This window comes from Lissotriton helveticus, chromosome 1_1, assembly GCF_964261635.1.
Source record: "Lissotriton helveticus chromosome 1_1, aLisHel1.1, whole genome shotgun sequence".
NCBI lineage: Eukaryota > Metazoa > Chordata > Amphibia > Caudata > Salamandridae > Lissotriton > Lissotriton helveticus.
This window is the reverse complement of record NC_136057.1, coordinates 77,463,641-77,607,819: the sequence shown is the minus strand read 5'-3', so window position 1 is coordinate 77,607,819 and position 144,179 is coordinate 77,463,641. Positions and strand designations below refer to the sequence as shown.

The 144,179-nt window shown below is 45.7% G+C and overlaps 2 protein-coding genes across 2 annotated transcripts; one reads left to right on the top strand and one right to left on the bottom strand.

The window, feature by feature from the left end:
* Positions 1-33,572: 33,572 nt before the first annotated feature.
* Positions 33,573-52,901, bottom strand: LOC144832226 (uncharacterized). Its single transcript, XM_078689071.1, has 2 exons — positions 51,406-52,901; positions 33,573-37,345 (listed from the first exon to the last, which is right to left on the bottom strand). Exons 1-2 carry the CDS (start codon positions 52,874-52,876, stop codon positions 36,258-36,260), a joined length of 2,559 nt encoding a protein of 852 aa, XP_078545197.1. The 5' UTR covers positions 52,877-52,901; the 3' UTR covers positions 33,573-36,257.
* A 13,074-nt stretch (positions 52,902-65,975) lies between these two features.
* On the top strand, positions 65,976-138,078 carry LOC144832382 (uncharacterized). Its single transcript, XM_078689084.1, has 3 exons — positions 65,976-66,114; positions 76,292-77,448; positions 135,485-138,078. The coding sequence occupies exons 2-3, from the start codon at positions 76,323-76,325 to the stop codon at positions 136,441-136,443; spliced, it is 2,085 nt and encodes a 694-aa protein (XP_078545210.1). The 5' UTR covers positions 65,976-66,114; positions 76,292-76,322; the 3' UTR covers positions 136,444-138,078.
* The last annotated feature ends 6,101 nt before the right edge of the window (positions 138,079-144,179 follow it).

Below are 144,179 nucleotides of genomic sequence, written 5' to 3'. Positions count from 1 at the left end.
TTGTATATAATTGTATATAAACTGTATATAGGTTTAATTAGGCCACCTGATTCAGTAGGTCAAAATGTGTCATGTTTGATTAATGGGTCCATGAGTTTGAGTAGTGTTTTATGAAGTAGGTTGTGAAATTAGGTAGCATAGTTTATGACATATTTTCTATAGGCCGCTGGATCAGCTGTCAGCGGTATACAACCTTTACCACGCAACTTTTACCACGACCTACCATTACCACGCAACTTTTACAACGCAGGACCCTTTACCACGCATACCATTACAACGCTGGTATTTACAACGCAGGTACTTTTACAACGCATACCATTACAACGTAAGTATTGGTAAGTATATAATTTTATTTAAAATATTTTAGGTTTGGGTTTTGGGTAAATGGGTATTTTTAGGGTTCAGGGTCAGTTTTCAGTTTTTGGGTAAAGGGGTATTTTTAGGGTTCAGGGTCAGTTTTCAGTTTTTGGGTAAAGGGGTATTTTTAGGGTTTAGGGTCAGTTTTCAGTTTTTGGGTAAAGGGGTATTTTTAGGGTTCAGGGTCAGTTTTCAGTTTTTGGGTAAAGGGGTATTTTTAGGGTTCAGGGTCAGTTTTCAGTTTTAGGGTACAGGGGTATTTTTAGGGTTCAGGGTCAGTTTTCAGTTTTTGGGTACAGGGGTATTTTTAGGGTTCAGGGTCAGTTTTCAGTTTTTGGGTACAGGGGTATTTTTAGGGTTCAGGGTCAGTTTTCAGTTTTTGGGGTACAGGGGTATTTTTAGGGTTCAGGGTCAGTTTTCAGTTTTTGGGGTACAGGGGTATTTTTAGGGTTCAGGGTCAGTTTTCAGTTTTTGGGGTGCAGGGGTATTTTTAGGGTTCAGGGTCAGCTTTCAGTTTTTGGGGTACAGGGGTATTTTTAGGGTTCAGGGCTGGGTTTGGGTTTTGGGGTTCAGGGGTATTTTTAGGTTTTAGGGCTGGGTTTGGGTTTTGGGGTACAGGGGTATTTTTAACATATATATTTAAAAATTAATAATTAAATATTAACATAAATAATTAAAATATTAAATATTAAAATAATAATTTATTAATTAAAAAAAATATTATTAATAATTATTTTACCATATTATTTACTTACCTATACTTACGTTGTAATGGTATGCGTTGTAATAGTACCTGCGTTGTAAATACCAGCGTTGTAATGGTATGCGTGGTAAAGGGTCCTGCGTTGTAAAAAATGCGTGGTAATGGTCTGCGTGGTAAAAGTCCGCGTTGTAACGTCATATATCCGCTGTCAGCGGTGAAAAGATGAAGGTCCCTTGCTCATATATCCCATTGGTTCAACCTACTTGTGATGAGTTACCCTGCTCATCCAGATACACCATTGCAGGCATTTGTTTGCGAGGGAGCAAAACTCAGGGGTTTCCTTTGGGACTTTGGAAACTTTCTCGTGCGTGTTTCTGCTTGCAGAAGCATCGCACTTGGAGGTACTGCTGATACCATACAGTCTTGCAGGATACTTGTCTGTCCCTCTCTGCACTAAAGTATGGACTGATGGAGGTAGAGAGAGGCTACTGGCCCTGTTTGCTCCAGTTTCTTCCCTTTGGGCAGGAGCATCTCAGCAGTGTCTTAGTGCTCGAGCGCTGAACATCTTTAACCCTCCAAGTGGCTGTAGTTTTGTTCTTTTAGTGTTTTCAAGTTTGTGTGTTGGTCGTAAAGCCTGGACTGTATCCATCTCCTTAAGCTTGCGCTCGGCATCTCTTCTAGGGCGGAGAAGGTGAGATGATGGAAGGCGGTGGCCAGAACCCGCAGCCAGGACGCCAGCCCAACTACAGGCCGCGGTACCGCAGGCGAGGCCGCAGTGTTGTCACCAGAAGCTCATGGCTGGTGGGGCTGAGGAAAGTATCTATTTGTACTACTCTAGCGGTGCCCTCCACTGCACAGCAACACACGTTGCTGCACTTTAGTAACTGTCCATTTGAGTTGGACAATTTTCTTCTTTTTTTTTGTAATGCACCGATTTGTGTTACTCGTCAAATCCAGAACTATGCAAAACAAGCATTGGCATAGCCAATAGGTCTCGCCTTTGGGACCTTATAAGTGTTTAGCAATGCAACAGTTGATGTTGTTGAACCAAGGATATTGTGCTGGATAACCAAACACTTATAGGGTTTCAAAGGCGAGACCTATTGGCTATGCCAATGCTTGTTCTACCTGGTATCCACTTAGAAGTGGGAGAAACGTCTGGAGTCTTTCCCACTGGAAGGTGTCTGGAAGTTATTGCCTCCTTGCCCCAGCCCCAGTAAGTCTGCAGGCAACATAGGCTAGTGCAAAGTTCTTTGGTTTTGAGCTGCGGCAATGTCTTTGAAGTGTAATTAGGGCTGTTCACTGCTCCACCTCCCCATCCGGCCTTGGATGGCCCAACCTGCCAACACCCAGGCCCTCTATTGTGTCGCTGTCTGAGAGGAATACATAAAGCCAACTGCCAAAAACACCTAGTTTAGTGACCCAGAAGAGACAACAAAATGGCAACTTTCTAAAAGTCCATGAATTCTAATGGGTAAACCCAGTATCCTGCTTAACCTGAGAGAATAGTGCTATACATAAGCAACTGGTTCTGTAGTGAAGAGAACAATTTAATTTAAACTAGAGTATTTGGGTCCTGATAAACTAGGATGTGCCAATGAATGGCATGGCATATGCAGGATTCCAAAACATAAATTAAATTAATAAGCAACACCGATACATAAAAAATTATTCTCACCGCATAATAAGATTCATATATTGCAGAAATGCATAGTGCTACACATCACAGACAAGGGACTGTTTTTCAACAAAAATAATAATAATAAACATAAATTAGTACCATACGAAAAAGGTGGTGACATAAAAAGTAATACCACATAACAAACAATTAACAATATACAAGAAACAAAAATCACTTAATGCGGTGTCCATTTAGAACTCTTTAGTCTGTTCAAACATATCCTAATTTCTTGGCAGTACATATGTAAGATATTGGTATTGAACACCTATTTGTATCATTGACGTTTCGACCACCTCAAATAGGTTTGTTCATAAACATCACAACAGGTCATCATAAGGACTAGAAAACTTGAATACAGCCTGGTTAAAGTACGAACATCATGCTGCTTGATGTTCTCATCAAAGTATAAACTGGGAAGTATTCCTCCACTTAGTGAAGAGGTGGACAAAGGATCAAGTGTATTCAAGTTCTGTAAGGGTCCTAAAAAGGAACCATTGAAGAAGAAAAGGCATGAGGTCAGATTTATTGAGAGAATACATTTTTCTAAGTCTGTGGTGCTTATTAATTTAATTTGCTGTGTTTAAAAATCATTTATGTTTCACACCATTCGTTGACACGTCCTAGTTAATCAGGACCAGACTCCTCTAGCTTAAAATAAATTGTTCTCTTCCGTAAATAACCAGTAGTTGTTGCATAGCAACTTTTTAAAACTGGCATTTCTAAAATTGTGTCTTATAATCTGACTTTACCACTACAGAGGGTTTTAAATTACAATTCTTCACACACCAAACATGACATTACTACCCGCTCCCAAACAAACCTTATCTCTTATTAAAGGTAAAAAGGTAATCCAATATTATCCTTTGGAAGAGGTAGGCCTCACAGTGGTGAAAAAGGAATTTGTGGGGTTTTTACTACCAGGAAATGTAAAACTTTAGAGTACATCTCCAACTATTTAAATACACTGTGCTCTGTCCTATGTTCTGTTTATAATGAGTTCGGCAAGATAATAGTGTTTTGAGGTATTCCAATGGAATTAAGAGGTAACTGGATTGCATCCCATATCAACATTCCAAAAGAGTTAGCGTTAGACAGTTAGTGTAAGAGTTAGTATTAGATAGTTAGTGTAAGAGTTAGCGTTAGATAGTGTACGAGTTAGGGTTAGATAGTTAGTGTAAGAGTTAGGGCTAGACAGTTAGTGCAAGCCGTTAGATAGTTAGAGTAAGTGTTAGCGTTAGATAGTTAGTGTAAGAGTTAGGGTTAGATAGTTAGTAGAAGATTTAGGGTTAGATAGTTAGTGTAAGAGGTAGCGTTAGATAGTGTTAGATACTTTAAGAGATAGGGTTAGATAGTGTTAGGGTTAGATAGTTAGTGTAAGAGTTAGTGTTAGATAGTAAGTGTAAAAGTTAGCATTAGATGGTGTAAGGGTTAGCTAGTGTAAGAGTTAGGGTTAAATAGTGTACGAGTTAGGGTTAGATAGTGTTAGGATTAGCGTTAGATACATAGTGTAAGAGTTACCATCAGATAGTTAGTGTAAGAGTTTACGTTAGATATTTACTGTAAGTGTTCACGTTAGTGTAAGTTTGCGTTAGATAGTTAGTGTAAGAGTTAGGGTTAGATAGTTAATGTAGGAGTTACGGTTAGATAGTTAGTGTAAGAGTTAGGGTTAGACAGTGTAAGAGTTAGCATTACATACTTAGTGTAAGAATTAGCGTTTGTTACTGTAAGAGTTTGCGTTAGCGTTAGTGTACGAGTTAGGGTTAGAAAGATAGTGTAAGAGATAGTGTTAGATAGTGTAAGTCAGCTTTAGATAGTTAGTGTAAGAGTTAGAGTTAGATAGTGTAAGAGTTAGGGTTAGATAGTTAGTGTAAGTTAGCGTTAATCAATCAATCAGGGTTTTGTAAAGCGTGCTACTCACCGGCGAGGGTCTCAAGGTGCTGGGAGGAGGGTGCAGCTCCGGATCAGTTGAAAAGCCATGTTTTGAGGCTCTTCCTGAAGGTGTGCAGAATAGGGGACCGTCTGATGTTGACTGGGAGCTCGTTCCAGGTCTTTGCAGCGACGTAGAAGGCCTTTCTACCTGCTGGGTTCTGCAGATGCGTGGGGTAAAGTAAATCCACATTTGTAAAGCGCACAATCACCCGTAAGGGTCTCTAGGCGCTGGGGGCCGGCAGGAAGATTAAGCAAGCTATTGCCCAGAGTCACATGGTGCTGGGTTAATCTGCCGCCGGTGCTGGGTATCGAACCGTGATCCCCAGATTCCGGAGTCAGTCGCCCTGGCCGCGGCGCCACACCTCTTCCATGGGGTCACTGTCAGGGTGTGGTTAGCGGAGCGGAGGTTCCTTTTGGGTACGTGGAAGGCGACTCTCTCGTTGAGGTATTTGGTCCGATGTTGTGGAGGGATTTGTAAGCAAGGATGAGCAGTTTTTTTTATTTTTAAAAATATTTATAGTTGCAGTTTTATGAAACAAACAAAACGTGCATGTCACATACAATCACCCTCCACTTCCCTCCCACCCTCCATCCTCATCCCTCCCACCTGCACACAATCTCCTCTTCATCTTTTCAGGACTATACCTTGTTTGTGCACAAATCCCTAAAGTGTGGAAATAAAAACCCCCTTCCAATTCCGGACCGTCCTCAGCCAGTGTAGCTGGGTGCCTCTCCCACCTTAGTTTACAGACCCCCATCCAGCCCATGGTATCGGCGCCATTTCCCCCAAACTCTGTTGAATTTCTTGGGGCATCCTCTAGCCTTATACGTGACTCTCTCCACCGCCATGTACAGATCCATGGCCCTTCTCCAGTCATCTAGACCCCGCGGCGTGGGGGCCCCCCATGCCTGGCCACATCCCTCTTAGCCACCACTAATGCCAAAACTACAAATATGAGAAATGGGCGACCCAAGTCCACGTCATTTGTTACTCCCAGCAGCACCAATTTGGGGTCCAACGGCAAATCAACCTCCAGCACTTCTCCCAGCTCCCCCAGAACCTCGGCCCAGTATGCCTGTATTATGGGACATGTCCAAACAGTATGGTAGAAGTCTCCCTGCCCCGAGCACATCTTAGACAGTTTGTGTCTCTAGTCCGGCCCATGCGATGTAGCCGCACCCTGTCATAGTACACCCTATGTAGGATTTTGTGGGTGAGTAGTTTTTAGGTTATTCTCTCCTCGACGGGGAGCCAGTGGAGGTCTCGTGCTCTTGTCAAGGGGTTCAGAGGACGAGTCTGGATGTGGTGTTTTGGATGCTTTGGAGCTTGTGAAGCAGGGTTCTATTTATTCCAGCATAGAGGGAATTGCCGAAGTTCAGTCTGCTAGTTACAAGTTCATGGGTGACGGTCTTTCTGCTTTCGAGGGGGATCCACTTGAAGGTCTTGCGGAGTATGCAGAGGGAGTTAAAGCAGGTGGAGGTGACGGCATTGATCTGATGGGTCATGGAGAGGGAGGAGTCTAGGATGATGCAGAGGTTACGGGCATGGTCTGACGGAGTGGGTGGGTTTCCGAGGGTGGGAGGCCACCAGGTGTTGTCCCAGGCGGTGGAGGAGGGTCCAAGGACAAGGACCTCTGTCTTCTCCGAGTTGAGCTTTAGGCAGCTGTTGTTCATCCAGGCTGCGATGTCTTTCATTCCTTCCTGGAGCCTGAGTCTGGTGTCTTAGGGGTTCTTCGTGAGGGAGAGGATTAGCTAGATATCATCGGCGTACGATACTATGCTGAGTCCATGCTGTCTGATGATGGAGGCGAGGAGGGCCATTTAGATGTTGAAGACCGTAGGGATGAGCGAGGATCCTTGTGGTACTCGGCAGTTGATCTCTGTGGGTTCAGAGAGGAAGGGTGGGAGTCTGATCCTTTGGGTTCCACTTGAGAGAAAGGAGCGTATCCAGTTGAGGGCGGTTCGTTGTATACCGGCGTCGTGGAGTCTGGTTGCGAGAGTGGGGTGAGAGGTGTCAAAGCCTGTGGAGAGGTCTAGTAGGATGAGGGCCGCAGTGTGGCCTTGGTCGAGTAGCATGCGGATGTTGCCGGTGGCGGCAAAGAGGGTGGTCTCGTGCTGTGGTTGCTGCAAAATCCGGACTGGGAGGAGTCGGGATGGCGTTCTCTTCGATTAAGGTGGTCAGTTGGGCATTGATGAATATCTCGGTGATTTTGGCTGAGAAGGGAATGAGCTAGATGGGCCAGTAGTTCATAAGGTCCGCCGGTTCAGCGAGGGTTTCTTGAGGAGGGGCTTGTCCTCTGCCTGCTTCCAGATGTTGGGGAAGATGCCAGATTCGAAGGCGGCATTAAAGGTCCGGCCTACCTCGGGGGCTATGGTGGCAGTGGCTCTGTGGTAGATATTCAATAGGTAGGGGAAGTCGGGGCTCCTGAGTAGGTGTTCTTCAAGGTCATGGAGGTGTCTTTGGTGGTGGCAGGTGTTCAGGTGGTGATGGTGGGCTGGTTGTTGGTGGTGGGGAGGGGGTTGGTGTCTGGAGTGTGTTCGCTGATGTTGTCGTAGAGGGTCTTCATTTTCAGGTGGAAGTAGGAGCTGAGCTTGTTGCAGAGGTCCTGGGATGGTGCGAAGTCCATGGCTTTGCTGGAGGGTTTGGTGAATTGCTGTATGACGTTGAAGAGTTCTTTTGAGTTACTGGTATTGGTGTGGATTTTGTTCTTGATGAAGGTCCGCTTGGTGGCTCTTATGCACTGGTGGTATTCAGTCATGGCATTCCTGTAGGTGTTCTGATCTTTGGTAGTTTTCCTGTTCCTCCATAGGTTCTCGAGGCATCTGCAGGAGCGCCTGGCTTTTTGGAGGTGGAAGGTGAACCAGGCGGCTTTCAGGGGGCGTTGTTTGACAGGGTGGCGGAGGGGTGTGAGCTTGACTGCGTAGCTGGAAATCCAGCTGTGTAGTTCTTTGGCTGCGGAGTTTGCGTCGGTTGTGACAGAGGGGGGTCATGGAGGAGGGTGTTCTGGGGTGTTCCTCTGTGATCTTACTCCAGTTCCTTCATGGCAGGCACGGGGCGGGTTTGGGTACGGCGATGGTGTTGAAGTTTAAGTGTACACAGTGGTGGTCTGCCCGGAGGGGCTGTGTGGCGTGGCTGAAGTGGATGTTTGTCCCTGCTGCGAAGATGGGGTTGAGGATATGTCCACCTCTGTGGGTGGGGGTGGTGACTAGCTGTTTCAGTTTGAGGTTGACAAGGTTGTCAAGGAGGGTGGTGTAATCAAGGTTGCTGTGGTTGTCGAGGTGGAAGTTTCGGATGTCCGATGAGCATGTATTCCGTGTAGGCCATGGCGTGGGGTGCAACAAGGTCGGCAATGGTGGTGGTGGAGGAGGCGCGAGGCCCGGGGGTCTGTAGATGAGGGTCCCGTGCAGTGTGGTTCAGGGGCTGGTCTGGAAGTGGAGGTGCTCTTTGTTGGAGAGGGGGGTGCTTGTGCTGGAGATGAAGAGTCAGAGGGAGCTCTTGTGCTCGATGGCGAGTCCTCCTCCTGGGCGGTGGGGGAGGTCCTTACTCTGGATTTTGTATCCGTCGGGGATGGCAGTGGCGATGTCAGCTGCAGAGGAGACATTGGTCAATGTTTCGGTGAAGAAGGCGATATCTGGCGAGAGGGTGTTGAGCAGGTTCCAGTTCTCTATGGCGTGTCTGTGTATGGAGTGCAGTTAGTGTAAGAGTTAGGGTTAGAGAGTTAGTGTAAGAGTTAGTGTTAGATAGTTAGTGCAAGAGATAGGGTTAGATAGTTAGTGTAAGTAAGTGTTATATAGTGTAAGAGTTTGGGTTATATAGTTAGTGTAAGAGTTAGTGTTTGAAATGTTCTAAAATGATAATTTGGAACCTCAGAGCAATATTGTATGTGAGGCCCGGAGGCTCAGATTTTGCTTCTCTACCAAAGAGCTATTCTGTATCGTGAAGGAACTCTCCAACCCCAGCGCCAACACCAACGACATCCCACCTTCACAAGATCTGTGCGACTCACTGGACACCTTTTTCCATCGCAAGATCACTGACATCCACGACAGCTTCAACACCACGACCGCCCCGACCACGTCAGACCTCGCCCCCCCACGAACACCACCTGCACCAACCGCCTGACCTCCTGGTCCCAAGTCAACGACGGCGAGACACGCAAGATCATGAACTCTATCCACTCAGGATCACCGTCTGACCCCTGCCCACACCACGTATTCAACAAAGCCAACACAACCATCACACCCCAACTACGGTAGATCATCAACATCTCCTTCGAGGCAGCGACATTCCCAGAAAGCTGGAAACATGCATGAATAAACGCCCTCCCAAGAAGCCCAAGGCGGACCCCAAGGACCTCAAGAACTTCCGGCCCATCTCTCTGCTCCACTTCCCGGCGAAGGTCATCGAGAAAATCGCCAACATGCAACTAGCCCACCATCTCGAGGACAACAATATCTTAGACCCGTCCCAGTCCGGATTCAGACATAACCACAGCACCAAAACCGCACTCATCGCCCCCACAGACGACATCAAGCACCAACTAGACAACGGCGAAACATCCGCCCTCATCCTCCGGGACCTATCAGCCGCCTTCGACACGGTCTGCCACCGCACACTAAAGACACGCCTCCAAGAAGCCGGAATCCAGGAAAAGGCCCTGGACTGGACCACATCCTTCCTCTCTGGCAGAACACAGAGAGTCCGACTTCCACCCTTCCGATCCGAAGCTACCAACATCATCTGCGGCGTACCCCAGGGCTCATCCCTCAGCCTGACCCTGTTCAACGTCTACATGGCCCCGTCGCGCAAGTAGCCCGCCAGCATGACCTGAACATCATCTCCTACGCCGACGACACCCAGCTCATCCTCTTCCTTACCAATGACCCGCACACCGCCAAGACAAACCTCCACGCGGGAATGACGGCTGTTGCCGAATGGATGAAGAGCAGCCGTCTGAAACTCAACTCGGACAAGACGGAGGTCCTCATCCTTGAACTAACCCCCTCTGCCGGGAACGACTCCTGGTGGCCGACCACACTGGGAATGGCACCGTCACCCACAGACCACGCACGCAACCTAGGACTCATCCTCAACTCCTCCCTCTCCATGTCGTAGCAGGTCAACGCCATCTCTTCCTCCTGCTATAATACCCTCCACATGCTCTGCAGGGTCTACAAGTGGATCCCGTAAGAAACCAGAACAGTGACCCAAGCCCTCATCAGCAGCAGGCTAGACTATGGCAAAACGCAGGAATCCCAGCCAAACACCTACAATGACTGCAACGCATCCAAAACGCAATCGCCCGCCTGATCCTCAAAATCCCTCCTCGCAGCCACATCACCCCCCACCTACGAAACCTGCACTGGCTCCCCGTCGACAAAAGAATCACCTTCAAGTTCCTCACCCACGCACACAAAGCACTCCACAACACTGGACTAGCCTACCTGAACAGCAGACTCAGCTTCTACACCCCCACCCGCCAACCTCGCCCTCGCCGCCGTCCACCTGCATCCAACAAACAACTTCTGGTGGCAGATCCTTCTCCTTCCTCGCCGCCAAGACCTGGAACACCCTCCCAGCCCAGCTGCGTCAGACCCAAGACCTGCTCACCTTCAGAAAGCTCCTCAAGACCTGGCTCTTCAAGCAGTAGCGGCGCACTCCCCTCAGCGCCTTGAGACCCTCACGGGTAAGTAGTGCGCTTTACAAGTATTCTGATTGATTGATTGATTGATCTTTTTCTTTTTTTTTACTGAATTTTCACAGCTGACAATCATAATGCAGTAATCTCAAAATACAGATTTATATAGTATATATTAGTAACCACAGCCTACCAATCACTGCCCTTTATTCTCCTCAAATATGGCCAGCACCATCTTGACTGCCTCTTTTTTGCTACTCAGCAGCCAAAATTAATGCAGAAGTATTTGAGTGTAGACGTTATTGTAGGAATACGCCCCTTTTTGATATGGTCACCCCTACTTTATCTGGTATTTGATGTGATTTTGACTGGAAGTGCATTGGGTTCCTGCTAACCAGGTTCCCATTGCCAGATCTCTTTCCCAAAACTGTTCTATTGTTTCCACAAAAGGCAATACCTTTAGCTCCCTCTGTAAGTCCTTAGTAAATAGTACCCCAGGTACCTAGGGCAAGCAGGATAAAGAGGGTACCTAAGGGCTGTAGCATATATTTTGCCACCCTAAGGGACCCCTCAGCAAAAACATACACACAGCCACTGCAGGCTGCATGTCTTGGTGCAGACAAAAGTGAAAACACCACTTCGCTCACCTCCCTGCCTGCCATGCCAGCATACACTGCATGCAGTGCGGATAAGTCACCCCTACAGCGGGACTTACAGCCCTAAGGCAGGGAGCACTAAGGGCCATATGTATCAAGGTACCCATTTGCGATTCTGAAATAGCGATTTTTAAGAAATCGCTATTTCAGAATTGCAAATTGGTATGTATGTACAAATTTGCATTTTTTTGTGAATTCTTATTATTCCTTAATTGCGATTAGCAAATTGCGAATCGCAATTAAGGAATACTTTCCCATTCATTTCTATGGGCCAGGAGGCCCATAGGAATGTTTGGGAAGGTATTCTCAATTTTGCGATTTGCTATTTGAAAATCGCAAATTGAGAATAATTTCAAGGGTGCAGGGGTGTCCAAAGGACACCGTGTTGCACCCCTAAAATAACCATGGGTGCACATGTGGCGCACATACATACCCTAAGGGCATGTATGTGCGTCACATGGCACTTTGAAAATGCAAACATTTGCATTTTAAGGAATTCGAAAATTACAATTTGCAATTTTTTTCTGCTTCATACACTGCATTTAAGGAATAGCAAAATTTGAGATTCCTTAAATGCAATTGCAAAATAAGGAATCGCAAATTTTGCGATTCCTTATTTTGCACCAAATTTTTCTTTATACATACCATTTTGCAAATTCGCATTTGCAAACACCGAAATTCGGCATTGGTCAGTTCCATTACTGCCAGTAAAAGTGAATAGGGAAGCCGTTTTAAGTACATGTGCAGAACACTGGTGAAAACAAGTTCCCCAACTACATGATGGTATCAAACATCTCGTATTAATACGCCCACGCTGATTCCAGTGGTGATTTATTAATACATGCACCCAGAGGGCACCTTAGAAACCTACCAACTACCAGTGTGGTATGCTGACTGGTCCTAGCCAGCCTGCAACCACAGACAAGGTTCTGGCACCCAAGGGTGAGGGGCTTTCTCTCAGTTGGTCCAAAACAAAGCCCGCTCAGGCAGAGGGTGTTTACAACCCCTCCCACAGGATGACCTGTGAATTCGCATTCCAAGGCAGGGAGCTTCAAAGAGCCCACCGCCTTTGGGAACCTGGCTTCGCTCACAGGAGAGGATGCTGATCCCTCTTGGCCAGGGTCTGCTCGGCGCCTGGACAAGGTAGGAAAATTAGTAGTCAGAAAGGTGTGTTCACCTTCAGGATAGTTCCGCCCCTAAGATGGGCTACCTGAGTGAACGTGAAATCTCAGAGTCATCTTTGTGATGACAGAATTAGGAACTCTAGGTCAGGTAATGCCCACTTCCCTCAGGACTCTTTGGCTACTACCCTTCACTCCCCTAAATCCAGTATTTAGGGGAGCCCCTGGCACCATGAAATCAGATCCTGATGACCTGAAAGAAGAAGATGGCTGTGAAGATTCGCAAGAAGGAACAGAAGACACTAACTGACTTGGTGCCAACCGGATTGCTGTCCTTGACGACTGCGACAAAGACCACTTGTCCTGCCGCGTCTGCAGAAGCCTGTGAGAAATGCCAGCACTTCACCCACGAACCAGGATCGCCCATGGAGCAGCAGAGCTGCTTCCCTGCATCCTGCAGGCACCCAAACAGGACTGAGAGGACTCCATACACCAAAAACCCAACACGGCATGCACCGTTGGCGAAGAGGACCAAAGGTGTCCCTGAGCATCATAAGAGCTCAGTCCACCTGCTGATTCAGCCTGACTGGCCTCCCAGTCCAAACCCGAAGCCTTTTTTCAACCAGACCGATCCCCATAGATTAACATTGGGCACCAGATGCTGTATTGCACCACAGCACCCAGCCGCCCTAGTGCCCCTGGGGGTGACCTGTTGATGCTGCCTTGGACCTTTCCCCATACTCACCTTAAGTCCAAGAGAGTGATCAGGTGAGTCGCTGTAAAGAACTTGTATGCAACGTTTGTTTTTCCTCCATAGGATAGCATTGACGCTTATGAAAATTGCACTGTTACCTGATCGTATTGATTCTGGTGCCTAAATATATATCAAGATATGTGTTATTTTTATAACTTGGTGTGGCTCTCCTTATTGAGTCGTGTGTACCATTTATTGACTCTATGTGTATCGCAGATGTCTGACACTCCTCTCTGCTAAGCCTAAGGCTGCTCGACCTCACTACTCCCTAGAAGAGCACCTTGAGATTGCTAAAGCAAACCCCGTCCACTCATGAGGGAACCCCTAGGCTCCATGCAAAGAAGACCTCTTTTTGGTATACTTTATAAAGAGCCAGTTTCCCACAGTTATCTATACTACTATTATAAAGGAAGAACTTTGAACCTTTGAGGCGGGTAAACTCGGGAACCACAGCGCCAATCCACACACCAGATACATCGTTGTAATCGTGAGGGTGTGCAGATGGACATAGGCTATATAAAAGTAATAAATATACATTATTTAAAAAATTTACCGAAAAAAAAGTAGTCCCTTGGAAGAAGCGCCGGCCGCAACGTGCGTGCCCGACGTGAGGAGCGCGGGGAGGTGCGGCGTCCAGGAGCGCAAAGAGGACCGGCGGACATGGCGCGGGGAGGAGCGGTGAGGAACGGCGGACAGGCGGTGAGGAGCGGCGGACAGGCGGTGAGGAGCAGCGGACAGGCGGGGAGGAACAGCGAGCGGGGGATGAGGTAGGTTATTTATTTCTTTTTTTAGGAGCGGTGAGCGGCTGAAAAATGAAGCACAAATGGAAATCGTGAGCAAGAGGAATCAAACGGAGCATTACAAAAGTGAGCCAAACGGTGCATTACAGGAGGAAAAAGTTACGTGTCCAGGTTACAAAAGCGTACATCGTGAGCAAGAGGAAGCAAACGGAGCATTACAAAAGTGAGCCAAACGGTGCATTACAGGAGGAAAAAGTTACGTCTGCTGATATGCAGGGATGCGCCAGTTATTGTAAGTCTGCCCCACAGAGTTTTGGGGCTTCTATGTGGATTCACTGATGGCCCAATTACCCCTTCACACCCACAAACAAAAATTTAAGAGGAAACTTCAGTTTGCACTGAGCAGACAGACAATATCCCTGCCTTTAGTGGCCAGGCATAATCCATTCGTGTCCCATTATTGATCGATCTAGGATGAAACTGACATAGTTGCGTGGGCACATGGAAGCGTGGTACGGCAGGGAGATCATTGGATGCCGTCCAAAGGTCAAGATAGAGTCTGACGTTAGATGCTGGGGAAGAGGAGCCCGATGTGGGACGCTATCCACAGGGGGCTGGTGGACAACAGAGGAATTAAAAATGCATATCAGCTCCCTGGTACTGTTGGCGGGCTCCTTTGCGATCAAGAAGTTGCACCCAACAAAGTGAGTTGCTACATTTTATTGAGGATGGACGATGTTTCAGCTTTCTATTATCTCAACAATTGGGCGGCATGAAATTGTGAACATGTGTAGAGATAGCCAAGGTGTTATGGCGCTTCTGCCTTCAACAAAGCATTTAAGTGATAGCGGAATATCTGGCCGCGCCACCAGAAGACAGTGGGTGATTGGCATTCCAGACATCTGGAAGACTGCACCGACTGGATGTTGGATGCCCGAATTGTCCAGGAGCTCCATTACCACTGAGGTCCATGTCTCATGGACATGTGTGCATCAAGATTGAGTCAACAACTGAAATAATTTTTCAGATGGAAGCTGGATCCTGACGCCCTAGCGACCGATGCATTTCTTCCACATTGGGGGTAATGTTATGCTTTCCTTCCATAGATGAGGATTCTGAGGGTATTCTCTGAGGAGGCAGAGTTAGTTCTGGTGACAACTGCTTGGAAGACTTTGGTATCTTTCCCATTCCTTCTACAGCTGTCCTGCGACTCGTTAGTTTTTGCTCCAGGACCCAGTAGGCTCTTTCCCATCTTTCAGGCAAACAATTACTGGCCGAGTTGACCATGTTGCTAAGTCTCATTTCATGCAAGAAGTGGTAGAGTGTTCGAAAATTGGATATTACAAGTAGAACTATTTTTTTTAAACACTTTATTCACGACTGTACAGTGATATTATCATCATATCTTTTTCACTCATAATACATTACAGTCATTTTCTCGCTTTCTCCCCAACCAAATATGTCGGTCATTTACTATTACAGCATTGTATAAATGTCATAGGTAAAGAAAAAACAGAAGTACAAAATACCATATCCTTTCCCAACCTGCGCATCTAGAAAAGCGCTTGCACATGCATTAGTACGGTGTACAACGTCTTACCATCGAGTCTGGTTGCCAACAAATAAAGGATGAAACCCCTGATCCTTCCTCCCACCCTACAACTCCCACCCTATCCCTGTGTGTCTCCTGGTCATGATGAGTCCAAAATGTAACACTCCATTGCAAAGAAATCAGACAGCCTCAGCGTGTAAGAAGTGCACAGTTACAACCCCTGTGCGTTTGATCACCTATATTGCATATACCTATAAACCGTGGATCATCCTCCCTTTCACATCCCGTCTGCCTGCAGTGCCGCTACCTCCACCTCCTCCAGGTCTAACATCATAACCTCCCAATCCTGCGCTATGAGATGTTTCCTGTGTCCCCTCTCCTCTTCTCGCCTCAACACTGTGCCCTCCGCCCTGCCCCACTTCAGCATATCAGACTGCCACATGGATACACTGGGTGGTCTGGGTGACTGCCACTTCATCGTTAGAACTCTAATCGCTAATAACAGGGCCAGATCTAAAAACTTCAACCTAGCCTTTTGATTCTTAGAGCGTTTACAGAGTCCCACCAAACAGATTAGAGCCTCCTCCAGGACCGGTAGGGAGGTCACTGTACGCAGTGTCTGGCCGACCCTCCTCCAGTAACCACCCAACTGCGGGCACGCCCACAACATATGGAGAAATCCAGCATCCTCCTCTTTGCAGCGTGGGCAGCAGTGAGGGGAATCAGGAAACATTCTGTGTAAACTCTGAGGGGTAAGGAACGCCCTATGAAGCACCATGATCTGTATGAATTTAAATTTAACATTCCTCGACACCCTCCTGGGATGTTCAAGAACGGTCTGCCAAGCCTTATCTGATATCACCTCTCCCGTGTCCTGTGCCCACCCGTCTCTGAGTGCGGTGAGTGGGATTGCTGCGTGCTCTCTGATCCCCATGTACAGCCATTGCACCAGGTGGCTGCCCGTTGCCATGTAGTATACCAAGTGGACCAATTCATGTCTCGCAGGGCGAAGTCCCTGTGGAGCCCAGGTACGTCGTATATAATGGGACACCGCAGCGTGTAGCAGATACAATCTCTGGGGAGCACCCGTGGCCTGCAGAAAGGAGTCATGGTCCAACAGAGTGTCATCCCCAAAGAAGACACCCACGTCCTCCACCCCAGTCTCCGCCCAAGGCCGTAATCTACACTGTGTGAGTCTGCCCTAAGTTGTAGGGATGCCTAACAGGGGAATGTTCTCTGCAAATGGCACGGTGGTCGAAGTGTATGCCAGCGCCTTCCTCTAACACGTCAGGGCCGTGCGCAAGAGGAGGTGGCAATCCGGGGGGAGGCAGCCCCCAGGCAACAACAAGGAATGCAATTCTCCCCGCGCCAGCCGGTCAGCCGTGAACTCGATTTCGTGCAGGTTCCTTCCCGCTACCCATCGTGCAAGCCACTGGAGTTGACTGGCGTAGTAATACCCCCTAAGATCAGGCACTCCTAGTCCTCCCAGTCTAGTCCCCAATTGGAGCTTTCGGAGACTGATCCGTCTGCGTCCCGCCCCCCAGATGAGGCTTATCAATATTGTATTCAGTGTGTTAAATATCTGCAGTGGGAGAATGACTGGCAGGTTGACAAAATAGTATAGCATGCGGGGGAGCAGGACCATCTTAGATATGGCGATTCAACCCATAACGGATAGGGGTAAGCACGTCCAAAACCCCACACTGCTACGGAGGCTAGTGATGGCCCTTCTGACGTTACCTTCAATCTGGTCCACTGGGGTTCTATACACCTGTATGCCCAGGTATCTGAACGTATTCTGGGCCACTGGGATATGATATCTCCCAAATTGGAGAAGGGGAGGTTGTGGTAGGTCTTGAAAGTAGAAACCAGTGGACTTCCCTGGGTTTATGGCTAAGCCGGACACCGCTTCAAATCAGCTAAAAACTTCAGCCATGTCCGTGGGGTCCTCTTCAAGGTCCCGGAAATATAGTAAAATATCATCTGCATATATGGATATCAGGTGATGCACACGTCTGAACTTAATATCAGAACTATAAATTATCCTGCATTTCCTAACAACTAGATGTTGTGTTTGGTTGGTTGTTTCAAGTAATATATGAAGATATTACCAGAACGAATTGACAGGATTCTGCAGGGCAGCTGCTGATTGCCTTTCAGAAACCCTTTTGACCCATCTCTTCCACCAGGTTGGCCTGATGGCAGAAGTGGCTACATTTGGACTCTGGAATGGATGTTTCTGTGTTTGGAGCTCCTGCAGTGCCAGGAGGTACGGCTTCTTTAGGTTTACGACTGGAAGAGATCACAAAAGCGGCAGATTTGTCTGCGGAGTCTACTTTTTGTACCTTTTATCATGAGCATGTTGTTGATGTGGCTTCTGAAATAGTGGGACAGCTTTGAGCAAGCATAATCTCATCCTCTGGTCCCGACATAGAATGAAAAATCTTTTAACTATTGTGTTAAATTCTATTAAGGACATGGAGGCAAGGATTATCCAACTTGATAAGGTACATTTCATTAATTATGTTGAATATGTAGTGTATTTTGCCCTCTTGATTGTGTTTGCACACTTGCTGTTGACGCATAGTAATATTTTGCTCCCTTGCTTTGTCTTCTAGAAACAGAGTTTACCAAAGGTTTTTCTTTTACTATCTGGAGAACAGAAGCAAGAGTGAGCATTCCTACTTCTGGTGGATTCAGATTTTCTGGAATGCAATTCTGTTCATCTGAGTGACGTTTTATACAACTAATGTAGTGTTCCAAGTTAGACAAAGAAGGTAATCCCATCTAGGACCCGTATACTGTGGTTGAACTGTTTGAAACTGAGCATACTCAAAGACGAGGCAGTAAGATGGTGCTGGCCATACTTGAGAAGCATAATGGGCAATGATTGCTGGATTCTGGTTACTGACATCATGGGAAATTTAGTTTTTAAGTTTTCTTTTGATTGGTTGCTGTGCAAATCTAGTAAAAGAAAAAGAAGCATTTTTCCCACCCATATGTGCTTAATAAAATGTTTAATTCTTGATGAGATAGCTAAAAAAAAATATTGTCTCAACAATTATATACAGATACATAAACATTAGGTCTGGGCGGTGAACTCTGCTCCGTTCATGGACTTTGTGGAGTTTTCCGCACTCTGCAGAGCACTCGGAGTGCTGAAAAACATTTCCTTGCTCGTGCTCACCAACATTAAATTGGCTAGCGCAAGCAAGGAAAATCCAGCACTAGACCATCTCCCAGCGAGATTTCTCAATGTGGGTGCTCGGGGATGGGCACTGGCACTCATGTTGAGAAACATTCCATTCGCGTTGAGGAAGCTGCCGCTCTAGTAGAACTTCTACTCAAGCGGCGGTAAGAAGCAGCGCCCTCTTGAACTGTGAGTGGTGCCGTTCACACTGATTTTAAAGTGCGGGACAAACATCTGGCGCAAAAAAATCAGTGCCAAAGGCACAACGTATTCCACTTCACCCCTTGCGGAACTCCGCATAGCGCGGTGGAGATTTTGTCACTTCTCAGAGTGCTGCTTAGCAAAACTCGCTGAACTCAGCCCAGGTCAAATGTACATTAGGCCATACAACAATAAAAATGTAAAATGTAGACACGGACATCCCTGGGGTGATCTGCAATGAAATCCTCACTTATATCAGCACAATAAAAGTAAATAACTTAAGCGGCCGCCAATCCCTATATGCACCGCAGCTACCACCACTGTGTAAATAAGTTATGCCTACAAAAAAAATATACATATATATATAAAGGCCTAGAAGTTAATTTGCTTCAAAGAAATTGGATTTCCCAAGGGGAGGCACTTGCACTATCCTGACACTTCTTTATGCAGATGACGCAGTCCTATTACCAGCCCCTGGATACCCTCACGGGTGATAAGCCGTGCTCTACAAATCTGAGAATTATTATGAATATTATTAATTAGGACAGCAATTAGCCTTCAAAAAGCCCTGGATACCTTTGTGGAGTTCGTCATCCCTAGATTTGCATATTAATCAGCAGAAGTCATTTGTAATGCTCTGTTGGACAAGGAAATGTAAATCTAAAACTGTTATCATTGAAGGACTTCCAGTTGCCAAAGTAGAGAGTTTTAGGTCGAGACTAGAGTCAGCGCATAAGCGCAGCACTGGGGATGATCTGTGGTAGTTCAGTACAGGAGAGAAGCCCCACCCATATTTGTCATTGTCTTGTGTCTTTGTCCTTTGTAAATGCTGTCTTCTGATTCATTATGAGGCTTGTTAGTCCCTCCTTAGTACGGCCATGTCGTCATTTGTAACCTCCCATGGCTATTGGTCCCTTTACATGGTTGTTACATGGTATGTGTACTTTTTTATTTATTGTGTTTCTTCTACATTAGGCGCCACAACCTGCTTGCTTACATTCAGCGGGCCATGCCCGCTTTCACTTTTGCAGCAGCCAGCCTGGCCCGCCGCTCTTTCCTGGACTTGGAGCCGGATCCGTAGCTGTAGCTGTAGCTTCTGGAGACGGGCAGGAGTCGTGGCTGCACGCGTGCAGGATAAGGCGTGCTGCTGCAATGCTTTACCCGGATCTCTCCTGTTTTCTTTCCCTGGCTCGGGCTGGGGGCTCGGGCTAGCCTCGCGGGACGGTGCCCGGGTTGCGTGCAATGGTAAGCTGTGGCATAAAAGTGGCTGTGTGCTTCGGGAGGACCTGGGGGTGGTGCCCTGCGGGGATGGTAACCTACAGGTCTCCAGCCTCATCCAGCAAGCGGTGACCCATTAGAGGAAGGTCATTGCGAAGGTGAGTCCAGGAGCGCTGGGGAGTACAACTTGGCGCTGCCAGGGGAGGGTGAGGGAGAGGGTCGGCAGATCACTTCGAGGAGGGCAGCGAAGCCCCAGGACATGCTCTCTGCTGCTGTCCTGGTATTCAAGGAGAGGCCGGGGCGCTTGGAAGCCCCCACAATGTTTTCTTTATGATAGAGGTCAAAGAAAACACACAATAAAAGGCCAATACTGTTGATCAGTATTTGATAAGACTTTAGAATAACGGTAATTTATTTTTCCCGTAGAGCACATATGCAACGCAATACAGGATCCCAGTACATTTATAAATGTATTCTTCGAATATACACGTGCACATCATCTGCCAGTTAATCTGCCCACACTGGCAAGCAGTGGATTATCGGAGACAAGAAGTAAGCAAAGTTGCTGAAAACCTACAAAACTGATTGCTTGTTGGTATTCATAAATGTTTGCAAGGAACATTCTCACCTTCTATATGACAGTAGAAATACGTGCACGGGGCTGCCAACTCATGGTTGCAGTGTTTAAAAGTTAATATACTAACTGCGATCATGAGTGTAATGGGGCAGTGTCAAAGGCATGGCTACAAACATCACAACATCCTGTAAATATTGTGTAGACCTCTCATCTACAGGTAACTGGATATAAAATATTTCTTCCAACTACACACTTAAAGATCATATCTTATGTGATTTCTAAAGAATAGACAGTTGACATTCAAAGGGAATATTTTAGGTGATTGCTAAAGAATAGATAGTTGACCTTGAAAGGCATCCTCAATATGGGTGAAGGTAGTCATTTTCGTTCCCCTGTCACAGTTTGTTCGGCTGTCGGGTCTCTGCTGTGACAGATATCGTAGCAGGATCGGAATTTGTGACATAGTGGCAAGGCAGACATCTCTGCTCTTTGTGCGAAGCCCAACTAATCTGTCGCTCTATGATTGGAGCCTGTGGCCGATATGCAGGGGCGATGGAATTATGTGGCAGGAGAGCACCAAGCTATGCGGCGGTGTTGAGTAAATTATGCAGCAAGAAAAGGCAAATTATGGTGCATCATTGTTTCCTCATTTTTAGATCGAGCCTGAGCAGCGCATGCGCTTCTCTGCGGCATCCTGTATTGGGGCATGGAATTGAAGCCCTGCCCATATTTGTCATTGGCTTGTGTCATTGCCCTTCGTAAATGCTGGCTTATGATTCGTTAATAGGCTTGTTAGTCCCTCCTTAGTACGACCTTTTTCTTCATTTGTAACCTCCCAGGAGAACTTGCCCTTTTACTTCAGTTGTTACACGGTATGTCTTTTTTTATCCTGTAAGCACTATTTTCTTTAATCAGTTTTTCCAACTGCAAGCACAACATGCTTTCCTGCAACATTCAGCATGCCATACGTGCTTTAACACCTTCAATGCTATGGCTTTTCCCGTCCTGTGCTGAGATTTCTCAAATCTCTTTGTTCCATGACGAGTTCACCTTGTCATCCGCACAGGGCAGGTAAAGCTGATGACGCGCTCAGCTCGTCATCAGCATGGAAGGGGTTAACCATCCGAGTAGCCCAGAACAATGGCGGACGCTTCTTTAAATAGGTCTCGCATTTACAAAAGTTTGAGCTATTGGCATCATAAATGACAATGCCTTTTATTTATGTGTTAATTAGCAAAACAAATAAATAAAAGGTATTGTCATTTACAATGCCAATAGCTTAAACTCTAGCGAATATGAGAAATATTGCATTGCAAATTCTTGTTGTTTTTTGGGGTTGCCTTTCAATCGACAAGCTAACTGGGAGCTCTTGATGGTGTTGACGGTACAACAAACTAACAGAACCGTGGAAGCAAATTTTCTCTCAGCAGCACAGTTTGGTCATAGGCCAGTGAGGGAAATGATCACTTTATATAAAGCAAAGTGTCTTTCGATAGCCTCGTATGGGGCCGGTGTTTGGAGGATGTGTGATAGCTCTAGACTCCAAACAGCAGAGAGCATTATTCTCCGAAGACTCTTGATGATGCCACAGGGCGCACCAATTTTATTCTGTCACTAGGGAGTGTGCTTACATTTTGTGTGGCATATCCTGGGTCTGGCCACACTGTTATTATGGTTAAAAATGTAGCAAACTCTGGCGCTAGGATTCTCTAAATGCATTCTTCAGGAATGTCTGACCTGGATAATTCTGGTTATTCCTTAACTAGGGTGTTTTAAGCGCACTTTAGTAGGCTGGGAGCTTCAGAGCTTTTTAAGAACCCCAACCATTTTGCCCGCTCAGCTAGAGATCAGATAAAGCCGTCATTTTAGGACCAGGCACAGTGTTTGCACAGCAACAAGCCGCTCAGCTTCCCTCTCTGGCAAATTACCTTGCTTCAACATCTGGCAACAAGCTGGAATTTTACTTCTCTTGTATTAAAAGACCCAACATAGGTTTTATTTGAGCAGGCTTTGATTGTGGTCCCTGCATTTTCTCTTTGCTTTCCCACATCAAGGGGTTTGGTTTGAGAACCTTCCTCCTGCCCTTAGTTACGGCAAAGCACATTGCCCTTTCTGCTTTTCTGAGCACTTTATAAATCAGTGAGAAAGCATTTTTTTTTATTTCCTCATAGTTTTACTTCTTTTCAGGGAGGTTTTAGATTTCTGCAGCACCTTTACCCACCTGAGATTTGCATTGCTGTGATCAGTTCCATTAAAGGGTCACTTATCATTAGGAAAAGATACTGCTAATGGGTTGGGCTTTGGTCTTGGTCGTGGGATTTAAGTTATCGACATTTTATACCATGTTTATATTTGTTGAGATCCTGAATGTGTTTATCTATGTGTTTTAATAAATGAAATTTGAGTCTAATTTGCTTGTAACTTGTACTTTTATGGCCTATGTAATCCGAATAAAATGTTATGTCTGCCTGATGTGCCGTAATTGTTCCAACGCAGCTGTAACAATCTTGTGACCCACTGACTTGCTCGTGACAATAATCCAGTATCACAGCTTCAGCTGAGGCCCCCAATTCCTATTCTCATCATTCACTTAGCACCCAGGGCGTCTCATCATTGCAGACACATACATACATGCCAACCACTTAGTTCATTCCTGGAGACCCACACATGTCACTGCAGATCCAAGACTTATTACCAACCACAGCATGCTCCGAGCACTCACCCAAATGTGGGTGTCGATCTGGGCACTGGAGTCTGAGTGACCCCAGATCAGCCTCGCACAAAGCCTAGCACCAGGCATCAGCCTGTCTCTTGCTGCATGGTCACATGCAGTGTGGCTAAAATGAGGGAGAGAAATTGTGTAATCCCTGTGCACTCGGTTAAGCACTTTTTAATGACAAAAAATGTGTACCATTTGCCAATTGCGCATCAGTCGTCGCACGTAGTCAAGTCGTGCCTTTCGATATGATAGCGAGTATTGAAGGTAGAATCATCTATCCTCTTGGCTGCGCGCTAAAAATCACCTCTGAAACATCAAAGTTTCTTAAACAAGTTCCATGGATTTTAATTGTATCTTTTCGTATTTTCAATTGTAAATTTTGAAACATCATATGTTCAACAGAACTTCTTTACATGCATAATTCCATTCTTATGCCATAGTTACGAATGTCACTTTAAATCACCCAATGCATTTCGGGTCTTATAACCATGACCCTTCGTCAGGGGTCTGAAACAAGGAACAAACAGGACCAAATTAGGCACTCCATTTAAATACGTACATGGTAAGAAAGAATATGTGAAATGATGAAAAACATGCCGTGCTGCCACATGTACTCACAAAGCACCAGATACCAACGCTAACACGACAAGACTACCAGAGTGAAATTAATCAACGTGTGCGGTGCCGAATAGACGACGTGAATGAACCCAGTGTTCCACCGTGCATTAAAGAAGAGACGCGTACTAGATGAAACTGGGTGAATTACCAAAACGATATGCCAAACTGAGAAACATTAGTGACAACAGATTTAACGAAACTGTGGTGACCCCCAAGTGCACCCCTTACCAACCCTGTACTTACGAGCAAACGGACGCCGCCGCGTCTCAAAGAAAACTCTCGGATATACGCGGTACAACAACAATGCCTATAGTAGGCCAATGGACAGTCATGTGATCGGGACCTAAACCAATAGAAACCGAGTAACGAAAAAGACCCACACCATGTGACACGAGTAACAGAGCTTCACAATAGAAGAATATAGGAAGTATCGATAGTAAAGTCTGGGTCTAAAACCAAGGTAAAACACCAAGTGAAAAAATAGAAAACCGATAGATGATGAATAGAACAGCAGACAGCGACAACAGCTGATAATGGAAAACATACATGAATGCTAAAAAATGCTGAAATGACCAAAATAAATACAGGTGCATTGGACATCAAAACAATAGAAATGAGTAAACATTATTCTATAATGGGGACCAGTGTAGCACAAAAGTCAATGTTGGAGGGATAAAGGATCATAGAAAACAGGAATGTTCAACCCGATCATTCAAACCAACGGGGTGGGTGGAATTCAGTTTTTTGATCCAGTAGAATTCCGCGCATAATCTTTGTTTCACCGGGTCCCTGTCTTGGCGTTGTGAGATAGTCTCGAGAACCGTGTATTTTAATTGTGAAATTTGATGACTCGCTTCTTTCCAATGACATGCTAGAGAAGATTTTGCATTCCCAAGTCTAATGTTGCTTTTGTGTTCCGTAATGCGGACTTTAATCTTCCGTTCCGTTTGTCCAACATAAATTTTGCCACATGGGCATTTGATGGCATATATACAATTAGAAGTGTCACAAGTACTGGAATGCTGTAGTTCAATGGGAAAACCTTTGGTGGGATGCATAAAAGTTTTGCCGGTAATCACATTATTGCAATTAATCCAATTTAAGCATTTAGACATGCCTTTCCATTTTTTCTTCTCCTTGTTGGGTGTATTTAATAGTTCTTTAAGATTTTTGGATCTCTGGAACGCAAATGTGACAAAATTCCGGATCTTGACAAAACATTGGAAGATATCAACCACAAATTAGATCGCTACGCCAAAGAGGTAAATGAAAGAAAGATACGGAAGTACAGACGTGACACTTTGGATTATAAGCTCGAAGAAGTGTATACTTGGGCGGAAATATACAATCAGAAAAAATGGCAACCTCAGCAACAACCTCAAAAAACAGGTACAACATCGTCACAAGAAAGCGTTGTCTCTGATTCTGACACCGTACAATCCAGACCTCCAGTTAGGCCGGTCACTAAAGCAATAACTAAACCTCCCAACATTCAAGTGAATCTGCAACAACCGTCTTTTTTAGACGTAAGTCCAGCAGCAAATGCTCCTTCCTCCAACAACAAGCCAAGAACAAGAAGGGCGAAAAGAAACAGAAGAGGAGGTAGCCAAAAGGACCAGGAGTCAGATGCAGAAAACAACCTAGTCATAAACATCTCATCCAAACAGTTGACTAAGGCACAGATTCAACTTTTGAATAAAGGCACTACATTCGTACCTACATATCGATCGAATTCTGGTGAAACTGAAATCTCACTGTTCAAATTCTTCAGAAACATGAAATTAAGGTATTTCTTTAAGGATAGTGCACAAATGCCAAGACTAGAATCATGGGATCAAGATTTCAAACCACCAAGTTCATTTTGTCACCCACATCGCACAAAAAAATTGAAGCATTTGAAAGAACAGTCATGTCGGAAGTACAGAAAATTTCCTTCAAAAAACCAAGTAGAAGCAATCTATTGTCTAAGGAATGGAACACTCTCAAAAATCCGAGTCAAGATAAAAGCCTCACCTTCCAAAAAGCAGACAAAGGTGGCGCGCTGATCGTCATGGACAAAGAATTTTACAACAAGAGTGTCAATGAACACGTGAACAATCAAGACATTTACTTACCATTAGAAGGAGATCCCACGCGAGAATACCAACACACGTTGTTACAGATATTGGATCATGCATTGTCCATGAAGTGGATCAGTCAAAAAACATATGCATTTTTCATGTTGAAATATCCCAGAAGGCCGCAACTATATATGTTGCCGAAGATCCATAAGGATGCCACCAATCCTCCATTCAGACCCATCGTCTCGGCGTGTGGGTCAATCTCGGAACCCATTGGCAAATTCATTGACATATTTTTGCAACCGATTGTTCAAACCAGCGAGACATATATTAAAGACACTACCGCATTTTTGAACTTGCTAAAAACTGTAGCTCTACAACAAGAGTGTACATACTGACTCTGCACCATTGATGTTATCGCACTTTATTCATCTATCTCCCACAAGGAGGGTATTGAAGCCTTGGAATGGAGCTTGTTAAATACCGATCTTGAAGAATATCAGAAAGTATTGATCTTAGAATTAATGCAATTCGCACTGTATCACAGTTATTTTGAATGGAATGGCCAATTTTTCAATCAATCCAATGGTACGTCGATGGGCTTTGGGGGGGCCCCCTCATATGCCAATATTTTCATGCATAAATTTGAGACTGAGTATATACTGAGTAATCAGTCTTGGACTGAAGGTTTAATCATTTTCAAACGTTACATTGATGACATTTTTTTAATCTGGCGAGGATCTAGAGAACAATTAGAAATGAACATTGAGTCACTTAACACCCACAATGAAAGGATTAAGTTCACTCACACTATTGCCAAAAATTCTATAGCATTTCTGGATGTACAAGTAATGTTAGTCAACAATGTCATCAGAACCAAAGTTTTCCAAAAACCCACAGACAGGAATGCGAGTCTCTTATTCCAAAGTTTTCATCCAGATCCACTCAAGAAACATCTCCCAACTTCGCAATATATCAGACTCAAAAGGATTACGTCACGCGATGAAGATTTGCAAACATCGTTACAGCTCCAAACAGCCAAGTATGAACGAAGAGGTTACCCAGTAGAGGTTTTACAAATCGCCCTGGACAAAGTCCTCAAAGTCGACAGAGACAGCCTATTAGAACCTCAAGTGAAAAAGATTGAGTTGAAAACAGTGTGTGTGATGAAATATTCCACGGAATCCAGCAAAATCAAACGTATCATCAACAAACATTGGCATCTAATTCAAACAGAACCTGATTTAAAAGAGCTATACTGTGACCGTGTCACATTTGCGTTCCAGAGATCCAAAAATCTTAAAGAACTATTACATACACCCAACAAGGAGAAGAAAAAATGGAAAGGCATGTCTAAATGCTTAAATTGCATTCATTGCAATAATGTGATTACCTGCAAAACTTTTATGCATCCCACCAAAGGTTTTCCCATTGAACTACAGCATTCCAGTACTTGTGACACTTCTAATTGTATATATGCCATCAAATGCCCATGTGGCAAAATTTATGTTGGACAAACGGAACGGAAGATTAAAGTCCGCATTACGGAACACAAAAGCAACATTAGACTTGAGAATGCAAAATCTTCTCTAGCATGTCATTGGAAAGAAGCGAGTCATCAAATTTCGCAATTAAAATACACGGTTCTCGAGACTATCTCACAACGCCAAGACAGGGACCCCGTGAAACAAAGATTATGCGCGGAATTCTACTGGATCAAAAAACTGAATTCCACCCACCCCGTTCGTTTGAATGATCGTGTTGAACATTCCTGTTTTCTATGATCCTTTATCCCTCCAACATTGACTTTTGTGCTACACTGGTCCCCATTATAGACTAATGTTTACTCATTTCTATTGTTTTGATGTCCAATGCACCTGTATTTATTTTGGTCATTTCAGCATTTTTTGGCATTCATGTATGTTTACCATTATCAGCTGTTGTCGCTGTCTGCTGTTCTATTCATCATCTATCGGTTTTCTATTTTTTCACTTGGTGTTTTACCTTGGTTTTATACCCAGACTTTACTATCGATACTTCCTATATTCTTCTATTGTGAAGCTCTGTTACTCATGTCACATGGTGTGGGTCTTGTTCGTTACTCGGTTTCTATTGGTTTAGGTCCCGATCACATGACTGTCCATTGGCCTATTATAGGCATTGTTGTTGTACCGCGTATATCCGAGAGTTTTCTTTGAGACGCAGCGGCGTCCGTTTGCTCTTAAGTACAGGGGTGGTAAGGGGGTGCACTTGGGGGTCACCACAGAAACGTTAAATCTGTTGTCACTAATGTTTCTCAGTTTGGCATATCGTTTTGGTAATTCACCCGGTTGCATCTAGTACGCGTCTCTTCTTTAATGCACGGTGGAACACTGGGTTCATTCACGTCGTCTATTCGGCACCACACACGTTGATTAATTTCACTCTGGTAGTCTCGTCGTGTTAGCGTTGGTATCTGATGCTTTGTGAGTACATGTGGCAGCACGGCATGTTTTTCATCATTTCACATATTCTTTCTTACCATGTACGTATTTAAATGGAGTGCCTAATTTGGTCCTGTTTGTTCCTTGTTTCAGACCCCTGACGAAGGGTCATGGTTATAAGACCCGAAATGCATTGGGTGATTTAAAGTGACATTCGTAACTATGGCATAAGAATGGAATTATGCATGTAAAGAAGTTCTGTTGAACATATGATGTTTCAAAATTTACAATTGAAAATACGAAAAGATACAATTAAAATCCATGGAACTTGTTTAAGAAACTTTGATGTTTCAGAGGTGATTTTAAGCGCGCAGCCAAGAGGATAGATGATTCTACCCTCAATACTCGCTATCATAAAATGAGGGAGAGCTCAGTGGGCCCTAAAGGGAACTCATCACACATGGTCACTGATGACCACGGGTGGATCTTGTGGGGGACACAGCATTCACAAGGATGCTTCACGACTCCATACACTAGCGATGTTGCTTCGATATAATGGTTTGGAGGAAAGCCTTGTGCGCTCACAGATGGCTCAGTGAAGGAAAAGGTCAAAGGGACAAAGGTGTTCCCAAAGCAAATACACTATTAAACATCAAAAGTTGCCTTTGGAAACATCAACAATGCAAATTGTACTTGCATTACTCTAATAAACACAGTGATGGAGCGAACTACACACTGGAATACCTCCCATCTGAGGGGCTGGTGGTGGGAGGGCTGCAGGGGAGCGTAAGTTCCTGCCCACCCTCTTCCGGGACAGAGTAATCACCAGGCTAGAAATAGACACTCTGAACGCCCTGATGAGTTTGAAGTATTTCCCGTCTCATCGCTACATGAAACAGGCAGGCAGATTAGTTTATTAGCAAAGTTTTATTGCATAAAATAAGTCATTCTTGGCAATCAGCTCACTGTGGCAGTGTCCTTTGTCTAGTTGTCAATCTCACCCCTCACACTAGAACAGGACACAACTGACCTGGGTGTTTCATCAAGGTGGTGGCAGCGCCTTGTGATCTCGCTCGGGAAAGGCGAGCAGACTGCGAGTGCTTCTTTTCTGCTCAACCATTCTGCGCAGTATTGTTTTATTAGCCCTTTTACAAACTTCATTTTTAAAAAACACCCAATTGATTTAATAATTGTGTTGTTGCTGTTTATTAACTGTATGGTTTTTAAATAACCTGTGTGCTGCTTCCCGGTTCCCCTGTGCCCCGTTCCACCGCGGCTTGCCTGTGCCGATTGCTGTGGAGGGCCAGGTCGGGGCGCCATCTTTGGGGAGTCCCGGACCCCTACTGGACTCGAGTTAGCGATTCAGAAAAGGGGGTGGTGATGAACAGAGTGTCTGAATTAAGCAGACCACTCTTACCCAGTCCAAAGATCAGGGCTTGATCCATCACCGTTTTTTAGCTCACTGCACCATCCCAGCTCAGAACCTGGCTACATGCAAATTAGTCTGTTCCTGTCCCAGTGCATGATGGGAACAGGGCAAACCAAACTACCAAGCCAAGTCTTATACTGGGAAGGAAACAAGCTACCGGGGACCGGTTTCTGGCATTTCAGCTTCGTCGGCCCGGCTTGCTTGAGTCCTGATGGTGCAATGAGCAAGGGACTCACATCTGAGTATACCCTTCCACGCTTATGGTGGACAAAATGATTCAGAAAAGGGGGTGGTGATGAACAGAGTGTCTGAATTAAGCAGACCACTCTTACCCAGTCCAAGGATCAGGGCTTGATCCATCACCGTTTTTTTAGCTCACTGCACCATCCCAGCTCAGAACCTGGCTACATGCAAATTAGTCTGTTCCTGTCCCAGTGCATGATGGGAACAGGGCAAACCAAACTACCAAGCCAATTCTTATACTGGGAAGGAAACAAGCCACCGGGGACCGGTTTCTGGCATTTCAGCCTCGTCGGCCCGGCTTGCTTGAGTCCTGATGGTGCAATGAGCAAGGGACTCACATCTGAGTATACCCTTCCACGCTTATGGTGGACAAAATGATTCAGAAAAGGGGGTGGTGATGAACAGAGTGTCTGAATTAAGCAGACCACTCTTACCCAGTCCAAGGATCAGGGCTTGATCCATCACCGTTTTTTTAGCTCACTGCACCATCCCAGCTCAGAACCTGGCTACATGCAAATTAGTCTGTTCCTGTCCCAGTGCATGATGGGAACAGGGCAAACCAAACTACCAAGCCAATTCTTATACTGGGAAGGAAACAAGCCACCGGGGACCGGTTTCTGGCATTTCAGCCTCGTCGGCCCGGCTTGCTTGAGTCCTGATGGTGCAATGAGCAAGGGACTCACATCTGAGTATACCCTTCCACGCTTATGGTGGACAAAATGATTCAGAAAAGAGGGTGGTGATGAACAGAGTGTCTGAATTAAGCAGACCACTCTTACCCAGTCCAAAGATCAGGGCTTGATCCATCACCGTTTTTTAGCTCACTGCACCATCCCAGCTCAGAACCTGGCTACATGCAAATTAGTCTGTTCCTGTCCCAGTGCATGATGGGAACAGGGCAAACCAAACTACCAAGCCAATTCTTATACTGGGAAGGAAACAAGCTACCGGGGACCGGTTTCTGGCATTTCAGCCTTGTCGGCCCGGCTTGCTTGAGTCCTGATGGTGCAATGAGCAAGGGACTCACATCTGAGTATACCGTTCCACGCTTGTATACTCAGACATGAGTCCCTTGCTCACTGCTCCATCAGGATTCAAGCAAGCCGGGCCGACGAGGCTGAAATGCCAGAAACCGGTCCCCGGTAGCTTGTCTCCTTTCTGGTGAAGAATTGGCTTGGTAGTTTGGTCTGCCCTGTTCCCATGATGCACTGGGCCAGGGACAGACTAATTTGCATATAGCCAGGTTCTGAGCTGGGATGGGGCAGTGAGCTAAATAACGGTGATGGATCAAGCCCTGATCTTTGGACTGGGTAAGAGTGGTCTGCTTAATTCAGACACTCTGTTCATCACCACCCCCTTTTCTGAATCGTTTTTGGCCACTATAGGTGTGGCAGGGTATACTCAGACATGAGTCCCTTGCTCACTGCTCCATCAGGATTCAAGCAAGCCGGGCCGACGAGGCTGAAATGCCAGAAACCGGTCCCCGGTAGCTTGTCTCCTTTCTGGTGAAGAATTGGCTTGGTAGTTTGGTCTGCCCTGTTCCCATGATGCACTGGGCCAGGGACAGACTAATTTGCATATAGCCAGGTTCTGAGCTGGGATGGGGCAGTGAGCTAAATAACGGTGATGGATCAAGCCCTGATCTTTGGACTGGGTAAGAGTGGTCTGCTTAATTCAGACACTCTGTTCATCACCACCCCCTTTTCTGAATCGGACTCAAGTTAGCGGTCCAGCTCGGGGAGGGGCTCGGGCCTCAAATAGCGATGTCACATAGAGCGCGCAGCGGTTTCGCGTAGCGAGCGCGCCGTCTGCGCGCCGAAGGAGCGCCAAAGGAGTGCCCGTCCGTGCCACGGACGGGCCCAGGGCCAGCCACTCTGCCCCCCTTCGCTATGGTCGTTCTAGGCCTGATAGGATCATTTACTCCTGTGATGATCTTTTGAGGTGGATTTTGCCTGCTGGAGGAGGTAGCTGCTTGTGGGCGGGACGGGATTGCGCTACTATGAAGTGCCCGAGTTGTGGTTTCTTTCCTCATCCCTCCTTACCCCCACGCACTGCTGGTGACACGGAACATGCAACAATCAGGGCTGGGCTAATTAATGCCAGATCCGTGGTGAAACACGCAGCTGATATTTTTGATTTACTGGCGGATGGCCAGCTCGAGCTCCTTTTTATCACGGAGACGTGGCTCACTGACTCGTGTGCCCCAATTGTTGAGCTTGCTGTTCCCAGAGGCTTTAAGATTGCTAGAGCGGATAGGCCCTCAGGCAGAGGGGGTGGATTAGCGGTAATTTTTAAGGAATGGTGGCACTTCACCTCTGAGCAATCAGCAGCGGGGGTGGATAGCGAAATGCTCCACTTCTCTCTTATCATTAGTCCCCATTTTACTTTGGGAGGGTCACTAATTTATAGGCCCCCGGGTCACGCTAGTCATTTCATTGATACTTTGGAGGAGTGCATTGTCTCACGGGCCCTGAGCTTTCCAAAATATCTTCTGGTCGGCGACTTTAACATCCATGTAGATGTGATCGACTCTACTGAAGCGCGCCGACTGGGGGAAGTTCTTGATCTGGCACAGCTTAAACAATGGGTGATTTCTCCAACTCATGCAAGAGGTCATCTCTTAGACCCAGTGTGCTCTAACTTTCCCATCAAAGACCTTAACTTAGAAAAGGTTACGTGGTCGGATCACGACCTCGTCAGATTTTCATGGGAGATGGATAACGGAGGCAGACCTGCTTCTGCATTGCCAGTTAGTCACCCCCAGAAGATCAACTTGGCTGCGTTCGGCCAGGAGCTTTCTAAAAACTACCCGAAGTTCACCCCTGAGTTTGGTGAGGCGGTCAGTGGTATTGATGGGTGGGTGCTGCAGGCGGCTAATGCGTCTACTAAACATGCCACTGTGTCTAGGTTCCGGCATACTCCTTCTCAACCCTGGTTCTCTCCTGAGCTGAGGGAGCTGAAACTGGGTTGTAAAAAGCTGGAGCGCATCTGGAGGCGCGGGTATAGCTCAGAGACAAAGACCGCCCTGCGCTTAGCCCAAAAAAACTATTATGCCGCTATTAAAATAGCCAAAGGGAATTATTTTGCAGGGAGAATTGCTAAAGCGGAAAATAACAGTAGAGAAATGTTCTCTATAGTCAAAAGTTTTGTATCTCCGGTTGCTGAATCCACTACACTTCCGTCCTCCGAGCAATGGTGCGAAGATTTGTCGAATTTCTTCATAAATAAAATAGAAAAAATTCAGCAGGACTTGCTTTCCGCGCTACCGGAGGTTAGTGCAGTGGATGGCTTTTCTATTTTGCCATGCCATTGTGAAACCCAGCAGTTTATAAATTTCTCGGCGGTTGCGGAGTGTGATGTCCTGCCTCTTCTCCAGTCCCTTAAATCGGGCTCTCCCTCTGATCCCTGCCCTGCTCGGGTACTTTCAGAAGTGGCGAGTATTGTTTGCAGGGATGTTACTGAGTTAGTGAATCTCTCTCTATCCTCAGCAGAGGTCCCTGTAAAATGGAAGCAGGCAAAGCTTTTGCCGCTTCTGAAGAAGCCTGGGCTGGATGCCACTGTACCCGGCAATTACCATCCCATATCTCTCCAGCCGGCATTGGCCAAAATATGCGAGAAAGTGGTCTTTCGCCAGTTGGAGAGTTTTGTGGAGATGTCCAGTGCTCTGCATCCAGCCCAGTCCGGATTTAGGGCGGCCTATAGTACGGAGACGGCTCTGGTAGAGATGGCGGAGTCGATTCGGGAATGTCTGGACGGGGGCGGCAGAGCGGTCCTGATTTTGCTGGACCTCTCTGCCGCGTTCGATACCGTCCCCTACAAGCTCCTCCTCGCCAGGCTATCCGCAATTGGCATTGGTGGCAAGGTCCTGGCCTGGCTGTCTTCATTTCTTTCAGACAGGACCCAACAGGTCTGGATGCCGCCTCATGCCTCAGAGCCTAAGCCACTTCTTACTGGGGTTCCCCAGGGATCTACCCTTAGTCCCCTACTGTTCAATATTTACATCACTCCTCTGATGTATCTAGCGGAACAGTACGGGGCTAAAATTATAGGGTATGCTGATGACACGCAGTTGCTCTTTACATGGCCAGACGATCATCTGGATACCACAACGGTCCAGCTTTGCCTGTCTTCAGTTTTTCGGTGGTTAACTCTGGCACAGCTAAAATGCAACGAGGATAAATCAGAGGTCCTCTTCTATGGCTCCTTCCCCCCAACGTTAAAAATTCACTGTGGCCTCTGAGTATTCCTAGCCATAAGGGGATGGGTGGCCCGGCAAAAAATCTCAGTATATGGTTCGGAGAGGATCTAAGATTTGAGGACCATATAAAGAAATTATCCGGGACATGCTTCGCTACTCTAAGAATGCTACGAAGATTCTTTCCATTGCTTCCTAGAGAAGCTAAGGAGACTGTCGCTCGGGCACTCATTTTAGCAAGGCTGGACTATGCGAACGCCCTATTTAGCGGCATTCCCGCGTACTTGGTTAAGCGTCTGTCGGTCATCCAGAATGCCGCTGTCCGTCTCCTTTTTAATGTTCCAAGATGGAAGAGCGTTCGCCCTCATATGTCTAGCCTTCATTGGCTGCCTGTGCCACAACGTATTCTTTTCAAAGCCCTAGTGCTCTCTTTTAGAGCCACCCACGATCAAGGACCTGCTTATCTGAAGAAGAGATTTGTTCTCTACGCTCCCACAAGAGCTCTTAGATCGTCCTCTCTGTTTAAAACGACCCTTCCTCGCTTCAAGCGAACCAGACTAGGAGGCCAGTCTATTGTAGTAGTGGCAGCACGAGCTTGGAACACTCTTCCCCTTCATCTGCGCTCCATTCAGTGTGTTGCCCATTTTAAAAGAAATCTGAAAACCTATCTTTTTAGGAGTGTGACTTAAGCTGACTCTTGTTTGTTTTCTCTGCTCTTTCCCCCGTGCCAGGATACTCCCAAGTAACAGAGCGCGTTATAAAATGATTTATACATATACATATACATGCCTCACAAAACACATCACAGCATGCAATGAAATACTTCTTACAGTGTCTTTATCTGACAATCTGCTTTGTTTTGTATTGTATGTGAAAGTTAGTTTTTGGGTATTTAATTTTCACCAGAATAGCGGCCAAACTCTGGCCGACTTCTACCATATGGTCTGCTTTGCCCAGGCCTTGACCCATTCTGGTCTGAGGTGGAATCTGAGCTCACACAGACCTTGGGTTGGCAGGTTCCACACGATCCCTTACGTCTTCTCCTGTGTGTATTTGATGGTTTGGACGGCTCTAGAGAGGACAAACATTTTCTGGGAACGGCGGTCGCTGTGGCTAAATGAGATATTGCAGCGGCCTGGGCCCAGCCCAACCCCCCTACCCTGTGAAAGTGGCGCCAGGGAGTGGACTGGTGCGGGGCCCAGGGGGAACCCCTCTTTGAGAGACATGGTTCTCCAGAAAGGTTCCATAGGGTTTGGGGCAAATGGCTGAACCTACTGCTTTAAATTGCCAGCTTTGGCTCTCCCGTGTAACGGGGTGTTTCTTTCCAGCTTGGGTGGCTTGCATAAATACTCCTGCCCTAACAGTGTTTTTTTTTTTTTACTGTCTGTTGGAGATGGAATTGGCTTTACTGTGTAAGACATATGCTGTCTTTTTGTTTGTTTTTCAAAATGATAATAAAATTGATTATCCCCCCCCAAAAAAAGTTCTCACCAGAATAAACCATCTCAAAACAATACGAATTGTGTAACGGTCTTGGCAGTTGAAACTGCAGAATGATATGGTTGGTGCCACCTTTGTATGTTGTTAGAATCTGGACAGCCATGAATCCTCTTTTGATCTCTCAGCCTGGATGGGTTGTACAGAATATTTACACAGCCGGTCTGAAGATACTGATAGGGAGTAGATGTTCCTGCATTAGTGATGAAAGGAGTTTATATTTTTTTTGTCCTCAAGTGGTTTTTGATTCCTATTTCTTCTCCTAGTTTCTTTTTCCCATGTGCTCAGGTCTTTCAATAATTTTTTGTTGAATCCTAGAAGTTATGTCTATCAGGATAGTTATGATCTCCAGTTGGTAACATGTCCTCAACACTGCACACATTTCATGAGAGTCGGACAGGTTTAATTCGCAGTGAAGCAGCCTCTGTGAAGTTCGTTGCTTGGTGAAGTGACGTTAGTGACGTTGAAGAACCTATATTCTGTTTGGAGACGCTGCGAACGTTAGAGTTTGTCCTTTAACTCAAAGCTCTTCTGACGTTCAGAGAAAAGGGAGGACCTCAGCCCAGAAGGATCGTTAGATGTCATAGGAGGTTTAACTTCAGCTGTAGATTCTTAGATGATGTAAAAGATCACATTTCTTTTTCTAAATGAAGGTTTTTTGGCAGTGCTTTGAGATGACTTCCATCTTGTATGTGTTACTTGAGGTTGCTGAGCACCACCTTTTGTTTACAGCAGTTTCCATATCCCGTGCAGCGTCATGGCCGTCGCCTGTGTGCTCTTTGATGGCGTACAAGGCTCGCCTTAAGATAAAAGCTCTTGCTACACACAGTGCAGTGATAAGGCCTCTGTCCTGTGTGTGTGACTTGATGGCGTACAAGGGTCGCCTTCTGAGAAAACCTCTTGGAACACACAGTGCAGTTATAAGGCCTCTCTCCTGTGTGTACGCTTTGATGGCGTACAAGGGTTGCCTTAAGATCAAAGCTCTTGCTACACACCGTGCAGTGATAAGGCCTCTCTCCTGTGTGTACGCTTTGATGCCGTACAAGTGTCGCCTTCCGACAAAACCTCTTCTCACACACAGTGCAGTGATAAGGCCGCTCTCCTGTGTGAGTTCTTTGATGCAGCACAAGGTTTGTCTGATGAGCAAAGCACTTGGAACACACTGTGCAGTGATAAGGCCGCTCTCCTGTGTGAGTTCTTTGATGTAGTACAAGGTTTGTCTTCTGAGAAAAGGGTTTGGAACACACAGTGCAGTGATAAGGTCTCTCTCCTGTGTGTACGCTTTGATGCCGTACAAGGGCTGCCTTAAGAGTAAAGCCCTTGGAACACACAGTGCAGTGATAAGGCCTCTCTCCTGTGTGCACGCTTTGATGCCGTACAAGGGTCCCCTTCCGAGAAAAACTCTTGGAACACAGAGTGCAGTGATACGGTCTCTCTCCTGTGTGTATTCTTTGATGTTTTAGAAGATTTCCCTTCTGAGTAAAACTTTTCTCACAGATATTGCAGTGCAAGGGCCGCTCTCCTTTGTGAGTTTTTTCATGTGTTGCCTTATCAGCAAACCTCATTTCATGCTCAGTGTAGGGATACCGATCTGTGTGTGTTTGTTCATGCAGTAAAAGACGCGTCTTTCCAGTAAATGTCTTCTCACACTCAGCACAGGCATAAGCTCTTAGGCTGGTGCTTATTCTTTTCTGCCTTGCAAGTAGTGTTTTATTGTTAAAATTCTCCCTCATGTGTATTCCTTGGTATTTTCTATCATTCATTTTATAAGCGAAATTCTTCCTTCCTCCAGATGCTTTAAGCTTCTCTTTCCCATTCATACTTTCTGTCTGCGACTGCTGTGCTGCAGAATGAAAAGAACACTGAAAATTATACATGGGAAATATTTCTTGAAAGAAATGCACGGTTATAATATGAGAAAGGTGGACAGTAATATCTAGGAAGGAAAGAAAATGTTACTACCTGTTAACAATCATTTGTTGCTTGTAGTACTACAGTTCACCTGTGGTGATCTCTCATGGGTAGGGTTCTGACTACTAAAAAAAAATTATTTAAAGATTGAGTTTTGATCTGGAGAACGACTCGTAATCCCATACAAGAAATGCATAATGCATCAGCGCGCAGACTCCAATTAAAATCATTGTGTTGTGTTCTCCATCGGAGTACAACTGCTTATATGTGTAAAATAAAACAAATAAACTGCTTAATCTGAGCAACCTATATACTTTCCAACCATACAGCAAGTGGGTGATGCATGTGAGCCGTCAACATGAAAAATTGACAGTATTTGCAAGAGAGTAACATTTTCCATTTGCAGCATCTGTGGCACATCACAGGTTGTGCAATAACTTAAAAGAATCTGTAAGGTCCAGAACGCCGCAGCCAGGCTCATTCTAGGGACACCACGCCACAAACATATGACCCAACACCTACGAGTCCTCCACTGGCTCCCCATCGAGAAGAGGATCATCTTCAAACTCCTCGCCTACAAATCCCTCAACAACATCACACCCACATACCTCAACGACCGAGTATGTCTCCAGGTACCCAAGAGGAACCTCTGCTCCACTGACCTCGTCCTGGCAGAGGTCCCCCGCATCTGCAGAAACAGAACCGGCGGGAGAGTCTTCTCCTACATCGCAGCAAAATCCTGGAACAAGCTCTTGGTCAACATCAGACGCTCCCCAAGCCTCCACATGTTCAGGAACGACCTCAAGACCTGGCTTTTCGACGGACCCGGAGCTGCTCCCTCCCCCCTCCCAGCGCATTGAGACCCTCGCGGGTGAGTTGCACGCTCTATAAACCGCTGATTGATTGATTGATTGATTGATTGAAAGGAAAGAATTGCTAATTCAGTTACTAATATGCTTAGAACAATTAAACACTTCTGGGTATCTTCCTTGCATTGATGTCACCAGAGAAATATTTTGTGAAAGGATGCACAGAACCACATGTTTCTGCTTTACAAATATCTACTAGAGCTATGTTGGGTAGAAAAGCCACGGTTGCATCTTTATCACACGTGGACTCAGCCTATGTTATTTCTATGTGGTGTCTCCACTAGGCCTGGGCGGAAAATTCAGTTCCGCTTGCGGAATTTGTGGAATTTGTGTAATTTCGCGTTCCGTGTAAAACGTGGAATTGCCAAAACTTCCGTGATCCGCGGCATTTTTTGCATGTTCACGCTTTCAAAATGTGTGTACGTGAGATATTTCCCCCCCCGAGCACGCAGTCAGCATTCGCGAACAGGAAAAAAGCATTGTGAACGGGCAGAAGAAGCAACTCCGCGTGTTCGCAGATCTCTGTGCTCACGGAGATTTTTTTTGCTGAGTTTTGTGTAGCAAAATTACACAAATTCCGCCCAGCACTAGTCTCCACACAAGTAGAAAATCATATGCCAAATTGTGCTGGTAAAAAAACGTCTTATTTTTCATACATTTTCAATTCTGATAATGTAGAGCGTGAGTGCATGTTTAACACTGGATGCATATTTAACTTTGTAAACTTGCAGGAACTGTTCATCTACTTATGGGGTGTGGAGTTTGCTAACTGTTTGAGGAAGTAACCGCTACTAGGCAGACATCGGTCTACATTAAGGCTTAAAAGTTGGACTTGTTACTCTTGATAAGACAACATTAAAATCTTAACTGGATGCCTGGGGTGCTCTGGTGGGATAACCATTCTCAACTCTCCCATGAACATTTTTACAAGAGTTTTTTCAAAAGTATTCAAACGTTAGTGTAGGCTAGGCCAGCTTCTTTATGTATGTATCTATATGTTATTGCTATACTACAAACCTAGCCTAAAGCTAGGGCCAAAGATGAGCATAAATTATTTTTAAAGAAGGGAGTCCTCAACTCTTTCCTAAACGGGAGCAATGTTGGGCGGTCCTGATGGATACAGGGATGTTGTTCCAGATCATGAGTTCATAGATGGAAAAGGCCTGCTAACTTGTTGTTTTTTTTTTTTGTTACAGTTCTAAGTCTGCAGTCTGATGGAGTTCTCCAACCTCGCATTTGTTGCACTTGAAACTAAGAGCTTAACTTAAGGACCACGAGAATGATGAACAAGTGATAAGAAAGAGGTAAAGGGTACAAAAGAGGAAATTTTAAAAGGAAAAGCAAGACTACTGTCCTGGGAGCGTCTTAAACTTTGTTAGATGATACGAATAAGTAAGGAGAGCAGTCAAAATTCCATTGACACAAAGACGACATGAACTGCTGACAGAGGAATCAAGCTCAGAAGGTGAATCAGACGACTCTGCTAGCAACTACCTAGAAAAAAACCTACTTGCCACTTTTTCCGCTGAGTACGGGTTACTGAGACAAGGACGGACAATGGAATATCATAAAAAAGGAAAACCAAAAGCAAGAGGCACAAACAAAGGAAGAGAAAGACAGGAAAGAGCAAATGGAAGACAAAAAGATAACTCACCACACAGGAAGAGAAAGGTGATAGAGCAAGGCGAGATATGATTATTAAGTCATCACAACATTAACTGACAATGGATGAACTAAATATCCACAACCTTGGCTTATAATTTTGCCCCAGGAGGGACTTAGATTACAGTTCATGTAGAATTGACATATTTCCGTTTCAAAGATATCAACATAAAATCAGACCCAAGCCAATGAACATGAGAATAGGGGAGCCCAACACAGAAAACATGACTTGTGTTCAAGAGACGCAGATACTTCATGACATTGGCTGATCTGGATAATGGAAATATATGTGCTACGAAAGAGCGAGAAGCATTGCTGGGAAAGGAGGCACAGATAGATCAGGGAAGCCTAACTCGCTTCAAAAAGCAAGCTACATATAACTCCTCCTTGCCTCATGATAATCAGGATGTCTTTAGTGACTCGGTCGCCAAAGACTTGTTCAAATAAATTGTTCACCAGTCAAGGCAAGAAGGGAAGAATCAGATCCAACTTGAGTAATGGACAAAGGGAGGCCATTAACGCATCCCGTAATGACAACATAAGAACTAATGTCATACGATAAAGGGCAAGAATGTGGTTTAATGATTGTTTGCAATTATGAACAAAAAACTTTTCAATAATTATTAAATACGGATTGTTGTGAAATGGGAATGGCAACATTTTCATTTGTGTAAAACACTACCCTCTACTGTACCATGCTTATACCTTCTATCAAATGTATGCAAGAACAAGGGGGCATAGTGTGCCCTCCAACAATAGCTCACTGGAAAGCACAGCAATAAACTAAAACCATGTATTGCTGATTCTTGTGGAGAGCCTCCCATCATATTGTAAAGATAGAGAGAATTTTCCACAAAAGATACACAATGGAGATAATCATATTTGACAATTACCTAGGATGTGATGTTGCTAATTATGCATACAACACACGCAAGGTCTTAGAGCCTACAAACACGCTTTCTGCAATAGACCAATATCTCCATATGACTATACATGGATGCTTAGGACCATGACTTTTGCCAAAATAACAATATTTTCATATTTAAAGATAGATATTACAGACAAATCTCAGGGACAGCAATTGGCACCTGCTCTCCCAGCTCTGCAAATGTATTTGTGGTCTGGTGGAAGGAACAGGTGTGTCGTGTAGTTCCCACTAATCCGTAGGACCTGCGCGTTTGTTGGACAATATAAACTTTGGATTAGTGCCTAGACTGGCTCCGGGCACCGCCGCAGGATGAGTTGGCCTAGAGACCAGCTAGCTCTCAGTGCCACCATAAGCCTCCCTAACCTTACCAGGAAGCGAATGGTTTCTGGCAACCTCAGAACGTGACAACCCTGACCCTTCAGGGATCGTGGAAACAGAACCTTTCTCTCAGTCACTCAAGCTTACTTGCTCTCAGAGAAATATACAGAGAATACACAGTGGAACGTTTACAATATATTTACTGAACCAACATTATTCTTGTATAGAATACATAAGCTGCAATAATCAGTAGACCGAACAGCTGAAAGTGATTACAAGCACGTAATAGTAGATATAGTTCTACCATGGTGCTAAAACAGTGTATATATGCAGGCATATAAGCAATTCATACTAATATTATAAAGAGAGAGCCCAAACCTTTGAGGCGGGTAATCTCAGTAACCACAGCACCAATCTCAACACCCAATACAGCGTTGGAAGCAGCGTTGCAGCAGAAGGACATAGGCTATGCAGACGGTCACCATATTGTATTTTATTTTTTTTGCAGAGTTTTATATAGCGTGAACTTGACCCGAACTGAATCAGGTATCAGAGCGCTTTACATAGCACCAGTTACGTTACATGAGGACACACATTAATTTTTGTTAGGCACGGTGAGATTAAGTGATTTGTCCAGAATCACAGGATGTTTGGCGTCGTTACCAAGACTCGAACCCAGATCCCCAGGTCCGAGGTCGAGCGCCTTAGCCGTTAGGCCACCTCCTCTATACATTTAAAAGGTAAAAGAACCGTGCCAGCAGAGTAGCCCCTTGTGGGCATGTCTCTGTTGTGTTGTGGGCGCGGGCTGGAGGCATGACTAACTCTGGGGCCGTGTGGTACGGCCATCACATCGTGGGCTGTGGGCGTGTGCTGGTGGCGTGACAAATGCTGGGGGCGTGACAAACGCTGGGGGCGTGTGTCCGCCCTTAATGCCATGTGAACGCAATTGCGCCGCATCAAGGGGCACGCTGGGGGCGTGAGAAACGCTGGGGGCGTGTGCTACGTTCCGCCCTTCATGCCATGTGGGCCGTACATTAATCAGAAGATCGTCTGCTCTGGCCGTGTGCTGGGGGCATGACAAACGCGTTCACCTGGAGGCCTGGTAAGTAATGTTACTGCAGCCTCTCCTGCGCGCTGTTACTGAACTCTCTCATTTAACAAAATTACACGCGCCTGCTTACATCAACCAGGGCTCTAGCCGGGCTCAGGCGGGGGAACACGCGCCTGCTAACATCAAACAGGCCTGCATCTGGGCCTCAAGCGGGGGAACACGCAAATGAGCGTGTCTGCGGGGACAATTACTGCAGCCTCTCCTACTCGCTGTCACTCAACTCTCTCATTAAACGGATTTACCCGCGGCTGATAACTCTCTCATTCAACGACATTACACGCGCCTGCTAACATCAACCAAGGCTGTAGCCGGGCTCAGGCGGCGGATCACTTCACCAATTACGCGCGCCTGCTAACATCAACCAAGGCTGCAGCTGGGCCTTCTCCGTCCCTATTCTAATGAAACAAAAAATTTTGTCTACCGCGAGATTTTAAAATAAATTGCCCTTGCCAAATACACACATTCTATTTCATACCCGGACAACATCGGGACGGGCTGCTAGTATAATATAATCCACATTTGTAAAGCGCTCAATCACCCTTAAGGGTCTGTAGGCGCTGGGGGCCGTCAGGAAGATTAAGCAAGCTATTGCCCAGAACCACATCGTGCTGGGCTAATCTGCCGCTGGTGCCGGGAATCGAACCGTGCTCCCCAGATTCCGGAGGCAGTCGCCCTAGCTACGGCGTACTCCTAATATGCACTCCCTACTCTGCGTGTACCTAGAGTGTGTGTGGGTGTGAAGCCAAGAATCCCCAGTAAGGGACATGACAGGAGAGAATGCAGGCCACAAATTGGTTACAAACTGAACTCCCCCTCACGGAGATGCCAGCCCGCTGCACAGTGAAGCCTCAGCCCGCAAGGACCCTGGGTGTCAGCTGTAGCGCCTCCTCTACTAATCTATTGGGATGCTCATTATTTATAATATGAGTAATAAAGGGGTGTGCCCTCGTAGCTCATGGACCTGGGTCATAAAGTAAGTACAAAAAACAGGTGGTCTGAGTTGGATTATGTAGTTGAATTAAACACACCACAATAGTAATACATTTGGTGGACTCAAATAAAGGTGAATTGTTTAGAAACTGAGTTGTATTTATTTCATACACAGATGCAGTTGTTGCACTTATTACTGCATGTCTTTGTTTTTAATCATCCGTATTTCATTGATACAATTATACAATCATTGCTCAATTGGTGCTCTCAGTGAGGATAGGAAGAGGGAGTGGTAGGTGTGCGGGACGTGGTAAAGGTGGTGTGACAGTGTTGCATCACATTCAAATAATTACGCCTTTACAATTAAGTTGCTAATAGTGTTCCCAAACTACATCACACATAGGTAAGAGTAAATCATTCGTTTGTTCCTATGGTGGGTCGGGTTTGGCGCGGTCTACGTTTCGACCCCCAGTATATAAAGGGTTATTCTTCCCTCATGTTGGGGTCTTCATCAGGACATAGTGGAGAGCCTAGAAAACAGGACATTGCCTCATTTTAGTAATCGGATGTGGTGGAGTGGCATTAAGATTTAAAACTATTGTCAAAATTACCTACATAGTAGCTGGCGTAGAAAAAATCATACGTCGCGTCTTGGGCATTGGTGTGCTCCAATATGTTTCAAAATCTGAAATAAATTATAAACAAGCATTTGCAATGCAATAGGTCTCGCATTAGGAAAGTTTGAGCTATTGGTATTGTAAATGGCAAAGTTTTTATTTATGTTTATTTTTTTTTAAATAGCTAAATTAATAGCTTCGTCATTTACAATGCCAATAGTTATAACTTTCGCAAATGTGATACCTATAGCATTTGTAATGCAATATGTTTTGTATTTACAAACCGCGAGAGGACAAAAAAAAGCTCCGGACCACCGCCTCCTCCCAGGCCTTCAAAAGGGACCTCAAAGTTCTCCTCCTCCAGAGACACCTCCAAAAGTAATTCACGTCCTCTTGCTATTTGTGAGGAAGACTTCCCACTACTGATAATTTCTACTTTCCATGACCATGGAAGTGCCTTCCCAGTGTATGCCTGTGATTGGAGGGTCTGCCTTTTTGCAGTATTTTCCATGTACTGGTGTTCGGTGCCCTTTTGTAACATGCACACACCACTCTGCCCTTGCAACACACGGCTGCTACCTCTCACATGTCTTTACCTTTGATACTTGCACAAGTGCCACCTTGCCCATGTAACGCTTGTTCCTGAGCCTGAGTGTCTAGCACTTATTGCAGGACTATACCTCTAATTATACTCTGTTTTCTCTTATAACTGCACACTTGTCACTTTCATTTCCTCTTGTGCACTTTTGACTACCTCATGTATTTTGGTTGCTCACAATTTTTGCTCAAGTATTTTGTTTGCTCACGATTGTCACTATTACCTTTACTACCTCATGTATTTTGTTTGCTCACAAGTATTTTGTTTGCTCACGATTGTCACTATTACCTTTACTACCTCATGTATTTTTGGTTGCTCATAGTTTTTACTACCTCATGTATTTTGTTTGCTCACAATTGTCACTATTACCTTATGTAAGTAACGTATGTTTTTGCAACCTGTTCTTTTGTAATGTTTCTCATTATGTTTCATTTCTGTTCCTAATGTGAAGCGCTCTGGCGCCTTCGGGTAAAGTCCGGCAGGTCCGGCCTTAGGCATGTGCAAAGTGTGCACCAGCACAGGGCCGCCAAACCCCAGGGGCCGCAACGACGACGAGGATCGGATCGGATACCATACCAATCATACAATATTCGTGCTGGAGTTTAGAAGGCAATGAGCAATGAAGAGGCCTTTACATTTTGATGTTATCTTGCCATCTTTGCGGTGCCTTCGAAGACAGGAGTCAAATGTCAGGCGTTGTCTTCTGGCAAACTGCTGCTTACTCTTTTAACAGGGACACTAGTGTTTCGTTTTCTTTCTCTGGCTGCAAAGTGAGAGGATTTTGTGAAGTGAACTGTGTGGCAGTCTCACTGGGTGAATGGAAAGGCTGCTGAACGTGTATTTATTTCCCAGGTGCACAGAAAATCTAAATACTCGTAAATTAACTCTACTCATATTTCAAAATCTGTCTGCAATTAGGAAAGGACAAATGAGGCACATCTTTTGTAGTTCAGAAGTGTGGTAGAAACAACGATTTCAATACAAACAAAACAAATCAAGACCCTTCACTTGGTGAAGCATAAATGATATAAACATTCTCTAAAACTCCACAGTTCTCTATCGTTTGTGTCTTGTGTAGTTTTATTAGTAACACTGGCACTGGCGGCCCCTGGCAGGATTTTGGCGCGTGGTGGGTTACGCCAGGTGCGTTTAATATTACTTCTTCATTCTCCGAATGTAGAGTCGATTCTGATTCTGCAGTGTCAGTGTCACTGACTAGTCTGACTGACTGCGTCAACGCCATGAACCTGGAAGGTGTGTGGGTTTCACATGATCTTGGCTTGAATGTCAGCAGCGGCCGGCCCGAGCTGAGGCCCGCCGCAGCCCGAGGTCGGACGCTGAGTAGTGAGTGCAGAAACAAAGCGCCTTGCGGCCTTCACTCCGCTCCGGAACTATGGGGGGCTGCAAGAGACCCTTCAGAATCTCTCTGTTCACAATCACCCGACTGTGCCAGGCACCAGATAGCTCTGCTGTCTGAAGTAAAAGGCATAGTTCTGGTGTCTGCGGTAAGAGGTGTGGCTCTGCTGTCTGTGGTAAGAAGCGTGGCTCTGTGTGTGAATCGGCCATAGAATACTTCATGTCACTTTCCTTTGATGTCATCATGGGGACAAAGGGTGTGTGATGTCACGTCTGCTGCTATTTTTGTGAGTCTACGTTCATGATGTAGAATAACTTTACGGTCTGTGGCAAGGAAGGGACAGCTTTGTGGTCATATGGTAACAACAAAATCCCGGAGCATATTAACATCATGATATAAATGTACCCCATTTTACATCTGTGTAGAAAGCGACCTGAATGAAGGTGGCACGTGGAGCCTCCAGGCTGCCCTCCCAAATATCCACCCATGACCAGTAGCAGTGTGTGATCATTTACTTGGCTTCTTATCCATTGGAGCAGGGTGTCACTGACTCTGACTGAGTGAGTGACCCTGGAGTAGTAGTACTGTCCTTTCCAAATTCTGGCGCAAAAAGGAGGAGATACATACACTTAAGGCACCGCTAATCGGCCTGCTCGAGGTGGAAGTGGGCATCTCGTCCCTAGATCATGAGGGTGCAGGCAGCCTTTCCACATTGCGACGTGAAATCGGAGATTGATTCGTTCATCTCCAACATATTATTGCAGTACTGCAGTGTGCCAGCTGCTGCCCGCCTGCTGAGAGACTGCACAGTCAAGATCATGCTAGACAGCGCAAAAGCAAAGGCAGCGGCGCGCTCCTTGCAAGTTGCTTATGCAGGCCATTGTGCCAGCGTAAGAGTGACCTACAGCTTAGCCCCGAAAGTGAAAGTGTCATTAAGGTTGATGGCCGGCTACATTCTCGACAATAGGTACAAGTGCTGTTTTTTAATGTGTGCATTTTTTTAATACAGGGACCGTTAAGATTCTCACGATTTTGAGCACTTGCTCTTCGGTAAAATGATTTTATGCCTATCGCCCCACTCGCGCTGCCTAAGTATGCTGACTTACTAAAATAATACAACGAAGATCTCTACATTAACTTGGCGAATATTAAATCTCACTGTCACCTTCCAGAGCTCCGCCCCGCCCGTACCCCCTCTTCCGGGGCCCACACCAACGCTCCCTGCACAGGGCAACCATGAGCCTAGAGCCGGCCCTGAGCCCGCGCTATATAAAAATGCATAAATACATAAATAAATAAATACCGCCTTCGGGTAAAGTCCGCGCTATATAAAAATGCATAAATAAATAAATAAATAAATACCGCAAATCAAACATCCTTGTCACTCTGCCGGCCTGCGACCAGGAAGTCAGGCAGGCCGGCGCGACAACCGGAAACAGGAAGTAGGAGGGCGGGAGCCTACCCCGCCTCCCACGGAAGAGCCGCGATTGTTTGGAGCACCGGAGCAGGCAGGAGCCTACCCTGCGCCCCGGTGCCGAAGGAGGGAAGAAGAGTCCTGCTGCCGGGCCCTGCAGCTGAGGAGAGCCGCCGCACGAAGGAAGCCGGTGAGTGGGTTGCTGAGCTGGGGAGGGGGGGAGCATGTGTGTGCGCGCGCGTGCGTGCGGGGGGGCGGGCTGTGTATGTGTGTGTGCGTGCGTGTGTGTGTGTGTATATGTCTTGGAGTGCGTGTGTTTGACTGTGGGGGAAGGGGTGTGTGCCGTGTGCCTGTATGTGTGTGCATGCGCTCACCTGCGTGTGTGTGCGTGCATGCAGAGGGGTGGGGGCTGCCTGTGTCTGTGTGTGAGCAAGGGCTGTGAGTTACTCTGCGCATGCGCGGCTCAGACGCGCGCTCACGCGGTGAAAACTGGAAAGGAAAAGCGCGTGTCAGATTGGTGTCCACATTCCTAAATACGGGCAGCATTAGGTCTGAAGCAGACACCTCAATGCTCACGCATTGAGAGTACGTCTGCTCGACCTAAAAAGGAAAGATGGGGGAGGAGTGGGATGGGAACGCTCATCATTGCATTTGTCTACCAAAGAGTGGAAGAAACATCAGTGTGTTCCACTTGCTGTTATACGGCGTCTTTAGCACAGTACAAGATGTCTTCCTGGAGTGGGCTTCAGAAATGTGCTGCACATCATTCTGAAGGAAGCATGAAACAGAGATACAGATAAGGTTTCTGTTCAAGCGTTAGTCCGTATTGTAAATACACTGTCACTACATTGATTTACACATCTTCTAAAGAGGGCCCATAGCGGCCGCAGTGTGGCTATGACGTAGGACAGAATAATGCACTGGGCGTTTGACCTTTACTATATACAAGTTGTCCAGGTCTGATTCATTAAAAAGGGCTCGGTCGGGGACTATTGCATACCTATTTGTCTGCGCGTCTTCAGCGAACTGCACCCGTCGGCTCCACTCCGAATGTGGCTGCTCGCGGTGCAGCCGTTAGCTGCTAATGTTAGACTGGAGGCTCGGCTCCGGTAGCCAATGAGCGGCCTCCGGAGGGACGTGCTAAGACGCCTGACTATTTCCTGCGGGGGACCGTCAGTAAATTATCTGATGTTAGAGTGATTAAGGGGCCAATGGGTCGCGGTGTGAAACTCAAAACAATACTGCTAATTTATAATAGAAAGCATCTTGTGATGTACGTAGAGGTTAGACAATGTTATAGATATGTAGATAGCCCTGTCACCCTGTGGATGAAGATACGGCATTTGTACATAGTGCGTCAAGAGGCCTTGTACTTAGTGTTCAAGGCATCCTGACAATGTTGTGCGAAGCTAGATGTGTAAATAAAGTAGTTTCAGAGATACGAATCCAACATTGTCATGCATGCAAATATGTGCAAAAGGTCACAGCAGAAATGATCCTGTAAAACATTGGACAATATATGAGATGAGCCACTTCGATATATGGGCCTAACCCGGGCACATAACAGGTGGTCTGGACATCACAAAATGAAAACATGACAAACCATGCGCTGATTTGGATGGGGGATATAGATGACCTTTCCCTGCTGTGGGACGGAAGTAGGGAAATGTCTAAAAGATTATTCCAGAGACAGTCAAAATCTGATCTCAACCGAAAATTCACTCATTAGATCAGAAATAAATCTATAAATGACCTGGCTAAGTCATCCTTATGTGGGACCAAGTTCAGAATATGAACTGATAATTAACCTTTTTTGAATGGTAATAATGTGAAGACCAGCAGGCTACTGCCAGGTTGGTGAGGTTAAGTTTGAAACTTTTAAAACATCATTTTGAGGTTGAACACACTGCAGGAGAGAGGAACAAAAATACCGATTGCTTGCCTCGACTGCCCTGAGGGCAGGAAGATGGGGAACATGAGAACAAAGAGAATGACTGCGAAGATGTGGAATGTATTGCAGCAAGTATTTGTTGGCTGGGTAGAGAGTGTGAGTGTGAGTGTGAGTGTGTGTGTGTGAGTGTGTGTGTGAGTGAGTGAGTGAGTGTGTGTGTGTGTGAGAGAGTGAGTGAGTGAGTGAGTGAGAGAGTGAGTGAGTGAGTGAGTGAGTGTGTGTGTGTGTGTGTGTAAAAGTAGAGAAAGACATTGGATGAAGATTCTATTTTATTGAAAGTGATTCATTTCATGAGGAAAGAATAGCCAAAAGAAAAATGATTTGTTGTGTGAACTGCAGACCGATAGCCAAGTTTATTCTGTCAGAGGTGAGCCGTGAAGGACATTTAGGTGTGATATCTAGCAGCAAACGACTGACAATGCAATACTGGTGGCCTGACATGGAGAGGGATGTGGAAAAACTCATTAGAGAGAATTACCAGTTGTTTGCAAAATTATAAATGGATGATATACAGAGTTCTGCTTATGACAGAAGTGGTTTTCCTGACAGAGTGCGGGGGAATGAATGTAATGATTTTTTAGGTATGTTTCAGATGCTTCCTGTGCATCAGAAATTTGCCATTGTGCTTGTGGAGTACATGTCAAATTGGTTGAAAGTATGATTTGTACATGGAAGTGAGGGTTTTCTGTGTGAATTGGTATCGGATAATGGTGAACAATTTATCTTGAAGGAAATAAAGCAGTATTTGGATGGAACCGGTTTCAAGATAAATGTGCTAGTCGTTATCACCCACAGAGTAATGGCTAAGCAGAGAGGATGAAAAGATTGGTGAATCAGGATTTTTCCTGCCGGTATCAAAGTGGAAGATGCTGCGAGGGCTATGCTTTCAGCTTATTGCAACACACTGCATTGCACCATTTTGTGCAGAGAGGCAGACATTTGCATGATTTGGTCCTTGTAATGTGCACTGAAATGTCTAAAGAGGGGCTGAGACACAATAGCTATAGGAAGAAAGATGAATTGGGCTTCAAAGGATACATATGATATTGTAAAGCCATTGTTCGCACAGACATGGTCACAGAGCCAATAATCTTATGTAATCATAGTACACTGGAATTACTGGGGGAATCAGATGCCAAATCTCCACAGTAATTACACATATCACAGAGCCACATTTCCACAGTAATTCCATATATCTCAGAGCAATCACCATACTTCACCCTCCCTCCAGCAGAGTTTCTTTTATCGCTGATATTGCTGACTTGGAGGGAGGAAAAAGTGAGGGAAATGTAATAGGAGACATAATGGCAGACATAGCTAACGCCTTATAATGGGGCCCATATTAGATCAAATAAACATAATAAAATATATCACCCAATCCTGTATACTGTAATACAACTAACCCAGCTTGATATTCAGACCACCTTGTACTGTGCACCTAACCCTACAGACCACACTTAATCTTGAAACTCCCTTGACCTTGTACGTTGTTCTACATGATGTAGTATGTTATAATACAGCCGGCCCTCTCTGACCTGCAGGCCCCCCAGTTCTATGTACATGTACCTACAAACTTCAGAAAAAAGACCACTTCTTACCAAAGGCTCTGGGGTGCAGCAGACCTTACCCTACGCATTCCACCACTACAGACCTGACTTACAGATCACTTGTCTTCTTCACACTGTATTCCTCTCCTCCTAAGGGGCAGACACTGACTGACCCAGAAATCCTCCTACAATCTGTGCACTCCAACATCACTCAGCCCCACCTCTAAAGTGCTTTAATGTGCACTAGCAACAAAAAAGGGCAATGTTACTCTCAGTGAACACCTCACTTTCATCTCACACTTGGGATGGTGAGTATCGTGGAGCTTCGATTGAAATCATTGATTCTGCCACATAATTCCTCAGAGTTCCTGAGCCCGGAATGGCGCGTCTCCTGCACAGACCAGAATTCAGGTAATTTTTCATGTGCAGAGTCCCAATTCTTAGCCTATTACTGAACGGGAAGGAGAAACTCCTTTGCGGAAATAAAGGCGATACTAGGTACATGACCGCTTCTGCCGTACTCAAGGCCCCGCCCCCAAAGATACCAGTCCACACAACTCAGAATTGGCCCCCTGCAGGTCTTACTAAAAATCTGGAAAGATCCACTTTGGAGATATTTTATGCTACATTCCCTCAGAACTGTACAAGTTACTCGACATTCTGCATGTTCATTCAGTACGAACAAAATACCTGGGATGGCTTTGAGCAGCAATCCATCTGCGTCTGTATTTCCTCTCTCCAATGGGTCTCTAGCGATAGCTCCATCAGTTTCAGGAGCATTCTGTGCCAGGAATGATGAGACTCCAGATGGGCCCTGCACATCAGTACATGTTGGTTGTAGGTCAGAATTCTCATCTCGGTTCTCAGGGTGCAGGGGTTCTTGCTTGTAGTTCTGATCGTAGTCCTCAGGACTCGGTGGTTCTGGCTTATAGCCGCGATCTGGACTGAGTGCCTCAAGGTGCATTGATTCTTTCTTGCAGTTCTGATGTGGTTCGTGTGCATCAGAGAGCACCTGCTGCAGGTAGGTGTTGAGCTGCAGACTCTGGTCCTCTTGAAATGCTGGTTGTCTGCAGACGTTGTGCTGTTGACCCTCACCCTCAAACCACAACAACTCTTGCTTCAGGTGTTCAATTGGTCCCTCCCCATCTGGGAGCACTGGTTGTCTGCAGGGGTTTCGCTGTGGCTCATGTCCCTCGTGAAGCAGTGGCTGCAGGCAGAGGTTCTGTTGTGGGTCCCAACTATCTGCATACAGAGGTTCTTTCTTCACATGCTCCTTTTGATCGTGTTCCTCTGGTTCTAGTTGTATGCACAGGTCCTGCTGTGGTTCCTGTCCATCATCAAACACTAATGGAAGGCGAAGGCTTGGATCACCTGGGATGACTTGAACATCCGGAGGAGGGCACCTGGAGACAGTACCGTCCTGCTGTGGTTCATGGCCATCCAGAGACAGAGGTTGGAGGCACAGGCTCTGCTGTGGTTCATTCCCATGAGGAGACAGAGGTTGGCGGCACTGGCTCTGCTGTGGTTCATGCCCATGAGGAGACAGAGGTTGGGGGCACTGGCTCTGCTGTGGTTCATTCCCATGAGGAGACAGAGGTTGGGGGCACTGGCTCTGCTTTGGTTCATGCCCACGAGGAGACAGAGGTTGGGGGCCCTGGCTCTGCTGTGGTTCATGCCCATGAGGAGACGTAGGTTGAAGACACTGATTCGGCTGTGGATCGCGACCAGGTGAAGATGTCGATTGAAGGCATGGGTTCACCTCCTTGGCCCCGAATGAAAGATTGATCGGAGGGGACCTGCTGAGATGACAATCTCTAACCACCACAGGACTGGCCATCTCCAAAGACACACACCCATTTTCAAGGTTATCCAGACCCTTTGCTATCCAGATTTGCTCCATCAGCACAGCGACTCTTGACGGCACGTCCTCTAAGGTATTCTGCAATTTGTCCAGTTTGGCTTCCAACTGCTCTAGCAAAGATAAAAGGATGATGTTAGGCAAGTTCCCCGATAGCGGTTCCATCTCACAGTCCCTCTGAGCATCATTTTGGGAGCTTGAAGATGACACATTATGGATACAAGAAGAAAGGAGTGCGGCTCTCAGGGGTTCAGGTGAACACTGCACTTCTCCCTTTTGCCTTGGATCCTGCCTTTTCTCCATTGTGAAATTCTGAAGTTCACTCCTCAAGTATCTGTGAAGGGGAAGAAAATAGAAAAGACAACACATTATCACAGGACAATTAGGTCAAAATACTCCTTCCTGTCTCACCACATGTTGTTTAAGTTTTAAATAAAAAGTATTCAGTCCAGCTAATGGCTCGAAAGAACTAAATTGTCTCAAGAGCTGGAGAGGATCTACCCTGATCAAGGTGAGGCTGTCCTCGAGGACATCAGGAGTTACCCTGCTACATATCTAAACCCGCTCAATGCTGCCCTTACGTGATATAGTGAGATTTCATGCAGGTCCGCTCTGCCCTGCCAGAGAGGACTCCCTATCCAGAGCTGATCTGTTAAGCTTCAAAATGTATCAGTAAGACCTCATCAAACCTAACCCTATATTTAAGGGACTTATTATGTTTTTGTAATTCTTTTTTTTTTTTTAAGGAAAATTCAGTAAGCATTACCATAATTGATATTTCCTATGAAGTTGAGCATTGAGGAATAATAGATTTAAATAAACAGAAAAAAATAAAAAAAATCCAGTCAGGAATTGAGCTACCCAGGTCACGTAATCTCGGCTGATGGGGTCTGCCCCAAAGATGGATCAATTAAAGCCACACAGGAAATACCTAGACCCATAAAGAAAGAAGAGGCACACACGTTTTTGGTGAGAAACATTCTATTCTCAGTTTGTACCTAATTTACTTGTGCCTTGTGAAACCTGCTAAGGAAGGGTGCAGACTACGTGTGGAGTAGAGATTGCGAGAAGAATTTGCAGAGGTGAAGAAGAGTCTTGTGAATGCTCACAGTCTGCATAGTTTTGCCCCATTGTGTTGTTACGGACGTCAGAGACAAGGGCCCAGGAGTGAAACTGAAACAGCGGCATGATTGGAAAGAAAGTTATTATTGCCTTTGCATCTAGGGCTTTGGCGGAGGCTGAATGTAGACATTCGAATACTGAGATGGAGGCATTGGCCATGTTTTGGGCTATCAAAATAAACATTCTTGTGGAGTGTAGGAAACTGCAAGTAGAAGATGCTCGACTAGTCCAAACTGGACCCAACCTATGCTGCTGCTACAACGCACCTGCTTTCTAGTGTCAAATAAGAGGCAATCATTTTCAGGCTTTTAATGACACAACTCACAGAACTTGCCAGACTGAGAAAGAACTGTTGATCTTTACTTTCAAGCTCTACACATTTTGAGCAAAGAGTGGAAGAGTGCCCATCTCCGAAGGCTATTAAGCATCAAGCCATTAGTCATTATGGCCATTAATAAGCAGAACTTCTGTCTTCTCAGCGTTTTACTTTAGTTTATTGCAGCCCAGCCACTAATATAGGACAGGCATTGTCTCTTGGAATGTGAGGTGAGGGGAGGGTTAAGTGTCTAAACACAGCAAGATCTGGGTGTCGTCAGAACACATAAATGCTCTAACACCTTTCTCAAGTAAAGCTTCAGCAAGTGGGATTACGTAGCTGGTGAACAAATGAGGCGAGATGGAGGACCCACGAGTCACTCTGAAATTGCATGCAATGTGTTGGACGGAAAGTTTCCCAATCTGGCGATACATGTTCAGCCTTTAAAGAATGATATGAACCTCTTTAGGGCCTAGCACCCGATGCCCAAAGCCTCAACATGGTTCACCAAGTTGGAGTACTCAACTGTGGGACGACAGCAGAGAGATCTAATGAGAACAAAGCGTCGGCTCCTGCTCCTATTTCAGCTCATCCATAATAGGGAGAAGCACAGTCTCTGTATTGTGTGATGGCCTTCAATCATGCCATAGTGTCCTTGAGAAAATGGTTTTGCTACAAACCGTTCCATCAGCTAAGAGCAAAAGGAAGTATCGATCTCAGTAATAACTTTTTTAAAGCCAAGGAATTTGCTCCTGGCTTCCAGAAAAAGGGATTCGCTGTGGTGTTTTTAAGAGTGGCAGGAACCATACTTTTAACAACTAATTTGGGAATAATGGCAGAGGTACTGGTCCAACTTAGAGAATCAGTTGTTTGAAATTTGTTACAGGATTGACGTTGTTCAGCTAACCAGATCTAGCCACCTCAAAAGGAAGTTGCAGAAGTCTCAGGGTATAAAGTGGAGAACTACCTGTGTCAAATAATACTAGGTGCTGAAATGGTCTCTACCAGGGGGAAGGTACGTGAATCAACCTGCTCCATTAAGGTTTTAATTTTGTTGTGCAACAGTGTGAGAGTGAATTATAAATTGAAGGTTTCTGTGAAGCTGACATACAAAGGGACACGGATGAGTTGGATGACAAGATGAAGTCATTGTAGGAGGTGACAAACAAACAGATTCTCTGAGCTAGAGCAATAGCCCCGCCACATAACTTAGTTGGGGAAAATACATATAATTTTTCAGTGAAGAATGAGGACTTAGAGGAGAGGTCCTGAAGGAATAATATCAGGATCGAGGAGTATATATGCACGAAGAAGGGGAAGACAAGTAAACATGTTAGAGAAATGTTGCATACAATCCTCAACTAGAGATGAAAAAGCCTGGGAATGACCAGGCTATGATACTATGAACGGCTGGAGACAACTGCTTATCATCATGGGGAAAGGACCTTTTAACGGAACCCTAATAGAAACTCTACTGACCATGGTCCTTGCCCACCAGCAGTACCTCCGACTTGGTGGCATTCAGCTGGAGACAGTTGGTGGTCATCCATTCGGCAACTGCTGCTAGGTCGCCCTGAAACTTGAGCGCGTCCCGCTCGGTGATATTCGAGAGCGTCACAACCAACTGTGTATCGTCGGCGTAGGAGCCCGTGGTCGGTCCTCTGCTCTGAGCTACTGCGGCCAGGGGTTGGACGTAAAGATTGAATAGCAGGGGGCTGATTTTAAGTCCCAGATACGGTGAGTGCAGATAGGGAGAAAGCAGCGAGTAATTTGTGCAATTTGCGTAAATTTTTAAAAGACAGATTATGGCAGCGAGAAAATACAGGTCAAGCACAGACTGATGCCAAAGATTTAAAACCGCTCAAGGTCACACAACCGGGCAGTCCTGCACGTCAGTTACATGCTGCAAGCAATAATCAAGTGCGCTTCCGCGCCATCGGCCCCTATTCACTGGGCTTGTGCCGAGTTTTGAGCAACTAGACCGTCTCCTTACCCAAAATGGCGGAGGAGCGCGGCACACCGGAAATGGGTATCCGCCACTCTCAACTCCCTCCACACAAACAGCCCGCTAATGGTGGTGGACTGGGGAGGGATTGGCGGATTTTAAGTCCCAGATACAGTGAGTGCAGATAGGGAGAACGCAGAGAGTAATTTGCGTAAGTTTTTAAAAGACAGATTATGGCAGCGAGAAAATACAGGTCAATCACAGACTATGATCCCAAATATTTAAAATGCGCTCAAGGTCACACACACACAAGTTAAAAAAGCACAGCTTCCTGCAACCGTGCAGTTCTGCACGTCATTTACATGCTGCTAGCAATAATTACATTCCTTGTTAGGACCGTAGACTCTGATTATGCAAGTTTAACCCTTATTAACCAGCAGTGGTGCCACCACCATCACTGGTTTAAAGCAGAATTTCTTTAAGGTGGAGTACAAGGACCAGGCTGCCGCCCTCAAACTGTCCTCAAGACGGCTACCCAAGGTATAGGTCTTAGAGGCAATCAAACCCCTCACCAAGTGCAACCAAAAGATGGAGACACCGATTCTATCCTTTGTCATAATCCACCAAAACCATTATGCATTTGTTGCTGGGGGAACCTGCTTGAATGGTTTCTTGATTGCAGTGAGCAGCTGTTTTGTCCCAGGGAGTCTCAATTCCACCGTTATGGTCTCTTAACCTGGTAAATAACTTACTATGCACAAGTTACGCACAATTTAGGATTGCCTGGCAATGCCAGATATTCAACTATCCTAGCGTGAGATTTGGAATTTCTTGACACTGTGAAGGTAACTCTTCCAGTGTGTACACTCTGAAAGAAATATCCAGAGCTCTGACATCAGAGACCCATTTACCTAATAGAAGACATGACAAACTAGCTATTTTACTCAACAATTCCTTTCTGGAATGAAATTGGTTTTCATGCCAAAAGATTCCAAGAAGTGCAGAGCCACATTCATGTCCTGCAATTGTGAATATCTAGGTTTGGGAGAAATTGAAAGTCTGATTTCTCTGAGAAGTCTACATACCAGAGGATGCGTCCTCTGTAACCTTCCTTGGCATGAAGTGGAGAATGACCTTCTCTACCAAGAGGTGGCAGTTTCCTTGGACATCCCTTAGAATGTTTTGAGTCTGGGGAACACGGATTGGAGAATCCAAAGAAAGGTCAAGAAGAACTGGAAACCAAGCTTGCAATCTCCAAACCAGTGTCCATAACAACAGGTTCATCGTCTGTCTCTTGACCTGTGCCATAAGCGTCACGATCATAGAGAACAGGGGACATGCATAATTGAGCACCTGCCTCCAGTCTTGACAGAACACATCAGTTGCCTCTGCTAAAGGGTCCGGTCTTGAATTCAAAAGAAATTGAGGGAGCGACTACGTTCAAGTGAAATTACAAGGTTCACAAATGTGAATACCAACAAATGTTCTTTATTCAGTCTTGTTCAACAGAGATGATAGTAATCAGTCATTGATACATCTTCATTCAATCGTGAATCAATATACAGTCTGTACAGCCGACGCGTTTCGTCCAAAGATGGACATCATCAGGGCTGTAATTATCAAAAAAAAAAAAAGGGTAACATGAAAAAAAGAATTAATAACTGATACATAGATAAAAAATACTATGAATATTACCTCAACATCAAAGTTATCCTCATTATTACATGTGTGGGACACCTGCCTATTTCACAATCTACACAGAATCAAAGAACATAAATATTTCAAACATTTCTATTATGTTCACATCACGTTGTATGCACGCTCCCATCAACTCAACTAATAAAGGAATTTGATAATGAGAAAGTGAAAGGCCTACCTCCTATGAGAATATACAAAAGATCTTGGTTCTGAATTCAAAAATTATGTTTCCAATTGTAGTTATTCCTAATGACAAAATAAATGGGATTATAAAGACAGCTCTTTCATTAAGATTAAATACACAAATACAAGAATTAACACAAGTTCCTTGGACGAAACGCGTCGGCTGTACAGACTGTATATTGATTCACGATTGAATGAAGATGTATCAATGACTGATTACTATCATCTCTGTTGAACAAGACTGAATAAAGAACATTTGTTGGTATTCACATTTGTGAACCTTGTAATTTCACTTGAACGTAGTCGCTCCCTCAATTTCTTTTGAATTCAAGTTTGGACTTTACTGGATCATCTCGGTGGATCCATTTGAGGTATTGAGCTGACATCATCTGGAAAATATTTTGACGAGCACTAATTGTATGAATTTGGTTTTTGTCTGTGCCCACTTGTGTACCCTCACCGTTTTTTCATTTGTGTATTAAAGGGTCCGGTCTGTAGCTTAAAAACCAAGGAACAGGTAATCCAGTCTCGAGCTAAACAGGCCTATGTGGCACGGTCTCCACCTGGTCATTATCAAGTGATCGAAATACGCGGCACTGTCTGTGCCGTGATCTAGCGTTGGCCCAAATCCACTGGAGCTCCTTTACTGTAGGAGAAAATAAGAGAACTGTGAGTGTGGAGTGCACCCTGGGTTCCGGGCTTCACCGCTCAGGTACAAGGTGGGCAGACCGAACTCGATCAAGCATGCAGACCCGATCCCTAGAGGCCTGGGCAAGCCCTGGAGTCTGTCTGCCAGCGGGCCCTGAACAAGCAACGAGTGCCACTCATCACCTGCGCCTCATCAGACCCCCGATAAGCAGTGAGTGCAGTGCGTCTGTAAGGCTGTGTATTGAGCCGGGAGCCAATACCTAGAACTGTATCTGCCCAATAAAATACGGGTACAAATTACAGGGACTCCCTGGGCATACACTGCAGAACTGGCACCAGCGCACTCCAAAGTAGTGGTGACTTTTGAGTAAGGCCCCACCACCCTAAAGAGACCTTGTTGCTTTTTTCTGAGGACTCTCCGGCAAGTTACCTCACACTGCTTGCAAGGTGCTAAGACGCTGAGAATTACATGTGAAAGAAGGTGACTCTGACCTTAAAGATAATCGCCTCTTCAATCACGCCCTTGCATAACCAAAGATGGGCCGTACAAGGGAGAAACAACCAGACCCACTCGCATCGGCTGGAGCAGAACATAGCCAGCAGGACGGCGCAGTCCAAGTACCTGATCCAGACTTCCTTCCGCCAACAGCCACCGAAGAACCTGAAGATAAAGTAGATATTATCCTACAGGAAGTCAGAGAATCAAGGAATCAAGGAAGATTGAGCAACAAATGAGTACACTAACAACAGGCTTCGCACTCCTAATGACGGATCATGACAAAACAGCTACGACTGTGAAAAACAATAAAATGCTCCTCACTGAAATGGTACCACAACACAAAGCCTACGCAGAACAGATAGAACAACTGCAGTGCCAGGTGTCCACCCTCCAAGATGGGGTGGACGACACTAAAGGCTGTTCACGGCAGAACAATGTGAGAATAGGGGGGCTTCCAGAATGAAGTGAAGGAACAAACCCAATACTTTTCGTGGAACAGAGGCAACAAGACCCGATCGTCTGGAGTGACAGAATCCCCAAGAGACCACCGATGGCCAGGGCACAACCCAGGCCAATAATAGTGTGAATACTTATTTATAAAGATCGGGACACTTTACTTAGAGCTGTCAGGGAGAAGGCCTCAATTCAATTTGAGAACAAACAAATCTCGCTATACCCAGACTTTACGTTGGCAGTTCAGTACCAAAGAGCCTCCTTCCACAAGGTCAAAAAGACGCTCAGAGTTCACAATCTCAATTATGCTCTCCTATTTCCGGCCCGACAAAAAGTGATATACAAACAGAATTCTTATTTCTTTGAAAACCCAGAGGAGGCTGTGGAATGGACGTAGGTCACACTGGTTCCTGACACATTGCAGGGGCCGGCACAGTCCCCCAAACAGAAATCACAAAAGTCGCATAAATCATGTTAAGAAAGATCAGGCCGCAGATAACCATTCCGTACAGACAAAAGACAAGCCCATCTTCAGAACAAGTAATAGAAAGCCAAAAATCAGCACTAATGACAGCACTTGACGACCAAGATACTCTCTCCCTGGCTGAGTCAATCGAATCATCCGAAGATACTAACCTGCATTCAGGCTCTGAGAACAGTATGACTCTTTTCTCGTCCATCACCCCACAATTAGTAAACGATTACCTTGGATGAATACCTTGACACGAGGTCAATCAAGCCTTTGAAAAATACCCTAAGATAGACGAGACCCTGAGCTATATGCCCTCTTGGCCTTGCAATACATTCACAACATTACACAAGGCCTGCGTCCTGCAGGCTGTATGGCAGCTAAGAGAACTCTGCCCATAGAAACATGGCAGACTATAAAACCCATCTCCCCCTTTGTGACTGCACCAAAGTTCAAGTTGTATTATAATCAACCTTGTTATGTAGTTTGGTCCACCATAGTTCTTAGGATAGACCTTCTATTGGGTAATGTTAAGGGTACTTAAACAGTTAGCTCACTCCTCGGTAAGTCCGCCATGAATACAAGATGTCAAGGAATGACAAGTCGTAAGACAAAATATACAGAAACGTACGGCTATGTTAGGAATGTACACAATAACAACCTGGAATGTTAGATGAAAGGGATTTGTGCATAAGCGTCACAGAATATATACCCAATTGAAAAGGAGGAAGTCACATATTGTTTTAATGCAGGAGAAACACCTCACTAACTCAGAGGCCACCAAGCTACAGAAAAAAAATGGACGGGTCAAATATACCGTACAACATACTCTGCCTTTGCAAGAGGAGCTGCTATATGGATCAGAAACGTCACTCCCTTTGTTGCATTAGACCAAAGAGTGAACGGTAGATATGTATTGATCCACGGTACACTAGACGGTATGCATTTAGTGATTGACAGCATATGCGCCCCAAATGCAGAGCAGGATACATTCTTAGGTACCCGTAGCAATATCCTAGCTGATTGGGTAGAATACCCGTGGCTTCTGGGAGGGGATTACAATGCAGTCCTTGATATAGACCTCGATCGCTCTCCCCCTCCATTGCAGGGAACACTCGCCAAGAAACAAGCAGCCTCTCTGCATAGATGGGTGAAGGGATGGACACTAACTGATGCTTGGCGCACTAAAAAGCAGAGCGGCTGGGAGTATTTATTTTACTCTCCCCCCCATATGTTACATACACAAATAGATAGGGTGTTTTGCTCTTAGCCCCTGGTTGCACAAATTGCCCAAATCACATACCTCGGGAAAATGCTGTCGGACCACAACCCCCTAGAGGTAACATTTTTCTGGGGGGAAATTCCTACTTCAATCCCAACACGGAGACTGCAGCCCCAAACACTAGAAGACTGTATTTCGCAACGCCCTAGCCACAGCTATTTCGAATTATTTCTCCGAAAATGCAGATACTACAGAATCTCGACAAGAAGAATGGGAAGGCATTTGAGACAGTTATTAGAGGTGTAGCTATCAGCACAATATTTGGAGCCAGACAAACGATGAATAGAGAGCTAAAAGAAATAGACAGTAGACTGGAGAAGAGAGCAATCACTGAGACCTCAAAGGAACCGACCGTACAAGAGGCTTTCCAAATTTGTTATCCCGCTGGAGTTTGTGAGATGGGTTAACTTATTATAAACAGCACCTACCGCACGGGCCTGTATGGTTGCCCACATTTCACAGTCCTACCCGGTAGCCCATGGAATGCATTTGTGATGCCCACTGTCTCCGATTTTGATCGTATTAGCATTCGAACCATTAGCCATCAAACTACGTTCTGTTTCAACAGAAAAGGGTTTTAAGATCGGAAACACCACCCATATTCTCTCATCAAATACAGATGATATTATACTTTATTTAAACAACCTACAGGGTGATCTCGAGCCAATCCCAAGTATATTTGTTCCCTTTCAAAGTCTTTCAGGCCTTTCCATGAATGAGTCCAAATTGTATGCCTGCTATTTCAATGACACAGAAAGGGTAGAGCCAACCCGCTTTGGCCCTTGGGCATTCCCAGTTGAGCCTACTACTTTCAAATACCTCGGCATACAAATATATAGTGGAACGCAGGAACTACTGGACGGTAACCTATTATGTGCAACCAAGGCACTTAAAATCAGATCGCATTCTGGACCTCATTACCACTTTCGGTGGTGGGGAGAATTGCCATTTCAAAAATGGTTATGATACGTAGACTGTTTTGTTATTTCACAAATCTGCCCATGGTAGTAGTACCAAAAACCATCTTCAAAAATTTGAACATGCTGCTTTCAGAACTAATATGGGGTGGGGGCTGCAGGAGAGGGGGGGCTCTTGTAAATTCAGCTGAGTACTGACCAGGGAGGCTTGGGGGTCCCCGACTTTGAGGCACACTGCTATGCGAGTCAACTTTAAAGGCTATCATACCGGACTGCAGGTCATAACCTCCATGAGACAGGGATGAGGCAACAGACACCAGACCAGAGGACCCTCCATACTCTGTTATTGCCTGGAAGAAGGACCCCAATAGCGCCTCTCCCTTTGCTGAAAACAGCCCTCAGGTATTGAAAAAAAAACAATCCAATACACTAAGAGGTTACTCCCCTACGCCCCTAATGTTCCATGGTTAGGGATCCCCACACAAACAAGAGTAATAAAAACTAGAAGCATCTCCAGATGGAAATGAGAAGGTGTGAACACTGTTAGGATGCTGTTCACTGACAGTGTTTTATTAGACCATGAGAACTTTGTTAGAAATCAAGTGGTACCAAATTCACTTTACATTCTACGTGCGAGCATCAGTAGGTACATTAGACGGAACTGGGCACCAGATAGCAGAGAGCCCCCACACACAATTGAATACATACATTACACCTTATGGGCAATGGAAGGCATTTAACCCTATGGCTGAACAAGGGAATTCGCTCCCACACAGCAGTTTCACTGGAGGCGATCAGAGAAAAGTGGAGCACTGATATAGGTAAAAAAACAATTGACAAAGAATGGGATATCACATTAGAATACCCCAAAAAAAATATCCTGCAAAGCCAAATTAAAACGTATTCAACACATGGTGTTACAAAGGGCCTGCCTTACACCGCACCGATTAAAAAAAGATGTACCCGGAGGTGGGAGATCACTGTCCCCAATGCTTTGCACAGACTGCTGATCTGCTACATATGTTATGGGCTTGTCCTCGATTGCTCCCCTTCTGGGCTAATGTGATGAAGGTCTAAGGAACTGTTACGAACATAATAGGGACACACACCGCAGAATACTGTATACTAGGACTGCGCCGTAAACGCAAGAAACAAACAGTGCAACCCGATTTGTGAACTTATCCCTAATATTGGAAAAACCCTCAATTACTATGAGGTGAAAATCCGCATTGCCCCCTGCAATGCTGACCTGGCATGGAGAAGTAGTCAGATGGGGAAGGGCCGAAAGCATGGCAATATGGAGCGAGGAAACTAGGGGATTAAGAAAGACCCCTATTTCACTAGAATGGGACGCAGTGCTTGAACTCTTTATATCCTCTGAAGCTTCATTACATTAAGACGCTGTAGTTTAGATACTCACCCACCAATACAAAACGTAGAAAACCAAAAGCAGATCCCTCCCCAGACATTAACAAACCAGATACACGCACAGCTGTAAACCAATTAATTGGAAATATACATATGAACAGGGATTAAACCAATAATTTATCGGCTCATGGGAGGACAGGAGGGAGTCTAGGGAAGGGAGGGGGTGGGAATGTTTATGTTGTAAGTTATAGGAAGGCGGGGCTAGGTTAAGATGACGTAGAACGAATGAATATACCAGTGAAACCAGCACTGCTACTATGAGTTACAACACGGTCACTGCATCTTCTATGGTGGTAACACCGCTTTACAGAATATAAGTACGTGGAAATGATCGCCCTCTGGTTGCAGTAGGAAACTCCTATATGTATTTTGTTACATATAATTCGCTGTCACACTGGATTGTTAAGCATAAAAATTAATGAAATATGTTTTTTTCAAACAGAGAAGCATGGGAACTTTTGATAGTACATTTGCGATGACGGTTGTCTAGCTGAAGAATGTTATAAACTAATTCCTGTCCTGCAGTACATAGCAACACATGATATGTGGCCTCAGAGAATCCTAGAGATGGAGGGGTATCATACATGCATCTTAAAGAGGAAGCTGTTCACGCACACTGGAGTGTATGCCATAATTGAACATTTAAAGGGCTTTCTGTGAGCTGGATACTGTTCCTGTGCACTGGAGTGTACAACGTAACAGAAGATTTAGAAGGATAAAAGGTTTAGCGAGTTTTGTGTCAAGAACTATCAATTCTATTAACCATACAAAGGTGAGGATTATGCTACTCAATCTTTGCTGCAATATTTGCAGCCGCCATTAAGAACAGTCAAACACAAAAAAATACATTTACCATCAATTCAGTGACTAATCAGAGCATACATGTCCCTTTATCAATCAGAGGCACCACAACTATTCCTCTCTCTTTGCTCAATTAACCAAAAGATCACCAACTTGGAACTTCACTTCCAGAAGAACAAAAAGTCACTGTAATTAAACAGAATTGTAACGATCAGGATTTCCACAATAGAGCAGAACCCTCCAGGAGGTCATGGAAGTGAAACTTTTGTCACTAAAGACAGCAACTCCAGATGAATCACAGATCCAACCTGTTAATGGCGCAATGCCTATAAGACCTGGCCACTTCCTAACGAGGCCTTTCCTGCACTTCTGCTCAGTACAGCAAACAAGGTAACGTCCAACCCAAAACACAACATTCAAATAATAGAGAGGGACCTCAAATGAACAAATTCAAACCATACACAATTATGGAATATGAGATTATGGGCTTGATTTATTACTTGGAGGATGGCCTGCAGTTTTGCCAATGGAGCAGAATATATTACTTCATACCCATGGTGGAGAGCCGTCCACATAATTTATAAATGACTGCCAAGCATTTATCAAAATATGACGGCGGTTCCTGGCAATGTGTATGACGCAGCCCTGTAGCATGGAGTAATTGTTTTTTGTTTGCAAAAAGAAAATCCTGAAACTAGATTTTCTTTTTGTAAAAAATATAATGCTCCTTTTGCCCTGAGAGTCTTCTCCCATGGTGAGTGGAGCATTATAATGCTTTTATTGTTCCTCCCCTCCCCTCTAGACCCTTGGACTCACCTCCCCTCTACACCCTTGGACTCACCTCCCCTCTAGACCCCTGGACTCACCACTGTAATGATGTTGATGCAGATGCCCAGTGACCTAACTGGTCAGGCACTAGGACCGGCCCGAGTGAGGGACGAGGGCAGGCGGAAAGGGAGGAGCTGGGAGAAAAAGGGGCAGCTGGGCAGTAAGCTGTTGGGACTTGAAGAAGGAGGATGATTAATAAAGAAGGTCCATGACCCTACCACACTGTGTCCGCCTGAGTTATTGGGGCTGGACACTACAACCACCTCTCTACACCCTGGACTCACCTCCTCTGTACACCCTGGACTCACCTCCTCTCTACACCCCTGGACTCACCTCACCTCTACACCCCTGGACTCACCTCCCCTCTCCCCCCCCCCCCCCGTCCTCTCCCTCTCCCTCTCCCCCCATGTGCCCCCCCACTCTTCTGCCCCTCGCCCCCCTCTCAGTCTCACCCTCTCTCCTCTTTCAAGGGTCCCCCTCCACTTCCTCTTCAGTTTCAACCTCTCTCCGGGTCTCTTCTCTTCTCCTTCACTGTTGGAAACTAATGACCAGTTTCACTTCCGGGTCACCCGAGGCAGAGTCGGCAGAAGCAGCGGAGCCGATGGAGCTCTCCTCAGGCCTGAGAGGGAAACAGTGTCCGGGTCACCGGGGGCAGCGTCAGCACCAGCAGCGGAGGCCGAGTGAAGCCTCCTCTCAGGATACCTTTACCCCGTCCCCGCCCTCTCGGTAATGTCTGCTTCCGGGTCAGCGGCGGCAGAGTCAGCGTCAGTACCGGATGCGACTGAGCTCTCCTCAGGCTTGTGAGTGTGATAGTGTCCGGGCCACGGGGGACAGAGTCAGCACCAGCAGCGAGCCTCAGCCTCCTGCAGAGGAGAGGAGCCCCCAGGGTCGTCTGTCTGTCTGTCCGGTGGAAGGAGGAGCACTGGCTGCAGTTACCTTAATTTCACCAGGGGTAAGTGAGACCTCTCACAACCAAGAGGTGTGAATACAGCCTGAGGTGCACTGACCTCACACCATCATCAGGGGGTGCAGCCTGGGGGGCACTGACGTCACACCATCATCAGGGGGTGCAGGGGGCAGGTGTACTGGCCTTACACCATCATCGGGGGGTGCAGGGGGCAGGTGTACTGGCCTTACACCATCATCAGGGGAGAGGGGGCAGGTGTACTAACCTCACACCATCATTAAGTGGTGCAGGGGGGAGGTGTACTAGCCTCACACCATCATCAGGGGATGCAGCCTGAGGTGTACTGGCCTCACACCATCATCAGGGGATGCAGCAAGCAGGTGTACTGACCTCACACTTTCATCAGGGGGTGCAGGGGGCATGTGTACTGACCCCACACCATCATCAGGGGGGCAGGTGTACTGACCTCACACCATCATCAGGGGGTGCAGGGGGGAGGTGTACTGGCCTCACACCATCATCGTGGAATGCAAGGGGCAGATGTAGTGGCCTCCCACCATCAACGGGGGTGCAGGGGCAGGTGTACTGACCTCACACCATCATCAGGGAGTGCAGGGGGCAGGTATATCGGCCTCACACCATCATCGCGGGATGCAAGGGGCAGATGTAGTGGCCTCACACCATCATCGGGGAGGGGCAGGTGTACTGACCTCACACCATCATCAGGGGGCAGGTGTACTGACCTCACACCATAATCAGTGGTGAGGGGGCAGTTGTACTGACCTCACACCATCATCAGGGGGTGCAGAGGGCAGGTGTACTGGCCTCACACCATCATTGGGGGGCAGGTGTACTGACCTCACACCATCATCAGGTGATGCAGGGGGCAGGTGTACTCATCTCACACCATCATCAGGGGGTGCAGGGGCAGGTGTACTGACCTCACACCATCATCAGGGAGTGCAGGGGCAGGTGTACTGACCTCACGCTATCATTGGGGGGGCAGGTGTACTGACCTCACACCATCATCAGGCGGTGCAGGGGGCAGGTGTACTGGCCTCACACCATCATCAGGGAGTGCAGGGGGGAGGTGTACTGGCCTCACACCATCATCAGGGAGTGCAAGGGGCAGGTGTACTGGCCTCACACCATCATCAGGGAGTGCAGGGGGGAGGTGTACTGGCCTCACACCATCATCAGGGGAGAGGGGGCAGGTGTACTGACCTCACACCATCATCAGGGAGTGCAGTCTGCAGGTGTACTGACCTCACACCATCATCAGGGGAGAGGGGGCAGGTATACTGACCTCACACCATCATCAGGGGAGAGGGGGCAGGTATACTGACCTCACACCATCATCAGGGGATGCAGGGGGCAGGTGTACTGACCTCACACCATCATCAGGGGTGCAGGGGGCAGGTGTACTGGCCTCACACCATCATCAGGGGGTGCAGCCTGAGGTGTACTGACCTCACACCATCATCAGGTGCATGTTTAATGTTTAATAATTGTGAGACTACATGACTCACTGTTATATATGAATCCCTTCTTTTAGCTATGGCTCTTTTAAGAACATTGCATTTTGAAATTTAAACACCCATATTAACAGTGTGTTTAGATCCAATCTACATGTCCCAGAATGCTATGTATCTTTGCTGAAATTCAGGACTTGAGGTGTACTGTGCAAGGGGGTCACTTTGTGACCTTGTTATAATATATCAAAGATTTAGTGTGGCCTCAGTGTGTGGTCTTAACTCCTTTATACACTTACAACGCAGGCATTACATCGCAACATCTTTTACAAGGCATGACACTACAATTCCGACATTACAACGCATGATACTACATGGCAATTCACTACTACGCAGGCATTACAACGCATACCATTGGAGTTAGAATGGTAATTTTTACCCCTACACTATCCAACACCTACCCTACTGTTGCACCCCCTGGAGTTGGAATAGTAATTATTACCCCTACACTATCCAACACGTATCCTACTGATGCACCCCCTGTAGTTAGATTAGTAATTTGTATCCCCATACTATCCAATACTTACCTTAAATGCATTGTAATGGTTTGCATTGTAAAGGTAGTATGCGATGATTGGAATGCGCTGTAAAGGTAGTTTTTAAAATGCGATGTAGTGTCATGTGATGTAATGGAATGTGTTGTAGTTGATGTTGTGATGTAAAAACTGCGTTGTAAGTGCATGCGTTGTAAATGTATGCGTTGTAACATCATACATTCGTCCACAATGGGTCTGTTTGGTATTGTTACTCATTTTCACGAATACCTGCTCAGACCTTGTTCTTTAATGTTTGTGCTCAGTGGGAGGTTATCTCTGCAATGGATAAAGAGTTATGCTAGGAGGGAACAAAAGCATATTTTTACATAACAATATTAGTTTCTTCTCTCAGCATACATGTCTTTATTAAGCACCTTTATCCACAGTTCTGTACATTGAACCCTTTGATATCGGCAGTTTGTTCCCTAAAGTAAGGTGGTTGTTTTATTCATAACTAGCATTTGAAGCTGACTTCTAGTTCATTGATATACTTAATGATTTGTGGGGCCCGGGCAACACATATTTGGGGCCCCCTATTTGGAATACATTTGAATTTATTACCGCTTTTAGGGTCATTGAAGTCCGTGTGATGAAATGAAATGAAAGTAAATGAAAAGGGGTTTTATTAAGCGCAACTGCTGCCCTGAGCCGTCCTGGCGCAAAGAGCTAGGTTAGTGCCTCCTAGTGTGGTCAGACCGGGAATTAGTCTGATTTATTGAAAAGAAAGGTTTTGAGTTGTTTGTGGAAGGTCATCAAGTTAGGATTAGATCTTAAATGGAGGGGGAGTGAGTTCCATTACTTGGCTGCGTTGTAAGAAAAAGACCAGTCTCCACCTCTGGATCTCCTAATCCGGGGGACTGTCGCCAAGAAGCCAAGAGAGGAACGAAGCTGTTTGTTGGGGCGGTAAGAGGTAATCAGAAAATGATTGATTGCTGGGCCAGATTTCCAGTATGCTTGATGGGAGATGCACATGGACTTGAATTTAATTCTCTCCCTGACAGGGAGCCAGTGCAAAGTTCTCAGCCCAGCTCCACCGAATTTCTGCGTGGAAGACTGAGCAATGTGCGTACTGCACAGTTCTGAATCCGCTGAAGTTTTTGCAGACAATATTCAGGCGCCCCTAAATATAGGGCGTTACTGAAGTCGAGGCGGGATTGGATTAGACCTTGCATAACTACTAGCTTGGCCTCAAAAGGTAGCAGCGGAAGGATTTTCTTCATCATCCTGATGAGACCAAAGCAAGTCGCTGACAGTTTAGTTGCATGGGTGTTGAAGGGCAGGGATTTGTCCAACCACACCCCCAGACTTTTTATGTTGTCTCTGGGTGTGGGAGGTGCACCCAAGCTGTTAGGCCATAAAAAATCCATGGTGGGGGAAGCTGGTGGGCTGAGGAGCATAAGCTCGGTTTTGTCCCCGTTGAGCTTAAGGCACGACTTCGTCATCCAATTCTTGACCTGTTCCAAGCAAGTTGTCAGACTGTTGTCCAAAAAATATTTCATCGTGTTAAACCTTCAGAAACCAGGGCCGGCAAAAGGATCTAAAAGCCCAAGCTGACTAGAGTCCACCAGCCAAGTACAATCAAAGAAGCTTGAACAGACATTGATAAATATTCTTTTTGCGTTTGAGTCTAGATTTTTTCATGCAAAAAGGTTTTATGTGGTTGTCCAGTCAGCTTGTTACTCCCATTGCAGGAAATCCTGTTATGTGTTATGTGTTCTAAGTTTAGTGGACTAGTGCATAATATTACAAAAAAAATACATACATAGAGCACTTGAAAGTGTAGCTTTAGTTGCTGAATATTTGTAATTACAAATAAATCCCTTTTCACCATTGGCATTCCTGCTGCAGCAACGAAAAATCAAAGCACTGCTCTGAGGATTTTCGCTATCGCATTTGTGTAAATCGAATAACTTTCTCTTTATTTCTCTTCCCCTGCCTTGTCCATCTCAACTTCTATATATGTGTAAACCTACAGCTAAATGTTCGCGCAGAAACCCGAGCCGCTTTCAGTGGCGGGCCTTGGTGAGGTCGGGTACCCCAAATCTCAACAACAATCATTTCGCCGGTTTTCCACAAACAGTGCCAGGGCCACAAGTATTCATTTTCAGCGTGTTTTTATTTTAAGCCAATTCACTCGGCGCGTTTCGGAGGCAACCTCCTTGTTCATGAGTTTGAGTGCAAATCACAGTGTTTATACAATATCATGTGACACACCTCTACGTAATAGACAGTGACAACAGATTCAAGGTGTTTGAACGTCCTCGGAGCTGGGAAAACAGACTTGTTTAGTCAATGTTGGGAGATACATCGTGAGACATTGCATTAAAATCATCATGCACTATGTAAATTAAACATTAGGTCATTGCTGTTAACCTAAACATTTTTCTTCAGTTTTTTACGTGCCGTTGCGAAAAGCATTAATTCCGCATGGTCATGTGCGGCACCTTGTCATTTCCAACCAAATAAGTGCTGGCGAAAGCTCACTGTGATTATAAGATAAACTACGTCATCTGTAATTCTACGCGCTTGGTATTAAACACATTCAATCATTAGTGCTCATGGCCAAGCATGTAGAATTACAGATCACGTGGTTTATCTTGTAATCACACAGAACTCAACTCTGAGTTGAGGCTGGGTAGGCCAAGCATACATAGTTGAATGTGAGGGTTGAGACTGGGCACACCAAGCATGCACAAGAGAATTTGAGGGTTGAGACTGGGCACAACAAGCATGTACAAGAGAATGTGAAGGTTGAGGATGGGCAGACCAAGCATGCACAAAAGAATTTGAGGGTTGCGGATGGGCAGACCAAGCATGCACAAGAGAATGTGAGGGTTGAGGATGGGCAGACCAAGCATGCACAAGAGAATGTGAGGGTTGAGGATGGGCAGACCAAGCATGCACAAGAGAATGTGAGGGTTGAGGCTGGGCAGACCAAGCATGCACAAGAGAATTTGAGGGTTGCGGATGGGCAGACCAAGCATGCACAAGAGAATGTGAGGGTTGAGGATGGGCAGACCAAGCATGCACAAGAGAATGTGAGGGTTGAGGATGGGCAGATCAAGCATGCGCAAGAGAATGTGAGGGTTAAATCTGGGCAGACCAAGCATGCACAAGAGAATGTGAGGGTTGAGGATGGGCAGATCAAGCGTGCAAAAGAGAATGTGAGGGTTGAGACTGGGCAGACCAAGCATGCACAAGAGAATGTGAGGGTTGAGACTGGGCAGACCAAGTATGCACAAGAGAATTTGAGGGTTGAGACTGAGCAGACCAAGCATGCACAAGAGAATGTGGGGGTTGAGGCTGGGCAGACCAAGCATGCACAGGAGAATGTGAGGGTTAACTCTGGGCACACTACGCGTGCAAAAGAGAATGTGAGGGTTGAGGTTGTGCAGACAATGCATGCACACTACGGAGCAGATTTATTATTTTTTAGTGCAACATAGTTCAGCAGTTAGGTGCAACGCTGTGATGTGCGAGGGGGAGAGAGCCGTGCTGAGCCAGATTTATGAAATACAGCACACTGCTGCTCACTACCCCTGCACTAGTACACAGTCTACCTAGTGCCACACAAAACCTTTACACCATAGGCCAGAGGTGCGTGTGCTGTCTAGCATAGGATTCGTACTGGAAGCACACCATTCAAGTATAAAATCCTATACATAGAGTAATTCTTAAACACTCCAGAGTTTGTGTGTGTGCTGTAAAGTGCTGCACAGGTTGTGTTTGTGCTGCAAAGTGCTGCACAGGTTGTGTTTGTGTTGTAAAGTTCAGGGCAGGTTGTGTTTGTACTGTAACGTGCAGGGCAGGTTGTGTTTGTGCTGTGAAGTGCAGGGCAGGTTGTGTTTGTGCTGTGGAGTGCAGGGCAGGTTGTGTTTGTGCTGTGAAGTGCAAGGCAGGTTGTGTTTGTGCTGTAAAGTGCAGCACACATGCAATGTGTGGAGTGTTTGAAGAAGTGACGTTTCTCTGTGTTATCACCTGATTCAAGGGTTTTTTAACCTAAAATTCACAGATTCTCAGTACTCTCACAATGCGATATTGAAGCGTTATACATTTTTCCATATTTCCGCGTGTCGCTAATATATGAATTATCGCGTGTCCATGGCGGTGATTGAAAGGAGGAGTTTATTTCTCACAGAATGCTCCACCCACAGATCTGCTTCCTCCTCAGATACTGACACCTTCCAACTCCCTCAACAGCATTCCACATGCAGTGTTGCCTCAGAGACTCTGGGATGTCACAGCTCTGTTGAAGAGACTGCAAGAATTTGTGTGAAGAGTGAGCCGTGATTATTTGAGGTGTTACATGTGATTGTGCAGATCTGTGCCCACCCTGTGTGTAGGTCTCTTGGAGTAGTTGATGCCCGTGAATGGCTTGGACGAAGCCTAACCTTTCACTTCAAAATGTATGGAAGTGATTTGTGTGTGTGAGATATTGTGTATGTGCTTGTTTGTGATTGGTCGTCTTGGGTGGATACATTATATATGAGCGTGTAAGTGACTGATCCGTCTGATTACTTATTTCCAGTGTGTAGGTCTTTGTGCCTGGGGATGAATTGTGTTTCACGTGTGTGTGCGCGCAGCAGAGCACAATGCCTGTGTAATTGTGCAGCATTGAAGATGTGGTTATGAGATATCTGGTTTGTTACATTAATCCATTTATACATGAGGTGTGTGACTGTACAAGTGAGAGCTGGAGTTTGTGTCACATCTGTGAGTAAAGAATTGAATCGACTTTTTATAGCGAATTTTTTTTATTGTGCGTGTTTGTTGCAAACATTTGGTGTGTGTGTTGCAAGCATTTTGCCAAAGACAAGCCTGTCTGCTCCCAGGCACACCTGGCCGCCACCGCTGGGACCAGAAGTCAGGTAGTATACTCAATAATTCTCATATTCTGCATAAGATCTAAAGTCTTTCAGCTACACAGATTTTAGTATCTCCCCCATGTTTGTATCGTTTTTAGAGGCAAATGGCGTGCATGCCAGCCACATATATAGAGTAATCTAGTATTCAACAGCCCTCACTTTGGACCAACAAACAATAAGACTCTTCAACATCCTCAGATTGAGGAGTCGTTAAAAGTGGCTTTACTAAACCCACCCTCCCTAGGCAAAGATAAGGTGGAAATACTCAAGTTATTAGAATCTCCTAAGCCTGATATCCTGTTCTTAACTGAAACCTGGTTGTCAGGGAAATCTACTCCAGATCTCCAGAAGCCGTACCCGAAGATGACCAAAAGAGAACAAGCTCAGAGAAAGGAGGTGGGATATCAGCAATTATTCTCCTGTGTATCCACACATCTCTTTTACAAATTACTCAAACTGAAGGGGTAGATCTGCTTTCCTTTCTCAAGTTTCGAATTGATGACGACAACTCGGTCCCTAAAGATAATGAATTTGCTGATTTAATGATGTTGAATTTACACCAACACATTACATGCCCAGATCACATAAAATGAAATCCCTAAGATCTGATCTGGGCGTATAATTCAAATTGACTCAATATAATCATCCTTCCTTGCATACGGTCCAATCAGTATTTGATCAGCGTTTGTATTCCGGTAGATTTTTCTAACTTGATCCACAAGCAGGAAATGAAACCATACACACATGGCGATACATTAATACAGGCTTTATAAATACACCAGCTCTCAGATAATTCTTATCAATGGAATGTCAGCCTCACCACTCCAGGTTCAAAAAATGATGCAATTTGATAATTTCTTGATGAGGTTGAATCAGCTAAAACTGAATATTGACCAAACTGTGACAGAAGACAGGCAGCGTTCCTGATCCTGCTCGACATGTCTGCCGCCTTTGACACGGTGAACCATAAGACTCTAATGAGGCGGCTCTGGGAGGCGGGAGTGAGAGACACCGCGCTGCAATGGTTTCATTCATTTCTGCAGGATAGGCAGCAGGCAGTATCCATGCCACCGTTCCAGTCAGCTTTTTCCCGGGTAACACATGGAGTCCCTCAGGGTTTGGCAATCAGCCCTGTACTCTTTAATTTATACCTCAGACCTCTGATCTCCCTCATCAAAAGCTTCGGCATCAGGATTATCAACTACGCCGACAACACGCAGATGATCATCTCCCTGGAAGGAGAGGACTCAACTTCTGTGGAGATCCTACACAATTGTTTGCGTGACACGTCTCGGTGGCTGAAGGATAACTCCCTTCAGTTTAACGCAGGGAAGACGGAGGTGCTCTTCAGTGCCGGTACTAGGATTCCCCAACCATTTCCAATCAATTTTTGGCCCCCGGAAACAGGGTCCAATGTATAGCCGGTGGAATCAGTCCGCAACCTAGGGGTCATGTTGGATCATAGACTGAGCATGGAGACGCATGTTCTAAAAACGTCTGCCTGTTGCTTTGCCATCCTTCGCTCCCTAAGGAAAGTTTTGCCCCTCTTACCTACCCATGCCCACGCCCAAGTGGTTAGATGTACCATCCTTAGCAGGTTGGACTATTGTAATGCCCTCCTGCTCGGGTCCCCTGAGTTCCTGCTGGACAGGCTCCAGAGGGTCCAATCAGCAGCTGCTAAACTGGCTCTGGGGCTGCCGAGAAGATCTCATGGTGCGTTTGCTTTGGCAAAATTGCACTGGCTTACCATAAGACAGAGGATTCAATTCAAGGCCCTCTGTATAGTCTTTAGGGCTCTCCATGGATCTGGCCCAGCTCCCTTACAATCTAAATTTGCATGGTACACTCCAACCAGACAGCTCCGATCCTCTGATGCCAAACTGGTGGTCGTACCTAGATTCAGGAAAGTCAGAGCCGGAGGTAGATCTTTCGAGGTGGCAGCTGCCAGATTATGGAACACTCTCCCTAGCGAGATTAGGCACATCAATGAACTCCTCTCGTTCAGAAAAAAGATTAAAACTTGGCCATTCCCTGGTTAGCCCGCTCTCACTCCCTGTGTGTTTCTCTTCCGTCTCCTCTGATCTTTCAGCGCCAGGATGCCTGCAACGGTGACAGTTGCGCTTTACAAATGTCTATAATAATAATAATAATAATTCTAAAGAATAAGACCAATCTTTAGAACCAACTTTACTCTCCTACAAAAATGAGATTGTTACCGGAGTCTAAACCCACAGCTAAAAGCCTCTGAGTGATAATCGATAGCAATCTTAGAAAGACCCAGCTGCTGGAGCAGTGGGATCTAAATGCAGATTTGTGCTGAAACTGCTTCAGAAACTAACCCCACTCCTCCCACTTTAGACAAGAAAAGCAATAGTGGTGGCCGCAGTCCTATCTAGATCTCATCATGCCAACCGAGTATATGTAAGAATACCCAGTATCACCATTCATGGACTACAAGTAATTCACAGCGACGCAGCTTGTTTACTACATCATCTTCACAGGTTGGCACGCGTCACACCTATATTGAAATAACAAATCCACTATCAGACCCTCTGCCTCAGCCCTAAAGGTTCGAGAGGTCTTGCCACTCACTTCATTGCAAACCAGGTGGAAATGCATACACCTGTACAAAACCAGAGATCGCCTCACTAGAATTTACTTGCTATTGCAAAATTATAGAAGATCAGATCAGGTGGACGCAGCTTTGGTACAAGCTCCTTTCATCCGGAAACCTGACAGCCCACAAGCCTATTCAGACTAGATTCTTCCCTGGTCTGATTTGTTATCTCCTCTTTTATGTATTTCTGATTCAGTGCCAAGACACCCCAGCTTGAACATGCTCTCTATATATGCAATGACATAACAAGCGTTTTGTAGATCCTGTAGAGGTTTGGTATGTTGGAACGTGCTTCAGTCACTGAACTGAATATTGCAAAAGAGAGTTGTACAGTGCAAGTGAGGATGATAGCGCAGTCTTGTCTGCCAGGGTATTATAATCCTTCGATTGCTGCAAGGCAGTTACAATATTCTCTTTTTGTGGTAGCACAGTGTACAATTTGAGCAGACCAAGGAACAGACATAGTGTTGGAAACACATTTCAAATCCGTGCCTTTCATAATATATGAACTATGTTGCGGGTATTGTGACATTTTAATGATTAATTTTTTTCTGGTTTTAGAAATGAGCGATGTTCTCTGATCACACTGGGGTTAGTGTGATAGGAATGAGTATTTTGACCCAACTGTCCTGTGATAACGTGTTGTCTTTTCTCTTTTCCTCTCCTCTGCAGAAACTTGAGACTTGAACATTAATTTACCAGAATGGGCAGAAGACGGGCTCCAGAAAAGAAAGAGAAAGAGCAGTGTTCACATGAATCCGTAAGAGCCACAGTCCCATCTTTACCTCTTCATGACGTGTCAACTTCAAGATCCCGAAATGATGCTCAGAGGGACCAGGGCCTGGAACCGCTTTCGGAGAACCTGCCCCACTTTATCCTTCTATCCATGCTGGAGGAGTTGGAAGCCAAACTGGATAACTTGATGAATACTGTGGAGGAAGTACCTTCTAGAGTCGCTGGGCTGATTAAGAAAATCTGGATAGAAAAGGATCAAGGTTCCCTAGATAATGGCGCAGTGTCTTTGGAGGTGGTCTGTCCGGCGAGTATTAGAGATTGTGCTGTTAGCCGGTCTCCTGTGACACCTCAACCTGATAGGCCAGGTGGACCGAGCTTGTGTCTCCAGACAGTGTTTTCTGATGGGCATGCACCAAAGCAGGACTGTACGCTCTTCTCGCCAACTGATGTTCAAGGGCGTCCAGAGGAGCCAAAACTTTGTCTACAGCCAATGTTTCCTGATCTACGTCACCCACAGCAGGACCAGTGCTTGCAACCTGGGTTTCCAGATAGAAATGGAGTACAGCAGGATTGTACTGTATCCAGATGCCCTCAGACAGATCCTCCAGGCAGGTCACTGGAGGCAAACCTGTGTCTTCACTCAGAATTTGTTGATGGGCAGACACCACAGCAAGACCAGAGCATCCAGACGGCGTTCCCAGAAGAGTGGGAGCCAGATGAGCCCCTGAAGCAAGAACCATCCCCATTGTCTGATAATAGCTGGGACCAGCAACAGAACCTCTGCCCACACCCACTATTTCCTGAAGGACACGAACCACAGCAAAACCACCGTATACAACCCCCGCTACCAGATGGGAATGGACCTGATGATCACTTGGAGGAAGAACTGATGTGTTTTCATTTCCAAAATCCCCAGGAGAACCAGTGCCTACAACCCGTGTCACCTGATGGGAATTCATCAGACGAACACTTAGAGTCTGGGCTATTGTCCTTTGATGAGTTGAGGTCACAACAAACCCAGTGCCTACAGCAACACCTATGCTTGAAGCAGGAATTCCCTAATGCACCATTATTGCTGTTCGAAGCTACCCCAGGTATGTGTTTCACTATAAATGGACTCTCGGAGTGCATACTAACACATGTAACCTCTTCAAAATGCGTATGGGCAGATTTTTAGAAAGTCTCTGAGGGGAGGATTATGGTTTGGATGGAACCCACTGAGCGATACTGACCCCCAAAGTACGAGTACACAGGGTGCAGATGTTTCCCTGCAATCTCCTCCTCTGTTTCCACACTGGACTGCATCCTTCCTGTGCAGAAACATGCCTGGTAATGGGACTGTGCATGAGACAAATAGGCCAGTAGCTCTTGACGTTCCATGATCGTCCCCATTCCAGGCTGAGGAACTGGAAATAGCGCTATTCATGAAAGGAATTACTGGCCAGAATCACAAGTAATAGTCGGATGCAAGTGATGTGGTGTTCATTGAGAATAGCAGACATGCTCAGTCTAGAGAGGGAACTGTGTTTCCAGTTTCACAGTTGCATTGGGTAAGACGCAGCCGTCTCCAGTTCCTGATATAAAAATCCTGGTATGTATTTGGCCTCAACAGCAGGGCTGACCAGGGATGTTGTTGTCACTGCACCGGACTTCACTGGACCGACCACAGCTGCGTCCACTTCAGCTTCAGAAAAACCACTACCCACCACTACCCGCAACAGGTTCCTCACAGAAGCTGGAGCAAGATCACCGCCGACCAGCTCACCACCACCCTTAGCCAGAACCCACCTGCCAGCACACCCGACCCCAACGAAGCAGCCCGTAACTTCACGCAGTGGCTGACCGCCTGCGACGACAACCTCGCACCACTGAAGAACCCTCCCAGCAAACCCAGAAGCAAGAAGGCCACCTGGTTCACCGACGAACTCAAGGACTCCAAGAAGACCTGCCACACCCTCGAGAAAGCCTGTCTCCTCGACCAGACCACTGACAACATGACCGCCCTCAAACACGCCACCCGCAAGCACCACCAGCTCATCCGCACCACCAAGAAGAAATCACTGAAGGATCGACTGGACAACAACGCCCACAACAGCAAGGAACTCTTCAGCATCGTCAAAGAGTTCTCCAACCCCAGCACCGGCAACAACGACATCACTCCTTCACAAGATCTCTGCGACTCCCTCGCCTCGTTCTTCCACCGCAAGATCGCCGACATCCACAACAGCTTCGGCGCACCACCCTCACACCCAACCATCGAACCAACGCACCCCACCGCCACCCTCCGCACCTGGACCACGGTAACAACCAAAGACACAGCCCGCACGATGAACACCATCCACTCCGGATCTCCGACTGACTCCTGCCCCCATCACGTCTTCAACAAGGCCGACTCCACCATCGCACCCCAACTCCGAGACGTCATCAACACCTCCTTCGACACCGCCACGTTCCCGGAGAGCTGGAAGCATGCCGAGCTCAGCGCCCTACTGAAGAAACCAACAGCAGACCCCACCGACCTCAGAAACTTCCGCCCCATCTCGCTCCTCCCTTTCCTCCCTTTTCCTGCCAAAGTCATCGAGAAGATTGCCAACAGACAGCTTGCCGCCTTCCTCGAGACGAATGTATCCCTCGACCCCTCGCAGTCCGGTTTCAGAGCCAACCAGAGCACCGAGACCGGGGAAACAGCGGCACTCATCCTCCTGGACCTCTCCGCAGCATTCGACACTGTCTGCCACCGCACCCTAGTCCAACGCCTCATCAACACCGGCATCCAAGAGAAGGCACTGAAGTGGATCATCTCATTCCTCGCCGGAAGAACACAGAGAGTCCGCCTCCCCCCGTTTCGATCAAAGGCCACCGAAGTCATCTGCGGCGTCCCGCAAGGATCATCACTCAGCCCCACCCTCTTCAACGTCTACATGAGACCTCTCGCTACCATCGCACGCCAACACAACCTCAACATCACCTCCTACGCCGACGACACCCAGCTGATCCTCTCCCTCACCAGAGACCCCGACACCGCCATTACCAGCCTCCACGAAGGGATGAAAGACGTCGCCGAGTGGATGAAGAGCAGCCGCCTGAAACTGAACTCAGACAAGACGGAAGTCCTCATCCTGGGACCATCACCCTCCGCCTGGGACGACTCCTGGTGGCCCCCAGCCCTGGGCACCGCCCGCAAGCCAACAGACCACGCACACAACCTGGGCTTCATCCTGGACTCCACCCTCTCGATGACCAGACAAGTCAACGCCGTCTCCTCGTCATGCTTTCACACCCTCCGCATGCTCCGCAAGATCTTCCGATGGATCTCGACCGAAACCAGGAAGACGGTCACCCAGGCCCTCGACACCAACCGACTGGACTACGGTAACACCCTCTACGCCGGAGCCACAGCCAAGCTACAGAAAAGACTCTAACGCTTCCAGAACGCCTCCGCCCGACTCATCCTGGACATCCCCCGACGCAGCCACATCTCCGGCCACCTAAGGGACCTGCACTGGCTCCCCGTCAACAAGAGGATCACCTTCAGGCTCCTCACCCACGCACACAAGTCTCTCCACGACCTGGGCCCTAAGTACCTCAACGACCGCCTGACCTTCCACACGCCCACCCGCCAGCTGCGGTCTGCTAGCCTCGCCCTCGCCTTCGTACCACGCATCCGAACAGCCACCGCCGGAGGCAGATCTTTCTCCTACCTGGCGGCCAAGACATGGAACTCCCTCCCCATCCACCTTCGGCTGACCCAGGACCACCTCGCCTTCAGGAGACAACTCAAGACCTGGCTGTTCGAGCAGTAGCGGACCCCTTTCCCCAAGCGCCTTGAGACCCTTCCGGGTGAGTAGCGCGCTATACAAGTGCTATGATTGATTGATTGATTGACTGCAGGGTTCTCCAGGAGTGCACACCACCTCATGATAGACAGATACACAAAGGTTTTGGAACTCTGAGGTGACTTGCAATAATCTTATCATATGCACCAGGTGGTACTTTATCCCATATAATACATGGTCACACCATCACCGTTCATAAAAAAATCTTGGGGCGTAGCTCCTACATATGCAGCAGCTAACATGTTTGGAAACATGAAGAATGAACTTAAAACATCTTGTGCAAAAGTAAACATCAAAACTGTTAGATATTTCTTCCAAAAAGATGTTAGAAACTGTTCAATAAAAGTCCACTGAAAAAAATGCTGCAGTAGCTCGAAACGTGTAGAAACATGCAGAAATATTCCACCCTTCCTTTATCTAAGGAAACTAATAAACATATTCCCTCTGCTTCTCATAGTAAGCTAGTAACATAAAGCAGAAGTGATAAAAGCAACGTTCTGTTTGTTGCTTTAAACAGCTGCTTCAATTATGCTTCGTGACTTGACCTTCTTTTCACATCAGCTGCTGGCGCTGGCAGCAGGCATTGTGCCCTCGGGACTCGACTGTAATAACTTATAAAAGCCGAGTACTGACGTCCCTTCTTCATAATCACTGACTTGGTGCGTCACAAATTCCTGATTATAAAGAAATTAGAGACTGCCATTTATACAGGGATTACAGAATCCCATGTAATATAATTACATATATACATATAATAACTTAGGTACCGTTCAATGAATCTGCACAAAACTATTTGGGATTGGCATGGCTCGTTTCATGCAGTGTTTTTTTTGTGGTCCTCAAATTAAGCCACTAGTCATTTAAGATAGAGCTAGCTGGACCTTTAGCCCATGAATGGTCCGTGCATCTGGACTAGCAGACCCAAATGTAAAAATCTATTGGATCCGATTGGATGAGGAAGCTTTTTCTCCCGTCATCCATTTCGGATACGTAAACCCAAAGTTGGGTCTGCAAACCTGAAGCTCCCTGATTGGCTGGCTACATCTTGAGCCATTACATGCTGAAGAGACTTGTTCCCCACATCCTGTAAAAATACTAAAGAAGCCATAAAGAGCTGTGGTGCCATCCTGTCTCTCCCTGGCACAGGGGCTGCCTAATGATAAAATGTAGAAAGAAATTGCTGATTTTGAGACAGAGGTTGGATTCCACATCATGACCCTTGAGGTCCGCAAACCTTAGCCAGGTGTCTGCGCAGGCACAGTAATTGTCCTTGTACCCTGGTGGACATTTGTGATGTTCGGAGACCTGCTGCTCGGTCTGAAACCCTAGCGATGTCCAATAAGGATACACGAGTTTGCAAGGGTCCGAGAACCCCAAGAAAGTATCCGGGAACCCTTAAAAAGAATAAAGAAAAAAATATAAGCCAGGCCCTTCAGCGAATTCCCTGCTGTGCCCAGGCACCGTTGAACACCTGTGCCTGCTTGGAGTTGGCTGCAGGGAACTGTTGCGTGTGTATATGATGAAGAAAAAAACAAAACACTGAAAACAAGCATTGGCAAAACAAATAGGTGTCTCCTATCTGAAAGCTATTGGCTTTGGCAACGTGTTTTAGCCATTATGTACCCCAATGTGACTGCTGTTCGGCATGGCTAAAAGTTAGTGGCACGACATTGAATGGGGTAGATAGAAGTGGGATAAGTTGGGCTAGAGTGCAATGGGGTAGATTGGAGTCAAATGGGGTAGATTGAATTGAGGTAGATTTGGTTGAAGTGGAGTAGATTGAGGTGGAGTGGAGTGGATTGGAGTGGGATAGATTGGGAAAGAGTGGGGTGGAATGAGGTAGATTGGAGTAGAGTGGGGAAGACTGGAGTGGAGTAGATTAGAGTGCAGTATATTGGGGTAGTTTGGATTGCGGTACATTGGACTGGAGTAGAATAGAGTGGAGTTATATAGAGTGGTGTAGGGTAGATTCGGTTGGGGTGGGGTAGAGTGTGGTGGAATTGATTGGAGTAGATTTGAGTGGGGTAGATTGGGATAGGTACGTTTGGTGTGGAGTGGGGTAGGGTAGATTGGAGTAACGTGGAGTGGATTTGATTCGACTGGAATGAGTTAGGTTTGGGTAGAGTGGGGTGGAGTGGAATTGGATAGATTGGAGTGGAGTGTTGTGGGGTAGATTAGGTTGGAGTGGAATGGGGTAGATTGGGTGGATTGTAGTGGGGTGGATTGGATGGAGTGGGGTAGATTGGATGGAGTGGGGTAGATTGGATGAAGTGGGGAGGGATAGATTAGGTGGAGTGGAGTAGATTACAGTGGAGTGCAGTAGATTATAGTAGATTGTAGTGGGGTAGATTGTGGTAGTTTGGAGTGGGTAGATTGTGGTAGTTTGCAGTGGGGCAGGTTGGATGAAGTGGAGAGGGATAGATTGGGTGGAGTGGGTAGATAGGGTGAAGTGGGGAGGAATAGATTTGGTGGAGTGGGGTAGATTACAGTGGAGTGCAGTAGATTATGGTAGATTGTGGTAGTTTGGAGTGGGTAGATTGTGGTATGAGTGTAGATGAGTTGGATAGATCACAGTGAGGTAAATTGAAATGGAGTTGGGTAAATTGGACTGAAGTAGAGCGAGGTAGATTGGGGTGAAGTCAGTTAAATTGGAGTAGATTAGAGTTGGGGTAAATTGAAGTGGAGTGGGGTAGCCTGGGGTATATTGGAGCAGGGTGGGGTAAATCTGAGTGGAGTGCGGTAGATTGGGGTGGAGTGGGGTAGATTGGAGTGTGGTGGGGTTGATTGGGTTAGATTGAGTGTAGTAGGGTAGATTGGAGTGGGGTAGTTTGCAGTGGGATGGGGTAGATTGAAGTGGAGTGAGGTAGACTGGGTTATATTGGAGCAGAGTGGGGTAAATCTGAGATGAGTGCGGTGGACTGGGGTAGTTTGGAGCGGGATGGGGTAGATTGAGTTAGAGTGGGGTAGATTGTAGTGGGTAAATTGGGAATGGATAGATTGGAATAGGGTGAATTGTAGTGGGATGGTTTGGGGTATTTGGAGTGGAGTGGGATAGATTGGAGTGGGGTGGATTGAAGTGGGGTAAGTGGTGTGGAGTAGACTTACATTCGTGTATTTCTCCCCTGAGGCGGAAGCCGGGGGATCTTTGCTCCTCTTTGCACTTTGGATTGACTGCACGCTATTGATTTGAGAATAGCGCCTTTTTAAAAGCTTGTAAATATTTTAAACAGTACTTTCTTAAATATCGCCCCTTACCTCGGCGCGAGATTAGCGTCGCTCCGAGGTTCTTAACTCGCTCTCCCTGCCCACAGCGCAGCCGTTTTCCAGGCGCTGACACCTGACTCGACCCACCTCAGCCACCATCTTGCTGGGAGGTAGGGTTGCGGTGTAGTTGTTGGGCCCTCCCCCCTCCCAGGATACTTAAGGGTGTGAATTATCTCCCCGTGACATTCGTGTATTTCTCCCCTGAGGCGGAAGCCGGATGATCTTTTCTCCTCTTTGCACTTTGGATTGACTGCACGCTATTGATTTGAGAATATCGCCTTTTTAAAAACTTGTAAATATTTTAAACAGTACTTTCTTAAATATCGCCCCTTACCTCGGCGCGAGATTAGCATCGCTCCGAGGTTCTTAACTCGGTCTCCCTGCCCACAGCGCAGCCGTTTTCCAGGCGCTGACACCTGACTCGACCCACCTCAGCCGCCATCTTGCTGGGAGGTAGTGTTGCGGTGTAGTTGTTGGGCCCTCCCCGTATACTTAAGGGTGTGAATTATCTCCCCGTGACATTCGTGTATTTCTCCCCTGAGGCGGAAGCCGGGGGATCTTTGCTCCTCTTTGCACTTTGGATTGACTGCACGCTATTGATTTGAGAATAGCGCCTTTTTAAAAACTTGTAAATATTTTAAACAGTACTTTCTTAAATATCACCCCTTACCTCGGCGTGAGATTAGCGTCGCTCCGAGGTTCTTAACTCGCTCTCCCTGCCCACAGCGCAGCCGGTTTCCAGGCGCTGACACCTGACTCGACCCACCTCAGCCGCCATCTTGCTGGGAGGTAGGGTTGCGGTGTAGTTGTTGGGCCCTCCCAGGATACTTAAGGGTGTGAATTATCTCCGCGTGACATTCGTGTATTTCTCCCCTGAGGCGGAAGCCGGGGGATCTTTGCTCCTCTTTGCACTTTGGATTGACTGCACGCTATTGATTTGAGAATAGCGCCTTTTTAAAAACTTGTAAATATTTTAAACAGTACTTTCTTAAATATCGCCCCTTACCTCGGCGCGAGATTAGCGTCACTCCGAGGTTCTTAACTCGCTCTCCCTGCCCACAGCGCAGCCGTTTTCCAGGCGCTGACACCTGACTAGACCCACCTCAGCCGCCATCTTGCTGGGAGGTAGGGTTGCGGTGTAGTTGTTGGACCCTCCCCCTCCTCCAACCCTGTCTTACACATGTATAAAAGCATAAGACGTTCCCGTCCGCGCAGCGGGCGGGCGCAGCGGGCGTGCCAAATGCAAGCCCATCTGCGCCCGTCTGCGCCCGTCTGCGCCCGTCTGCGCCCGTCTGCGCCGGGACCGGGCCTAGGGCCATGACCCCTGGCCTGGCTCTTACCAAACGAAATCTGGTCTACTCCCGTACCTCCCTGATGGAACTCCGACCTCTGCCTGCTCCAGGCTGTATAATACGTGACCCAACATTAGCCCCAAAGGAAGCAATCACGCTTTGTCAACATTGTAACAGTGCGATACCAACAAACAATTTCAAGACGCACGCCAAGTTACAAACTAATTTTAGTCATACAACCATTGTTATGGCTCTCATTAATGCGCGCTCATTGTGCAAACATAGTCAGGAAATAGCGGATCTTATTACTGACTTTAACCTTGACCTTCTTTTTATTACGGAAACATGGACCGACGATTCGTCGGAACCTGATCTAGTGATCGCAACACCTAGCGGTTATAAAGTCTATCGACAGGACAGAGTAAGAAAAAGAGGTGGTGGGCTGGCCATTATAGCTAGGGAAAGGTTCGCAGTTAGAACCTCACCCATTCCTGCCACCTCATGTGAAGCCCTGCAGTTTGGAATTAAGCTTAGTGCTCTTTGCAATTTTAACGGGGTACTCTTATACCGACCCCTAGGAATAAAGACAGACTTTCTGGCTAATTTAAGCACGACATTGGAATCACTAGCCACCGAAGAGTCCTTTACGGTCTTGGGCGACATGAATTTCCATTTAGAACAAAACAACCATAAAGACACCTCCGCTCTCATTACAGATATGGAGACACTGGGGCTCAGACAATTGGTCGTCTCTGCTACCCATTTGGCGGGGCATACCTTGGATGGTATATTTTCTAATGTTGAGGGTTTACATGTATCAGATATTTTACCAATGCCGTGGACCGATCATTATGCTATATTTAGTAAAATGACAATTAAGGCAGTCTCGAGTAAGAAAGTTACTCCTTCCGTCCTAGGCTCCTTTAAAGCTTGGAAGAACATAAATCAGCTAGATCTAAAAACACAGCTGGACAGTACGCGACCGCTGGTGTCTACCGAACCTATTATGGCAACACGACAATTCCAGGACTGGCTAGGCCACGCCACTAATCTTTTAGTTCCCATCAAGTCTATATCTAAGAACAGATCTACTCCAACTGCTCCGTGGTACACTGATGAATTAAGAATGGAAAAACAACACAATAGGAATAGGGAAAGGCATTGGAGAAAAACGTACGATACAGTGAGCAGGATCCGTTACAAAGAATCATTGGCTGCCTACAAAGCAATGATTGTAAAGGCTAAAAAGTCGTTTTACTCATATCAAATCGGGAAAGCCAAAAACTCTAGCAAACAACTATATGAGATTACCAAAACTTTGTCAGGCAACGTTCCCGATCTTACTCCACCCCCATCACAAGTACTGTGTGATGCTCTGGCCAATTTCTTCTTCTCTAAAGTGGATGACATCTACCAAGCCTTTACTTCTAATCCCACTATGATGAACTCCTCTCCTTCCAGTACACATCCGGCAATTGCCTTTACTAGGTTCAAAGCTCTAACAATCGACCATATAAGGACCATTGTTTCCACAATTAAAACAGGATCTGCGCTGGACCCCTGTCCTTTCTCAGTCCTCCCACCAGTGATGGACTCTATTATTTCGGTCATCACACAAGTATGCAATTCCATATTGAGCTCTGGGATATATCCCAACTCTCTAAAAAATACTTTGTTGAAACCTCTTCTAAAGAAACCAAGCCTGGACAAAAATGAACTAAAAAATTACAGGCCAATAGCAAGCCTCCCTTTTATAGCCAAAGTGGCTGAAAAGGATATGAATTTACAACTATCGGAGCACATTGAGAAACACCGATTGCTGGACGATACACAATTTGGTTTCCGAAAGTATCACGGTACCGAAACTGCCTTAATTAAAGCCGCAGATGATGTGGGAGCAATTCGGGACCAGGGCGGGAGCAGTTTTGGTACTGCTTGATCTATCAGCAGCTTTCGACACGGTCGACCATAAGATCCTGGTCGACCGTGTCGGAAAGATGGGCATTTGCCATACTGCAAGAGATATGCTCGCATCGTTTCTCGCAGACAGAACCCAGGCTGTCACCCTGGGGCCTTACCAATCTGCAAAGCTCTCGTTGCCATGTGGGGTACCTCAAGGCTCATCCCTTAGTCCGCACTATTTAATATCTACGTGTCGGACATTGCTAATGTCATCAAAGCACATGGGATGAGCCTAACCTCCTATGCGGACGATACGCAATTGGTACTGGCCATCAAAGGTGACGGACGTGAGGTGGCTCAACGCTTCCAAAATGGAATGCTGGAAATTGGAGAGTGGATGGCAACAAATTGCCTGAAGCTCAACTCCGAAAAAACTGAGGTAGTCATTTTTGGACCTCTATCCCCAGTTTGGTCATCATCCTGGTGGCCACCTACATTTGGAGCACTCCCAAGTCCAGCAGCTAAGGTCAGGAACTTGGGAGTCACCTTTGATGAGGGTCTCAACTTTATGGATCACGCGAACAAAGTAGCAACCACAGCCCACTACAAATTACGTATGATTAGGAAAATCAGTCCGTTCCTGCCAGCGGCAGCCACTAAAACTCTGGTTAGTTCTTTGGTCTTATCGTCCCTTGACTACTGTCATGGCATATTCTTAAATGCTCAGGTTAGGGTCACGACGAAGCTACAGGCGATACAAAATGCCGCAGCACGTTTGCTCTCTGGCACACCTAAATTTGCGGCCATATCAGAAAACATTAAAAGATACCACTGGTTGACGATCCGGAATAGGATCAAGTTTAAATCACTTTGTATAGTGTATAAGGCACTTAACAATCAAGGACCGCACTTTCTTAAGGACCAGTTGGTTCCCTATCAACCTTCCAGACAGCTCCGCTCCTCCACTCTTAACCAGTTAGTGATCCCACGTTCCAAAACAGTGTCCTGGGGCGACCGCCGCTTTTTGGTTGCGGCACCCAAATTATGGAACACCGTGCCTCAAGACATCAGGCTAAGCCCTTCACTCCTCCAGTTCCGCAAGAGATTAAAGACATGGCTTTTTAATCAATAGCTTCCATTAAAAATCCTTTGGAGCATTTAATACCGAGCTGAAGTTATGCGAATTTGTCCAGCGCCGAGACGCCTGCGGGTATTTGTTCGCGCTTTATAAAAGGCAATAAATAAATAAAATAAAAGTAGAGGAGCGTGGAGTTTTGTTTCGTGGAGTGAGTGGCATAGATTGGAGTGGAGTGGTGTGGAGTATACTTGGTGTGGTAGCACACTGCCATTACAGACAAAACATTTTCAATTGAAATGGTCATTACATTTACATCGAAATATGGTTTTATTGCACATAAATGATAATGTTTGCAAATGTCATCCCCTAGTGTATTAATGTGTTTCAATCATATTCAAATATTTTTCTCCACACTTCAGTAATACAAAACAAATGTGCTTCATTTGTACTAATTCTGATATATTCTGAAACATCATCCCAGTTCTTTTTTTTAGGTCTTGCCGCAACAGCGCTTAACTTTGTGGGCTTACTGCCCACCCATTGCTTTTTATTTGTTTTTTGAATCTCCTTTAAACAGCCTTGCTTCCAAATGGCTAGTCTTTTCTACTTGTCCCTCCTTTTCGTAAATTGTTCCCTCCCACGGAGCACCGTCCCGTTACTTGTATACTTGCATTGATCCCATATTATCAACTGCTTTAGCACGTTTTCTTTTTTCTTTGTCTAAGAGCCCTTCATATGAGCACTTTTTTCACTCACTCCAACCTTTTTTGTAAACAACTGTAATTCTTGTTCTTATCTCGTCACATTTGTTGTTCATTCACAGACCAAGATCAAATGTCAGATGATGTTTCCCCTAAAAAGCCTGTTCTTTCTCTGACTTCAAAGAGAGCCAGTTCCTCACCGTCTCACTCATCGCTGCTTGCCTCTCCTTGCTTGTTATTTATAAAAGCAAATTACTTCATTTTCTTGCCTTCACCACCTCCCCTTCGCATAATGGTAGCAGCCGTTTCAACTAAAGTGCTCATGTCTACTGCTGCCGACCAGAAGCTTCACTGTCGACTGTAAAGTTGGCAGCTAAGGTAATGGAAGGACGGCTTGGGGTGGAGGGGACATTGGCATGGACAGAGGGCCGTGCCATTGAAGCATCTTCTGGCAACTCTCACCAGCAGCATCATGACGCGACCCTGCCACATCTGTATGACGTTTCCGGGCCAAAAGCAGTATTGGATAATAGCTATATATTCTGTAACCAGTCTGTTTGCTATGTACAATCCACTGTACTAAATGATATGAGGCATTCTTGGTACATGTATTTCTAAAATGTCACATGTTGTAATATTTAGGACACATACTATTGTAATGCAAGTTGATCTCTAGTAATCTTTAGGACATGTATTATTTGTAAAGTAGAAATGCTTTCCACTTAAAATTGAATATATGTACTTGGTAGTTTGTTTAAAGGACTAATCAAACCAAATGTCAGAAGTACAATGCTATAGAATTGTGAAGCACTCTGATAGGAAAAACAACAAATAACTGTGTGTCTTAGGCGATCAGAAGGCTATGTGTGTATCAAGTTGGCTATGTGTATGCTTTCAAGTTAAAGCAGACTATCGGACATTTACCCATTGTGAAAAAATGTCCATCAGTTACTCGTTTTGTTCCGCCCAATGCATCATTTGGTCTATTTCACAGTAGGTAGTCCATTGTTTTTTCTCCACAGATTTAACAAGGAGATAGTTAGTTCAGGTAGATGTTTGGTAGATGTTATTTACTGGTAACTGAAAGCAGTGCATATGTGATTAGTGAAAAGTGAATGTGCTTGTGATAAAATTGGATAGTGTACGCAATATGACTTTATTCTGGAGTCGTGCACTTCCAACTATAAAAACAATAGAGTGCAAAAAAGTCAGGTGGTTCAAACAAATAACTTCTGACTGGGTAATCTGGTCGACATGTTTCTGCGGACATTCAAGGTCCAAGTTGGTACCTGCCGCTTCTTCAGGACCCATTAACTTAATTGCTACTGCTCTTACGTGAAAAAGTTTATACAAAAATATATATAAAAGGACAACAGTGAACAATAATGCTAAATGTCACCTGTTCACTTCTGGTTTCCCTCCTTATTGGGTCAGAAGGTCCAGATGTAGAATCGCCAACGTACACACACATAGACAAACACAGGAACAGAATAGGATAACAAGCCATCATTAGTATGGGCTATCACTAACATTACTAAATTGTTACTCTAGTCATATAAGGTCAAATAACCTTTATATACAGCCCATTTCATAAAGTATCATAGGCTCACCTTAATTTGTAAGGGGAAACTGCCTCTCCTCACCTGGCAAGCAGCTCAGGACAATGGAGCACCGCTCTATAGTATAGAGAGTTAATAAACTGTGATAAAATACGTGACTGCTCAACAGTTAGAGACTCAACGCTTCAAAACACTTGCAAAACAAGTCTCATGTTCGTTATGCTGTATTAAACAAACAATTACTCATTTTCTTTTCATAAGTTTTTATCTTGTCATCGGACTAATTGGTATTGATTAGGCTCCTACACTTGGTGATTAACAAAGAGGCAGTGAGCCAATCGCCGATGTCTTTCATATGTTATAGGGCTGTAGCACTATCACACGCGACTTATAAGGCTTAGACATACAGACATACTCTTAAGATGTATAACTAAGCTCCCCGGTCAAACAGAGCCTCAGATTGTGTGGCTATAATATAGCTCGAGTTAAAGTCACGTGGCAGTATTCTCCACTCGTAGTCATGGAGACCGATTGTATTGCGCATTCGTCAAGCCCAGACGTCAAGTCGAAATAGAGTATCTCACCGCTACCAATAATTAAATCTTAGTACGTTTCTTGCAGCATTTGCTCTATATTTTACTGTTAATATCTCGCCCTTACCTCTCCGTCGGTACTCCTATCAGCCTACTGGGCTGTTTGGGGAGGTATCGCGGCCAGGGCTGAGTACTTCCTTATTAGTTTCCGCTCGATCTTGATTGGATGCCAAACATCACATGATCCAACACTGTGAATCATGGGAGGTGTGGTCCACAATATGTAATAGAAGACTATACTTCAGATTGCCCGGGATATTCTGTCTGGATAATTAAATGGATGTAGTTTAGATAGTTAAATCAGTGCAAATTATCTATGCGCACTCATTTAAAGAGCGGAGGCTTATTTCAACCAATACCTCATTGAAAACCGGAGGGGTGCCAAAAAACGTTCAAATCGTCACCGCACGCTCAAACCAAAAGTTGTAAATAGCGAGTTATTCAATGTATACAGGAGGGAGAATTTTAGGCGACCAGTCCCTATGTCAATGGTTGTGGAATGTTTTGCCTGAGAACATGACCAACCACTTTATACAAGAGGGGCATAAACCAACAGATTTTGAATGGACGGTACTGGAACAACCCAATATTCCAGCACACATAACTGACGTGCACAAGTACCTGTTTAAAATTGAACAAAAGTGGGTGTACAAACTTAATTGTGACAAAGCCGCTCTCAATGAAGACATCCCTTGGGTGTCATTATAATACTCTTGATCTGACCCTGGCACCATCAATGCCCCCTGAGCAGTAAGATATTTGTCCATGAGACTTCCTAATTGTTGTATACTGTATACCATACACCCATGATATTAATATTTTTATGACCTAGGGTGAACTCCCTCAATGACATATTATCAATGTATTTATTAATATCAAGAAGTCACTTTCCAACACATCATACATATCTTTGTCTATATAGATGTAACTGGCTTCAAGGGATTCTCCCTCCTGTATACATTGAATAACTCGCTATTTACAACTTTTGGTTTGAGCGCGCGGTGACGATTTCAAAGTTTTTTGGCACCCCTCCGTTTTTCAATGAGGTATTGGTCGAAATAAGCCTCCGCTCTTTAAATGAGTGCGCATAGATAATCTGCACTGATTTAACTATCTAAACTACATTCATTTAATTATCCAGACAGAATATCCCGGGCAATCTGAAGTATAGTCTTCTATTACATATTGTGGACCACACCTCCCATGATTCACAGTGTTGGATCATGTGATGTTTGGCATCCAATCAAGATCGAGCGGAAACTAATAAGGAAGTACTCAGCCCTGGCCGCGATACCTCCCCAAACAGCCCAGTAGGCTGATAGGAGTACCGACGGAGAGGTAAGGGAGAGATATTAGCAGTAAAATATAGAGCAAATGCTGCAAGAAACGTACTAAGATTTAATTATTGGTAGCGGTGAGATACTCTATTTCGACTTGACGTCTGGGCTTGACGAATGCGCAATACAATCGGTCTCCATGACTACGAGTGGAGAATACTGCCACGTGACTGTAACTCGTGCTATATTACAGCCACACAATCTGAGGCTCCGTTTGACCGGGGAGCTTAGTTATACATCTTAAGAGTATGTCTGTATGTCTAAGCCTTATAAGTCGCGTGTGATAGTGCTACAGCCCTATAACATATGAAAGACATCGGCGATTGGCTCACTGCCTCTTTGTTAATCACCAAGTGTAGGAGCCTAATCAATACCAATTAGTCCGATGACAAGATAAATACATATGAAAAGAAAACGAGTAATTGTTTGTTTAATACAGCATAACGAACATGAGACTTGTTTTGCAAGTGTTATGAAGCGTTGCGTCTCTAACTGTTGAGCAGTCACGTATTTTATCACAGTTTTTTAACTCTCTATACTATAGAGCGGTGCTCCATTGTCCTGAGCTGCTTGCCAGGTGAGGAGAGGCAGTTTCCCCTTACAAATTAAGGTGAGCCTATGATACTTTATGAAATGGGCTGTATATAAAGGTTATTTGACCTTATATGACTAGAGTAACAATTTAGTAATGTTAGTGATAGCCCATACTAATGATGGCTTGTTATCCTATTCTGTTCCTGTGTTTGTCTATGTGTGTGTACGTTGGCGATTCTACATCTGGACCTTCTGACCCAATAAGGAGGGAAACCAGAAGTGAACAGGTGACATTTAGCATTATTGTTCACTGTTGTCCTTTTATATATATTTTTGTATAAACTTTTTCACGTAAGAGCAGTAGCAATTAAGTTAATGGGTCCTGAAGAAGCCGCAGGTACCAACTTGGACCTTTAATGTCCGCAGAAACATGTCGACCAGATTACCCAGTCAGAAGTTATTTGTTTGAACCACCTGACTTTTTTGCACTCTATTGTTTTAATAGTTGGAAGTGCACGACTCCAGGAAAAAGTCATATTGCGTACATTATCCAATTTTTATCACAAGCACATTCACTTTTCACTATTCACATATGCACTGCTTTCAGTTACCAGTAAATAACATCTACCAAACATCTACCTGAACTAACTATCTCCTTGTTAAATCTGTGGAGAAAAAACAATGGACTACCTACTGTGAAGTAGACCAAATGATGTATTGGGCGGAACAAAACGAGTAACTGATGGACATTTTTTCACAATGGGTAAATGTCCGATAGTCTGCTTTAACTTGAAAGCATACACATAGCCAACTTGATACACACATAGCCTTCTGATCGCCTAAGACCCACAGTTATTTGTTGTTTTTCCTATAGCTTGCCAGCGGGATTATAACTGTGCTCAGGTCGTTAAACTGTCCCTCGGACCCTCCCTTAACCCTTTTGTTTGTTTCAAGCACTCTGATACCCATTTGGGTCATGTTCGATCTATATAAAACACTGAATTAATAAATGGATAACACACCTGAGTGCGGGCAGACCCCCCTACACACACACCTGGTGCCTGCTGAGAAGAAGGTGTGTGAGGGCTGAAAAATTACCTTCACGCCCTGCAAGGCCAGCGCCCTCGATGCTGCCTGCGTGGTGGCCATATTGAAGCAGAAAACCATCAGGACATCTCAGGCATTTACACCTAATACCTTGAAAGACGGCAAGTGCGTGGGCGGATTTGGAAATTATTGGGCGCTTTGCTAGTGGTATCTTGAGGAAAATAGTCAAATAAAGTATGACAGAGTGGCCAAGCTACTTTTCAAAAATAACATCCTCACACTGGGGAGAGACATCTCAGGCTCTGATTGTGGGCTGGGATTCCCTGCAACAGAGAGCAACCATATCTAGTTTCTTATCAGACTAATAGTCCCCTTTCCCTGCATTCAGAAAAAAAATGTAATATCCACCTAAAGAGCTTATTGATGGCACAGTAATAACTCTCTGTTCTCGGCATTCTATTTTCATTAATCATATCCACCACATTTGATTGAAATTCAAAGGGTAGGCCTCAGTAACTACGTGTCAATCTTTGTAACCCGCAAAATGCAGTAGGATATTTCTTTTTTGAATGATGGTGTGGGACACTGCTAAAAGTCATTTGCAAAGTCAGTAGGTTTGCAAGGCAAGACCAATTGGCTTTGCCTGTGCTTATTTTTTTGTTGTGTGCTAGGAAAACAATCTTACACCTTCTCCTCTTGTATGGATACTCAGTAGAATTGTCACATAAATTCTCTCATTTTGAAAGTCATAGGAAGAAAAGTAAACACCAAGCTCCCTCAAAGAGAGAGCTTGACATGTGACCTCTGTCTTTGAATGCACAGCAAATGTAAAAACAAGATTTAAAGGCCTTTTTACAGAAAGCGTGTTTGTGGAAGAATACAGTAAACAAGGTTTGGGCAGCGGGAGGGACGGATGTGAGTTACAAACCACAAATCCAATGGTAAGGAATGGGTGGAATGTATTCCCACTGATGCTTCCTGAATATCTCCACGATGTCTTTAGCACTGTCTGGCAGTCTTGGATCTAAAACACAAAGGTTACAATGAAGTTATTATTGGGATTGTTTTTAACATCTTAATTTATGTTTAAAAAGCATTTGAAACTCACTTAAACCATAGTGTCTCTCTCTCTCTCTCTCTCTCTCTCTCTCTCTCTCTCTCTCTCTCTCTCTCTGTCTCTCCCTCTCTCTCTGTCTCTCTCTCTCTCTCTCTCTCTCTCTTTCTCTCCCTTTCTCTATCTTTCCCTTTCTCTCTTTCTTTTTATGTCTCTCTCTCTCCTTCTCTTACTCTTTCTCTCTTTCTATTTCTTACTCTTTCACTCTCTCTCTCTCTTCTGCTCTTCCTTCCCTTCCTCCCACGTCGTTTGTGGTTATAAGAGTTTCTATTGAAAAGCAATTATTTCTTTGCTGATAACTTTAAAATCTTTTGACAAATCTGCACAAACTTTTCAAAAAGATGTTTTTTCTGGTTTCTCTTTATTATACCAAATGCGTTTATTTTTGTGGTTTTATATAGTACAATCTTGACTGAAGGGCATTGAAGCACTTTTCTAAAGAAGAAAGACCAAAATCCAGATTAGATGTGCCATAAAATAACAGATAAGCAATAGACTAATCCCACAGATCACGTTAGGGGAGAAAGTTCAAACAGTTAATATCTGAATACATTGGAAAAGTAGATGCAGAAAAGTAACCGCAGATTTATTATTCAGAGCATCTCTCAAATAGGAGGATTTTGAGTTCATTTTTAATTGTGGCAAGACTTGTGGTTATTCAATGTGGTTGTGGGAGGGAGTTCCAGATCCTTGTAGCGCTGGCAGAGAAGGTGAGCTTTATAAAGCGTTCTTGCCTGAATGTCGCTTGTTCCAGCAGAAGGACTTTACGAAATTCTCGATCCTTGTTCAGATCCAGAGATTTAGAGTTTTTCAACCACGTAGGAGGGTGTGGAGTTGTGGAGGGCTTTGTGGGTGATGCATTCCGTGTTACATTGGTCTGTTGCTTCAATTGGAAGCCATTGTAGGATGCGAAGTATAGAAGAAATGTGATTAAAAAATGTTGTGACCTGTCACAAAGTGGATAACTGTATGAAGCATTTCTCCCAGTGATGTTAATTTTCTCGGGGAAGGCCAAACAGGAAAGAGTTCCAATAATCAAGTCTGAAAAGTACCAGCGTATGGACTACTAAGTTCGTCAGGCACTCTTATGCTTTGATGAGACTTGCTTCCGAAGGTAAATGTTTATAAATATAGGTCTGTAATTGTTACGGTTGTTCTAGTCGGCGACTGTGTTGTTTGATGAGGGGTTGACTTGGCCGAGTTTGAGGGAGGTTGGCATGGAGCTGCTCGAAAAGGAGGAGTTGATGATTTTGGTTCATGCAGGCGAGATATGATGTGACTGAGATTCTTGACACGCTCAGGAGGGAGTGGATCGGGAATGTACGAAGTTGGTTTCATGCAAGCGAGTAATTTGAGCACTTCTTCTTAAGGGACATTGTCAAATTCAGTCCAACTGGCATAGGGTGAGTTTGGTGAGACGACCATTAGTTGGAGGTAGGGCCGTGGGTAGTCACTCTTTGCTAAGGGGGATATCTTTTGTGGAGGACGGAGAGATGGGTGAGTCCAGAGAGATTTCAATGTTAGATATTTTTTCAGAGAAGAATGTTGCAAACTCTTCGCAGCGCATGGTAGAGTCATTTATTGAGTATTGAGGGAAAGAGGAGGTTTGCTGTTTGATGACGTTGAGAAGGTCTTTAGGTCTGTTACTAGAACGGTCAAGTTGGGCTCAAAAGAAGGGGGATTCTTCTCTGAAGATGTGTGTTTTGTATTTTATGCGTTTAGCTCCCGGTATCGCAAGATGTGTTAACAAGGGTTGTTGTCTCCAGTTTCTTTCAGCTAATCGGCGTTGTTGCCTCTTTGTTAAGGTCGTTGTTAAACCATGATCTGGAAAGGATACTTCTTGATTTCTTGAGTTTCAAAGGGGCGACTATGTCAAGAAGTTCTCCCATTTTTCTGTTGTAGTGGGCGGTGAGATCCTCACCTTGGAATTTGGGAACTGACTGCTTCTAACTCTGCCTGGGAGATTCAATGTATGTTCCCCGGCCAGTGCTTGTGCCGGGTTCTTTGGGGGTGGGCCTTTGGTTGGATGGCATTGAGATTGAAAAGAATTAGGTGGTGGTGAGTCCAGTCGGTGGGTAGGATAGAATGGAGGGATAAGGTGTTCTGCTTAGAGATGACTGCATCAAGGGTAGAGCCCTTGGTATGAGTTTGTTTATTGCAGTGTTGAGTGAGATCGTTCGCTTCCAGGAGGGTGGATAGGGCTTGTACTGTTGGATCATCGGCATTGTTCAAGTGCAGGTTCAGGTCTCCTAGTAGAACGTCTGCGCTGCCTTTAAGGGAGTTTTGCGTTAATAGGTTTGTTTAGTCCTCAAAGATTTGTCATTTTTCACCAGGAGGGTGATAGATGACATGAATTTTGATAGAGTTGGGGCCTTTTGACAAGAGTTGAACTCCTACATATTCAAAGGTAAGGTATTTTGTGTTGAGGAATGGAGTTAAGCACAGATAGTTTTTGTGTATAATGGTTAATCCACCGCCAATACGATCCTAGCGGTCGTACGGATGATTGAGAAGCCCTGTGGGAGGAAATTGATAAAAGAGGATGAGTGGTCATTCAGCCAGGTTTCAGTTGGAAAGCTGAAGTCAATTTTGTGTCCTAGGATGGTTTTGGCTATTTGAATGGCATGCTTGACTGCTGACTGACAGTTTAGTAGCATGCAGCAACGTGTAGGTAGTGATCTTGGACCAGGCTGACAGGGTTGGACGGTTGTTATTTGGGTAGGCCGCCTGGGAGGGCGAGTGGTGTTCAGGGTTCTACTCATGCCAAGAATGACCTTGCGGCGGCAAGGCTTGCTCGGGGATTGTCATACGTGTTGCTCAGCATTTCAGCTTCCCGTTGCGTGATTTCAGTCGTGGTGCATCTATGATTGAGTTGGTGATGGATATAGGGGATAGTTTGTCTAGGTGTAAAGGATAGGGGATCAGAGTGTATGTTTGTGGCAGGATTAGTATTTGCTATAGATACGTGAAGCTGGGGCAGGAAGTAGGTAATCTTTCCGTTCTTACGTAGTGACGAGATTTCATCCAGAATAGTGTTGATTGTGAGTTCAAGCTGGGCTGTTGTAGGGATCAGTTGAGTGGCGGTTGGGTCAGTGGTAGGAAGTGGAGTGTGATGGAGCTCGGCAGAGTTTGGGGCGGAGGCTAATGCAGGAGCGTCCCGTGCAGATAAGAGCGGTGTGGCTGGGTGGGGGGCATGTTCAATAGACGACAATGAGGGAGAAAATTATTTATTTGATTTTCCCTTGTCGTCGTCTGTTGCATTCCCCCTGGCCCCCCACTGCTCTTACCTGCAAAGGCCGCTCCTGGGCTCATGTAGTATCCAGCCTGCTGTGGTTGGAGGACTGAGAGGATTCCGGTGGGATAGATAAGTCAAGCTGGGTAGTGGAAGTGTGCCATGCAGAGGGGGCAAGTCGTTTTGATATCGAAACAGAAGCTTCAGAGCGTCTTGGGATCAGAGATGCTGTAGGGGAGGTAGAGGTGGGGGCAGTGCAAGGGGGTTTGGGAGTAGAAGGTTCAGCTAGTAGATGAGAGCGTGCATGGGAGAGGGTGGAAGGGTGGTGGTGGGAGCGCATGGCATGGCGGCACAGAGAGCCGGAAAGTGGAAAATAGATAATTTTGTTCAGTGGCTTGGATTAGGATGTTCCCATTTGTGTATATAGCGATGGACAGATCTCCGCTAAAGTTCTGGGATAGGGATATCGTTTGTTTAGATCCATAAGGGACATTGGTGGCATTAGTTACATGAAGGTGTTGAATGACGTTTTCTCTCCTTTTGGTGGGTTTCGTAGTGTAGAAGATGAAGTCCATTTTAAGACTTCCGTGTGTTGGATTGTAGATGTCTGTTATTAGAGTCTCTGGGTGTTCTTTAAGGATTTTGTGTTTGTACTTTTTAGCAGCATGTTTGTAGACGTTTTGCAGAAATGAGTTGGGGGTGTATCTTTCCACGCTCCCGAAGTTTAAGTGATACTCAGAAGTTGTTTCTGGGGATAACCAAAGTTAGACTTCAGGAGAAGCATTCAGAGGTGTGCATAGTGGTCAAGAGGCAGTCTCCAACAGCTGAGATGGCTGCCTGATTGTAACATTGGGCCCTTCAGTGGACGGTTGGTGGGCACTTCTTTTGGAAGAGTGGGATGCGAGTGTCAGAGGCTTGTGAAGAAGGTCACCAAGGTGATCTGCTAGGATCCCTTTGAGGAAAAGGGGGCCTTGAATGCCGAAAAGCATAGACTAGTAGACATCACAAAGGATGGGTCACTGCTATAGGCACATGGTAGAATAGGAAGCTGCATCAACTTGAGGTAACAGTATATGCACAAGATAATATTGGAATAAGATGGGCAAAACAATCCCCATGTAGGCTTAGAATAACAGTGTAGATATAAAGACACAGTATACTTGCAAGATAGCATCTTGCACTTTAGCATTGTTGAACTCCGTTGAGAGTTCATTTTAATGGTGAGATATGTTAGGAGGGGTCACTAGGTGTCAGTGATGCAAATTGTCTCTGACACTATAATTTTGTGGGACTTTGTTGAGAGTTGTTTTTACTGGCATGAAGTATCAGAAGGGACAGTAGGTGGCACTGGTACCTTATGTATTCTTTTGCGGTCTGGAGTCCAATATTTATACCTGGCACCCACTAGTAGGATTTTCTAGAGGGTTCCACCACCATGACATGTCAGGCATCTGCTTCCTCCCTGCCCTGGGTCCAGTTTGTCTGGAGTCACAAAAGACCAGTGATAACTCCTTTGTGAGAGTGCTCATGCAGAGCCTTTGTGATGTGCAACTGTGATACGTGACATCTGCTCACCCTGGTTAAGGCAAAGAGGCCTATCCTGCCAACAGCTCGCTTCCAAATGTGCAGAGGAATACTGAAGCACTCAGCGAAGTCCAATGGCCATGCCTTGTCACCCGTAAAGAAGTACTGAAAGATCAGAGATGTTTGTTGTGATTTATTGTTTCCACAATTATTCACCTTTCTTGCGTTGGAGACGTAAAATCCATTACAGACAGGCAGCCGTCACGTGTTTCGTCATAGAGACTTTTTCAAGGCTGCAATAGGATATATAAAGTATCTTACACAATTGTAACAATGACATAGGGATAAGAAATGCAGCTGTTAAGTCACCACCACCAGATAGAACAAGAAGAACTCCGTTGTGATCCTGAAGGATACCCTGTGAAGAGCCAAGTGCATCGGTGAAATCCTAAAACAGATTGTGCCTGATAATCTGGCCATGCTAAATTATTGCAACTTGCTGTAAAATCATACTACTCCCCGGATAATGTCATTGTTAGCCAAAACAACAGTAATCAAATCTATTAGCATTTCAGAATGCTCAAGCAGAGTGGCGTCTCCGATTTCCAAAAAATGCTGTATGGCGGCAATCTCCGCAGATTTGGGAATACTAGTATATAATGCGCAGAAGTCCAAGGTAACCAGTATGTTGCTGTCAGTCTACTCACATTTTTTTCTTATTGCTTCATCAACCCTACCCCCCTTCTGCTGCATACACCAGAAGCAACACTACAAGCAACCCCCTCTCCTTTCGCCGCTTCAGCCGTGCCGTTTAAGGTCTATTTTCTAACTTTAAAGCTGAGTGCATCACTCGCTCTTCCCTAGACTCCACCCACTTTTCATCTGTGTTGGACTTGGCCCTTTTGGCAGGTTCACCCCTGAACTTTTTGCCTTAAGCTCTGACATGGTGGTATTGATTTTAGACCCCTGTGCACTTTAGCACTCTTGCCCAGTGTAGAGTGCCTGCGCTCTCTGAGTGCTGTGGTGAGATTGGCCTGCCCTCCCACAGGAATGCATGGGGGATATTTGTGTCCATGGTAATTCCTGGTATGAGAAGAGTGCAGGGTCGAGTTTAGTATGTATGAACTCGTGAGAATAAATGCTGCGCAAATGTGTGCACAGATTTATGGTGAGTGGTGGAGAAATGCCACTTTTAGAAGTTGGCATTGCTGTGTGTCTGCCTGCCTGATTTGAATTGCATGTCTGGCTTGTGAGTAACATCGGCTGGATGGTGTGGGTGGCTCCAGGAGACAGGGTGAGTCAGCCCAGTAATGAATATAGAGATCTGCATGCAGATGGGAGGGAGGAGTTGCACCTGGAACCTGAATAGGGCTGTGCCTTCCCTCCACAATTCTGGCTCTGCCTCCTGTGGTGCGTCTGATCACTGAACCCCCACCTAACAATAAGGAAGAGGAGCTCCAAATCCAATTGCATCTGGTTTCCCAAGCCCAATCCTGTAACACAAAGGAAATTGTCCTATAAATGTAGGGTCTGTGACCCCATGAAGTGTTACGCTTGTTCTGGGAGGACACTCTGCCAGGAGGAACCGCTGCTGCATGCTGGCCTGCCACAAGGACTCTTTATTTCTGACTTTTTGAGGACTTTTGTGGTCTAGCGCCTCGTGAGCGCTGTATTTGGGTTGTCTAAGGGAAGAGGAGCAGGCCCTGCTGCAGTGCGAGGCTGTGAGGGAATCCCAGCGTGTGGGATTCCCCCCTGAGCTCCTTACCGAAGCAGGAGCCCACCTTGCATTTGTGTGTGCTGCCAGCAGGTGCCCACCCTGCAATCATCTTTATTGAAAGAGTGGGTGCCCACCTCGCACTGCCGCTGTTTCCGTGGATTAGTACTTTTTAAAAAGCGAAGCGGGAGCCCACGCCGCCGGTTCTGGCCCCCCGCATGAGGCTGCCGCCGAGAACAGAGAGGATCTACAAGAGGGGCCGCCGCGCTGCCCGTAGCGACCCGGAAGCCAGGCAGAGTGACCTTATTGTGGGCGGGGCATTCCGCAAGAAGCCGGAAGCAGGCGGGAGCCTACCCCGCACTCCTGTGGAAAAAGGAAAAAGGAAGCAGGTGGGAACCTACCCCGCGCTCCTTGGACCAAAAGAAGCGAGAGACCGCCCGACTAGGTGAGGAGGGGGCCAGGGGTGGGAGAGAGACGAGGCACGTTGTCAATGCCTGCCCCCACCCACCGGGACCCAGAGAATTCTGCCAGTGCACCCCAGTGAGTTCGGGGGGGCTGAATGCACCGTCGTGTTGGTGCCGCTCGAGGCACATTGTCGGTGCTTGTGGCATTTTCTCTGCTGCACCGCAGAAGCGGGCAGCTGCAACGTTTTGGAACCTTCTCCAGTCTAATCTCCAACGAGATTCCTGTGCTCTTCCCCGTGTTGGCAAGATTTTGTTACAGTTGTCCCGCGTGACAGTGGTCAATTGCAACATTTGGGGCAGAGTTTATTTTCAGAGTCCGAGGGCAGGACTACCATGTGCACAGTGCCCATTCTCATTGCTTGTGGGGCATTGTTTTGGGCGCCAGAGGCACAGTGAGTGCCAGGACTGCCGGTGCATTCCCACAGCTCCCCTGCGAAGCGCAGGCAGCTGCAACGTTTGGGCCCATTTATTTTGTTAGAGTCCCAGTGGGGGACAGAGGGTGCCAGTGCCCATCTTTTTGGATTTCACAGCTGCCCAGCAAGTAGAGGGCAGCTGCCACGTTTAGGCCAGCATTCCTCTGGGGGCATCTCTGAATGAGGTAGGAGTGAGATGCACTCCTCTGCCCAGCGCAATTGCACACTGCGAATTCCGCTGCATTGGCAGCAGCCCTGACATTTAGAACATAGGGCATTAGAGCCCCTGAGAAGGCCAGTTGGCCACAGGGACTAATAGGTTTGCAGAACTCTGGAAGGGGGTGCAGAGGGAGGGAGCCCTTGCCTCTGACCCCGGTGCAACCTGAGGGTTTAGACCCTAGGTTGGGAGACCAGTTGCTGGAGAGAGGTCCTGAACTGGTGGGAGAGTTGTGTTCTGGGGGGCCTCTCAAAGGAGGAGAGTGCTGAACCCTAGGAGGAGAGGTAGGAGGAGGAAAGCCTCGCCCATGACTTCTGGTCAGCCTGAGGGTGCGGACCCTAGGCTGGAGGATCAGTGGCTGTCTAGAACTGCCCTTATGAGGGGAAGAGTGGAGAATGGGTACTAATTGCCATGGGTAACTACCCCCACTCTGTGGATGGGTAAGGACCAGTGGCATCTGGGTGGCCTAGGGCCTGGTCCTGGCCGCGGGCAGCTAGGAAGTACCAGTGGGGTAGCCTAGTTGGTCCTGAGAGCTTTTACAAAGGGTACCACATGGGTTCACAGTGGCATAGAACAGGAGGGTGTCCTAAGGCCAACAGAAACAAATTCAGCAATAATAGGAAGGGTGAAGGCACCCGTTAGGGGTGATCCTGTAGAGAAGGCCATGTCTACCAAATTCAATAGCTGTTTTCATCAGTGCAACTAACAAACTTATTCTTGCAGTAGTAGCATCAATGCTTCATGCGTGACTTCCAAGGTATATCATCGGTAAGGACGTAAGCGCTGGAGAGATGAGTTAAAGGCCAGTGTAGAATGTTGAGTTCTGACGTACACGCAGTGTAATCAAGATGTGTTCAACTACTCTCCATGTGTGGCTTGGTAATAGGTAAGTACCTGGGCTGGAAGGAAGCTATAACTGGTGACAAGATCGGGGATACGAAGCCCGTACACTAAAAGCGCTCTTCCAGAGAGTTTGCCGTGGTCCAGCACACTGCTCGTGCGTGCCACGTGTGCATCAGTTGAAGTGCAGAATCGATGCTGGCAATGGTGGAATCTCAGTGCAATGCCAGTGGATAGGGCTTGTACTGTTGGATCATCGGCATTGTTCAAGTGCAGGTTCAGGTCTCCTAGTAGAACGTCTGCGCTGCCTTTAAGGGAGTTTTGCGTTAATAGGTTTGTTTAGTCCTTAAAGATTTGTCATTTTTCACCAGGAGGGTGATAGATGACATGAATTTTGATAGAGTTGGGGCCTTTTGACAAGAGTTGAACTCCTACATATTCAAAGGTAAGGTATTTTGTGTTGAGGAATGGAGTTAAGCACAACAAGTCTCCAACAGCTGAGATGGCTGCCTGATTGTAACATTGGGCCCTTCAGTGGACGGTTGGTGGGCACTTCTTTTGGAAGAGTGGGATGCGAGTGTAAGAGGCTTGTGAAGAAGGTCACCAAGGTGATCTGCTAGGATCCCTTTGAGGAAAAGGGGGCCTTGAATGCCGAAAAGCATAGACTAGTAGACATCACAAAGGATGGGTCACTGCTATAGGCACATGGTAGAATAGGAAGCTGCATCAACTTGAGGTAACAGTATATGCACAAGATAATATTGGAATAAGATGGGCAAAACAATCCCCATGTAGGCTTAGAATAACAGTGTAGATATAAAGACACAGTATACTTGCAAGATAGCATCTTGCACTTTAGCATTGTGGAACTCCGTTGAGACTTCATTTTAATGGTGAGATATGTTAGGAGGGGTCACTAGGTGTCAGTGATGCAAATTGTCTCTGACACTATAATTTTGTGGGACTTTGTTGAGAGTTGTTTTTACTGGCATGAAGTATCAGAAGGGACAGTAGGTGGCACTGGTACCTTATGTGTTCTTTTGCGGTCTGGAGTCCAATATTTATACCTGGCACCCACTAGTAGGAGTTTCTAGAGGGTTCCACCACCATGACATGTCAGGCATCTGCTTCCTCCCTGCCCTGGGTCCAGTTTGTCTGGAGTCACAAAAGACCAGTGATAACTCCTTTGTGAGAGTGCTCATGCAGAGCCTTTGTGATGTGCAACTGTGATACGTGACATCTGCTCACCCTGGTTAAGGCAAAGAGGCCTATCCTGCCAACACCTCGCTTCCAAATGAGCAGAGGAATACTGAAGCACTCAGCGAAGTCCAATGGCCATGCCTTGTCACCCGTAAAGAAGTACTGAAAGATCAGAGATGTTTGTTGTGATTTATTGTTTCCACAATTATTCACCTTTCTTGCGTTGGAGACGTAAAATCCATTACAGACAGGCAGCCGTCACGTGTTTCGTCATAGAGACTTTTTCAAGGCTGCAATAGGATATATAAAGTATCTTACACAATTGTAACAATGACATAGGGATAAGAAATGCAGCTGTTAAGTCACCACCACCAGATAGAACAAGAAGAACTACGTTGTGATCCTGAAGGATACCCTGTGAAGAGCCAAGTGCATCGGTGAAATCCTAAAACAGATTGTGCCTGATAATCTGGCCATGCTAAATTATTGCAACTTGCTGTAAAATCATACTACTCCCCGGATAAAGTCATTGTTAGCCAAAACAACAGTAATCAAATCTATTAGCATTTCAGAATGCTCAAGCAGAGTGGCGTCTCGGATTTCCAAAAAATGCTGTATGGCGGCAATCTCCGCAGATTTGGGAATACTAGTATATAATGCGCAGAAGTCCAAGGTAACCAGTATGTTGCTGTCAGTCTACTCACATTTTTTTCTTATTGCTTCATCAACCCTACCCCCCTTCTGCTGCATACACCAGAAGCAACACTACAAGCAACCCCCTCTCCTTTCGCCGCTTCAGCCGTGCCGTTTAAGGTCTATTTTCTAACTTTAAAGCTGAGTGCATCACTCGCTCTTCCCTAGACTCCACCCACTTTTCATCTGTGTTGGACTTGGCCCTTTTGGCAGGTTCACCCCTGAACTTTTTGCCTTAAGCTCTGACATGGTGGTATTGATTTTAGACCCCTGTGCACTTTAGCACTCTTGCCCAGTGTAGAGTGCCTGCGCTCTCTGAGTGCTGTGGTGAGATTGGCCTGCCCTCCCACAGGAATGCATGGGGGATATTTGTGTCCATGGTAATTCCTGGTATGAGAAGAGTGCAGGGTCGAGTTTAGTATGTATGAACTCGTGAGAATAAATGCTGCGCAATGGTGTGCACAGATTTATGGTGAGTGGTGGAGAAATGCCACTTTTAGAAGTTGGCATTGCTGTGTGTCTGCCTGCCTGATTTGAATTGCATGTCTGGCTTGTGAGTAACATCGGCTGGATGGTGTGGGTGGCTCCAGGAGACAGGGTGAGTCAGCCCAGTAATGAATATAGAGATCTGCATGCAGATGGGAGGGAGGAGTTGCACCTGGAACCTGAATAGGGCTGTGCCTTCCCTCCACAATTCTGGCTCTGCCTCCTGTGGTGCGTCTGATCACTGAACCCCCACCTAACAATAAGGAAGAGGAGCTCCAAATCCAATTGCATCTGGTTTCCCAAGCCCAATCCTGTAACACAAAGGAAATTGTCCTATAAATGTAGGGTCTGTGACCCCATGAAGTGTTACGCTTGTTCTGGGAGGACACTCTGCCAGAAGGAACCGCTGCTGCGTGCTGGCCTGCCACAAGGACTCTTTATTTCTGACTTTTTGAGGACTTTTGTGGTCTAGCGCCTCGTGAGCGCTGTATTTGGGTTGCCTAAGGGAAGAGGAGCAGGCCCTGCTGCAGTGCGAGGCTGTGAGGGAATCCCAGCGTGTGGGATTCCCCCCTGAGCTCCTTACCGAAGCATGAGCCCACCTTGCATTTGTGTGTGCTGCCAGCAGGTGCCCACCCTGCAATCATCTTTATTGAAAGAGTGGGTGCCCACCTCGCACTGCCGCTGTTTCCGTGGATTAGTACTTTTTAAAAAGCGAAGCGGGAGCCCACGCCGCCGGTTCTGGCCCCCCGCATGAGGCTGCCGCAGAGAACAGAGAGGATCTACAAGAGGGGCCGCCGCGCTGCCCGTGGCGACCCGGAAGCCAGGCAGAGTGACCTTATTGTGGGCGGGGCATTCCGCAAGAAGCCGGAAGCAGGCGGGAGCCTACCCCGCACTCCTGTGGAAAAAGGAAAAAGGAAGCAGGCGGGAACCTACCCCGCGCTCCTTGGACCAAAAGAAGCGAGAGACCGCCCGACTAGGTGAGGAGGGGGCCAGGGGTGGGAGAGAGACGAGGCACGTTGTCAATGCCTGCCCCCACCCACCGGGACCCAGAGAATTCTGCCAGTGCACCCCAGTGAGTTCGGGGGGGCTGAATGCACCGTCGTGTTGGTGCCGCTCGAGGCACATTGTCGGTGCTTGTGGCATTTTCTCTGCTGCACCGCAGAAGCGGGCAGCTGCAACGTTTTGGAACCTTCTCCAGTCTAATCTCCAACGAGATTCCTGTGCTCTTCCCCGTGTTGGCAAGATTTTGTTACAGTTGTCCCGCGTGACAGTGGTCAATTGCAACATTTGGGGCAGAGTTTATTTTCAGAGTCCGAGGGCAGGACTACCATGTGCACAGTGCCCGTTCTCATTGCTTGTGGGGCATTGTTTTGGGCGCCAGAGGCACAGTGAGTGCCAGGACTGCCGGTGCATTCCCACAGCTCCCCTGCGAAGCGCAGGCAGCTGCAACGTTTGGGCCCATTTATTTTGTTAGAGTCCCAGTGGGGGACAGAGGGTGCCAGTGCCCATCTTTTTGGATTTCACAGCTGCCCAGCAAGTAGAGGGCAGCTGCCACGTTTAGGCCAGCATTCCTTTGGGGGCATCTCTGAATGAGGTAGGAGTGAGATGCACTCCTCTGCCCAGCGCAATTGCACACTGCGAATTCCGCTGCATTGGCAGCAGCCCTGACATTTGGAACATAGGGCATTAGAGCCCCTGAGAAGGCCAGTTGGCCACAGGGACTAATAGGTTTGTAGGGCGCCAGGCCCTAAGGTGATTTATGAGTATGAGGTATATCCTAATGTGTTTATGCCTAAGGAGATAGTGCAATGTGTGTATGCCCAAAGTGATGCAGACGTAATGTGTACAGGTGATAATGCTGAGGTCATTATGGTACCAGTAGTTACTGGTTGTTTCATTACTTGTGTTTTACTTACCTGTTCTGATGGTTATGACCAGGGCCCGATTGGCCTGGTCCTGTATATAATCCCCTGTGAATATTGCCTAGTGCCAGTTGGCACAGTGTATATTATGTAATTATGATTCGAATGTGTTTATGACAATACAAAGGCTATTTTTTTATATAACCTTGTTTGGAGTTCCTTTTGTGGTGTGCCTAGGGTGTTGCTGCTTTACAGATTGCCTCCAGGATAACCCTGACTGCTCGTGCCAAGCTACCAAGGGGGTGAGCAGGGGTTATCTTTGGCGTGTAACTCCCTTGCCCTGACTAGAGTGGTGATCTCTGCCTGGCTTTGGTGCAAGCCTTAGCCAACCAGAGATCCCATTTCTAACAGTGGTGGTCAGCGGTGAGGATAGGACTTGCGTTTGGCAAGTACCACAGCGACAACTGGTTGCTCTACAACCCTGCATTTAGATAATCACGTGTTTGGGGATTATTGTTTCCGAGTTTTATTTGATGTTTTTTCTCCTAAAAGTGTCATTTTTTAATTACGTACCCCTGTTGCAGCTCTTGCACCTAGGTCTCCTGTGTTGCTCGTGTCTCTGAGGGTCTTGCCAAAATGGAGTCTGCCTTTAATTTCTATGGTCTGTTTAGATACAGTATGTGGGAGTTGGTGGGGTTCTGTGAGGAGAGAGACATAGCAGTGAGTGGGTCAGACACCACGACAAAACTTCGGAAAAACCTGATCCAATGGAAAAAGGATGAATGGGAACGTGAGCACAATGAGGAGATGAGGGCCCTGGCTGCCCGCCAAGAGGATGGTGGGTCTGAGGGGGGGTGCCTGTGGAGTTTGAAGAGGAGGAGTAAAATGACAGGACCGGGACGCAAGTAGATAGCGAGTACCCCATAGATAGGGAGTCTCTAGCTGGGTCCAGTGTCAGGGGCAGTGCCCCATTTCTTTCCCTATCCCCAGAGAAGTGGGTAGATAGGAGGGAAGAAAGGGAGCATCAGCTGGCTTTGGAGAAGCTCAGGTTAGAGCATGCCAAGGAGATAGCGCAACTGAGTGTGGAGGAGAAAAAGCTAGAGACCGAAAGGGTCTTAGCGCAGGAGAAGATGGCGGAGGCTGAGAGGGCCTTCGCCAGGGAGAAATTAGCTCTGGAGGGTAGATTATCCCCTGAGTGCAGTTGTGGTTTTCTGGATTCACCAGTGAAGGTGGGGTCCAGTGGTGGCAGAAATATGGAGTCCAGTGCAGGAAGTCCCATTCCCAGTTCCCAAAGTATAGTACCTTGTTCCCAAGAAGAGGAGTACAGGTTGAAGTTCAGGGGCAGTAAGAAACTGTCTCACCAGTTTTGGGGGGAGTTTGCGGATGAATGTTATGATGCACTGGTTGATTGGGTGACGGTTAACCCGGAACATGATTATTAGGGACTGATCAATATGGTTATCAAAGAGCACATGCTCAGTCGTTGTTTGCTGGGGTTGTGCCAACACCTGTTGGAGTGTGAGTCCTTTAATCCTTGGGAACTTGCAAAGGAGGCACACTTCTGGGTAAGTGCCCAAAGTTCTGCCAAAGCATTGGAGAGTGAATCCAAAAGTAGCGGCTTGGGTATCTTCCCGTCCTGTGTGGGGGAAGAGGTTCCGTGTAGCCCAGCTAGGTCCCAGTGTAGTGGGAGTGGTGTAGGGGCTCACGTCCTGTCTCAGTGGAGTAGGAGTGAGTGTGGGACTGTGTGTCCCCAGGTGCCCGAAACCCAGTCTCAGGGCCTGAAGGGTTCCCTAAGGGAACACCAGGTTGAGGGCCTAGGCTGTACTAGGAAGCCATTTGAGGGGGATCTCCCAGTGTTAGGAGACCCTGGCGCATCTGTAAACGGAGCTCCAGTGGTTCTGGTGTCTGGCAGTATCGCTCCAGTTGGAACGGTGCAGAAGTCTGGATTGAGGGGTGAGAGGGGGATGTGTTCCCCCAGTGGAAAAACCAGTGGGTCAGGGGCCAGCCAGAAGGACTGAGTCACCATTGAATGGCAATGGTGACACTAATACTGTCCTGGGGGATCTTCGCATGCTGTCAGATGAACAGGGGTCGGGAGATCTGCGCCAGGCAGACTTTCACACGACACATGAGTCATGTGTTACCCTCATGGGGTTGAGGCTGTGTGCGCCCCCAGAAGTCCTGACGTACCAGGCAAGTGTTCAACCGCAGGGATTGGTCCCTGGGTTGGGAGGACAGTTTCAGGATCTGCCTGACCTGGAGGGAGGGACATCTGTACCCAGTGTCTTGACCAGTTTGGCTTCCAGGGGTTATCGCTACAGTTGGGAGGGTGCAGAACTCTGGAAGGGGGTGCAGAGGGAGGGAGCCCTTGCCTCTGACCCCGGTGCAACCTGAGGGTTTAGACCCTAGGTTGGGAGACCAGTTGCTGGAGAGAGGTCCTGAACTGGTGGGAGAGTTGTGTTCTGGGGGGCCTCTCAAAGGAGGAGAGTGCTGAACCCTAGGAGGAGAGGTAGGGGGAGGAAAGCCTCGCCCATGACTTCTGGTCAGCCTGAGGGTGCGGACCCTAGGCTGGAGGATCAGTGGCTGTCTAGAACTGCCCTTATGAGGGGAAGAGTGGAGAATGGGTACTAATTGCCATGGGTAACTACCCCCACTCTGTGGATGGGTAAGGACCAGTGGCATCTGGGTGGCCTAGGGCCTGGTCCTGGCCGCGGGCAGCTAGGAAGTACCAGTGGGGTAGCCTAGTTGGTCCTGAGAGCTTTTACAAAGGGTACCACATGGGTTCACAGTGGCATAGAACAGGAGGGTGTCCTAAGGCCAACAGAAACAAATTCAGCAATAATAGGAAGGGTGAAGGCACCCGTTAGGGGTGATCCTGTAGAGAAGGCCATGTCTACCAAATTCAATAGCTGTTTTCATCAGTGCAACTAACAAACTTATTCTTGCAGTAGTAGCATCAATGCTTCATGCGTGACTTCCAAGGTATATCATCGGTAAGGACGTAAGCGCTGGAGAGATGAGTTAAAGGCCAGTGTAGAATGTTGAGTTCTGACGTACACGCAGTGTAATCAAGATGTGTTCAACTACTCTCCATGTGTGGCTTGGTAATAGGTAAGTACCTGGGCTGGAAGGAAGCTATAACTGGTGACAAGATCGGGGATACGAAGCCCGTACACTAAAAGCGCTCTTCCAGAGAGTTTGCCGTGGTCCAGCACACTGCTCGTGCGTGCCACGTGTGCCTCAGTTGAAGTGCAGAATCGATGCTGGCAATGGTGGAATCTCAGTGCAATGCCAGCCTGCATAAAATGCTTAAAGATAAAGACAGCGACACTGAAAGTCTACATGTCGCTGGACTAGAACTGAACGAAACAGCTTCTAATGGAATATATGGCGCCATTATGCAAATTAATACGATTACGCTATGTGGAGTAAGAAAACTAAAGGTGGAGAAGGAAAGCACACAGAAATAGTTCAGTTCACATTACACTGAAATTCACATGCTATGAAGCAGAGATTAACCAGGTGTTTGTGAAGAAACATTTCAGCACAAAATCGACTGGTGTTATCTGCTTTCATGTACTTGTAGTGTACAAAGATTTATCTCCTTCCCGAAACCATCAACAAATCATTGTCTCTCAACATGCTGGAGAGCAGTCCCAGAAAGAGGGTTGGGGTGGGTTTGCCTAGTTTCCCAAGCCGAAGTGGCACACCACCAAAGCTGCTGAATAAGGGGCCCAGAACAACTCATTAGACAGCCATAACATACAGAGCTCCGATGTAGAGCCAGACAGAGATCCAAGCTCCAAAAGTCATTAAGGCTGACCTCGAAGCTAGCACATCACGAGGCGCTAGAGAAGCTCTGTCTGATCAAGTTCCACAGGGAGTGCCTGAGAGACCACTACTGTCCTCCAATGTATATACGGCTGCTGCATTCTTAAAACCGCCAACTGTGTTTGATATTGCAAAAAAACAGAATATTGGCGATAGATGGATGGATAGAGACTTTTGAAGATTTCATAGATGCAATAGATGAAAAAGAGTATAAAGTATCTTGAGAAACATAGCCGGTGAAGGAGGAAAGAAGCCATGAAAAGAAGAACCACGACCCACCACCACCCGCAACAGGTTCCTCACAGGAGCTGGAGCAAGATCACCGCCGACCAGCTCACCACCTCCCTCAGCTAGAGCCCACCCGCCAGCACAACGGACCCCAACGAAGCAGCCCGCAACTTCACACAGTGGCTGACCGCCTGCGCCGATGACCTCGCACCACTGAAGAACCCTCCCAGCAGACCCAGAAGCAAGAAGGCCTCCTGGTTCACCGGCGAACTCAAGGACTCCAAGAAGAACTGCCGCACCCTCGAGAAAGCCTGGCTCCTCGACCAGACCACAGACAACATGACCGCCCTCAAACAAGCCACCCGCAAGCACCACCAGCTTATCCGCACCACCAAGAAGAAATAACTGAAGGAACGACTGGACAACAACGCCCACGACAGCAAGGAACTCTTCAGCATCGTCAAGGAGTTCTCCAACCCCAGCACCGGCAACAACGACATCACTCCTTCACAAGATCTCTGCGACTCTCTCGCCTCGTTCTTCCACCGCAAGATCGCCGACATCCACAACAGCTTCGGCGCACCATCCACGCACCCAACCGTTGTCATGTATTCCTATAGGTTCTGAATCGATCCCCCTATTCCTGACCCTATTCTTGTTAAACTAACTATCAAGTTAACTAACAGTCAGCCCATGAGGCAAGAAAAGCCCCCATGATGCAGATACCGTTATCTGACGCAGTCACACTACGGCACAGGAACGTGTTATCTGATTAGGTCATAACGCTTGAGATCTAATTAGACAAGCGACATTCCTCCAGCCCCTGATAAGGCATACGACGTTCTCATAACAAATCAAACCTATGACAACCTGGAAAATCCGTGCGGCCATTGTTTTGATTTCACAGAGAACTTCAGTAAAAGAATGTGCTAACGAGCAAGTCGTATGACATCTTTATTGACGTATCTATGTCCATCCTTACGTCAATCTCGGCACCTTTAAGGTATAAATATTGCCGATCTTGCCCTATGCAAACACACGCGTGGTGACGAGACGGAGCAGCCATACTTGCCGAAGCCCAGAAGCAGAGCAGACCCCGCTGGCAGCAGCCCCGCCTTCCTGACGCGCTGAGAGACGCGCTGCAATCTCCTACCGAGAGACCCAGCACCGGCGCTTTCGGGCAGCCCTCGCAGGCAGCCTGGAATATCGAGAGCAGAGAAAGAGATACCATTCCTCATTCATCCTAACTTCCAGGTACAGAACTGAATAACCCCTCACAGAGAATTCTTTAGTTATTCCCTTGGCAAAAACAAACTTAACTTAAACTGTAACTTTCTATTCCCGCCCACGCATTAGACTTAGGTCAGGTACACGGGGTAGGCGTATTTAGAAACACCAGTTGAGTACGTTTAGTCAAATGTATATGTGTATGTAAATATATTTTAATCATTTTAAACATCATATGGCTCAGAAACCATATCAATGTTTTTACAGTATTATTTTATACTATTGCTTTTAATGTATGCACTTTACTTAACTATAAGTATTGCAATAATATCGATCCATTTCTCTTGTACGAGAAAAGAGACTGATCAATAAATAACACCTTTTTATTGAACACGCCCGTCTCTTCCTTTTCTCTACAATCTGATGAGACTAAGAATGCACGTACTGACTGAGTAAAATAATTGCCTTGTGCTCACACGACTCTGGAGATACACTCTTGATTAGGGGAGAGCAAAGTTGTCATGTTCTATGGTTGTCAGAAACTAAATCCCTTCTTGTCTAATCAGGGGAGTTAATTCTTTCCTGAACATTCGAGAAAGTTTCTAGCGAACTCTGAGCTACGCTGGCAAACCCAAAACTTAAGTCTAGTATCGACAGTAGTAGACCTAGTTAACGTCTGGCCTAGGCCTTTACTGCTGTAGGTATTATTCCAATGCGCAGAGCCTATTGGGAAGATAGGAACTACACTACATGGCGCCCAACGCGTTTGGAAAGGGCGATAAAACTAACGTAAGACATTTAGAGTAACTCAGTCGTGCTTTCTCACTCAGACCCCTTTTCCCAAATACTCCAAAGACGTCTGGAGTGGGTGAAAGGTAATATCCTCCAAAACCTCGCAGGAGGGAACTCCTATGTAAGGTTCTTGGTTTAGTCAACGTTGAAGGATACACTGTTCCAAAATATTGTGCATCTAATCTCTGTTTCCATAAGAAACCTGATCTGCAAACAAAAAGAATAACCATTCTAACAGTAAAATGTCAGAAAGTGATGACGAAAGAGAGGCAGTTAGATTAGCAGCTGAAATAGTAGCAGCTGATACTGCAGCACTAGATGCGGACGGGGATATAATACTCATCCCGGTCGCCAAAAGGAAATCTATAACCTTAAAACTTATAGAAAATGGACTGACACCTAGAGGTGGCACAGTCATATTCGTAATTGAGGCACACGAATATCGGCAGACAGAGGTATACTATACATGGATACATTTTCCAGCAGCAAATGCTGTAACAAAGTACTTCCACTATTACAAAATAGAGGTTCCACCCGACATTTACACTCCTTTCGAGGAGGTGGAAGTACCACTCAAATTCCAAGAGCATTTGCTCTTATTTGATGGCGCCCTAATACATAATAATCACATCACCAGGCTCGGTCCTTTAGGTAGACCAGGAGCAACGTGGCCGGTCTTAGCCGGATACACACCACACCCAGACATCGAAGGAATGTCTACAGGAGAGCTGTTAATACAGCTAAAACAATTACTAAAAATTCATAGACAATTAGTCCAGTATGTAATGCGGACTTCAACAATTCAGCCAGCGATTAAACTTCCACAGCTGACCCCTCACCAGGGGAACACAAATAAAATCACACCACAGAACATCCAATCCTGCCTAGGTAAAGTTCCGGCTAAACGGGAACAGATACCATTCTGGTTGGCACAGAAAATCACCCAAATAGAGGCGGTGTTTCCTGACACCACCCCGCTAGAAAAACACAGGATTCTGACTATATGTCTCCCAATGGGAATCGCACCACACATAGAGGACTGTGACACTTGGGGTACAGTCTTTGCTTCAATCTACACAAAAACGCACGGTGTTCCATCCATTTCGGTAATACCAGATGTGCTAAAACAAATTCAAGATGAATACGGTCCAGAACCAGCTTTAACTCTTGGTATGAAATTACTGAAAGACTTCAAGCAGGTCTCGGCTATATTATTAGCCAATATAAAAGGTGAAGCAGCAAACGTGGCGATCCGCCAGAGGTTAAAAGAGACAGATATAGCAGACCAACCAGCTGAAATTGCCAGAATCATAGAAAAATCTTATGAAGAACTAGGTAGAGATAGTTTAGGTGGAATACCAGTAAAACCGCAACTGACTGAAAGTCCAGAAAATTTATTTTTTAATAATAATTCACCAAAAAAGAACTGGGATGGAAACAAACAATCCAATCCAAAAGAAAAGAAATTCCAGTCCCGAGGAAGGTCTCCTAGGCGAAGGGAGAAATCTCCGAACCAGAGACACAGGTCACCCCAGAGTGACCCCTCTGGGAAAAGATATAACCTTAGAAATAGGGATAATATTAAAAAACCTGATAGATATCAAGACATTGATACACGTCCCTCTCAATCTTTTCAGACTTCCTCGCAGAAATCGGAAAGAAGAGGACGATCAGAACAAAGAGAAGAGCACGCCAAGTCCAAAGACAAGGAACCTGCTCAACAAAAAAAGAAATTACAATTTCCAAAAAAGAAGGTAGCCAGTATCAAGGTAGTTAACAATGCCGAGAATACTGAGGACACAACTGAAAAACGGAGAGTGGGCTCAGACAATGCTAGACAGCGCAGCAGAAGTGAGCATAGCTCGCAAAGTCCTTATGAATCATCTGGAGACAGTGGACACGAATGAATATCTTCAAGTGGAAACTGCAGACACCAGAGTTAGCAAACCCCACAAGATATACGAGATAACATTACGTATAGAGGGAGATAAGACTAGGAAAATAAGGGGACTATTTTGGGATAACCTCTCCAAGGGTTATGACATCCTTCTAGCTGAAAAAGACTGGCCACCAGAGTTTGTCAGGGAGTGCCCTCATGGCGAAGAAGTAATTATGCCTGCCTTCTCGAATCAAATCCCGATTCATAAAAAATACACACTTGCTAGAAAGTGGGCAGTGGCCTTAGCACCTGCTTTATATAAAAATCATGTAGGATGGGATGAGGATTCTCCTCCTCACAAAATCCAGTTAAAATCACAACCTACTGCACAAAGGCAGTACCCAATTAAGCAAGAAGCTAAAAAACAGGTAAATGAAATACTAGATCAGCTAGAATACCAGGGGGTGATTGAAACTTGCACCTCACAAATGAACAATCCTTTGTTTCCGGTCTCCAAACCAGACAATTCATATCGTCTAGTTTTGGATTACCGACACCTTAACACATGTTGCAAAACCTTTGCAGTGCAAAACTCACACAGTGCTGCACTAATGAATAACATAGTGCGCAAAAAATACAAAACAACCTTGGACATCTCCAATGGATTCTTTTGTCAAAACATAGCACCAGAGAGCAGATATTTAACTGCATTCTCAGTAAATGGCACTCAAAAGCAATTCTGTCGGTTAGCCCAGGGGTACAAGAACAGCCCGGGGGTATTCTCAGCGAGAGTAACAGAATTACTACAGCTATATGATGATGAAGCATTATCTTATGTCGATGACATTTACTTAACAGATGATGACTTGGATACTCACTTGAAAAGAGTGAACACCATAATACTTGGGTTCGCTGCAGAGGGTTACAAATTCAACTTTAAAAAGTCCAGAATTGCCCATCTGACAGTCCTGTTCTTAGGATATGAGTTATCAAGTGAAGGTAAAAGCCTGGCAGACAATTTCCTAGAGAAATGTGCCGTAATCCAAGCTCCTAAAACACTAAAAAACCTACAGTCAATTCTAGGCTTCCTAAATTTCGGAAGAACATACATTGCAAATTACGCAGAAAGGGTCAAACCCCTTTATGATCTAATTAAGCCAGACTTTAAAAGATCCAATTGGACTCAAACACACACAGAAATTTTGAGATCCTTACAAACAGACATGCTAATTAAAACAAAATTAGAAACACGTGATAACACACGCAATCTTGTGATTCGAGTCATCCCAGGGAGATGCGGATTCACATACCTGACCTCTAATGAGGGAGATAAGGTACCAATTGCATTCAAATCACACTTGTACACAGAAGCTGAACAGAAATTCAGTAATACAGAAAAAATCATTCGTGCAGTTCAAACCGCAATAGCTAGAGAAAAAGACATAGCTGACGGTAGACATATCACAGTCAGAACAGCAGAATCAGCCTTTGAGGCACTAACAACACCGTGTAATTTACCAACAACAACATTGAATCCGGAATGGATACAATGGGTGAATTCAATCACAACGGACAAAGTATACTACTACTTTGATCCAGAACTAGAAGAATTAAAAAATCTAAAATATGAAAAGACGTATCCTCTGCCAATCGACATTCTGCCTCTACGACATTACGCCTGTGTAATCTATACAGACGGACATGCTCAACCCTCCGTTTGGGGAGAACATGCATACAACCCCACATGTGAGATTACAAAAGAAGTGTGGCGCGGAGGTAAACTAAGACCTCTATTAACAAAATCACACTCAGTAGAAACTAATTCAGAAGTACAAACTGAAATAATAGCATTAAAAATGGCGCTAGATAATGCGGATCGCGAATTCCCGACACTTATAGTGTCAGATTCATATTACTGCGTCAAAGCATAGAACAAGGATTTGCAGACATGGATTCAGAACGGTTACAAAGATGACACAGATGCACCAATAAAGCAGAAATTGATCTGGGAACAAATAGCTCTTTTACAAAAAGAACTACCAAAGACTCACGTGACACACTCACTGAGTCATCAGCGTGATGGCGTTCACGTTGTAGGGAATTCATTGGCTGAAACAGCCGCAGCGGAAGCCACTAAATCGGCTCCCGTAGTTCGAAAAAAGCGTACATTAAAATACATTGACGGTGAAACAGTGCTGGCGGTGAAAACGTCATCAAAAGGCGACTGCTCAGCGTTACCGATCAACTATCCACTCAATTATACATACATAATCGATGCAAACTCCGTCCCTTTTGCTCGAATCCCTGGAGTGGGGGATAGAGTGATTCCAAACATGGACAGGAGAAGCTTGTTAATCGCAGACGCACATATGGGCGAGGGTCTCAGACACCTCAAACTGAAAGATTCTCTGGAAGAATTACAATCACGGTACTGGTGGCCAGGCATGAGCCTGCATTACACCATGTTTGTAAAAAACTGCCCAAACTGCAACAGAGATCGCAGTGGGGAGAGAAACAGTTTAATACCTCGTCGTATCAAGGCAGATAATATGACCAATAAAAAGAAGGGCTTGCGATTAACATATACAGGCTAGTTTCCACTTATAATGTAGATCACCAGCACTCGGCTGACGTCCGGACTGTTATACAAAGATTTGCGAGTCTAAATGGCATATACGCTAAGAGCATGCTACGTTCGACCATTGTTTTCACTCAGGCCCACCAGCCTGGGGGGAAACATGGCCGAATGAGCACAGTCCAGCGGGATGCTTCTCACTTCCTTCCTGAGGGTACGGGATGGTGTAAAGAAAAAACCAAGGCAGAAAGCAATCTATAATGGAAAGGATATTAGGTTCGGGAGCTGGGTGGGTCAAACATCTAATAAGTGTCCAACGTAGTCTAAATAACTTGCCAAGAAATTCTCTGAAGGGATTCAGTCCGTACGAATTATTATTCGGAACTAGAATGATTATCTCTGACCTCGACAGTCAGACTTCAGTGGTTAAAGAAAAAAGCTTTGATGTCAAAGACCGTTTGGCTATTTTGCAGGACTTAAACAAAACAAGAAAAGACCTGAGCAACATACAGTTGAAACAACAGCCAACAACCACTGAAGAATCACCACCTGTCCCAGCAAGACCTGTCTGGATTCCAAAAGTTGGGGATCTAGTCAGGGAGAAGATCGCGGTAAAGAAGGAATTTGGGCCTTCTTACAGAAAAGCAGTTCCTGTCTTGTCTGTCAACGGGACAAGATCAGTTGTACTACCGCCGCTTGCTGGTAAAAAGGAGAACCGAGTTGTATCCATCGACCTGGTAAAACCACAACATGTGGCCGATAACAAACAGTAGGCCAAGTGGACTCCCAATAAGTAGCAGAACACCAAGGTTTGCTACCAGTACAGAGGTCCTAACAAAGAGGCTCATCACATTCGAAACGCCTACAGAAGAACAACAAGGACTATGCAACAATGCAATAGAACTCAGACCTCTGAAAACCCAAATAAAAACATTTAGCAGAGACACACCAATCTATAATGAAGTACCAAGTGAAAATGCAAGAAACAAAAATCCTGAAGCAATTGGAACAATTGACAGAACTGCATCCGGCTACTTCATCAACTTCGATGATTCCTCTGAAAGCCTCAGTGAATCAAAGACACAGCCATCATCAAAATCCTTTAAAGACAAAGCTAAGGAACTTTTGAACCAACCGAAAGAAACATATCTGATTTCTCCATGGATTGAATTTTGGGTGGGTTTTGGTGCATTTATCCTCATACTTTGGCTCATCATGGTATTAACTTTGGGACGCTTCATTGAGGGAAAATATGCTAAAATGGACACAGCAAGTCAGAACATCAACTTGGTCCTCAAACCACACACATCTTCACACGTCGAGAAAAGAGAACTTTCTTCAGCCAACTTCACAGCCAATCCTATACCTGGTGGGGTAGCCTGGGACAACACTGACTATGAAATTTATGGTCCGGTCGAGATCCTGAAATATCCACACCAAATAAAGATCTCCTTGAGTGACTTTGCAAAACCAAACTCATTTGCTGATGATTGGGACTTCGAAAGCATTAATAACATGATGTCTGACTTAGTAATGTCTGCTAAATTTACAAAACATGATTATTTGCAAGGTTCTACAAATTATGATAGTATGTATTGCTATAACCACTATGGTAACCATTTTTTACATAAATCTGCACAACCTAGAAATGTTTTAAATTATAATCAATGGGAACATTGTGCAACACCTCCAAAAGGGAGCTCAAGAACCGTTTACGACAAATATTCATATTTTTCAGGTTTTAACACAAGTAATGCTGAAACATTTTATTTTAAATTGTCAAACAAGACAGGGATGAAAACCATGATAACCAACACAAAGTTGATATATTCAGATTCATTCTTCGAAGAAATGAATACTTTAGGATTTAATTATTGGGACAAAAATGTTGATTTGAAAAGTGTTTGGGGTACAAAAGAATGGCAAGTACAGGGTTTAGAAGCTTTGTTTAGAGCTTGCATGATCCCAGAACAAATGATATTTTTGAATGACACTGTTCAACAAACCACCTGTCTTGGCCTAGCCAAAATCAAAGATTTAAATAAACCGTCTATTCCAAAGCCAACAATGTTTAGCAATAGCTCTGATACGGATGAAGAGATAGACGTAAACCATATATTAAACCAAAACAGAACACATCCTGATTGGAAACAATGGTTAATCTGGCCCACAGATACAAATAACTGTCAAGACAGATTCTTGAATAAAACACAGGGGTTCAAAATGACCAGGCCAGACACTAGATATCCCCAAAGACATCACCCAGGGATAATAACAACCTACAGTGTGGGCAAATTATGCCTTCAGTGGCTACAAACTTCCACACTGCCTGAAATTAAGCAACACCTAACTTTACTTACTGATGGTGCTGACTTGCGTGATTTCATAATGGGACCACGCAAACAGCGTCAAAAGCGTTTCATAGCAGCCTCTGTATATGCAGCATACAATGAGGCCTGGAAGGTTAATCAAATTGAAACAGCAGAAAGAATACGGGAAATTGACCGTATTAATTTGGAAAAATCACTTTCTGTAGTGGACAATGGGTTAATGACTCTGTCCTCCAGAATTTTTTCATTGGACAGCATTGTGTCTTCAGCAATCGATATATTATCGCAAGACTTACTGTTATTACAACATGGTCAGTCACAATTGCGTTCTATTGTACAGCTTGGCTGGACGTTACAAAATCTGCGTTCAGGCTACGTGCCTTGGCGTTTAATCAACACAACGTCACTATTCCAAATCTTTAACCTTACTGATAGACAAATCGGTATGGCACAAAACGGTGCTGATTATACAATCTTGAGCATTGAAAAACTAGAAAGATTACCAATGACAATGTCAGAACGACCTGTCAGTGAATGGATAATCCACGGAATCATAAATATTCCAATCTCAACCTTCAGGTTTCAATACTGCCAAAAATATATACAGGCTGGCATGTACGAGAAATTGGGGAAGGGGTACCTTAAAACAACTTGGAACCTGCCCTATTCACATGCATGTGTCAGTAATAAAGGACAGAAAGTGTTTCTTAGTGGCAACAATTGTGCTATGTCACTAAGCGGCACGCTTCTGTGTAACGGAATTAGTTTGCATGGAGCCTGTGAAGGGAATTCATACAACCTTTCATGTCACCAGCAAGGCGCACCTGCAACTGAAATAGAACCATTCTTTCAAAGACTCTATAATGGGAGTTACATTCTTATTGTAGACCGCAAATGTTGTAGTCTTATGCCCGGGACTCCTTATCTAGTCACTACGACTGCGAAGGTCAAGTGCTGTGGACGTTCTTTGTTCCCCAGCTCCTTTCCAGACAGGGAGGCAAGGGCATGGCCCAGTTTGAAAATTACTTCTATTCGAATAGATACTTTAAGCAGAATGAAAACAGTGCTTCTTCAGACGCCTACAAGGCTCACGTCATCAAAAGAAACGTATGATCTACAAGTCGCAAGGACGACTGCAGAGATACATACATTATTATCAACTAATTCCCCCGTACATTTCGCGGAAATCCTGAGCGAAATCTTAAATATTTCTGATACCACTGGGGTCTCAAAGGTATTTAAGACAGTATTTTCGATGGCATTAACACCATTCAAAGCCATACTGGGTATTTTTCCAGATTTCGTCCATTCGATTTTTGGCGGACTTCCCCTGATCCTGGGACTAATTGCAGGAATCCTATTCTTAGTCCTTATTTTTCGTTATGGCAACCCATGTCACAGATCAAACTCTCGCGACAATGGAAGATACAATCCTAGCCATTGGATACCGGGACCGGATATCAAAAATCCTGGGACTCTCCCGGCTTAGAGACCTGAACATGACTTGGTTTCTATCATTTCGACCAATGTGGCAAAGATGTGTTTTACCTGTATTGAGATGTCTGCTATGCGGAGAAGAATGCGTGTTAGACACCTGTCTGACGCTACAATCGGATGCGCCAGTGGATGCAGATACATTGTTGGTTCCTACCAAGGTTCACGCTTTGTGCTGCCCTCAAAGGCTGCCAATCCTGATGACGGCATTCGTGGAATCTTCACCACTACGATTGAAGAGTAGTGAAGTTCAAGATGAAAGCAGCATTAATCAGGTACGACCTTCTGTCAGCAATGCGAATCAGAATGTCAATGGAGACAATCATGCGCACGAATGCATGGTTACACCTATTTCCGACTTAGTGGAACTTTCCCATGAAGCTGTTGACAGTTTTTTCGAAAGCCTTAATGATATGATGTTCTCTCCAGAACAGAAATAGAGACTTTTGAGCAAGCTCGCACACGGCGTTCCCTGAATTCGGCCTTCAACTTTAAAAATAAAGTCACATGAACAATTTTTCCCACCAGTTCACGGACAGCAATTTTTTAGCAGCCCCAAAATTATTATTTTTTACAAAATTTTCGGGACACTTATCTTCTGCTTAAAGTAAGAAACTATTCCTAGAGAAATAAGATTTCTATTTTTAGATACTTTATAAACTTTAGTTGCCCGCTGGTATGTTCACAAGTATTTTATTATGTGATGAAATGGTCTCGAACTTTCTTTCTGTATAGCCATATTAAGAGCCATTTCATGTGTATTTCTCATATACCAAATAAGCAATAATGTCTACAAATGCGTGTTTACTTTAGCGTTTAATTCATAGCTTAAGTGCATACAATATATATGACTGCAATTTTTCAGTATATTTGAAAATTTCAAAATGCATTTATGTATTTTGGGGTGGTGAGGTATACACTATACTCTGTAGTATGTTGTACTATGTTATACTATGCATAGATTAGTAAATATGACCATAGTTAGCGTGGAGTGGGTGTCATGTATTCCTATAGGTTCTGAATCGATCCCCCTATTCCTGACCCTATTCTGGTTAAACTAACTATCAAGTTAACTAACAGTCAGCCCATGAGGCAAGAAAAGCCCCCATGATGCAGATACCGTTATCTGACGCAGTCACACTACGGCACAGGAACGTGTTATCTGATTAGGTCATAACGCTTGAGATCTAATTAGACAAGCGACATTCCTCCAGCCCCTGATAAGGCATACGACGTTCTCATAACAAATCAAACCTATGACAACCTGGAAAATCCGTGCGGCCATTGTTTTGATTTCACAGAGAACTTCAGTAAAAGAATGTGCTAACGAGCAAGTCGTATGACATCTTTATTGACGTATCTATGTCCATCCTTACGTCAATCTCGGCACCTTTAAGGTATAAATATTGCCGATCTTGCCCTATGCAAACACACGCGTGGTGACGAGACGGAGCAGCCATACTTGCCGAAGCCCAGAAGCAGAGCAGACCCCGCTGGCAGGAGCCCCGCCTTCCTGACGCGCTGAGAGACGCGCTGCTATCTCCTACCGAGAGGCCCAGCACCGGCGCTTTCGGGCAGCCCTCGCAGGCAGCCTGGAATATCGAGAGCAGAGAAAGAGATACCATTCCTCATTCATCCTAACTTCCAGGTACAGAACTGAATAACCCCTCACAGAGAATTCTTTAGTTATTCCCTTGGCAAAAACAAACTTAACTTAAACTGTAACTTTTTATTCCCGCCCACGCATTAGACTTAGGTCAGGTACACGGGGTAGGCGTATTTAGAAACACCAGTTGAGTACGTTTAGTCAAATGTATATGTGTATGTAAATATATTTTAATCATTTTAAACATCATATGGCTCAGAAACCATATCAATGTTTTTACAGTATTATTTTATACTATTGCTTTTAATGTATGCACTTTACTTAACTATAAGTATTGCAATAATATCGATCCATTTCTCTTGTACGAGAAAAGAGACTGATCAATAAATAACACCTTTTTATTGAACACGCCCGTCTCTTCCTTTTCTCTACAATCTGATGAGACTAAGAATGCACGTACTGACTGAGTAAAATAATTGCCTTGTGCTCACACGACTCTGGAGATACACTCTTGATTAGGGGAGAGCAAAGTTGTCATGTTCTATGGTTGTCAGAAACTAAATCCCTTCTTGTCTAATCAGGGGAGTTAATTCTTTCCTGAACATTCGAGAAAGTTTCTAGCGAACTCTGAGCTACGCTGGCAAACCCAAAACTTAAGTCTAGTATCGACAGTAGTAGACCTAGTTAACGTCTGGCCTAGGCCTTTACTGCTGTAGGTATTATTCCAATGCGCAGAGCCTATTGGGAAGATAGGAACTACACTACACCGTCGAACCAACGTCCCCCACCGCCACCCTCCGCACCTGGACCACGGTGACCACCAAAGACACAGCCCGCACGATGAAAGCCATCCACTCTGGATCTCCGACCGACCCCTGCCCCCACCACGTCTTCAACAAGGCCGACTCCACCATCGCACCCCAACTCCGGAACATCATCAACACCTCCTTCAACACTGCCACCTTCCCGGAGAGCTGGAAGCATGCCGAGTTCAGCGCCCTACTGAAGAAACCAACAGCGGACCCCACCGACCTCAAGAACTTCCGCCCCATCTCGCTCCTCCCTTTTCCTGCGAAAGTCATCGAGAAGATCGTCAACAGACAGCTGGCCGCCTTCCTCGAGACGAACGGATCCCACGACCCCTCGCAGTCCGGTTTCAGAGCCAACCACAGCACCGAGACCGCCCTGATCGCAGCCACCGATGACATCCGAGCCCTGCTCGACAACGGGGAAACAGCGGCACTCATCCTCCTGGACCTCTCCGCAGCGTTCAACACTTCTGCCACCGCACCCTAGTTCAACGCCTCAGCAACATCGGCATCCAAGAGAAGGCACTGGAGTGGATCATCTCATTCCTCGCCGGAAGAACACAGAGAGTTCGCCTCCCCCCGTTTCGATCCGAGGCCACCGAAGTCATCTGCGGCGTACCACAAGGATTGTCACTCAGCCCCACCCTCTTCAACGTCTACATGAGACCTCTTGCAGCCATCGCACGCCAACACAACCTCAACATCATCTCCTACGCCGACGACACCCAGCTGATCCTCTCCCTCACCAGGGACCCCGACACCGCCAGAACCAGCCTACACGAAGGGATGAAAGACGTCAACGAGTGGATGAAGAACAGCCGCTTAAAACTGAACTCAGACAAAACGGAAGTCCTCATTCTGGGACCATCACCCTCCGCCTGGGACGACTCCTGGTGGCCTCCCGCCCTGGGCACCGCTCCCAAGCCAACAGACCACGCACGCAACCTGGGCTTCATCCTGGACTCTTCCCTCTCGATGACCAGATAAGTCAACGCCGTCTCCTCATCGTGCTTCAACACCCTACGCATGCTCCGCAAGATCTTCCGATGGATCCCGACCGAAACCAGGAAGACGGTCAGCCAGGCACTCGTCACCAGCCGACTGGACTACGGAGACACCCTCTATGCCGGAACCACAGCCAAGCTACAGAGGAGACTCCAACGCATCCAGAACGCCTCCGCCCGACTCATCCTGGACATCCCCCGACGCAGTTAGTGAAGTGTGCTACTGGAGTGTAGGCACATCCCTGTATAGGGCACACTGATTCGGTTCTAGGCACCCTGTGCCATAGAATTCCAATGAAGGTTCAAAAAGCGAAGAATGTTTTTTCACGAAAAATTTATTCAATAAAGTTCATATTTTTCTCATATGAATCAAAGAATTGACGGTGAGATCATGGTATTACACGGTGCTCCGATGCATTTCGGACATACAGTCCTTTGTCAAGGAGCTCTACAAAGAAATGATGCAACAGGAAAAAGAATCAAAAACGAGCCTTCATGGTAAAAGTACAGTCTTATACGTGGCAGGGTGATTAAAACGACCGCGTGCAGCCCAACAGTAGAAAAAAAAAAGGTGAGGGTAACAGGTGAAAAACAAAGGTGATTCCTGAAAAACGGAACTATTCTGTTAGCGGGTTGTGCTCAGGAGAGTGAGAATTTAGTGAAATGGAAGACAAGTCTCTTAGGTCTAAGCGGTACACGAGCGTGTGTTTACATGGCGTCAATGGAAGAAGTTAATCCGTTAACGCGTTGTGTTCATGAAGGTGCTGGCTGAGTAAAAACGTGCCTTTTTATCTAAGTGAAAAGCATGCGTGAGTTTAAATAACGTCTGTTGTCTAAGCCAAAAGTGTGCGTGGAATTAAATGACGTCTATGAAAAATGTGAACATGCTCTAGCGTGGCATAGACTGCCACGCGGTTTGAAAAGCTAAACGGGGTGGAAATAGTACTTACTTAATTACCGGGTCGTGCAGCATGCAACGAGTCGGTGTCGGCTGTGCAGGCTCAGCGGGGGAATGTGAGGTTTATGCTCGAAAAGTAATGATGAAAATCAACGAAGGACTACAGGCTGTAAACACGTAGTGAACCTATACTGTGATAATGGCGGCCATTTTAAGAAGGCTAAGATGTATAAAGAGTCAATGGGACATTAGGTAAAACAACAGCAGAATGTCAGTGCAAAGCGACCAATAAACAATGTATTACAGATAACAACTGAGTTCAGTGCGGTCGTTAAGACCAAATGGTTTTTGAGACTGAAGTCTGTAAATCCACGATGTTTCACGTTGAAGCAGAGTCTTATTGTTATCTCTCCCTTCTGTTTTAGGGACCACCTCCAGAACTAGATATTTGAGTTGAGCCACATTGTGGTTAGCCTCGTTGAAATGGGTGGCGACATTAGATTTAGAATTTTTTGTACGGATATTGGACTTATGTTCATTAAGTCGGGTTTTAATCTTTCGGCTAGTCTTCCCCACGTAGATTTTGCCGCAGGGGCACTTCAAAAGATAAATTAAATTGGAAGAGTCGCAGGTGGCATCTACATTCAATTTAATGTTGAATCCTCGCATTGGGTGGTTGATGTTGTTGCCTTTAATGATGTTGTTACAGTTGTTACAGTGGTAACAAGGACGTGTGCCTGTGTGTTGCGTGGTTTCCCCTATCAAAATCGGTGTAGAGAGAATTTCCTTGAGGTTCCTTGGTCTGGTGTATGCAAAGATAGGTGGTTCTTTGAACAAATCCTTAAAATCAGGCTCTGAAGAAAGAATTCGCCAGTGTTTCAGGATAATGTTTTTGTAGCATTTGCTTGAGGTGGAATACCTCGACACAAGGACCAATCTGTGGTCTGCTGGTTTCACAGTTCGTTGTAAGGTTTTCTCGCGGGGTATTGTGCCGGTTCGTTGAACGGCGTCTTGTAGGATGTCATCAGGGTATCCTCTGTTTTTGAACCTGGTTTTCATAGATTCAATTTGGGTCATCCTTGTTTCTGGGTCAGACACAATGCGTGTGACTCTAAGTAATTGGCTGAAGGGTAAATGTCGTTTCAATGAGTTCTGGTGAAAACTGCTAAAGAGTAGAGAATTGTTGCGATCAGTTGGCTTTCGAAAAAGATCAGTTACAATGCCTTGAGGGGTGAGTTTAATCAAAACATCCAGGTAAGTTATCTCCTGATCACTGATGTTCCAAGTGAACTCAATGCGATCGTCTTTGGTGTTAAGTTCGATAAGGGCCAATTCCAGGTTTTCTTTTGAATCTTTCCAGATGAAGAACAGATCGTCAATATACCGTACGTAAAGTTTTAAATAGTTCATCCAGTTGGCGTTTTTGTAAATGTGACAGAGTTCGAAGTTGCCCATGTAAAGATTTGCGTACGTCGGTGCCGCACAGTTGCCCATGGCCATGCCGGACATTTGGAGGTACCACTTGTCATCAAACTTAAAGTAGCTGTGATACAGAGTATATATCATCAGCTCCAGTATAAAGGGTTTCAAAGAATCATCCATTTTAGATGAAAGTAGAGCTTGCTCTATGGCATTGATTCCTCCGTCATGGGGAATCGAGGTGTATAGGCTTTTGACGTCAGCTGTGCATAGGTATAACGTTTCATTCTCACCAATTTGTACTGAGTTCAATTTGTTCAAAAATTCAGTGGTGTCTTTTATGTAACTTTGTAGGTTGAGAACCATAGGTTGAAGATAGCGGTCTATTAATTTTCCCGTAGGTTCATGGATTGAGCCTCTGGTAGAAACAATAGGGCGGAATGGAGGGTCCATCAAGTTTTTGTGGATCTTAGGTAACATGGTGATAGATGGGCTTCTTGGATGTTCTACCGTGAGATATCGCTTGGTTTTGTCGTCAATGATCCCATCCGAAGCGGCTTTGTCAATGATTGGTTGTAATTCAGTGCGGTAATCGTTCGTGGGATTACCTTCTAGAGGTAGATATACATCAGGATCCATCACGTGTTCCCGTGTTCTTTGGTCGTAGAGTTGAGTATAAAGGATGACCAGAGCGCCGCCCTTGTCAGCCTTAATACATTTAATGGAGGGGTTCTTGGCAAGATTCTTCAGGGTATCCAATTCCTTATTGGTGATGTTTCTCCATTTTTTTTTCCGAAAGTTGATCTTGGCAATGTCCTGTTTGACCAGGGTCTCAAAGGTATCAATGCTTTTATGACTGGCGGGTGGTATGAAGGTGCTCTTTGGGCGTAAGCCCATAAGTTGATCCGGTTTCTGTTCTCTGGCTGGTTCTAGGATGTTTTCGAAAAAGTGCCTCAGTCTAAGTTTCCTGGTGAGTTTATAAGTGCTGACGTCCAGTTCCAAAAGGTTCGTGTCATGAGTAGGAATGAATGACATGCCTTTTTGTAGAGTTCTAGTCTCAAGGTCAGTGAGTTTAGTGCTTGAGATGTTAATCACTAACGATTCTTCTTTTGAGTTTTTTGTCGGGTCCTCGCTTGATGTTGGGTTTCCTCGTGATTTTTTGCCTGCCCTTTTCCCCCGTCGGGGTCTGCGGTTTTGTCTGGGCCTGATCCTAAAAAAGGCTCACTGGTGGTTAGGTCTACGTCAGAGGTCGATGGTGTTTCGTGGAGAGGACCGGTGGAGGCTGAGGCACCTGTCTGGGTTCTTTTAGGAGGACGGTTAGTAATGTCACTTCCTGAAGAGGAGGTATCGGTGTTTGGGTTGAAGGGATTGTTTCTTCGTCGTTGGGCGTATAGATCCGCCCACGTGTAAACCTCTCCCAATTTATAGTCCAAGGTATCACGGCGAAATTTCCGGATTTTGCGTTCGTTTATTTCCCTTGTGTGTTTCTCAAGTTGTGCTTTGATGTCCTCTAGGGTGGATGTCAGTTCCTCAGCGGTTATTGCTTCTTTCAGTTCGTCCTGTATAATTTCAATTTCGTGAGAAAGTTTGGTAAGGATGCCTGAAAGTTCTTCTACAATTAGTAGTATAAGGTCCAGACTACACTTATTAAGAATAGCGTTCCATTTTTCAATGAATGTTTTGGAGTTCTTGCATAACGACGGTTTTAAAGCGATCCGTAGGCCACGGGGAATGCGGAGTACCTTGTGGTATTTAATGAGGGTACGGGCGTGTAGTTGTTGGTTAATGCGACGTTTAGACAAGTATAATAATTGTTTGACGCATTGCTCTTTGGTTCTGCTGGTGGTGGTTTGTGTGAGGTCTTCATCGATCAAAGCATAGATTCTTGCTGTTGCATCAGTGTCAAAAGCTAGGATGTCAGCTCTTGCTTCGGTAGATTTCGAAATCTCTTCGTATTGCATTTTCAAAGTTCAAAAGTACGTGCTGCCAGCCTTAGGAACAGAAAAGTGCGTTGAGACGATGTAGAGTTGGGGCTTGGCGCACAGTAGGTTGTGTAGAAAGTAAACGTGTATATAATAAATTGCAGTAGTTTCCAGGTGCTCCACAGGTGTCGCATCCGTTCGATTGCGACTCCAAATGACTGTTAGTGAAGTGTGCTACTGGAGTGTAGGCACATCCCTGTATAGGGCACACTGATTCGGTTCTAGGCACCCTGTGCCATAGAATTCCAATGAAGGTTCAAAAAGCGAAGAATGTTTTTTCACGAAAAATTTATTCAATAAAGTTCATATTTTTCTCATATGAATCAAAGAATTGACGGTGAGATCATGGTATTACACGGTGCTCCGATGCATTTCGGACATACAGTCCTTTGTCAAGGAGCTCTACAAAGAAATGATGCAACAGGAAAAAGAATCAAAAACGAGCCTTCATGGTAAAAGTACAGTCTTATACGTGGCAGGGTGATTAAAACGACCGCGTGCAGCCCAACAGTAGAAAAAAAAGGTGAGGGTAACAGGTGAAAAACAAAGGTGATTCCTGAAAAACGGAACTATTCTGTTAGCGGGTTGTGCTCAGGAGAGTGAGAATTTAGTGAAATGGAAGACAAGTCTCTTAGGTCTAAGCGGTACACGAGCGTGTGTTTACATGGCGTCAATGGCCCGTACCCTCATTAAATACCACAAGGTACTCCGCATTCCCCGTGGCCTACGGATCGCTTTAAAACCGTCGTTATGCAAGAACTCCAAAACATTCATTGAAAAATGGAACGCTATTCTTAATAAGTGTAGTCTGGACCTTATACTACTAATTGTAGAAGAACTTTCAGGCATCCTTACCGAACTTTCTCACGAAATTGAAATTATACAGGATGAACTGAAAGAAGCAATAACCGCTGAGGAACTGACATCCACCCTAGAGGACATCAAAGCACAACTTGAGAAACACACAAGGGAAATAAACGAACGCAAAATCCGGAAATTTCGCCGTGATACCTTGGACTATAAATTGGGAGAGGTTTACACGTGGGCGGATCTATACGCCCAACGACGAAGAAACAAACCCTTCAACCCAAACACCGATACCTCCTCTTCAGGAAGTGACATTACTAACCGTCCTCCTAAAAGAACCCAGACAGGTGCCTCAGCCTCCACCGGTCCTCTCCACGAAACACCATCGACCTCTGACGTAGACCTAACCACCAGTGAGCCTTTTTTAGGATCAGGCCCAGACAAAACCGCAGACCCCGACGGGGGAAAAGGGCAGGCAAAAAATCACGAGGAAACCCAACATCAAGCGAGGACCCGACAAAAAACTCAAAAGAAGAATCGTTAGTGATTAACATCTCAAGCACTAAACTCACTGACCTTGAGACTAGAACTCTACAAAAAGGCATGTCATTCATTCCTACTCATGACACGAACCTTTTGGAATTGGACGTCAGCACTTATAAACTCACCAGGAAACTTAGACTGAGGCACTTTTTCGAAAACATCCTAGAACCAGCCAGAGAACAGAAACCGGATCAACTTATGGGCTTACGCCCAAAGAGCACCTTCATACCACCCGCCAGTCATAAAAGCATTGATACCTTTGAGACCCTGGTCAAACAGGACATTGCCAAGATCAACTTTCGAAAAAAAAACCGGAGAAACATCACCAATAAGGAATTGGATACCCTGAAGAATCTTGCCAAGAACCCCTCCATTAAATGTTTTAAGGCTGACAAGGGCGGCGCTCTGGTCATCCTTAATACTCAACTCTACGACCAAAGAACACGGGAACACGTGATGGATCCTGATGTATATCTACCTCTAGAAGGTAATCCCACGAACGATTACCGCACTGAATTACAACTAATCATTGACAAAGCCGCTTCGGATGGGATCATTGACGACAAAACCAAGCGATATCTCACGGTAGAACATCCAAGAAGCCCATCTATCACCATGTTACCTAAGATCCACAAAAACTTGATGGACCCTCCATTCCGCCCTATTGTTTCTACCAGAGGCTCAATCCATGAACCTACGGGAAAATTAATAGACCGCTATCTTCAACCTATGGTTCTCAACCTACAAAGTTACATAAAAGACACCACTGAATTTTTGAACAAATTGAACTCAGTACAAATTGGTGAGAATGAAACGTTATACCTATGCACAGCTGACGTCAAAAGCCTATACACCTCGATTCCCCATGACGGAGGAATCAATGCCATAGAGCAAGCTCTACTTTCATCTAAAATGGATGATTCTTTGAAACCCTTTATACTGGAGCTGATGATATATACTCTGTATCACAGCTACTTTAAGTTTGATGACAAGTGGTACCTCCAAATGTCCGGCATGGCCATGGGCAACTGTGCGGCACCGACGTACGCAAATCTTTACATGGGCAACTTCGAACTCTGTCACATTTACAAAAACGCCAACTGGATGAACTATTTAAAACTTTACGTACGGTATATTGACGATCTGTTCTTCATCTGGAAAGATTCAAAAGAAAACCTGGAATTGGCCCTTATCGAACTTAACACCAAAGACGATCGCATTGAGTTCACTTGGAACATCAGTGATCAGGAGATAACTTACCTGGATGTTTTGATTAAACTCACCCCTCAAGGCATTGTAACTGATCTTTTTCGGAAGCCAACTGATCGCAACAATTCTCTACTCTTTAGCAGTTTTCACCAGAACTCATTGAAACGACATTTACCCTTCAGCCAATTACTTAGAGTCACACGCATTGTGTCTGACCCAGAAACAAGGATGACCCAAATTGAATCTATGAAAACCAGGTTCAAAAACAGAGGATACCCTGATGACATCCTACAAGACGCCGTTCAACGAACCGGCACAATACCCCGCGAGAAAACCTTACAACGAACTGTGAAACCAGCAGACCACAGATTGGTCCTTGTGTCGAGGTATTCCACCTCAAGCAGATGCTACAAAAACATTATCCTGAAACACTGGCGAATTCTTTCTTCAGAGCCTGATTTTAAGGATTTGTTCAAAGAACCACCTATCTTTGCATACACCAGACCAAGGAACCTCAAGGAAATTCTCTCTACACCGATTTTGATAGGGGAAACCACGCAACACACAGGCACACGTCCTTGTTACCACTGTAACAACTGTAACAACATCATTAAAGGCAACAACATCAACCACCCAATGCGAGGATTCAACATTAAATTGAATGTAGATGCCACCTGCGACTCTTCCAATTTAATTTATCTTTTGAAGTGCCCCTGCGGCAAAATCTACGTGGGGAAGACTAGCCGAAAGATTAAAACCCGACTTAATGAACATAAGTCCAATATCCGTACAAAAAATTCTAAATCTAATGTCGCCACCCATTTCAACGAGGCTAACCACAATGTGGCTCAACTCAAATATCTAGTTCTGGAGGTGGTCCCTAAAACAGAAGGGAGAGATAACAATAAGACTCTGCTTCAACGTGAAACATCGTGGATTTACAGACTTCAGTCTCAAAAACCATTTGGTCTTAACGACCGCACTGAACTCAGTTGTTATCTGTAATACATTGTTTATTGGTCGCTTTGCACTGACATTCTGCTGTTGTTTTACCTAATGTCCCATTGACTCTTTATACATCTTAGCCTTCTTAAAATGGCCGCCATTATCACAGTATAGGTTCACTACGTGTTTACAGCCTGTAGTCCTTCGTTGATTTTCATCATTACTTTTCGAGCATAAACCTCACATTCCCCCGCTGAGCCTGCACAGCCGACACCGACTCGTTGCATGCTGCACGACCCGGTAATTAAGTAAGTACTATTTCCACCCCGTTTAGCTTTTCAAACCGCGTGGCAGTCTATGCCACGCTAGAGCATGTTCACATTTTTCATAGACGTCATTTAATTCCACGCACACTTTTGGCTTAGACAACAGACGTTATTTAAACTCACGCATGCTTTTCACTTAGATAAAAAGGCACGTTTTTACTCAGCCAGCACCTTCATGAACACAACGCGTTAACGGATTAACTTCTTCCATTGACGCCATGTAAACACACGCTCGTGTACCGCTTAGACCTAAGAGACTTGTCTTCCATTTCACTAAATTCTCACTCTCCTGAGCACAACCCGCTAACAGAATAGTTCCGTTTTTCAGGAATCACCTTTGTTTTTCACCTGTTACCCTCACCTTTTTTTTTCTACTGTTGGGCTGCACGCGGTCGTTTTAATCACCCTGCCACGTATAAGACTGTACTTTTACCATGAAGGCTCGTTTTTGATTCTTTTTCCTGTTGCATCATTTCTTTGTAGAGCTCCTTGACAAAGGACTGTATGTCCGAAATGCATCGGAGCACCGTGTAATACCATGATCTCACCGTCAATTCTTTGATTCATATGAGAAAAATATGAACTTTATTGAATAAATTTTTCGTGAAAAAACATTCTTCGCTTTTTGAACCTTCATTGGAATTCTATGGCACAGGGTGCCTAGAACCGAATCAGTGTGCCCTATACAGGGATGTGCCTACACTCCGGTAGCACACTTCACTAACAGTCATTTGGAGTCGCAATCGAACGGATGCGACACCTGTGGAGCACCTGGAAACTACTGCAATTTATTATATACACGTTTACTTTCTACACAACCTACTGTGCGCCAAGCCCCAACTCTACATCGTCTCATCCCCCGACGCAGCCACATCTCCGGCCACCTGAGGGACCTGCACTGGCTCCCCGTCAACAAGAGGATCACGTTCAGGCTCCTCACCCACGCACACAAGTCTCTCCACGACCTGGGCCCCAAGTACCTCAACGACCGACTGACCTTCTACACGCCCACCCGCCAGCTACGATCTACTAGCCTCGCCCTCGCCGCCGTACCACGCATCCGAAGAGCCACCGTCGGAGGCAGATCCTTCTCCTACCTGGCGGCCAAGACATGGAACTCCCTCCCCATCCACCTTCGACTGACCCAGGACCATCTCGCCTTCAGGAGACAACTCGAGACCTGGCTGTTCGAGCAGTAGCGGACCCCTTCCCTCAAGCGCCTTGAGACCCTCCCGGGTGAGTAGCGCGCTATATAAGTGTTATGATTGATTGATTGATTGATTGACAAGAAGGTGAAAAGACATATGGTCAAATCGAAAAGGCCTTTAATGTCAAGTTTAAGCCAGTGCCAAATGTGAATTATAAAAGAAATATCTTCATCCAGAGACCAGGTAAGACCATTGAAGAGTTTGTTGAAAGACTGGATGTTTGGTAAAGCACTGTAAATGTAATACATTTATGATGAGGAGGCTACCCTCCTCGGAGTAATCAATGGATGTCTGTCGTAAGCATTTCATCGACGAATGCTGATGGAAACTGATATTGTATCAAGTCCTCATGGCTGCTTGCGCTGACCAGCGTACTTATCGCCAAGTGACTGACATGGAGGCCGTAGGTGCCCAAAGTGCGTTGGTCGTGAGCACGAAAAGTAAGCCAAGGTACAAGGCCGAGGGACACAAGGTCCTGTCTCCATAGAATAACAAAACGTGTTACAGATACGGACTGTCATTTCCACACAAAGGTAAATGTCCCGCCATTGGACAGATATGCATAGACTGTGGTAAAGCGAATCATTTTGTGACGACTTGCAACACGAAGATAAAAGTAAGTGTGTAATATAGAATATATTTTTACTTAGTCCTGCGTGGATTCCCTTTTGTGGTTTACTCACTGTGTTGTTGCGTTAGTGCGTTGCACGAATGCTCTGCACATTGCCTCTTTAAATTAGCCTGACTGCTCTGTGCCAAGCTACCAGAGGGTGAGTGCAGGTTATCTCAGGTGTGTATCTTGCTTACTCTGACTAGAGTGGTGGATTCTGCCTGGCTTAGGTGCCTACCCTAGCCAACCAGAAACCCCATGTCGAACAGTGGTTCTTGTGAATCACTTGATTTCCCAGCATGCTCCTGCTGCAGAACTAAGTCATCCCACTTTGTGTAGGAGGACTAGCCACCATTTGTATCTCAAAGGGAAGTGTGACTCTTTTTCGTAGATCATACATTTTTTTTCCCTGAATTGTAACTGTTCACTTCTCCATATTATATCAATGCAGCTTTTTCAAGAAATATTTTCTTCATGTAATTTTCAATGTTTTTTCTATTTTGCAGAACAACAATCACATCTAGAAAATATGAATGGGAAAGAAAGACATAAAGGTTCCGGAAGCAAGATGAATATAACTCAAAATATCTACATAAAGAAACGGCGCAGAATGCACATGAGGGAGAGACGCTTTGCTTGTAATGTGTGTGAGAAAGGATTTATCAATGAGACACTTCTTGTGAGGCACAAAAAAGGACACACCAGCCTCAGGCCATATCCCTGCGGAACGTGTGAAAAGTGTTTCACTCAAAAGGGAACTTTTTTACAGCATCAAAGAACACACACTGGAGAGAGGCCGTATCACTGTACAGAGTGTTCCAAGCGCTTTGCTCATAAGAACAGCCTTGTACGACATCAAAGTTTACACACAGGAGAGAGGCCTTATCACTGCACTGTGTGTTCCAAGCGCTTTGCTGATAAGAGATCCCTTGTACAGCATCAAAGCGTACACACAGGAGAGAGGCCTCATCATTGCACTGTGTGTTCCAAAACCTTTTCTTGTAAGGCAAACCTTGTACTGCATCAAAGAACTCACACAGGAGAGAGGCCTTATCACTGCACTCTGTGTTCCAAGCGCTTTTCTCATAAGACGAACCTTGTACAGCATCAAAGCGTACACACAGGAGAGAAGCCTCATCACTGTACTGTGTGTTCAAAAACCTTTTCTCAGAAGGCAAACCTTGTATTGCATCAAAGAACACACACCGGAGAGCGGCCTTATCACTGCACGCTGTGTTCCAAAACCTTTTCTTGGAAGAAAAGTCTTGTACTGCATCAAAGAACTCACACAGGAGAGCGGCCTTATCACTGCACTCTGTGTTCCAAGCGCTTTTCTTATAAGGCGAACCTTGTACAGCATCAAAGCGTACACACAGGAGAGCGGCCTTATCACTGCACTCTGTGTCCCAAACGCTTTGCTGATAAGGGATCCCTTGTACGGCATCAAAGAACACACACAGGATAGAAGCTTTATCACTGCACTGAGTGTTCAAAGCGCTTTTCTCGTAAGGCAACCCTTGTACAGCATCAAAGCGTACACACAAGAGAGAGGCCTCATCACTGTACTGTGTGTTCAAAAACCTTTTCTCAGAAGGCAACCCTCGTACTGCATCAAAGAACACACACAGTAGAGAGGCCTTATCTCTGCATTAAGTGTTCCAAGCGCTTTGCTTATCAGGGATCCCTTGTACGGCATCAAAGTGCACACACAGGAAAGAGGCCTTATCACTGCACTATGTGTGAGAAGAGCTTTACTGGTAAGGTACATATGCAACGGCACCAAATAATACACACTAAACTGAACCCCATCACTGCACAGTTTATGCCAGGAACTTCACTCAAAATGAACGTTTCTACAACACCAATAAATACAAACTAGATCCATTTTCACTGTAACAATCTTATGTCCTGCTTACCCCAAAGTAAGTTTTACTGGAATGTTGTAACTTAGCGAGGGCTTATAGTCATCAATTCCTAATGGCCAGTGTTCCCTGTAGGGAGCGCGCATTTAGTGTAATAACCCTGAGTGGGCAAACTCCGTTGCGAAGCGCATACACTTCATACATCACTAAGGCACCAGTTGCAGCTCTCGCTTTTAAAAAGCGAGCAGCGTGGAAAACAAGATCTCTTGCATGAAGGAGCACAGAGAGCAGATCTTGGGCCTAGCAACATACCACCGTGGAAGAGGGGAGAACGAGCAGCGTACCTCTTAAACAGCAGTGTATCGGGTTGCCGATGGTCACAAGTTGTGCAGCATGTTTCTTCTTCGCATGCTGTTTGCTGCACTAGTTTCTGACAGAGGCTGCAGGGCTTTACAGGCTGCAGTGGCTGTCCGGGCATGATCCGCGCCTTGCAGATTAATTTATTTTAAACATCCAGGCACTAATTAGCATTGTTCGGTATTTAAGGGCACGATGTACGGCATACTGATGTTTAAGTCCCAGCTAAAAGTGTTCAAAGGCAAGCACTCAGTGCGTATTGGTATGCCTGTGCTAAACTTATTTAGAGAAGTAATTTCTGACCCTGCCACAAGCATGCTAAGGCATATGTGCCCCTAGTGAAGCAGCATCATTAAGATGAGTCATTTCCCTGGCCTAGACCTGGGCTCTGTAATTGCAGCTCTGGTCACCTGTGAAGCGTGATTGCTAGCAGCCGTACAAGAATGTAAGGAGACTATGATCGGTAACCAATCACATCCTTGTGTTATTTCTTTATAAATGTTCTGAGTCTTTCTCACTGCGAGTTGTTTCTTTTGTACCAACCGAATATAGGATTCATTTACCACCTCGCTCACGCCATTACATGAGGGCACAGCCGCAACGCTATCACACGTCTTACAAAACACACACTAAACTACTACTTACACGTCACAACAACTTTTAGCTCACAGCTAGGGCTCTCACCACAGACCCCTATTCACAGATGCCAAAGTCCCTACTCGCTTCTCGGAAAGGACTTGCGTCCATCTTCAGCCCAGGTGCTGCTCGCTCTTTGTGGTGTGTGATTACCGTTGGAGCTGCAGAAAGAGACGTGGGCTCTTTTCCCTTCCCATCATACCTTTTATCACATATGTTTAAGAGTTAGTAGTTGAACTGTAGTGATTGCATATGTATGTAGACCTCTTTTCCTCAATAAATCCTGCTGTATCTTGCATTACAATGGGTTCGAGTCAGCATTATGTGCATTTAAGATCCCCTCCTATAGGATTCACATTTATTTTTTTGTCATTCTGTAAGCTCTACATCGCTCAGGCTTCGGTAGTAAAGAGTGCTGCCGCAACCAACTGCAAATCAGCTAACCCACTGAGCAGCCCCTTATCTATGAGTGCCGCCAGGTATAACTTGATTTACCTCTTGTAAGGAGTAAGTACTTTGTCCAGAATAATTTTTTAAATAAATTTTTTGCTTATCTCATTCGAAGAATGCAAAATACAACAAGACTTCGGGCAGGATGTACTAGCATCAGGAATACCGATTTCCTATTTGCGATTCTTTATGAGTCGCAATTTGGAAATCAGAATTCCTAACGTATGAAACTCTTTTGAGTGTCGTTAGCGATTGCTAGTGAGTGACAAATAGACCTTCCTCATGCATATTAGTGAGGTAGGTCACAATTTGAGACCCATTAGGAATCACAGCCATCACAGAGATGGCAGCCTGCTAAGGTCAGCAGACTACCATGTCTATGATAGGGTTTTAATAAAGCAGTCTGTTTATTTTTTTTAATGCAGCCCGTTTTCCTTAAAGGATAATGGGATGCATTTAAAAAGAAAAAAAATACGCTTTTTCGTTTAATTTTTTAAGAGTAGACAGTGGGGTCCGTGGGACAGCCGCCTGCTCTTAAAAATATTTGTTTTCCTTTCTTCAAAGGACCCGTACCTATTTGCAAATGGGTTACCACCTCCTTCAAAGGAGTCAGTAAAACTTGACCCTAATTCGGTCGCAAAACTTTCATACAGCCCATTCAGATTCAGTAATTGGAAGAAATGCCGTAAACACGCCCCTTTTAAATACCAAATCGCAAACACTAATTGCAAGTAGGTAGCGTGTTACTGAATCACAATTTGTATTTGGTACATTTGTAAAAGCATTTTTGTGGTTGGGCGTTTCTGACTGCAAAAATGCTTTGTACAAGGGGCCCTTAATGATTTACTCCCCCAGCTGGAGAACTAGCCAATAGGGCACTAAACTAATGGTGCTGTGCCAGCTTTGCACGTGTGCAGCAACAGCGAGGCACAGGTTTTTTCTTAAAACAAATTAATCACTGCAAGCATTCATTTATTTGTGCTCCTCATGATTGAAGATATCTCTTTCAGCCTTAGGCTTGGAGATAATATTTTGTTTGAAGTCCATGTTCGTGTTTTCCCAGCGGACGGCAGATGCTCCTGCTGTTCTTGGCCCATTCATCACACACTCCTGCTGGTGCTTGCTGACTCTTTATGCTTCTGTGCACTACCATTGGTGCAGCAGGTGCAGTGGCACGGGGCCCAGGGCTGTGAGGGGCCAGTTGAACCTGGTAAATTACTGTATATTAGCAGCCCAACAACAGTCGAATTGGTGATTTCCTTTGCTTGCACCTGAGCTCATGGCATCCTGGTCTTTCCACAAATATGCATAAACCCGAGCAGGACGTTCCTGCTAGCACTGATGGAGAGGGGGGCTGTACGTTTTGGAAGGAGAGTCGATCTCTCAGGACCATGCTCAGATAAAATGATCATTATTACGAATCTCTGCACTGCCGACGCCTGAGCAGCAGGAACCCTTTGTCTACCTCTTCTTGGTTAATGCGGGACTTCATTCTGCCTAAAATAAGGTTCCCGTATGTTACATTTAACAACACAGTTTGCTTCCTAAATGCAACGGCAAAGTTAGATTTTAGTGGGATGAACAGCACATAGGATTATACCTGCAAGCGTTTTGGAAATAGAAACAGACACACACAGGCATCAACCCTTTTAAGAATATCCATGCCTTATGTCCCATATACTCCACTGCACGTGTTGTGTAGCATTCCGCATCATAGGGAGGGGACGCCTTCACAAAAGAAGGGTCGAGGATGTGTTGCATCTTAAAAGGCTTCAAGCCTGTGCTCTGCGTGCTGCAGATGTCCGCAGTGGATGCCTTAACAATCTGTGCTACCTTACATGCTTACTAAGACATAGGAACAATTGTGTATGTATGTCAATTATAACTGAGGATCAACAAACGTTTTGGTTTAGAGGATTGCCTAAACCTTTTTGTTTAGTAGCTACAAGGACTTTCTTTCTGTGGCACTTTGCATTTCATGTTCACTGTGCTGCGGCTCACCATTACCAGTCCAACGAATACAAAATGCAATTGAGAATTGGTTGCAGGTTGCAGGTTTCAGGCTCCACTCATCCTCCACCGTTCCACAAGCAGGTAGTTTGGATCTTCCATTTATTTAAGGCAATTCCTGAAATATCAGAAATAGCTGTATAGTCCAGAAAATTTTTTCACACTCTCAGGGGATTCCTTTCTTTTCTTGTCCAACTCCTCTCTGCTGTTTTTTTTAAATTCTTTTTTTATTAACATTTTAAAGATCACACGTGCACATTTGACCACCTCATAGTCCCACTTCATAACATAGTTCTTGTATGATACAGAAAGTAGCAGAAAGCATTCAGTGGAAAGTGGCGCTCTTCAGTATACCTTTCTGCTGCTGACAGTCATTCGATAGACCTCTCCCCACACATCTGCCCCAGAGGACCTGTTGTCCGTACATTCTTCAAATGCATACATTTGTTCGTCCTTTGCGGGGGTCTGGTGTTAACGCAGTCCCATTCCATAGCCCACCACGCTGCAGCCTGCAATCCTCTTTTAGTATCCTGTGTCCAGCATCGCCCCTCTGCGTGCCCTTCCTCCTCGGCATTTTCGCAATTGTCCACTAAGTATGCCTTATAAAGGGCCCAGTAGTCCCTAGGGTGGTTCTGCACAGACTGAAGCTCATTAGAAGTGTCCAACTACTCATTACAGTATGCCATGTCCGAGTGCCGATCCCCCAATTTTGGGGCAGGGCACCTTGCCCAGCGCATCGCTTAGCTAATAGTAGTCCAATAACTGCTAGCTTCCTGACCGATTTTCCTAGGTCCTTATCGTATCACAATAAAGCTAGCATTGGTTCCATCTGTATAGTGAGGCTGTTCTAGCCGTCAATACCTGGAAAACTCCCTCCCAGAATTGAAGTATCGCTGGACAGTACCAAGCAGCATGTATAAACCCTTCTTCCAGCTCACTGCATCGCAGGCAGTTTGCAGATTCCCATAAGCCATATCGGTACAATCTTTCCAGCGTATAACACACACGGTTTATGTACTTAAAGTGTATCAACTGGTGTCCCCATTTACAGATCCCTCCTTAGTTGTAGCGCAGCAGGACTGCCATACCTTATCTTCTATCGGCCTACCCACGTCTCTCGGCTAGTCCGATCTTGCTTTAGTCACACGCTCGCGACTGCAGGAGGCTCCAGCTGGAAACTGCAAGGCCCAGAAGGCAGTGGGCACACCGGAGGACAGCTTGCCCCTCCCCCTAGCCATCGGGGGCTACATAGACCTTTCGCGGCCCACGACTGCAGAAGACTCCAGCTGGGAACTGCGAGGCCCAGAAGGCAGTGGGCACACTGGAGGACAGCTTGTCCCTCCCCCTAGCCACCAGCGGCTACATAGACCTCTCGCGTCTCCCGCTCCGCGGGAAACGCTTGCGACTGCAGAAGGCTCCAGCTGGGAACTGCGAGGCCCAGAAGGCAGTGGGCACGCCAGAGGACAGCTTGCCCCTCCCCCTAGCCACCGGGGGCTTCATGGACCTCTCGGGTCTCCCGCTCCACGGGAGACGCTCGCGAATGCAGAAGGCTCCAGCTGGGAACTGCGAGGCCCAGAAGGCAGTGGGCACACGGGAGGACAGCTTGCCCCTCCCCCTAGCGACCGGGGGCTACATAGCCCTCTCGCGTGTCCCGCTCTGCGGGAGAAGCTCGTGACTGCAGGAGGCTCCAGCTGGGAACTGCGAGGCCCAGAAGGCAGTGAGCACACCGCAGGACAGCTTGCCCCTCCCCCTAGCCATCGGAAGGACATAAGCGTCTGGACCCTCCAGCTGCGCGGGACGCATGCGGGCGGGCACCGGGCTAAGCCCGGGTAAAGGGCGGTCCGTCTGTGGCCGTCGGGGGCCAGAGGAGGCTGGGCTGGGCCACCCCCCTTGTTATCGCCTCAAGAAGGTACTGTTGACATTTTACGAGTGCCTTAATAGCACGAGAACCTAAGTAATGGGGAAGAGAAAATGTATGGAGGGAGGGGGTGAGGGCCCAAGTGTACTGACAAAGGGGAAGAAGTCAAAAAAGTCTAAGAAAGTAGCAACGCATGCAGGGGGGAACTGTGTTATGGACCGTATTGACGAGCTAATCGAAGAAAGTGGAGCACTACTTACAACCAACCACCTCCCTAATCAGAAGCCAGAAAGTGGATGTAAGAGCCCCGTGGAAGTACTAAGGGTGGGGATTAAACAAGGCCCAATAGTGGTCCCTGACATGTTCCTAGGGAGAAAACAAGGTAACAGAGTTCTAGATCAAGGGAATGCTGAGGGGGGAAATGAGATCAGTAAATCTGGTATAGAACATAGAGCAATATGCCCCCTTGTGGTTGATCCAAATATTATTTGTTAAATTAGGTTTTCAGCCCTAGCAAATACTGATAGCTGTAGTTCTACGATTGATGGGGAAGGAGCCCAACCCAGTACATGTGAGATTGTTGTTCTCCAAGGAGCTAGTGAATCCACACTGGGGGGACTTCTTGATTTTCTCGTTCCCACTAAGGAAGACAGCACTGCCCTGACCATTGTGGTCAAACAATTATGTAAACTGGTTGAGGGCATGCGGGTTAAGATCGAAAGCCTTACCGCTTCAGTAAATAAAACCATATTAGGCCGGGGTCCCTGTTCTACTTGCATAGCAAATAAGAAAACAAATGGTATGCCTATAGATCAGGGCAATGTGGCAACTCAACGCATTGTGTCTCGCCCAAGCAGAGATAATGTTTTGATCCAGGCTGGTGCTTTGCATAGCGAAGCGGCTAGGGCAAGGAAAGGGTTGTCGCAAGTCCCTTACACTAATGTTGGCAAACAACCAATTGCAACGTTAGGGGAAACCCAGCTAAGCAAAAGAAGTGGTGATTCCAAACTGAGCGTTAGACATCGTGACCAAGCTAGCATGTCCAAACAAATTAACAATAAAATTCCTAAAATGGACAGAGGTAAACAACAACACCATGCTGATATGAATGAAACACCGAAAGTTTATTTGGTGAATGTTCCAAAATTGGGCCCTGGCAGGGATCGAGAATCAAGTGAATCTCTAACTAATAAGGGTATTCATTGGATTAGGAACACCAGGGGTTGTCGATCAGTGATAAGAGATGATATTGTTAGGGCACAAAGGCTTTCTACCCAAGGGGGCAAAACCGACTGTATTGAACTAGTTCTTAAACCGGCAAATATGGCAGAGAATTTAATACTGTTGGAATTTAGAAGTTGCTCCCCAGTTTATTCTACCATACAAATGAGATCTTCTCCCCCACAACATTGCCTGGCTGAAACAGGAAAGCAAGCACTCGAAAGTGAACAAGGCTGTTCGGGCTTAGAGTCTAATGATTGACTACCAGATAAAGGTGACCAATCAGGCCTCTCAGTCTCTATCGTAGCGGAAAGTCCGAGCCTGCATGTAGATCTTAATCCAGGCATTCTTTGCACACCAGTAACATCGTGGTTGTTGGAAGATCACGATAACCCCATGTCCGGTCGCGTCCTAGAAGGCCCAAATTTAAATTTGAACCCTAACCTCCCTGATGGCCTTGAGAAATTTGGTTCAATCTTATCTTGGAACGTCACAGGATTGAACACGAAGGCCCGGAATGGGCCTCGTTTATTAATCTGTATACTATCTGTCTATTCCAAGAAACCTGGCTACTTGAAGCACAGTATTTCCCGGGTTTTTTAAATGTTATCGTACCCGCGGAAAAGGGCGAAAGAGGGCGACCTTCAGGGGGTATAGTTATCTGGATTAGGCAGGACTTAGAAGTTAGTGTAAAGGTGCTCCCCTCAAACCACAGGGATATACAGATTATTACCCTTAAGTATAGACAGGCTAAACCTGTAGATATCTACAATGTATATGCAAGGAGTACATGGGGCAAAAAATCTG

What these genes read in the sequence shown, in the direction of transcription:
- LOC144832226 (XM_078689071.1), bottom strand. Translation starts at nt 52,876, where the DNA reads ATGGAGAAAAGGCAGGATCCAAGGCAAAAGGGAGAAGTGCAGTGTTCA. An exon ending in GCTGCTCAAAGCCATCCCAG is followed by an intron (nt 37,346 to 51,405) that starts GTATTTTGTTCG and finishes TTCATTCTGCAG; the next exon opens with CACAGCAGTCGCAGACAGAA.
- LOC144832382 (XM_078689084.1), top strand. Translation starts at nt 76,323, where the DNA reads ATGGGCAGAAGACGGGCTCCAGAAAAGAAAGAGAAAGAGCAGTGTTCA. An exon ending in GCTGTTCGAAGCTACCCCAG is followed by an intron (nt 77,449 to 135,484) that starts GTATGTGTTTCA and finishes TCTATTTTGCAG; the next exon opens with AACAACAATCACATCTAGAA.